The sequence below is a fragment of the Aristolochia californica genome, unplaced genomic scaffold (assembly GCF_029961685.1).
Source record: "Aristolochia californica isolate CCGP_79_NKW_82.1479 unplaced genomic scaffold, dmAriCali1.0.hap1 SCAF_5, whole genome shotgun sequence".
NCBI lineage: Eukaryota > Viridiplantae > Streptophyta > Magnoliopsida > Piperales > Aristolochiaceae > Aristolochia > Aristolochia californica.
In genome coordinates, this window is record NW_027182214.1 from 1,260,587 (window position 1) to 1,400,739 (window position 140,153).

The 140,153-nt window shown below is 38.1% G+C and overlaps 16 protein-coding genes across 18 annotated transcripts; 6 read left to right on the plus strand and 10 right to left on the minus strand.

Annotated features, from left to right (window-relative positions):
- Nucleotides 1-4,575: 4,575 nt before the first annotated feature.
- On the plus strand, nt 4,576-6,231 carry LOC137966741 (serine/threonine-protein phosphatase PP1-like). Its single transcript, XM_068813443.1, has 3 exons — nt 4,576-4,814; nt 4,906-5,465; nt 6,052-6,231. Exons 1-3 carry the CDS (start codon nt 4,637-4,639, stop codon nt 6,229-6,231), a joined length of 918 nt encoding a protein of 305 aa, XP_068669544.1. The 5' UTR covers nt 4,576-4,636.
- On the minus strand, nt 5,608-14,567 carry LOC137966740 (uncharacterized). Its single transcript, XM_068813442.1, has 12 exons — nt 14,444-14,567; nt 12,846-12,946; nt 12,545-12,721; nt 12,288-12,399; nt 12,135-12,168; nt 10,283-10,320; nt 10,151-10,185; nt 9,923-10,075; nt 7,244-9,765; nt 6,911-6,991; nt 6,041-6,821; nt 5,608-5,875 (listed from the first exon to the last, which is right to left on the minus strand). The coding sequence occupies exons 2-11, from the start codon at nt 12,914-12,916 to the stop codon at nt 6,757-6,759; spliced, it is 3,288 nt and encodes a 1,095-aa protein (XP_068669543.1). The 5' UTR covers nt 12,917-12,946; nt 14,444-14,567; the 3' UTR covers nt 5,608-5,875; nt 6,041-6,756.
- Nucleotides 14,568-17,144: 2,577 nt separating this feature from the next.
- Nucleotides 17,145-22,274, minus strand: LOC137966506 (uncharacterized). The gene is made up of 8 exons (XM_068813145.1): nt 21,818-22,274; nt 20,607-20,754; nt 20,363-20,513; nt 20,131-20,256; nt 19,970-20,050; nt 18,358-18,550; nt 17,954-18,224; nt 17,145-17,556 (listed from the first exon to the last, which is right to left on the minus strand). The coding sequence occupies exons 1-8, from the start codon at nt 22,007-22,009 to the stop codon at nt 17,318-17,320; spliced, it is 1,401 nt and encodes a 466-aa protein (XP_068669246.1). The 5' UTR covers nt 22,010-22,274; the 3' UTR covers nt 17,145-17,317.
- Nucleotides 22,275-22,929: 655 nt separating this feature from the next.
- LOC137966498 (mediator of RNA polymerase II transcription subunit 33A-like) lies at nt 22,930-32,963 on the minus strand. The gene is made up of 12 exons (XM_068813136.1): nt 32,515-32,963; nt 31,416-31,526; nt 30,410-30,763; nt 29,246-29,562; nt 26,959-27,050; nt 26,551-26,863; nt 26,224-26,434; nt 26,018-26,132; nt 25,481-25,642; nt 24,730-25,393; nt 24,360-24,563; nt 22,930-24,254 (listed from the first exon to the last, which is right to left on the minus strand). Exons 1-12 carry the CDS (start codon nt 32,769-32,771, stop codon nt 23,170-23,172), a joined length of 3,885 nt encoding a protein of 1,294 aa, XP_068669237.1. The 5' UTR covers nt 32,772-32,963; the 3' UTR covers nt 22,930-23,169.
- A 16,665-nt stretch (nt 32,964-49,628) lies between these two features.
- On the plus strand, nt 49,629-50,249 carry LOC137966297 (uncharacterized). The gene has a single exon (XM_068812877.1). The coding sequence runs from the start codon at nt 49,629-49,631 to the stop codon at nt 50,247-50,249; it is 621 nt and encodes a 206-aa protein (XP_068668978.1).
- A 1,210-nt stretch (nt 50,250-51,459) lies between these two features.
- LOC137966298 (proline-rich receptor-like protein kinase PERK3) lies at nt 51,460-53,649 on the plus strand. Its single transcript, XM_068812879.1, has 2 exons — nt 51,460-51,916; nt 52,059-53,649. Exons 1-2 carry the CDS (start codon nt 51,460-51,462, stop codon nt 53,486-53,488), a joined length of 1,887 nt encoding a protein of 628 aa, XP_068668980.1. The 3' UTR covers nt 53,489-53,649.
- Nucleotides 53,650-55,019: 1,370 nt separating this feature from the next.
- On the plus strand, nt 55,020-56,147 carry LOC137965749 (protein YCF54, chloroplastic-like). The gene is made up of 3 exons (XM_068812081.1): nt 55,020-55,285; nt 55,557-55,789; nt 55,869-56,147. The coding sequence occupies exons 1-3, from the start codon at nt 55,052-55,054 to the stop codon at nt 56,059-56,061; spliced, it is 660 nt and encodes a 219-aa protein (XP_068668182.1). The 5' UTR covers nt 55,020-55,051; the 3' UTR covers nt 56,062-56,147.
- On the minus strand, nt 56,105-59,167 carry LOC137965748 (reticulon-like protein B1). Of its 2 annotated transcripts, XM_068812080.1 has the most exons (7): nt 59,110-59,145; nt 58,962-59,008; nt 58,281-58,481; nt 57,486-57,666; nt 56,748-56,889; nt 56,585-56,654; nt 56,105-56,505 (listed from the first exon to the last, which is right to left on the minus strand). In XM_068812080.1, the coding sequence occupies exons 3-7, from the start codon at nt 58,465-58,467 to the stop codon at nt 56,339-56,341; spliced, it is 747 nt and encodes a 248-aa protein (XP_068668181.1). In that variant the 5' UTR covers nt 58,468-58,481; nt 58,962-59,008; nt 59,110-59,145; the 3' UTR covers nt 56,105-56,338. The 2 variants fall into 2 exon arrangements, with proteins under 2 accessions (XP_068668181.1, XP_068668180.1); XM_068812079.1 differs by lacking the exon at nt 58,962-59,008 and having other exon boundaries at nt 59,110-59,167.
- A 364-nt stretch (nt 59,168-59,531) lies between these two features.
- Nucleotides 59,532-61,917, minus strand: LOC137966299 (unknown protein 1-like). Its single transcript, XM_068812880.1, has 2 exons — nt 61,705-61,917; nt 59,532-60,745 (listed from the first exon to the last, which is right to left on the minus strand). The coding sequence occupies exons 1-2, from the start codon at nt 61,915-61,917 to the stop codon at nt 60,047-60,049; spliced, it is 912 nt and encodes a 303-aa protein (XP_068668981.1). The 3' UTR covers nt 59,532-60,046.
- A 556-nt stretch (nt 61,918-62,473) lies between these two features.
- LOC137966551 (unknown protein 1-like) lies at nt 62,474-64,406 on the plus strand. The gene is made up of 2 exons (XM_068813213.1): nt 62,474-62,589; nt 63,167-64,406. The coding sequence occupies exon 2, from the start codon at nt 63,170-63,172 to the stop codon at nt 63,860-63,862; it is 693 nt and encodes a 230-aa protein (XP_068669314.1). The 5' UTR covers nt 62,474-62,589; nt 63,167-63,169; the 3' UTR covers nt 63,863-64,406.
- Nucleotides 64,407-65,741: 1,335 nt separating this feature from the next.
- Nucleotides 65,742-73,814, plus strand: LOC137965878 (zinc finger CCCH domain-containing protein 40-like). Of its 2 annotated transcripts, XM_068812251.1 has the most exons (6): nt 65,742-65,945; nt 66,481-66,551; nt 68,348-68,468; nt 69,407-69,676; nt 71,929-72,152; nt 72,776-73,814. In XM_068812251.1, exons 3-6 carry the CDS (start codon nt 68,364-68,366, stop codon nt 73,593-73,595), a joined length of 1,419 nt encoding a protein of 472 aa, XP_068668352.1. In that variant the 5' UTR covers nt 65,742-65,945; nt 66,481-66,551; nt 68,348-68,363; the 3' UTR covers nt 73,596-73,814. The 2 variants fall into 2 exon arrangements, with proteins under 2 accessions (XP_068668352.1, XP_068668353.1); XM_068812252.1 differs by lacking the exon at nt 66,481-66,551.
- A 2,250-nt stretch (nt 73,815-76,064) lies between these two features.
- Nucleotides 76,065-76,716, minus strand: LOC137966536 (calcium-binding protein CML42). Its single transcript, XM_068813193.1, has one exon. The coding sequence runs from the start codon at nt 76,657-76,659 to the stop codon at nt 76,096-76,098; it is 564 nt and encodes a 187-aa protein (XP_068669294.1). The 5' UTR covers nt 76,660-76,716; the 3' UTR covers nt 76,065-76,095.
- Nucleotides 76,717-76,990: 274 nt separating this feature from the next.
- Nucleotides 76,991-78,894, minus strand: LOC137966300 (UPF0481 protein At3g47200-like). The gene is made up of 2 exons (XM_068812881.1): nt 78,277-78,894; nt 76,991-77,836 (listed from the first exon to the last, which is right to left on the minus strand). Exons 1-2 carry the CDS (start codon nt 78,892-78,894, stop codon nt 77,117-77,119), a joined length of 1,338 nt encoding a protein of 445 aa, XP_068668982.1. The 3' UTR covers nt 76,991-77,116.
- Nucleotides 78,895-87,020: 8,126 nt separating this feature from the next.
- LOC137966562 (cytochrome P450 714C2-like) lies at nt 87,021-89,063 on the minus strand. Its single transcript, XM_068813228.1, has 5 exons — nt 88,769-89,063; nt 88,469-88,695; nt 88,130-88,377; nt 87,682-88,042; nt 87,021-87,564 (listed from the first exon to the last, which is right to left on the minus strand). Exons 1-5 carry the CDS (start codon nt 89,052-89,054, stop codon nt 87,139-87,141), a joined length of 1,548 nt encoding a protein of 515 aa, XP_068669329.1. The 5' UTR covers nt 89,055-89,063; the 3' UTR covers nt 87,021-87,138.
- Nucleotides 89,064-105,517: 16,454 nt separating this feature from the next.
- On the minus strand, nt 105,518-108,183 carry LOC137966301 (cytochrome P450 714C2-like). Its single transcript, XM_068812882.1, has 5 exons — nt 107,895-108,183; nt 107,178-107,404; nt 106,513-106,754; nt 106,066-106,429; nt 105,518-105,943 (listed from the first exon to the last, which is right to left on the minus strand). Exons 1-5 carry the CDS (start codon nt 108,181-108,183, stop codon nt 105,518-105,520), a joined length of 1,548 nt encoding a protein of 515 aa, XP_068668983.1.
- Nucleotides 108,184-123,869: 15,686 nt separating this feature from the next.
- LOC137966687 (cytochrome P450 714C2-like) lies at nt 123,870-126,381 on the minus strand. Its single transcript, XM_068813375.1, has 5 exons — nt 126,091-126,381; nt 125,791-126,017; nt 125,452-125,699; nt 125,003-125,363; nt 123,870-124,379 (listed from the first exon to the last, which is right to left on the minus strand). Exons 1-5 carry the CDS (start codon nt 126,374-126,376, stop codon nt 123,954-123,956), a joined length of 1,548 nt encoding a protein of 515 aa, XP_068669476.1. The 5' UTR covers nt 126,377-126,381; the 3' UTR covers nt 123,870-123,953.
- Between the last annotated feature and the right edge of the window lie 13,772 nt (nt 126,382-140,153).

Below are 140,153 nucleotides of genomic sequence, written 5' to 3' on the forward strand. Positions count from 1 at the left end.
TCCGAATTTGAAAAAAAAAAGTCCAAAGTAAATTAAAGTGGGAAATGGATATGGAAAAATGTTAAGGAAACCAAAAATGTCTAAAACAATGAATAAGTAGAGATGGTAATGAGTGGAACTTGGTTCAAGGCCAGAGTGCAGGAAACTCAATCTTGGCCCCGTAAAAATCAACCCAACCCCAATCCACCTCGCCAACTTGTACCCTCCCTATCTCTACAAACCTCATCCCCTCTTTATTTTACTTCTTTACTCTATCATTTTAGTAAAATAAAATATTTATTTTTATATTCCCTAATTCAGGTTGAATCTTAAGGGTCTGTTTGGAACCCCATGGAAAAGAAAAAAAAAGAAAAAAATAATAATTTGACCATTATTATTCCCAAAAATAGTTAGTGAAAAGAAGAATTTGATAATTATCTTATTTTCACTAACTATTTTTGGGAATAATAATGGTCAAATTCTTTTTTTTTTTTTTTTTAGGGTTTCCAAACAGACCTGCTTATAAAATCACTAGAAGGAGGATGGGGTAGCCCTATTGCCATCTCTAAGAACATGAATTGCTTATAAAATTGCAAAAAATAGAATTTTTTTTGAAGAAAAGGCATTCAAGAAAAGGAACAAAAAACTGTTTAGAAACTTGTAAACAATGGATAAAAAATGAACAAATCACATTAACTTATGCGAGATTATTTCTACTAACATCAATTACTATGTTTTATTTCTCATACTTTGTGTAATCTGCGACTTTTGTTTGCATTAGATCAAGTAGGTGTGCATGTATACATAAAAATACAAAATCCATCCATGAGTAGATATATAAAATTCATCTAGAAATATTGTAATCAAACCTGCAAATGACTAGCCACATTCCTTCTAGTTAATTCGGGACGATTCATCACCTCCAAAATGGTTGATGGAACAGCCTCTGGTTCAACAAAGAAACCCCCAAAACAAAAGAAAAAATATAGTGAAGTAATCATAGTACTGGAAAAAATTAACCTTTTAACATGAAAGTAAATGGCCTTACTGTCATAACCCAGTTGATGAATTGCATCCATAAACTCAACATGAAGGGCAGGAGTCCAAACAACACGAGGCTTCTTTCTCCTCTTTAACTCTTCTTCCACGGATTCATCTTCACTTTCATCCATCTTCCTCTTGCTGTCTTTTCTCGAATGATCCTTCTCCGCTAAGGCATTCTCTTCCTCCTTTTGTTCTTCTTCTGTCTTGTGAAGAACCTGGTCTGATTGTTCACCAACAATCATTTCCTTTGTCCTTCTCCTCTCCATCACATACTGGTCAGACATGGAAGCAGGCTTCGTGAGGAAAAATGAAGCTTCGTTTGCCAACTCTCTTGTTGCAATGCTTGGTTGTTTGTCAACTGAGAGCACTAAGTAATCAAGAAGAGGAAACTGTTACAGAATTAGAAGTTTGTGAATTAAAAAGCATTTAAATAGAAGTAGAAGGGGGATTCACCGACGACGGGCAGGTAGTTCTTGGAGCATTCTCAGTGCAGTTGCTCTCGAGTTGCAGTCAGACACTATGAAGATTGATCATGAGCAGGCTACAAGACTGGGGGGATTTTTCTCCGCAGTTCTTTGCGTTAAAATTCCCCAAAAATGAATTTATCAGAACTGGTAGAAGAAACACAGTGGAAGATTTAAGGGTAACTATGTTTCGTTTATATAGATTCATAAATTTCCATTTGTTCCGTTTCTTTCTCTCTATTCCTGGCTACTTTCTATATGATTTGAACAGGTAAGATGTTAGAGTAACCCCACTTCTTCCAACCAAGAAATGCTCTTGAATGTGGTGTACCTTCTTCAATGCATGCTGTGTCATTTCACCTGTTATGTTAAATGAGGAAATTTTAGTTCATGAGATTCACTGGTGAAACATTTCTTTTTTTTCTTTCCCATTTTACTCTCATTCCACCCAAAAATTAGTCGAAAACTTAAATGCCATTCTCTGTATCAACCCACTTTGAAGAAAACGGTTCTATACCCCCGGGATTTTCTGAGTCGCATTTTAATGTGAGGTAGTACTCAAGGTCATTCCAATAAAGCACGTGGGACCCACACTCCTAGTTACCGTTTCAAGTGGAAGCGCGTCTCTAGTAGTAATATTGTTTAACACTCCCCCTTACGTGTGGATTATATATATGGCTCCTATACGTGGGTAGTTTGGGTGGAGGGCCACATACAAACACTTGCTCTGATACCATATTGGAAGTTGGGTCCAAGACTCATCTTAAATGACTAGCTAAGTTAGAAACTTTCTTTCTCAACTAATAAACCCAAGATCATACTACTAATTCATCTAAATAGGATTATTCTTTAATACTCCCCCGCAAGTGTGGACCTTATATATGGCTCTTACATGCAGATAGTTCAGGTAGAGGCCCACGTACGAGCACCTACTCTGATACCATATTAGATATTGGGTTCAAAGCTCATCTCAAATAAGTAACCAAGTTAAGAAGTTTATTTCCCAACTAATAAAGCTAAGATCATATTATTAATTCATCTAAGTGATTATTCTTTAATGTTTTACTAACACATGTCTTAACGTGAGATAGTAATCAAGGTCTTTCTACTCATATGGGACTCACATATATAGATGACTTATGATTATCATTTCATTCAAATACATGCATCTTGTAATTACTCTACTAGGGAAACTAAAACATGTTCCCATGTATCAACTTTTGCTTTGAAGAAAATGGTTCTACATAAAACATAACCCAAGGAATTCTTGTGACGCATCTCAACATGAGATAGTAATCAAAGTTTTTTTCACTCACGTGGGACCCACATATGTAGATTAATCACAATTACCATTTCATGCGGAGATGTATCTCTACTTACTACTTTAGTAGAGAAAACTTAAATGGAATTTTATGTATTAATTTCCATTTAAGAAAATGGTTCTGTATGAAGAAAAAACTTGTGGGATTTCCTAAGAAGATCATTAGTTTTGCATGAAACTATTCAAAACGAAACAAACAAGAGGGTATATAAAAAGTAAAATTTTAGTCACCTCTATATTTGCATGAGATAAGCATCTTCTTCACCGTCAAGGCTAGGGCCTAGGGGTAGCAATGGCCAGAGGTAGACGATGAAGTTTTTTCTTGACTGACAACAAGTAGAATCAAAATTGGCTGGAGTTGACGTGCATGTTTTTGTGTTGATTGGTTCAATTGTAAGAGAAAACTATAATAATTAATCTAGGTATATGTGAAGGAAAAAAAAAAGAAATATACACGTTAAGGAAAAAATGGTTTTTTTTTAATATTTTATTTCATAAAAAAGAAAAAAGGCTGACCCTTTTTTCGATTTTACACCACAAATTTAAATTTTAGTGCCTAAAACCATATTTTTATTTTTTATCTTTGTATTTTTCTATTTAATTTATTCAAGAATCTAAACCATATCATAAGGAAATGGCAAATTTGTAAATATAGTAAAAAATTGATAACCTTGTAAAGAAAGTGCCTTTTTAAAGAGGGGAACATGTGGATGAAGCTAACATTGGCTTGACCTTGATCCAGCCTTTTTTTTTCTCGTATATAAAATAAAAAGTATTTTCATATTATAAAAAAGAAAACCTTGTTAAGACTCCCCTATTTTCTCCCTCTTTTTTGTTTCATATCTAAAATAAAATAAAGAAAGGTCTCATTTGTAGCCAGTCATTGCCATGGCAAGTTGTTAATTTGCTTCATTAGGATAGGTGGAAAAATTAATTTAATTTACAACCTCGATTGGGGCATTTAGATAGCTATATCTCATCAAAATATTGATTTTGAAATCACAAATTCAAATTAATTTTGAGCTTTTTTCTCATTGTTAATATCACCAAAGTTAGGTGCATTCCATTATTGTTGTAATTATTGTAAAATCAGCCTATTAGGAAGCAAATTTGTGCATCCCTAACTCACTCAATTAGCTTGTGTGAGCTCAATTAAAATGTACCAATCTAAGTTAGTGTGCTTTGTTGGCTGTTGAAAGATTGTTGATAGCAATTGCTACAATTTGACTTTTAGCATCATTTGATTTCAAGCTATTAGCTAGCCTTTTTTACATAGTGGATTGAATTTTGATATGCACACGGGTAGACGTAGTAACCTGAGTTTAGGTTATGAAGCACTAGAAATCTTTTAGGTGATTGTGGTTAATGATATTCATTTGAATTGCCTTTTAACCTTTGCTTTGTTTGTGAATTAGAACTGGGACCTAATCAGGTATGAGACTGCCATTAATCAAATGCTGGTAGAGGATTTGTACCACAGAGTGATCGTAGCTTTCCATTCTTAACTGTATAGTTTTGGGTTAGTAATGGAGATTCAATTGCAGGCAGGACGGCAGGAGGTTTTTCCTTTTCGATTTGGGTCATAGATAATAAAGGCGGATGAAACGGGAAGAGAGAGCTTGCGGGTCTCCATCCATCTCCACCGTTGCCGGGCATCGTGAAGCGACAAAATGAAGAAATCCAATACTATTTCCAGTTTCTGTGCTGGAATCTCTTCTTCTTCTTCGCCTGTATCTCCTCCCGGGAGACAACCTACATCCTTGTTCTTGTCTTCTATTTGATTAATTTTTTTGTAGAAATTAGTTCCTGGTTTCTTGAAGAGCATCAGATGGATGCAATGATACTGGATGATCTAATAGGGAAGCTTCTGGAAAGCAGAAAGAGCAGAATTGGGAAACGGATTCAGCCGACTGAATCAGAGATAAGGAACCTCTGCCTCGTGGCCAAGGAGATTTTCCTCAGCCAGCCCAATTTACTGGAATTGGAGGCACCCATTAATGTCTGCGGTGTGTAAACTAAATCAAGTTTGGGATGAGTTTTTTTTTTTTTTTCTTTTTTTCCTGGTTGTGTGAACAGTGCGGTTTTTTGGATGAACAGGTGACATCCACGGCCAATACTCCGACCTCCTCCGCCTGTTCGAATGCGGCGGGTTCCCGCCGGAGTCCAACTACCTCTTCCTCGGCGACTATGTCGACAGAGGAAAACAGAGCATCGAAACCATCTGCCTGCTCCTGGCTTACAAGATCAAATTCCCAGACAATTTCTTTTTGTTGAGGGGGAACCACGAATGCGCGTCGATCAACAGAATCTACGGGTTCTACGACGAGTGCAAGCGTAGGTTCAGCGTACGGCTATGGAGAATCTTCACCGACTGCTTCAACTGCTTGCCTGTGGCCGCGGTAATAGACGACAAGATACTGTGCATGCACGGGGGCCTGTCGCCGGAGCTGGAGAGCCTGGACTTGATACGGGCGATCCAGAGGCCGGTGGACGTGCCGGATCAGGGGCTGCTGTGCGACCTCCTCTGGGCTGATCCTGATAGGGAAATTAAAGGGTGGGGAGAGAACGACAGAGGCGTCTCGTACACGTTTGGTGCAGACAAGGTGGAGGAGTTCTTGAAGAAGCATGATCTTGATCTCGTCTGCCGAGCTCATCAGGTATTCACCCTTCCATTTCACTGCACTGATATTTGAATACAGTCTTGATGTCGCCGATACTTGTTTCACGTATCGGCCAACATTATCTGATTTTGTGGGCGATACAGTTCTTACAAACTTTAATGGTAATCAAGACAGAACGGATCGTGTTGAAAGATCAGACTCGACCCATTTAGAAAAACATATAAAATACAAAGCTTTAACATTCAATCATGGTGATTAGGAACAAAATTTTAGGGCCCTATGATGATTAAGATATGAATTCCCATATTATATGGAAGCAGAAATTGCTTTTTACTTGTTGTGGGTAGTGCTTCTGTTCATCCAAAAGTTTCCCTGTCATGGTTTCATGGTGTGTTGTTCTTATGTTTGCTTTAGTGTTTTCTTGATGATGACACCAATAAGTTCGCCTGTCACGGATTCAAAAAGTATATAATCGTGAACATGGGTTTTCATGTTTTAGAAAGTAAATGCAGTCTATAGAACAGATGATTAAGGCCACTATATCAAAAGTAATTTCCTGTTACAGTTCAGATGAAAGGAAATAGATGGTTGGATACAAAGTGATCATTTACCTGACTTGCAGGTAGTGGAAGATGGATACGAGTTCTTCGCAGAAAGGCAGCTGGTTACAATCTTCTCGGCACCAAATTACTGCGGAGAATTCAACAATGCTGGGGCACTGATGAATGTAGATGAGAGCTTGCTTTGCTCCTTCCAGATCATTAAGCCATGGAGAGGAAAGCCAGGGACTACGGAAGGATGATGATAATACCAATTTTTCACAAAGAAAGGCACTACAGTTGTCCATAGAGAAACTAAACATGGTAGAGAATGAATTTTCAACATACCAGTAATATGTTTAGGACTGCATCTGGAATTTCTGATTCGAAAGCAGTTCCTTTTTTGCAGCAGGAATGAAGGAAAACATAGAGGGCTGAATATTATCTCTGATGAAACTTCACAATCAGATTTAAATGGCCTAAATTCATGTCTCTATTAGATATATTTTTTTTTTACATCCTAATCACGCAGAATGGTTTCTGTTTTTCAAGCTGTAATTAACTGTCAATATGAAAATTCTGGATGCATTGTATTTACAGATGAAATTCAACATATTATGAGGAGAACTTATAGGAATATGACAAAACCAAATGAAAACAAATACTAGAAAGCCATATTAGAAAACAGGCGCCTTGGGCAAACATCACCTACTAAGGCCAGAAAGAGGCAGTGACATCATTCAATTTGAATACGGAATTTGTAGTTAACTTTGAATATTTGGTTGGCACTATCGAAGCTTTGTCTCGCTTTTACTGCTTCTGAATGTGGAGAGGGAGAAGAACGACCGTGTTCCTAAAAGACAAAAAAGCCAAAGTCCCCTTTACGACAAGTTATATCACATGAGACAATAACTAGAGAAAGATTTTACAAGGTTGTCTAACCTTTGTTCGTGGCAGTAGTTGTTGAGGTCTGCCCTCTTTTATTAGACCCCTGGACGGGAAGGTTCGTGATGTTCATTTCAGCTGTTAAAAAAAAAAGAAAAAAATTGCAGTTAAGTTAGAAACCAATATTTAACGAATGAAATAAGGCATTCTGGTGAACAATTTCTCCTACAGAATTCATTTTCTCAAGGAAACAAATTGTTATAACTTCTAGTATCCATAAGATGCATAATTTTCCATCTATTCATTAGTATCCATTCATTTTAACATGTATATGTGTATAAGGTATATATATTAAGGACTAGAATAAAAGGGTACCAGCAATTTGAATACCTCCTTCAATTTCATGACAAGCCATGCCCATTGCCCGGTCTGAACTTCTGTCATCGTATCCACCTCTGTACAGGGTCTTGTGCTGCCCAAAGCCCTTCGCTTGTAAAGCAGCCTTACTCAGCAGTGCATCTACATGCTTTTTACTGACACCTTTGGCTTCCTCTGCATCATCTTCTCCTTCCGAAAATATAGACGGGCTTGCCCACCCAGTTGAATTTGCATCACCTTTACTTTTTCTAGCAAACTTCAGTAACCTCTTGAGTCCTTTAGGTGACTCTTTCTGATATACTTGGGCTGGAGGATTTTCGGCATTTCCCCATTCAAAGATTTCTGAATCCCCATTCTCGGCTTGCAACATCTGCGACAAGGAGTGACGCACACGTGGGCTTGATATTGTGACAGGGACCATACCTGCTGGAGTCACAATCTTTGGAGGGGTATGTCCATTATCATGTAACTCAGGCAGTTCAGGGGGATCTACTTCCACCCAGGCAGAGGCAGCGATACCACAGTGCTCATCAGGTTCGATCTCAACAGGAAAGTCTTCTGTTTTTACAAGTGTATCAGCAGACTCAATAGTACATACTTCAGAAGTTATTTTGTTTTCACATGTCGGTTCATTATTTACAGGAACTTGTAAATTAAACTCATCATTTTCTGCTGCAACTGGGTTTTCTGCAGGTACCTGATTTGTTGTCTCAGCTGCTAACTCAGCTACTCCATTGACCACCACATCCTTCCCCAAGTCCTGCACCATATTTCCACTGTTTTTGGAAGGTTCATTAGATTGAGAGGTTTTTGCCTTTCCACCAATGCTAGAGCCCATACCAGTGCCTTTACGCAAGAATGGCTTCGTCTCCAGTGGAACCACACTACCTTTCTTGGTTACCTTGTTGTAGAAACTAGGTTTGGCAGGGGTTGTGACCGAATCATCTGCAGAAGCTGACATGTTTTTTGGTTTAGTAGGTTTGTCGTTTTTAGTTACTGATGGTGGTTTTTTCCCATCTTGATTTTTCAACCTCTGTTTCATTCCTGTCCGGTCCACTTTTAAGCTCCTATCTTCTGGTTTTGTTCTTTCCACTTTAGTGGCCAGCTGAGTTGGAGATGGTGTGCCTTGGGATTTCCTACGGTTTGGTACAGGTCCAGCAGAGGGGACCGTCCCTGAAGCTTTTGTTGAAGATGGTGCAACGGATCTTGGTGAGGGGGTTGACGGCCACGACCTGCGAGTCGCGGGAAGAGGAGAGGATGATTTTGTTGAAGCTTTCGTCGAACCAGCAGGCTTAGAAGACAATTCCTTTTTGGGGCCCACTGATGGGGATGACATTCTACGTGCATTTCTAGAAACACTAGGAGAATCTTGTTTTCTAGTACTGGCCCCATTCTTTGAGGCCATCTCAGCTTTTCTTTGGTCAAGCATGTCATGTTTGGCTTTGAACTGGGCCTCCTTCTGGGCACATTTTCCAGCATTCTCTCCTCGAAGTTTCTCATCTCTCTTCTCCCGGTAATGATCGTAAAAACGTCCCTTTCTCTCGCCAGAAATTGCCTCTTGCTCATTCCTTGTTTTTGTCACTCCATATCTATTGGGCTTACTCTCCATCATTTTCATCAGCATTTGATTCAGTTCAGCTTCCTTCTGACGTGTCCACTCTACAGAATTTGTTACCTTATTTTGTATCTCTACAGACCCAACAACCCCCAAATCCTGATTCTCAAAGGAGACCTTCTCATCTGCTGCTGAGGAATCCACTACATCAGTTATTTCAACGACGTCAGATCTCACATTTGTTTCTGGCAAATCACCACTCTGTGGCAATTCGATTTTTAAATTATCATCAGTACTAGGGACACCAGCCCCTTGGCAGATATCTGCCCCAGAGTGGGTTGAAGAATCACCCATGCCTGCACTCCATCTTCTCAGCACCAATTTGTTAGTGCTACTAATCTCTGCAGAAGATGTCAACTTTTGATATTCAGATTTCTGATCTCTCTGTTTGCTTTCAAACAGATTGATTGCATCTTGAACGCTCATCCTCCTCACAGTGCTCTCAGGTTTCTTTGCAAACTGGTCAATATCTTCATCTTCGCTGCTGTTGCCAATGGCATTCCTATTAGAAAACAGCTTCTCCCTGGCTGGAATAAAACCAAGGCTCTTAATTCCAATCGCAGTAGCCCTGCGAGACCCAGACCTCCCAATTTGGACTCGTCTCATTGGGGATGCAGATCTTCTGGGTGATGCTGATCTTACAAGGGACCTGCTCCTTTCCACATTGGACTTTTCATCCTCACTTGAGCTTGAAGACTCTTCACTCTCTGTTAAGCTCCGGTGCTCCGCTTCAGCCACTTTTGCTGGAAAAACAAAGGCTTTCCCATGTTCAGGCTTGTCAACTAGCAAATCTATTGGTGTTCCCTCTGTTGTATTGCCAAAGTTGTCGTGCAAATGATGTGGAGATATGAAGTCATTGTTAACAGGTTCAGTAGGTTGCTTCTTCAAGCCTAGTGCTAAGTACTTGGATAAAGGATTTCTGAAAGGAGAGAAGACGCACTATAATTAGTCATAACAGGGTTATAAGATTTACTGTGGCAACTCAATGAGAGTTAAAATGCCATTTCTCTAATAGTTCATGCCATCTAAATAAAAACAATTCTAATTGCAAAGGCAGCAGAATCAATGGAAGTCACCTTATATCTGTCGCTCCAAAATGCCTAGCAAATTCATTTAAGGAGGTAGTTTGTTCAATGGAGCAAGTGGCACCTGCAGCCCGCTCAAGTGCAGCAATCAACTCTGTTCTTGATGCTGTTAGTCTCAGCTCCATCGCTCGCAAAAGCTCATTCCTGCATGTAAAAGATCTTGATAAGATAGGTGAAGGGATCCTATTTCACATATTAATGGTGACAGGCAGAACATACTTCGTGGCATAAGGTAACACCTTGCAGACACCAGACTGTCCAAGACATCAAGAATCAAGCGTAAGTTTTTACCATGTGATTAAAATAAAAAACAAAATGTGAACACGATAAAATTGTTGGGGGCAAAATTACCTTTGGTGATGCTTCCCTCTCTTTCCAATAGTTGCTATCTGCAGAAAGGCAGACATCAAACAGTAAGTTGTGCAAATCCAAAAGAACCAACTAATAAGAGAATGCCATAGAAGAAGGACACGATGAAGAGATAGCCAAGACAACTCCGATATATTATCACATTTGGAACCGACAACAGAAAACAGGACATTAGTATGATACTGTATAACAGGGAGAAAAAACAACATATCAGGATTACATTAATTTTTGGTTATTCCATGGCAAAATTATTTACATATGGTGAGTGCATTAATGAATTGCATATAACTATTTCATTCAGATTAACAGGTCAGTTGTCTTAATCGAAATGTTTGCCGTCATGGTTCACCACCACAATAAAGAAAGAACTTATGCTTCTAGCCGCTTGAGAGTACTGGAAGGAGGAGATTGTGAATGAAATAACTCTAATGAAAAATTTAAACCAACTAGCGAGTGAACTCAAGGATTTCCCTAAAAAAACTCAAAGATTTTTGGTATTGTGAACAATTTTCTGGTTTAATCATGCAAACTGAGAAGGATTATACTTCAGCGGATTTCAGAGAAGCAGCAATAGACTCGACATGACTCAGCATGGGCAGATAAGGTGGATATAGCGAAACAGAAGCTTACAAGTTCGAGGGTAACAAGTGAGGAACCAGTCTCACGGAGCCAATTGGCTGAAAAGAACCACACTGACCAGCTAGCTATCTAACAGATAAAACTTCTCATTAGACTCCATAGATAGAAAGAGAATACGGCCTACTTTGCTTATAGCAGTCCATTGCCCTCACGTGGACTACACATGAAGATAATCAAGCTAGAGAGAAGGTATAAAATTGAAAAGCTTAACCTGCAGACAGTACACATAAAATATGCATTTCAATCAAGTTTTCCTACATATGGCATGTCAAGATATTCTTTAAAGACTTTCCAGTCATTACTGATAGACAACCACTAGTACAATCAGTATTATCCAAGATCTCTTGACAGAGACCTATTTGTAACTCCAGACAGCTACAATTTTGGCACAAACATAACCAGAATATAGACATATGTATAACAAAATATTCTACCATTTGACCTTATTGGAATTTGTGTTTGTATCGACCGGGCCAGTCCTTATATAAGATCCGTGGGGTTGCTTTCCTAAAATGTTCGAACCTTTTAGCGTAATGGTTTCAACATGGTATCAGAGCAGGTTGGTCCCAAGTTCGAGTCCCGCTCCCACCGAATTTTGTCCCAGGTATTTCTGGTGAATTTGTCCTAGGTTTTTCCAGGAGTTTGTCCCGGGTTTTTCCGGTGAATTTGTCCACGGGTTTTTCCCGTGCGGGAGAGTGTTGGAATTTGTGTTTGTATCGACCAGGCCAGTCCTTGTATAAGATCCGTGGGGTTGCTTTCCTACAAGGTTCGAGCCTTTTAGCGTAATGGTTTCAACAGACCTTTAACAAAGGTCACATAGTTAACCAAAACAAAAGAGAAGAAACATAAACTACGTCATTGGAGGGACTGAACACTAGTTCCATTTCCTGCAAATGCTAATAATAAAATTTAACAATTTCCTTTATTCTGTGACAGATTTTCTTCAAAATAAATCTACCTAACAAAAGTTATTCGTTCACAAGGCAATGCATAGGATCCAGATTTACTCCTCAGGAGCTCATCTGGAGCAATCCTACTTCCAAAGAATGTGGCCATGAGAATATGAAAATAATCACTAACTTCAAAATGACAATAATAAATAGCAAAGGTATAGGGAAAGAAAAAAAGAAAATCTCAGCAACAATGCAAGCTTTATGTATCGCATCACTCATTTTAGCAGAGATATGCTGCATACCAGTAACCCCATTTTGTGAATGACTCTGTGGACCCTGATATAGAAGATAACAAGTTAATGTCAAAGATCACAGAAACCTACATTCAGGAAAAAATAATTAATTAATTAATTAAAATTACAGAGAACCAAGGATGGCTAAAAGGAAGGTATTACCTGAGTATACAGTCCAAGATGAAATTGTCTGGCTTCTTCCAACTGAGACACCTCATCCAATATCGCATTCATGTTCTTCCACAACTGTGGAGCACCAACAATGTGTAAAAACCTGTCAAGATAGAGACTACACTTTTTATTTCATTTTCCAGCAGAAGGAGCCAACACTTAATCTTATGCTTTTTTTGGAATCCAATGATTGATGAATAACATTTTTTTAAAAAAATAGATTGATGAATAACATTAGAAACAATGACCTGGAAAGAGTGGACTTGTTGAACCACAATGCATCTCTGATGCCTTCAGGAAGCTCGAGTTTGACGCTGTTGCCCAACCCCTCAAAATTTACAGCATGTAAATGTACTACTAACTGTTCTAAGATCCCAGAATCTAGCCTTTCAGTTCTGCCCTTAGAGCATACCAACACCTCATATCTGCAGCAGATAATTGAAGAAAATGCAAATCAAGAAAATTGGAGCTTGTTAGTTCACATGCCATTGACTCCAGTTCAAGTCAGAATTAGCCATATCATATACATATAAGAGGCACCGGAGATACCTATTTTCAACAGGAGAAATCTGAAAGGTTGCAGAATCCAGAAGTTCATCTGAATCTATTCTTCCAACCATAGTGACCGCGATGTCACATACAACTTAACACTAGACAAGGAAAGAATAACAATATCAACAAACTCATCTTCTTATGCCTTGAATTGAGATTTTTTTCATGTTGAACTGATATGAACTAAAACAGTCACAAGCGTCAATTTCTCAGAACATCTTGATGAAATGGGACTTCTCAGAACTTTATTAAAACCAAAATTGTAGTAGATCTGAACAATATCATGCTTAAATTCAGACCACAAACGCACACTCACACACACAGCAATAAATGCATAAATAAATAGTAAGCAAATAAACTAAGGAAGAATACAATAAGAAAACCAAAAAATTGAAAAAGAAAAATAATAAGTCAAGCCAGTGGAAAAACTGTTCAGAAAAAGGGTGTAACCAACAAATGGTAACAGATAACACAAATTTGAAAACAAAAAAATTTAATAGACGAAGAAAACTGCAAATGACTGCAAAAATCATCACGTTACTCCAAAGATGTTTGACCATGCCAGAATAAGTTAATCCCGGTTTAATTTAAACCAAGATGCTATATAAAATTATTTATTTTAGAGGAACATGATCGAGAAAACATGCAATCTAATTCAATTAATAGAAAAAATGGGTCTACTTCAACTATGATTGATTGAATCTGATTAAAGGTGACACATGAAAATATGTGTCCTAAACAATAACAAAATAATTCGAAATCCCAGCTCAGAATGAGCTAACTTCTAGTGTATATTAATCTCTAGTTAACCAGAAAATCCTACTTCCAAGAAATCCAATGCAAAGCAAGTACCTGTCAGAACAGTACTAGCCGAATTGAGCGGCTAGACGAACTTGTAAAAAAAAATCGAATTTCTCAAAACACGCTTTGCATGACGGGAAGTGGCACTTTTCACTAAAAGCCGACATAAATCAGCTAAAGCCAGTGTCTTGAAACCTCAAGTAAATGCCTTGTTTTCTGAGGTACTTTCTTTAGTAAGCGCACTCAAGCAGAAGGTAGAGGTTTCTCCAACTCCACCAATGTAGAGTGGATGAAGACCCCTCCGCTCGTCTCACTTCCTAAATGAAGAATTAAACCTTCTTCATAACCAAACCATACCTTGACGCTCCGCTCCAAGCTTAAAAAAACTCAGATCAAGCTACTACAACTCGAATCAAGACGCGCAACCGTCAAATCTGCCATTTTTCGCGCACGTTTTTCACTCCAAATGCACGAAACCGACGCTACATCAACCTACTCATCAGCCAACTCTCTCACACAACAGAACCATCCGACAACCCGCACTCCACGCTCTTTCCAGAATCCTTCTCCAAACAAGCTTCGTTTCTAACACCATCCAAGCACAATTCATAAAAAAAAAACAGCTAAAAAACAACACAAAACTCAAAAAACTACAAAACTTCCACACCTGAACTACATTCCTCTCACCAAAACAAAACAGCGAGATTCAAACCAAGGATCACAACAATCTCATCGGACAAGGAAAAATGCAGCATCACCAAACTAAGAATAAAAAAAAAAACGAGAAAAATTACCTAATTAAGACGCCTCCACTGCATTCAGCGACCAGATCCTCTTAAAATTTATCGCAAACGCGAAGTTCGGATTTGCAGGCTTTTTCTTCTTTTTGGAGGCAGAAAAAGAGAGAGTGTGAACAGACGGTGGAGGCACAGTGAAGTTAGCTGCTACTCATAGTCACTTTGTAGAGTGCGGCAACAGCTGTCGAGAGAAACGGCCCATGGAATTGAGAAAATTTACAACTTTAGCTCTGGATTTCTCTGTCAGAGATGCGGGAATCCTCTATGGCATTAATTATTTGTTAACGAAATTGCCCCTTTAACAACGACGGGAGTAAATTGTAATTTAATGAAACCCTTGGTTGGGCTGGGTAATTACGAAAAGGCCATTATTTGTTCTCTAAGTTATTAATAAAATAATACTCATTAATTAAAGTTTTCATTGAATTTTAGTTTTTAAACTTTTAAAAATAAATATTTAAATATATATATATGTATAAATATATATTTTTTTTTTTTAAGATGATGCTTATGGAAATTGGTCAAAATACCACATATTAAAAATAAAAATAAAATTCTGAATCCAAAAATTGAATATTTTCTCTTGTATTTTCATAATTATAATTTATTTACATTATAATTCAGTAAGGGTACAACAGTCATTTGACGTAACTTTTCAAAAAAACCCGTAATAGGCATTTTAGTAATTAAACACAATGGCACAGAGGTAAAATATACCCGCTTCCCCGTGCGACGGGAATGATGAGCCGACGAAACACGGCAAGCGTAAAAAAGGCCCACCAGAGCAGGCTACCCCAGATCTCACCGACAGGTGGCAGAGCTCGGCGCTTTCCCACACGTGCATCGTCCGTTTTGTCACTATCTCAGTTTCTCATTAAAAACATTTACAACAACGCCCTCAGTTAATGGGCCCAGCGTTTAAATATCACAAAGGGGGCAGACGGGTTCGTGTTAAATTATAATTATCAGATAGGGGTAGGGTTGTACTTTCAAAGATGGATTGGTTGGAAAGTGGGGGGACCACCGGTACTGTTACTTTAAAAGGTACTAAAAATCATTGTCCGTAGCGGAATCAGCCAAAATGACGAAAAGCTCCTTAGGTTTGATAATTGGAAAGATCTACTGGGGGTAATTTCGTCTATTAGTGCAGGGAATCTTCCTGGATAAAGAATAAATTGGGTTTTTCAGGTGAAAGGGTAAGTGAAGGTAAAGCGGTAGCGGGTCAACTTTGTCGGACCAGATCGGTTCAAACTATTGGCCCCGGTTCTGTTTAAATTAAAAATCGTGATAGGAGCGGCGAAGTAAAGCTTTAGTCCTCTGTGGGCCCGCAAGGGAGAGGCAGACGCGTCTACTGGAAGAAGCTGATTGAGTGAAAAGAAAGCGACCCGGTGGGTCCTTCCTCGTAGGTTATATTATCATCGTGACCGTCCACTCCTCGATGATCAAACGGGAAGTACTGTCCACGGCAAGAGTTCCTTGGCCGTCGGTCAGGGACATGCTTTCCTTACAAGAGATGACGCAAAAGCAACATCCCTTTTTTAGGATACCCAAAAAACCTTAGAATTTTTTACAATGACCGATTCATCCTTCCACGTGGTAATTACTTTATTTAATGTCGTGGCGGGGTTAATTTTCCGGCACGTGGAATGATTCGATGGTGGCATGCAGATGGCACCTAAGGTGTTGTTGGAAGGTTGACATTGGCCGCATCGGCCCCATGTGACACTTTTGGTAAAATACTAAATACCTTTAATTTCGAGAATTTTTTATATTGAATATTAAATTACTAACGGTAGAATTTGCCTCTTTAGTTATATTAGATTTTTAAATTAATCATAAATTATATTTTCTATTTCCCATCTAGACTTTGTTAAGTTTATAGGTTGAATTTAAGACTTTTTTCTTCGCAATTTATAATACTATAATTATTTTTAATTTTTAATTTTTTAAAATTTTCCATAGAATAAGGCAATGGGCAAAACTTTTGACCGGTTTGTTTTGGGCTAAGTCTCCTCCAACTTAGCCCACGAGTCGAATCGAGCCGAGTTCGAACCTTGTATTTTCATGCATCCAAGTCGGATATTATAAAAGAGTAAAAAGTCTCACAAATGTAAAAGATGATTTGAAGAGGGGTCACAACACAAAGGATTATAGAAAAAACAAGTAATAAAAGCAGTAGTAAATAATTTATATAGCCTTTTCTTATGAAGATAACTCCTTAGTCGAGACAATAATAGTCCCTTATCAAATGGGTGACATTCTTGCAGTTTGAGCTGCAATATTTGAAGGAAAAACAATTCCATCTATGATGAGGAGAGACAGACTTCACTTAACATTTCAACACCAAAGTAAAAGAAAGAAACAAGCAAACAGGTGGAATTCCTCTATTTGAGAAATCATTACATCATTGTCTAAAGGGTCAGGTCAGTAGATCAAATACCTTAAGTGAAATGGTACACTTCTGGTCTGGCTGCAGTTCAGACCCATATTCAAGAGCAGGCTGGCTATCATCCCAGACCCTGTTTTGCCTTACATATTTTTCATCAGAACATGTTCCCCTCCCCAGCAATTTTCCAACACCTCTACTGGTTTTCCCTGTCTCTTCATCTTAGTATCCTTCCTGTTAATTTCCCAGACAAAATAGACTTGGTACAGTTATCAAATATTTTACCATTCTCCCAGGGGCAGAACAATGTAATGAATGAGAAATGATAAGGAAGAGAGGGAAAGAAAAAAAGAATGTAAGGTCCTACAACAAAAGCATTTCATGATACAGTGCCGGCAATTGCCGAGAGTAAATGATACGCCTAGTCCAGCCCACGAGTAAACAAGGCTGCATTAGCAATGTGGCATGCTGCGGTCAGTTATTTGTCAGTTGGACCATACATGAACAAGTCCCTGTTTGTTCCCAGTGTAGATCTCATTCCGCTCCTCATCATAGAAAAGAGCAGTTATGTCCTCCAGAGCTTCCGAAACCGTGGTTCTGACTCTTTGATTCTTTGGCCGCTTTGACGGCTTACATTCTTCAACATTCTTAGGACTGCTGCTACCAGCACGGATCTTCGCAAGACATTTTCCAGTCAAAATGTTACTGATATTGATTGACCCAGCTGCACCAACAAGTAGCAGTATGAGAACTACCCGACAAGAGCTTCCAAATACCAAATGCAGCTAAATTCAGGATTCAGTAATAGATAGAAACAGTCTCCAATTGGTAGAGCTGTCCACAACAATTTTAGTTATATAGCAACAACATCAACTGGCCAAAAACAATAAATGTTTAATAAGTATGCAGTCCTCGAGGATATGTAGCGCATGATAAATATTACCCATGCAATAGTTCTGTTCTCACATACTAGTTGTTCCTAAACGAAAACTACTGCTCTCTTCTCACATGAAAATGAATACCAAAATCTCCTAACTCAGTTTATAGAGTCTTAATAAGAGCAACCAAAAGTTCCCACCAGCTAGGCCTAAAATCAAATACAAAAGTTAATACACACATACCATTTCCTTCCATAGCCGAATCATCAGCGTCTGCCTTACAATAAGAAATTATAAGGTCTTGATCACTGGTAATATATATATTGTTGGTGTTACAGTCTGGATGCCACAACAGGTGATCATCAAATGATGTCACAAGTTCACCACGAAAATTCCACACAGCAACTGTCCGATTTCGAAACGTCAAGAACAGCTGATTTTCATACAAAAATATGAATGCCGATGGAGTCATAAATTCTGTTCTGCTAACTTCAGTCAGCTCAGCATTTCGGACCTACAGGAAATGCCGTTACACAAGATCAGAAATGATATTTTACTTCTTGAAAACTTAGCAACCCTCACAGGTTGGATGTCAGCTGCACACTAGATATTTCTAATTTCCAATAAAATGAACAAGAGATGCTTACATCAAGAATTTGGAGATTCTCATTTTCCTGCTTGACAAGAAGCTTTTCATTAAACTGCTCGATGAAATCCACCTTTTTATTTCGATGGAGGAGATGGTTGAAGGCTTTTAGTACAGTACCATCTTCAATAGATAGAATCTTGAGAGGTACATGACTGCTGGCTCTAGTGAATATCAATAACATGATGCCAGGACTGTCACAGGAAAAGGAAGGGAACCGTGAGAAAAAAAAAAAATTAAACATTACAAAATTGTCTAAATTTATTTTTAATTGCAAATCTCAATGTTGAAGTTAAAAGTTAAGACATCTTCGCTGATTTTCTATACAACAGAAGCAGCAGTTTTATGTTATGATGCATGATTGTAACCCTACAAACATTATATTGTAAGAGGGACTGAAATATTTTCAAGCACTAGCGGTAGCCAACCAGTCAAACCAGACATTCTAAATGATAAAGAATCTTCACTAATAGGCTTCCGTTGCAAGTAGGAAACACCAGAAAACATCAGTAAAGAACAGATCTTTCAAATAGTGCCCTCACACCTAAACCATCTCTAAGAATGCAATTCACACCAGTGCATAACACTGAAAGGTAAGAACTTCCTTGACATAATAAGAGAGGCATTGAAAGCATTGTTGTTACCTCACATCAAGCGCTCAAGGCTCAGAAAGCATTGAAACTGTATTATTCCAATTTGGTGTGCTAATTCATATGTCATATGCCTACACTCTCAAGTATAAAGATATGTCTACATCAACAACCATTAAAAAAAAGCAATGATCGATTACAGTAGAGGGCATCAGGCTTTGAAACAAGCAACCATTTGTGGTCAACCTCAATTGTGGCAATGCATTTAAGAGAAAAGACTCAAGAAATTCTCAAGTGTAGACAATGACTAGACAAATGTCAAATCTTCTAAAGTCACATGAAGAAGAAGCCATAAAACCTGGAACTACTCTATTAGAAGAAGCCATTCAACACAGCTAGTCTTTCACTATGATGAGAAATCTTTGGACGAGAACATCTAACATAAACATGAATATGCATGTATTTGCTTTACATGCAACTGAAGAAAGTAAAACAATTGCATGTAGGCAATCACAGCTACATAAACTCAATGATAACCAAAAAGGACAACCAAATGCCAGGTGGAAAAAGTACACTCTTACTCACAGTACTTAATCAACTTAAATTAAATTTTGAGAACATTGGATACAATTTATACAAAAAAGGTGTCAACTAACAAATATAAATATCTATCCAAATCGATGAACTGAGACATGAATCTTTCATAAGATCTTTTGAACCTTCCTAGGATAACAGGTGGATTATTAGAGCGTAACACACCATGAAGATACCTAAAAAATGCCGTGTGCAAAAGACCTACATGTTTGCCATGCATATAATCAATTTAAGCAAGAAACCCAAAAATGATGCTCAGACCATATTATCTGCCTGCTAGTAGGTGTCCACGAAAGTAGCAAAAAAGTTACCAAATGACAATCTATTCACACGGCATTAATATGGTATCAAATATCACTATGCAACCAAAGTAATAGAACAGTACAAACCTTAAAATATAAGTAGAAAGTATGAGAGAAAGAAACAAACCTGATTTTTATTTCTTGGACGTGTTTATCTGATATAGAGTAGAGCATTGTATAGTTTTTCAGGTCAAACACCTTGTATATGCTACATACAGAAGACAACAAAGGCAAGTTACATCCAAACTCTAAGATCCATAAAATATAATGCAATGGATAAATATCTACCTGTCTTGTGCTGAATATGTGAGAACTTTTCCATTTACATCATCAAACTCTACGAAACCAGGCCACTTCAATGACTCTGATTCAAATAGAGCAAACCCTGCATCTGGTTTACCTCTTCGTATGTACCTAAATCAATTTGAAAAGTTAAATCATTCAGCAGAAGCATGGAATAGCTGTCAAACTACAATGAGAGAGAGAAAGAGAAGGAAAATAAAGAAAAAGTTGCACCCACTCTATCCTAGTTGTTCTGCATTTCAGAGAACTGAAGTTGTCTGACGCATAAACAGAAACTGTGATGAGAGAGTCATTGTTCTTATTGTAGAACAAGCTGCGGATGACCTCATCTGGGTTCACATTCAAAAAGCATATTCTTTGGTTTGTCTCTGCAATTAGAAATTCAAGCAAATCGGGTAACATGGATTCAGAAACATCAGCATATGCTGCACAGCAAAAAATTACCCAATCTAATAACTCACCACGGCTGAATGCAGCACAAACACCAGATTGTGCCAGTGCAAACACAATATCACGTGCCGCTACAATTTCTATAATCTTTGATCTTTTCTTAAGAAAAGGCAGCTGCAGGAAACAGTGCCCTTTTGGATCATGTGTATCATATTCCTCCTGAAGGCACAGGCACAAGTTATCATGCAAATGGAAATCTAGGATGTTCCTAGAGCAAATTCCAGATATCAAAAGATAAAGCAAACACTGCATGAAGCACAAAATTTATTTGAAGGAGGAATTTGCAAGACATCTTTTCCTGTAACACGAGCTTAGAAAGTTTAACAACAAGAAAAATGCCTAACATTACATGCACTATATAAAGAGTTTCTCGATTTGCCCCAGATATACTATAGCATATTCTCTCAGTAGAATTTCCCTGCTTGTAGTGGTTAAAGGAATATCAAACATTTCAGTCACTTAGATTGCATCAGACCAATAATGGGGGCAAGGGTTTCAATTTTTTCATGTTCCCACAGTTTGACGAGAATTACTAAAATAAATAAGAACCTAATTGCACCTATCAGAAGACTTCTCCCTCTTTCCTTTCCCCATCCTCCCCTTCAGCAACTGATCTACGCGTGCAGATGTAGTTAGACATGGAAGTTTTCTCACAAAAGGAATTTTAGTCAGGCAACTTACACTTTTCTTTTTCTTTTCTTTTTTTGAATGTTGAGACCCTTTACCCTTGTGAGACTTGAACTCAAGACTTCACACTAGGAATACTAGTCATATGACTTCCTTTTCTATGCTCACTAAGTTGCCATGCAAGCAACAATAAAAGCATGTGCACGTCTGTCTTCATCGCACTGATGTTCAAGTATATCAAGCTTTACCTCCCGTTATAAAAACAAAAAAATCAGTTTCCATGCATCACAAATATAAGTTTGAGCTTTCAACTTCAAGTAGAATTCTTCCCACGTAAATCTCAAATATTTCGACCCAACGGAGAAGTAGCACTGTCCCCTTTGACAAATTCTCAAGAACAATATTTCGAACAGATACGAGTCAAAACCTCAAGAAATCAATCTAAACTACTATATATTCCAACTGAGTTCGAAAAGATTTTATATTCTAACCCAAAAGCAAAAACCTATAGAACAAACTAAATCCCGCCAGTAAAAACCTTGAGAAAAAGCCAGGCACTAAGAGCGAAAATCAATGAAAATTCAAACCAACCAACCTGGAGCTGTATATTTCTAAACCTCTCCTGAGCATTGCTCATACTAAAATCCCGGTCCCGCTTCGAGCATATTTCCCGCCTCTGAAGCTTCTTGACGCTGTTCACAAACCCATCAACTCGCGGACGTTTCTTCGCGAGGATCCGCCGACCACAACAAGGCCGAGGACTCACAGAAATCCTCTTCCCCTCCATAGTCCAAACACTACAGCTAATCCAAACCCACGAACAACAAATCACATCCCGATTAAACCCATGAACCCCTCCATCCAAGAGGCAATTTTGACCCGCCTCTGAACCCTTGATCGAGGCAGAAGAGTACAGACCAGAACGGGAATTGACGATTGACGATGAACCCTAGATCCTCAAAACCTAGGGCTTTTCGCGACTGTTTTGGAAAGGAGTGGGCGAGTGATAGAGAGGGGGGGAAGGGGAGACAGGAAGAGCGTGGAGAGGTACAGACAACGGGGGGCCAAAAAGCGCTCGCAATGGCGAGGGCATAAATTCGATTAGAAGGGGAGTTGGGGTCCGATCTGTCCTTCAAGGATTCAAAATCCGAAATTGAGAGCGGCGACGGCGCGCTCTTATTAACGGCGTCAACCGGAGGACCCACCCGGCTGTCTTCTTCTTCTGCTCAAAGTGCAGGGTTTCAACACTTGAATTACTATTTCTTATTTCTTCTAGCTGTTATTCTAATTTGAGTTTAAAAAATTAATATTCTGATTTTATATTTGCTAGGCCCTACTTTTATTAAATAAATATTTTTAAATTTATATTTATGCCCTAATTTAAAATTTATTATAATTTTATTGGTATCACTAAAAATAATTTTTATGTGTTAAATCTTTATTAATCCAATTATTTATGCTGTTATAATTATTATTATTTTAAAATTAATTACTAAAATCACTCATGTAAATAAACCAGCCCAGTTGATGGTTCTGGTTCTGCTTCAACTCGGTTCAACTAATTGGTACGATTTTATTCTATATTGAGAGTTCTCAGAGGTGAGCTTCCATTTGATGATGAAATTTCTGTAAGAACTCTGCTTCCAATTGGCAAGGAGAAAAAGCTCTGTAGCAAATGAACAAAATTAGATGCCCAAGCAAGAAACGATCCATAACTGCACATCCAGCATTTATTTTGAATTGGTGTTTGCCTCCTAAAATGTCTCCAAATATGTAAACGTTTTACAATTTATGAGTTCCATTACAGGCCGAATCGAGGGGAGCAAAGGGGGATAGAAAAGCAGTCCTTGGATACTTACAATGGAGGGATCTGAGAAACTACATAACTGGAGAAACCTCACTAAGATATCTACACTAAATGTACAATGGAGGGAACTCAGAGAGGACTTACATGAATAGTTCGGTAACAGAGTCGATGGCAGATTCACCACCTCGCTCGAGGAGGGAGAGAGCCAGTTCACACTCATGCCACCCCCTCAACCCATTGGCCACCTTTTTCAGTGTTTCTGGTTTCACCTCCGGTATCCATGCCGGAGCGAAAGTCACTATCAGGCCAACAAAGCACGAGACGTAGGCCTTCCAGGTTACTGGGTCACACCCCAGCAATATGTTCCTTTCGATGCCCGCTGCAATGAACTCCATGTGAGCCCCAAGCACCCGAGCTCGCCTCCAGAATACACTGGTAATACCTGCGGTTCGACCAACTCCCCATACTAAAGAACCAGACAGAACTAACAAGTAAGCTAATGAGTAACCCTCAAGGATACATGAAGTGGGGCCACTGGCTGTTGATCCTGACTTCGCTCTTGCTGAGAGAAGCCATGTCGGCATTGTTTCTTGGTACAGCAAGTGCACCAGCCGCATCCCTCCTGCCGAACATATCAAACTTGCTCCAATATAAGCCAGCTCTTTCACATGGGCGGCAGCAGAGGCTAATGAGGGATGGCTCGCCTTCAAACGGGAAGGTCCAGCGCAGGTCCACCCACACACCAACTCCCGAGACCGCTCGACTACCAGGTCCAGTATCACATTGTTCACAAAATGGACGTTGTGGATCATCCTGCATGAGCGAATATAAAGGAGGCCCGGAGCCACACAAACAAACTTCTCACGGGCAAAGACAGAGGATCCTAATAGTCCTGTTATGCCCAATGAGGAGGTGCAAGACAGAGTTTGAGGCCCAAGAAAAGAGGCAAAGCAGCTTCTTAGAAGTTGAACCATTGCTTCTTGGTCCATTTTAAAGAACGAACGGCAACATGATAGCACTATAAAGTCATGCCATCGGCGAACCTTTTGTGCCCACAAAGACCCAACAATGGGCATGCTTGGCCAGGGACAGCTTGATGAACAACTTTCCAGAGCAGGTCCAGAGACACCATGGATGTACTCCAAGCTCTTGTCGAGTTTGAATGTAATGGTCAAACTAACTAGAGCTGCCATTGGCAATGGAAGTGTTGCAGGTAGAGAGACACCTGTAACACAACAGAAATGTGATTCACATGCATTAAAGATTTAAAGACCTTACAATATTCAATAAGTAATTTCTAATTTGAATTAAAGATTCCAGAAAATCAAACCTGTATATGTGGAGACGTTAACACCAGCAGATGCAAGTATTTCCTTCACGTCAGATTCAATAGAGAGAAGGTTCACAGTAGGGCTTGGCCAATCCGTACCATTCATTTGTACATGTTTCCAAATACCTCGAGTTACTTCTGCAGAGAAGTAGCTTATAATAGTTGCAAGCGAAGCAGGAAGGAAGTCCACAAGGTCCCTCAAGCCTGTGCAAAACTCGAGGGAACAAAACAATTTTAATTGAAAGTTGAACAAGAACCTGCAAATCAATGTCAAGAAAATCCCAAAATATGGTATTTTTCAAGAACTTATCCAAATAGCTCACAAGACATTTGTTTTGAACTTAAGAAAGAAAAAAATGGAGAAAGGTACCTGTTGTAAGGTCACGAGATGATAGCTTCCCATGGGTATAGGCAGCTAAAACTGCCTCAAGAACAAATGGAATGGCTTCCAAAATCTCCCAAGCGGGCAGCATTGGCCTCTGGTAAGATTCATCTCCTGCATTTATAGGGGACCCACCTTTACCGCTACCAGAAGATGTTGGAGGATTTATTATCACAGTCCCACCCTTCATCATTTTCCAATAAATCATACCCAATATCTTATTTGCAACTTGATGAACGGGGTTTCCACTAGAGAGACCTGAAAGAGTTGAAGCCAAGCAAGCCTGATTTTGACTATACCAGGCCCGTAACTTGGGAAATGATTCAATATAAATAGGCTGAAATGATAAAGTATCAGGTTGATCAGGAGATTTGACACTTGAAACACTTGGGTGGGAGGAGACACGACTATTTCTTAACAACAGAAGATACTCCAAAGTAAGAAGAGTCTCCATTGCCCCACCACGACCTGATACATAATGCTCATGAGGAGGTTTGTAGAACTTCCATAGGCGCAGAAGAAAGAGAAAAGCACATGAGAAGACATTATAGGGTGATGTTTCATCACCAGTACTTGATTTGTAATTTGATGTAGGGACCATGGACCCAAAACCCTCACAAAGTGGCAGCAATGAAGCTGCAACTTCAGGTACCTGACAAAGTGAATTTAATAGTGATAAACATTAACAAAGAAAGTTCACAAAGCAGAGCAGATACATGCAAAGAGGCATGCCACTTACCATCCCATATAAGGACAGGATATGGACAGTATCAAAAGAAGATAACCCCAGTAATATAGCATGTAGCATGGACATATAAGCAACCAAATGACTCCCAGGACCAGAAAATCCAGGGGGAACAGGAGGAGAAAGAAGCTTGACTGCATAATGAACTGCATGTTCCTGCAAATGAAATAATTCATGAAAGAGAAAAGAGATATAAAATAAATAATGAACGATTCCAAAGTCTAGTGCAGTGACTGACAGGGGTAGTCTTAAACCAGAGACAAAGATCAGCACCAAATAAAGGGTTTTCTACTCTTATTTCTGCAAGGCATAACTACTGCACCCACTTGACATGGCCCAGTTCCCATGCTGCATCTGTGGCTGGGTTGGGCTTTAAACATTATTTGGTATGACCTTGGAGATTTAGCCCATACATAAACAGTAAGTCTTAATGACTCAACAACAGATCAGAGAAATTGATACATCCAGAGAGCCAGGTATATTAAACAGACAATGAGAGCCTGGGAGGGAGAATTGCATGCATGTTTCCACCTGGATATTCCACCCACGACTAAGAGATGCACCACAGAGAACTTGAGCAGCAGCCGTCTTTTCCTCATCTGATGCACTCAGTGCAATATGATATAATTTCTCAATTTCTGCCAAGCTTAGACAAACACAGTAAAAATCAGATAACAGTTACCAGATATGTGGTGCTCAAATCTCCACCTAGTTGGGATCTAAAGACACTGAAATACCTCGAAGCAGGAGTTTCTATTAAAGCATTTTTAAGGGGTCCATTTATCGGCGCTCCTTCCATAAATGTTGACCATGGAGATCCTTGAACTGGCAACGGATCTGTCTGGGAGGCTGTACATGGGGTGACATAACCCGGCCAAAAATATGTCGATGTGTCAATCAATTTTCTGGCAATGCAGGCTTCCACTATGAGATGTTGCATACTCCCAGCTGTCAGATGGAAGATATTGTATTGGAAGTTAATTATGTACAAAAACCAATAAATAATAATAAATAAGAGTAAGTGGAAAGATTTTCAAAAAAATGAGATGCTTGAGATGGATCACCTGCTTTAACAGAAGAATTGTTATGACATACACCACCAAAACCATCACCCCCACTCTTGGCATTAGAAACAAAGTTTGCAGCTTTTAATGCAGCCTCATTAGCGGCAATAACCACAGAACCAGGGGGCAATAAAAGCCCAGAGAACTGTCCTAAAACCTGAAGAGAAGATAGCAGTCCACATCTTTTAGAATCGTACTCCAGATTATCATCATCTTCCTCCAGAACATGAGCAATAGTCAAAGGAGTAATAGATAATAGAACACATAATCGTGCATCGAGATGTGGGACTGGCCCTTCTAGAGGTTCTCGCTCCTGCGATATGGCATTGAAGAGATTCAGAAATATTGACCACTGAAGAAAAGATATGCTCGATAAAAGTTATGTGGTTAATGTAGTTTGTTCTCAACTCGTTGTACAAGCCGAAGTGCTGAGATCCATAGTGCTTGAAAGGTCTCTTGCCAGGTTGCCCGATTTAATACTTTGAGGGTTTTCGTCAGTGCTGTAATGAAATTGGTAATATAAAATACTAGGCAGCAAAATCTATCAAACTTGAAGTGGATAAAGCCACAAATGAAAAGGAAGGTATATTGTACAATTTGAGAGAGGAATATACAACGCAAACAAAAATTACAAAAACACTGACATAAGCAACAAGTGGGTTGTGAAGAACAACAATGATACCTCTATTTTATCCTAGTTCTATCAAGTATAATATTAAATACGTAAATATTAAAGAACATATGTTGTATTTATCCATATAAAATTACGTCCTGCCAGATATGCCAAAAATGACTCTTAATAGGGTTACACAAATAACGTTTAAAAATAAAATGGAACCTCAAAGACTCAAAACTTTATACAAGCAGTACGCTATGACTTAAACATGTCATCTACCTAGATATTAAGGCTCCAAAATGCTATCTACATGATCTTCACTGTGTATCAATGACAAATAGCCAGTTGACATAAATATGCTGGCAATGTTAAAAATCAAGAAAAAAGAACTTCATCTGATGAATTAAAATGTCCAACCTCTAAAATTTAGAAGTCAATTGGACAAAAGTAAATCTTAAAATGTAGGTACAGCAAACTTGCCTGTAGTAAGCCTTTTCTTTCTTAAGATATACAGCTAATTCACCATTACAACTATTGAAATTATCTTTCTGCTGGTGTAGCTCTTCAAAGCCATTAACTAACAATAATTAGCTGGATTGAGCCTTTGGCTCAATGACCACATGGGGAAAATTTTTGTAGGAGTGGGCATGGGTCAGGCTTCCCTGAACCCCAACCTGACCCCAAATCCTGAACCTGAAAAGAACCCAAAACCTCAAACCTGACTTTGACCCGATCACCATCCCCACAACCCCATCCCTATAAACCCGACCCATCTCTACCTCGTCCCTGTAAACCCAACTCATCCCCGTCCCTAACCCAAAACCCAACGAGTTTTTTTCACCACCTCGTCCCTGACCCATGGGGTGAAACCCAAAAACCGAACCTGGGGCTTCCGGGTTGGGTCTGGTCAGGTTCCCCATGCCCACCCCTAATTTAACCTGTGAGGTCTTAAGTTCAAATTTAACCAGGTTTACTAGGTGTAGTGTGCATATATAGCCGGCATTGAAAAGAAAATTATGAAAATAGGAACGTTGCCTATTTTCATTCAAATCACCAGAATCTTCAACAATTACACAAAAAATGAGCTCTTTTTTTTCTAACAAAGATAATACCATTTTTTAATGTAAAATAAAATAATATTTTTTTGAATAATCAATTCACTATAATGCTCTTCATTTCCTCTTTCTTTGCCCTGTGTATTGTGTGTTTGGTTGATTAGGCTCTCTTTCTTTTCTTTTGTTTTTTCCATTTTTTTAATTGCTTACCCTTCAGGATTTTTTAATTAATTACCCATTCTTATTACTGTTCTCAAAAGAAAAAAATGTCCATGAACCCTGAAGGTGATGAAATAATATAAGTTCATTCAAAAATAGGTAGTCTCAGCCCCATCTGTCCCTTCCACCTCCATCCTGAAATATAAATGTTATTCTGAATCTTCGTGTCTATAAAACTGTTTTTATTTGAAATAGTGGAAGGCTTTTATTACTCAGAAACGAAAACAGAAACAAACAGTGGCTTGCCAAGTAAGACCAAAAATGAATAAATGAGAAAAAATACTTGAATAAAGTTTACTTTTCTCAAAAATGATTGGTCCCTTCCTGTTCTGCTCCAACACGAGTTCTGCTGAAAGATTCACAACATGATTTCTGGATAAACTTGCTTTTTAATTTTCAAGTCTAAAACTTTCTGCACTTCAGTTAATAGTTTGGAAATAGTCTAGCACCATCTTTAAAAAGCAATTCAATTGATGTTTATTGGGAAATAGTCTTGCAGCATTTTTAAAAGGCATTTCGGAATCCAGCTAAAGTGGTTATAAGAACACCAGGATCAGAAAACCAAAGAGTGATAGTTCAACATTTAGAAGTCCCTGTTTGCATGCAACTATTTAATCAAGATGTGAAGTTCACTGTTCCATATTGCAAAAAAGAATAAATAAAAAAATTAATCTTCGACATAGACATTAGACATAAGAACTGAAAGAATGAACCAGTCAAATGGTTGGGGGGAGTCCAATTCTCACCACGGGAGGTGTATGCATGTGCACTCAACATTCAAACGCAAAGAATTAAAAGAACAAACCTGTAAGTATTTCAATAGCAGATGTGGCAGGTAATTGTTTTCCGTCCATTGTACTTTCCATATAAATGTCAAGTGTGATCCATGAAGCAGTTCGATCAGCTCCAAAGTTATTAAAATTTCCCAAGCTACATGACCCAATATCAATCAGAAGGCCAACCATCTGGCATTTGTTCAACCGATATTCCCAAGCCAAAGCTCTCTGTACATTTGAAGATAATCTTACCAAAATCTGACTCGCAGAATTTAGATTTGGAGAAGTTAGTTTATGGGCGTCAAGAAACTGCAGTCTGAGCAGCAGACTCTTAAACTTTTCAGGCCTATTGATTAAAGAGAATCCCTATATCAGAAACCCTATCAAATACATAAGATATGGAAAATATAGATAAACATAAAACAGAAATTCTACTCAGAAAAAAATAAAATAAAGTGCTTAATTTCAATGAGTTAGCCAGCAACAGTAACAGAGAAGCATACACTATTAATTGTGCTGCGCAGAATATGGTCCAGAAGAGCCATTTTAAGCAGATCTAGACCTAAAAAAGAAATTATTTGATATAGAAATCAATATATTAAATACAAATTTTTCAAAAGAAAATTATTAAATAAGTAATGTGAAATCACCTCAACCTATGCAAATTAAGATTTAGATGATCATCCAATACAAAATAATGCACTTCATAGTACAGCAAATATCACCATCCTCCTCTAAGTCAAAATCCAGTTGTATCATCTGTAGGAAAAGTTGATAAGCAAATGATGGGCTTGGCTGATGAAATGTGGGCAGAATTGGTAAGTATGAAATAAATCACTGATGCAACTATCTGATCACAACTATCTAATTCACTGGATAGATTAAAATGCTACAACTATCTGATCACAACCAGCAATCACAGCTTCTGGTTAAAATGTAAGAGATTGACTGCATCATATGGATCACATTTGCTACATATGCTTAGAGAAACAAGATTGTAAGATCCTACCCTAAAGGAAAAACATTAAGTAAAAAGAAAAATCTAAAAACCTAGAAATTTTTTATATAAGCCACATGTAAAACAGATGATGAATGAGAATTTTTTTCTTTTTTTTTCTTTCTAAATGTACAACAAGAGGATGAATGAAGTTTGAAATTGAAAGAACAAAAAGCAACTGGTATGGAATTCTCACATATTCAAATGAACAAGGCGAAGTAAAACCAAGGCCTTTCTGTTCTCCATAAGTTTGCCCACCAACTCAATAGCCATAAAAGCATTCATTCTTCTCAAGTGTTCACGGTGTTCATTTCTTTTATCAATGGCATTGCCTCCCATGTCTACATCCATGTCTAGGAGGCCAGTAGTTGTATGCAAGCTTATAGATTTGTCAGCAGATGGGAACTGCAACCCCCAATCTTCCAAGGTACTATCAATCAAGCTGACAATCACACTAAAGAGAAACAATATTGCCATATGTCCAACTTTAGTTACACGGACACCATATCTATGAGAAATATGTAAAACATCATCAACAGTTTTTACGATCCTGCAATAGATGTAAATAAGTGCAAATAGTTTAGAGCAACATTGACCAGTATGAATCATATTCAGAAAAAATTCAGAGAAGATAAGCAATCCGGTGTTATGAATAAACTCCTATGGTGATAGCAAACATGTAACTTGCAGTTAAACAGTGAGTCAAATTACATGATGTCCCCCGCAATGTGTTGGTAACTCCAGCCATCAATATCACTAGCTAAGATGTTGATTGGATTTGTTTAAAATAATAATAATAAATAACAAATAAATAAATAAATAAAACCATTTTTGCTTTTTTTTGTATCATACTAGTTTAAAACTATTAACGAAAGTAGGTTATCAAAATTGACCGCATAATAATACGCAAGCTAGCATAGCTACATTGCATGAGCATGAAAGAAATCGCATTTATGGTGAATAAAGAGCTTTACTCACTCTTTTTTTTTTTTTTGGAAAGAGCTTTACACTCTTTTTTTTTTTTTTTTTTTGTTTGAAAAGAGCTCTACATACTCTTTCCAGGTTTACTTATAACAGAAAAATTAATAACCAGAACACCACAAAAGAAACCAACATCATCACCAGGGCTTTGCTGTGTTCCTACTACATTAAGTCATTGAACAAAGCTAATAAAGAAGGAAAAATATGGATGAAAAACTTACTTTTCATTGTTAGAATCACCTCCCAGCATAGCCGAAGAAAGGGCATATTGGCTTAAAAGCTCAAGATAAAGCCTATAGGCCTCTGGCTGGATCCGCCGGTGAGAAAGCACCCTGAAAGTTAATTTAGAGATTGCTATATCTTTATTAGGATTTAAATTACATTTACTAAGTTGAGAAACTAAAAATATTTAGTCAAATTAGATAGCGTAACTTTAAAGAAAGTAAACTCGCATTAAATAATAAAATTGGAAATTTAAAAAGTAGTGGCTTAAACAGTTCGAGAAAAATATAAAACTAAGATATCTGCTTCTTATTTCTCTGTATTTTCTCCCAATCGATGAGAACAGTAAAAAAAAATGTACGGGAGTTTGGGAAAAAAAGATCGAGGATATATGCATAGAGACATAATTAAGTGTAGCCCACAATGAATCCTGAACCTCTGAGACACGCTAAAATTTTTCAACGGCTGAAAAAAGGAAACATTTTAGAATAACAAGAACAAGGTATCAATACTAGATCAGACGCCATTCCAGAAAAAAAAGAATGGGCTCAGCAAAATAAGATATACAAAGCACAAGATTATGAAGTTAAGAGGTAACAGGTCAGTGACTTATCCGCCCTCTTTCCAAGCTCATCAATGATCAAACTGAACTGGTTAACGAATGTAAAAAGGCTAAATTATAACTACTGTGCAGACGCAGACTACAATGTGCGTATATGTGAATATCATGGAGCGCTCGGGGATTTACGGAGTAGTAAAAGACAAACACAAAAGTAAGTAGTACCAAAAAGATGAGCCACGACTCATAACTACCAAGCAAACTCCAGGTCTTCATTTCAACAGAATTAAGCAATGAAACGGTACTGCAAAATCCAAATATTAACAAAGAAAATTCCGAGACAATAGTAAACGATTTGGTTTAAATCATAAGCTCTCTCCCATTGCTTTAACCACTTCTCCGCCAAAACTAAGAAATCGAACTTGTTTTTATTAAAAACAAAAAACACTAGCAGTACACCATAAGGTAACCGTCTCCTACCGGTTACTAACCACTAGCAAACAAGACACCGCTGCACAACCAAAACAAAGACGACTCACTTGGCGGTCAAAAGCGCGAGTACATGGAGCGGTGACAATAACCGAGAACACACTCCCTGCTCCAGCAACTTCCACAAAGTTGGATTATTACGACTAAAACACAGCTTCGACACCAAGAGCTGCCCTAGCTCGAGATTAGGCAGCTCCATCCCGTTATGCCTCACATACTTGGTAACCTCCATCGCCCACCGTAGCGGCGGCTCCCGCCGCTCCTCGCACCATTTCACCGTCTCCAGCACTCGCTCCTCGAAATCCATCCGTAGTCCCAGCAGAGACAACTGATGAGGCAGCCGCGATTCGAGCTCGTGGGTCGCTGACTCGCTATAGATAGAAACGGAGGCGGGAACCGAACAAGACACAACTAATGTGCGCCATGGACGGCGATGACCTCTCTTTTGTTCGGGTTTGAAAGGACAGATCTTGGCCTCGGCAAATTCTGTCGGAGGAAAGCTGCCAATCTTAGACGGCGACAGCGAAGTGAAAGCGTTATGACCCCGGACTTGACTCGGTGTGACTTTTCTAATTTAACGCCGGTTCAAACTTGAACTGCTCCTCCTTTTCTTATGTTTTTAGTTTAATTACAATACGTACCCCTTGAATTACTTACCACATTGGAGGTCAATTTTACTTATTTATTTTTATTAAAACTAAATAAATAATAAAATAATAAAATTCTCCCTGATTAGGTATTCAGATCATATTTATTAATTACTTATTTAATAAATAAATAAATAAAATTATTTCATACCCAATAAAATTGATTATTTTGTTATATGCAAATTGGGCAATTTCAATTATTTAAAGTTTTAAATTATATCATACCCATATTAATTTGATCTTAGCATTTTTTATAGAATGAAAAAGGTATTAATTCAAAATCTATGGTACTCTACTGATATAGATGAGTAACTCGATTTTGATTTAATATATTATTAACATACATATGTATGCAAACAAATAACGGCCGATAAAATCAGGTGTAGACTCCACCTATGAGCACCTATTCTTATACCATGTGAATATGGGTCAAAGCCTATCCAAAATAATTAATTTTTTAACTAATAAGTTCACGATCATTCTATTCATTTTTCTATGTAAGACTATTCTTTAACAATAATTAGGGGTGGAACGAAGTAGAGCCAAGCTAAAACCTGCATATATTCAAGTTTGGCTTGATCTAGGTGGTTTTGGTCCACCTAGGTTAGGTTTTGTCCGCCCCTGATCCACTTGGGTTAGGTACTTGGCTTTCCGCATTTAATAAACCGGTCTTTTGGGTTGTATTGGCTAGGCATTTGACATGGTATCAGAGCTGGGCACCACGTTACACGTTCGAATTCCAACGAAAACGGTAAGGAACGATGGGTGTCAGAGCTAGGTAAAGGGTATTTAATAAAAAAAAATTATGCTACTGAGTCCACTCATGAGCTAACAAGTTGAACTTGGAAAATCTCTAATTTAACTTGTTATACTTAATAAACTTTATTTCAAGTTTAAGCTCGAACTTTTTAACTCAAGTAAAAATTGAACTGCATTAAACTTTTTTCAAGTCTAGTTTGAACCGGTTGCGAGCCAATTTGGGTTGGTGTCATCCATAACAATAATCAAATAAGAATTACAATAATCGACATGTACACATTAATTCATCGAACACAATTTTTTTAACATTTAAAAAATATTTACCGAATTATCCTAATCATGTGATACATAGTAGTAGGTCCACATGTATATGCAGTAAAATATAAAAAATATTTTATTTTATTTTATTTTATTATCTATTTATTTTATAATTAAAATTAAAATTTTAATTACATAGTTACATAAATAGAACAAAAAATGATACGCCAGGTAGCCTTTTTTTTATTATTTAATAAACAAAATTCTCTAACATTTTTTTATGGGGTCAGACTAACCCAGGCCGGTTCAGTTTATTTAAAGCGACCGATGGCCCGGATCACATTTCCTTGTGTGGAGCCCACTAAAAGCGTTGTCTTTGCAGGCTCGTGGAGTCGCGTGATTCTTTCCCTGTTACTGCCATGAGCCACGTGGTACGTGAAGCAGCTGATGTGAGAGTTGGGGCACGCCGATTTAAATGCCCTCCGAGGCGTACGATAGGGAAGCATGCAGGACCCATCGGTTGAGAGCGACGGGCGTCGGCTAAAGGCCAAAAAGAGGAAAGAGAAAGTGGGCCCCGAGCCTTCGAGAAGGATGTATGCCGTGGTAGATTGCTTTTGTGATTCACGTTCAAGGGGTGTTACGTAGCAACCTAACCCGAATTTGCCTATGTTTCAGCTAAACTTAGATTTAAATATTTTGAACTGAGCTTCGAGCCCAGCCTCATCTTAAAGCCTAAAATTGTTATCGAACTTGAGCCCAAAAATTTTAGCCGAGCTCAAGCCGAACTCGAGCCTCAATATATATTTAAAAATATTTTTAAAATATATATTAAATAAATTATATATAAAATTATACATACATTTTACATAAAATTGGGCATGACCTCTACATAAAATTAAGCATAACCTATATATATAATACATGTATAAGATTGGGCATAACTTTTTCTTAAAATTGAATATAATTTATGTACATAATACCTGTATAAAATTCGGTATAACCTCTATTTAAAATTGGGCATAATCAATATACATAATACTTGCATAATACCTGCATAAACACTCCACAAACACTCCATAAATACTCCATAAACACTCCATCAAATTATTTATACATTCCATAAACACTCCATGAAATTGTTTATGCACTCCATAAAATAGTCTAAACACTCCATACACTGCATAACATTATAAATAAGCTCCATACAATAATCAAACACAACAAAATTAAATAAAATATCACTATCAATTTACAATCACCCAAATAAAAACTATAAATCCATTATAAAATTACAAACTATAGTTGTTTCTCTTAATGCTAGAAAATAATATGCGTCCCTGCATGAGCAAAATCTCCACCTATGACATAAACAAAAAAATAAAATTAGTTATTTTCAGATAAAAAAAATACTCTTCTACTACTAGTTACTTAATGTCGTTAAAAATATTAACATTACCATGATGAGAGAAACATGAAAAATCATGTAGCTGGTAGTATTATCTCTACACTCTTCTTCTCAGGTTGTAATCATAAAACAAAATTTTAATACATAAAACTAAAAAATAAACTAAAAAATATCATAATAAATAATTAATTAAAGAATTTCACCTTTTGATTTTTCTTTACACCGTGAAGAACCCGAACCCAATAATTGCCACAAATCAAAGCTTGAATTGTATTTGGAGCCAAGGAAGAACGATATGAGTCTATCACTCTACCACCAGCACTAAATGTAGACTCTGAAGCTACTGTGGATATGGGAATTACAAGGATGTTTGCTGTCTTCTTAGATAATTTCATATGATTCACTTTCCACCATTCTAAAACATCAAAATCATATTGTGAAGTTTCCTCACAACTATATACTCCTCCTTCAAGATAAATTTCCAATTCTGACTGACCTTGGTGAATTAACTATATCATTTTGTTTCATATAACTCATTAACTTTGACCAACTTGAACTTGATGAAGGCCTACAACTTGTGGAAACACCCATAGAGTTAGTACTTGAAACAATCTCTTCATTTCTAATATCCACATTATAAAATGATATATATTCATCGAAGATCTCATATAAGGTGCATCGAACTAAATTTATATTCATTGTAGCTTCATCCTTAGAATATATCACTGGAAAACACATTTCGATCAACTTTAATTTGACCCTTGGATCCAAAACTGAAGCAACAGCCATCAATAAATTTCATTCACCCCAGTACTTCTCAAATTTCTTTTCCATTCTACTAACCATTGTCCTAATGAAAACATTTTTATTTGTAGAATGAAAACATTTTTATTTGTAGAATGAAAATCCAGAACTTCTTTTACCCTATATACCTCACTAAGGTACAAATTAGAAGTAGGGTAGTCACTCCCAGAAATTATATTAGTAACTGCATTAAAAACTTCTAGAATCTCACACACCATGTCAACCTTTTCCCATTCATCAAAACTTGGCAAACTATCATAAGTTGGTTCTCTAACTTTAAATCTAGAAAATGCATCTTTGAATTTTAATGCAGAAGACAACATGTCATAAGTGGAGTTCCAACAAGTTGGACAATCAATAACCAACCTTTTTTCACCAAGTTCTAATTGTTGTACAATTTCAGAAAAAGTGCGAAGTCTAGCCTCAGACAGATTTATGAATTTGATACTTTCACACACATTATCAATGATATCCTTAATCTGAACAAGACCATCTTGGACTAATAAGTTCAAAATATGAGCACAACAACGTACATGAAACAACTTTCCACCACACACCAAATTTTTTTTCCTTGAAAAATCTTGTTTCAAAACTCTAATACAAACATCATTATATGCAGCATTATCAATTGAAATACTAAAAAATTTATTTTTGATCTCCCACTCTTTCAAACACTTGTAAATAGCATCTGCTATATCAACGCCACGACGAGGAGGAGGAACATGTACAAAACTCAAGACTCGTTTTTGTAGCTTCCAATTACTGTCTATAAAATGCCCAGTAATAACCATGTACTCAATCTTTTGATTTTGGGACTTCCAAAGATCCATGGTAAGACTAATCTTGTTAATCTCTTTTAAAAAAAATTTCAATTTCTTTTTTTTTGCCTCATACACCTCCATACACTCCTTTTTAATGGTCTTACGGGATATTTTCTCATAATTCATATTTGACATCTTCATTACAAAATTAAATCCTTCATCTTCTACTATCATGAATGGATGCCCATGCATAAGAATCCAATGAGCAATGAGTACTCTCGTTTTAGCTTGATCATATTTTCCTCCAAAATCCATAAAAGGAAGTCCAGATGGACTCTGATCAACATTAGACTCCGCTCCCACTGGTTGAAAGTTTAAGGTTTTTTGTTTTCTCATTGCCACTTTTCTACTAGTGCAACGTTTCAAGTGTCGACTCATATGTGTAGTTACTCCACTGCTAATAACACTCAAATTGATTTTACAATGAACACACTGAGCCTTTTTTGTACCATTAAGTGATACTTCTTTGAATTCCAACCACACATGAGACTTTTTTTGTCTTTTTGAAGTATGGGTAGAGTCACCTTCATCCTCATTTATGGTAATTTCATCTGGGTCCACTTCTATGACAGAGGGTAGTGACTCTGGTGGAGTTGAGTCACTATTCATAGTCACACTAGAACTAGTGTCAATTATTGATGTCAATTGAGGAGGTGTTGACATTCTTACTTCTACAAAAAAACAAAATTACAAATTAAAAACATAGAGAAAAGAAAGTTATCCAAACAACAAAGACCCTACACATAATTTAAGATACTTGTCTATTCTTAGAGGAAGGTACGTGACGTTGTGACAATCGAGAACGACCCTTGTCTTTCAATGCAGCGGGGTCTCTTTGACCTTGTAGCCTTGCACCTAATAGTTTCCAGTCCAATATATCGATCCTTTTTTAAATATAAATTTAAAAACTTCTAAGAGAAGGAAATAAGCATACCAACATTCTCTTCTAATATTCTCATGAAATTCAACCTCAATACCAAGAAATTAATCATAAAAATGAAAAAAAAATTCAAACCTTATATAAACAAAAAGTGTGTTCGACGTTCAGGGATATCTCCAAAAGCCTTGCCAAGAATGAAGGAGCACTGCTGAAACGAAACGACAGTTAGAAATTTTGTAGGGTTAGGTCGGCGACGAAAAAAAAATAGAACATTAAATAAAAATCTTACCTCCCGTTGGACCGTCGCTTTCGTCTCGTCAGCGAGGAATAACTTTGGATGAAGAAATTGAAGAGGAAGGATAAAAATCGATTGCAAAAAAGAGAAATAATTTACATCCGTCTGTATCTAATGTATCAATTCAACAAAATATTGGGTCTAAAATAAAAATTTTGTACTGTATTCCGAAATATTCTGATCTAATATTTATGATGAATACATGCTTACTAGACTTGTTACTAGTTTAACATAACATAATTGGGTTGAGTTCCATATGCATAAAAAAAAGTTTTGTTTTGGTGAACAACAATTTAATTATTATGGTTGTTTTATGGACCACAATATAATATTTAGGAAGATGAAGGGTTTCATAGGAATAAGAAAAAGACACATGAAGAAAGAACAAGCTCTGATCACACCAGATAAGTTTTTTTTTTTACAATTTTGCAGTTATGACATGATTTTTGTCTACACAATTGATTCAAAGAGCATGTTATCGTAATTTTAATTCTCTCAAGTTATTGAAAAAAAGAAAACAGAACTAAGTCACAATAGAAGCTGCAGAAAAAAGGTAAAGACTAATCATTGCATTTTGGATAAAAAAAAGTCCACTACCAGATAAAATATAATTAATATGGACACAATCTATATGAACAGAGATCAATATAAGTAGTGAACTAGCAAAAGTAGATGTGCATTGTACATTGAAAATGTTGATAATCCACATATTGTGACTAGAAGAAGGGCTTTGAGACTTTGTCCACATGAAAATCGTATAGGATACCAAATGTAGGACAACATATGAATGATGACTGTACAGAATGCCGAGCAAAGGATGAATAATCCTTTTCAGCTTAAACAGATTCTTAAGAGAGAACATAAGTTTTATGCGTTTAAAACCAATACCGCTGATAGCAATATAGATGAAAATTGGAAGGTCAAAGTTTAGGCATGTGAGTAATAAGATAATAATCAACTACATGGTCTGCTAAATTCTCTTCGTGCTTAAAAAAAACCACATGATAGAAAATGATAAGAGATAAACTTATTGATTGAGAAAAAAAGGTAAAAAAATGATTAAAATGATGTATTTAACTTTATCTGGAACATATACAACGAACCCCAGAGTCCTATCAACCAAAGGCTAACTAGACTTACAAAAGATAAAAATGAAAAAAAAAAATCAACACTGAAATCACAGAGGAAAAAACGTACAAAAGATAAAAATGAAAAAAAAAATCAACACCGAAATTGCAGAGGAAGAAAACGCACAGAAGATAAAAATGAAAAACAAAAATCAACTCCGAAATCGCAGAGGAAGAAAACATACAGAAGATAAAAATGAAAAAAAAAAATCAACACTTACAGAAATAGAGAGTGTTCGCCGTTCGGGGATATCTCCAAAACCTTTCAAAGAATGAAGGATCACTACTTAAACGAAGCAAGATTTAGAGATTTTGTAGGGTTAGGTCGGCGACGCAAAAAAAAAAAAATATTAAATAAAAATCTTACCTCTCATCGGACCGTGGTTTTCGTTCGTCGGCGAGGAAGAACTTCGGATGAAGAAATCGAAGAGGAAGAAGATAGAAGAAGAAGAACTCGCAAAGTAAGACGAAAACATTGAAGTTTTTGACAAAGATTGAGGAATCGGAGAGGGAAAGTGAGAACGAGGGATTTGAACTCCCTCTACCTCGAATTTTTTTTTAGAACTCCCTCGATTCCCGAATCACCGCTCGTTAAAACGAGCTGGTTCGCGAGCCGACGAATCTGGCTCAGCTCGAGTTCGGCTCGTTAATCTAAACGAACCTATTTCTGAGCTCGAGCTCGATATAAAACTAATCGAACCGAGCCGAAACTGAGCCGAACTAGAGCGGCTCGGTTCGAAGCCACCCCTACCTCCAAGGAAAAAACCACTCGATGAGTGAGAAAATTATGGAAACGTTGGCCCAAAGGGATGCCTCCGTGTATAGAACTCAAGGAACGGTGCAGCGCTGCTCTCCAAATGCAGCTCCTCCTCGTCCAGAAACGGTTTGAAATTGTGCGGAATGTTGCAGAAAAGGTTTTGGTAGAGGATCACTCCGTCGTTGATCGGTGACCGAAGGAGCTCTTTTGGGCATTAAATGGAAGATGGTGCTTCGTTATTAGTTACCGTTAGTATTCCTGTGCCTCAGGACCATGCGCCTTCTTACAGAACTCGACGCACAGCGGTGTCTCACAGCCAGACCGATTAGACCATTCGTCGTAGCAAAGCTTAGCATCTGTTCAGTACCCATGCACAAAGATTCATTAAAATTGTTTTATTTTATTGCTTGATTTGCAGAGTCAGGAATTAATTAGCTACACGCCGTTTGTTTTTATGATCTGAAAGGAAACGTATCTGCACAGAAGAAGAGCAGGAAAATGGAGAAGACGATGTGGAGAGCCGAGATCTTCACTTTTTGGATAAATCTGAACAAGTCGAGAGCTCAACAACTGATCATGAAAGTACCTATTCGATTTTATAGAACCCTAACGGAAGCCACAGACTGTATGAATTAGCACCTTTAAGAGATTTTTTATTTTTGATTGCTACACTTGCATGGTGAGTGCTCATCTATGCAGGGGTGGACGGGAGGAGCAGGGGTGAGCTTGGTATATTACCCACTGGATGAAATTAAAAACCTGAATTGGGTTCTCTGTAAAACCCGACATGATGCCCACCCATATGCAGGAGGTATGGCAACGAATTTTATGAAACTTACTTTAATTATTTTTTTTTGTTACAAATATAAAAATCTATTCTCATCTACTTATAAAGTTCTGAGTTATTGTCATCCTATTATTTTTATTAATTTGTGCATGTATTTTTAATAAAATAAATATCATAAAAAAAATTATAATTTATGACATGCAAGTGAGGACACCTGAGGTGGTCCTTCTATTTCCTCTCCACAATAAGGGGAGGGAAGGAGGATTCCCCCCACCTTATTTAATGTCAAAAGGAGGTAAGAAAACAAAGGTCTACATTGGGGTATCCATCTTCCTCATTTTTGTTCTCATCACCTTAGTTCTGGCATTGACAGTGTTTAAGCCTATACATGCAATCACTACATTTAAATCTGTGAAACTAACGAGCATGAAAGCTGCTTTGAATGTCCCTAACATGGGTTTTGTTAGACTTGATGTCTAATAATAATATAAACATCATATAAAATAGATATTAAATCCTCCATAATTCCATTATCATGAAAACCATACATATATCATAGAATTGAAATAAGAAGAATAAAGAGAGCGTACCTTTCATCTTGAAGAATATAAACAGAACTTGAAGTGCACAAGATAATCTTTTATAATTCGTTTACAAGTGATAAGCTTGTTCCCGTTCAGCCAGACTGGGTGTGCAAATAGCCTTAGCCTCACTTGTAAGACCATGAAAGAATTTATAGATCTCCAAAGGGTGTGGCACTTATGACTATTCATAAGGATACATCCCCTTAGGAGAGATACATCCCCTAAGGAGAGATACATTCCCTCAAAAGAGATACATCTCCTTATGCCCAAGGGATGTGTCCAGTCAATGCACCCAATGAATCTACCTCTACAGGGGGATGTGCTGGCCATTACTCCCTGTACTGAACATTCAATGACAACATCTAGAAGTGGGCCCCACGCTTCTAATATCATGATAATTTTATTTTATAAATAATATATTTTGAAACCATAATTCCAACAAACTCCCACTTGGTTTCAAATCCATTTCAAATTCCGATTTTCGAAAAAATATAAAAAATCAATCTTGACACATAAAACCATACCATGACCATAGGCATTACCTTAAACACTTTAATATACAAGTGTAGTTAACCCAAGCCTACACACTATATATCTTAGATATTCAAGGCTGGGGAAAAACCAAATCCATACTTGTCAAATTTGCCAGTTCAGCGGTCTCCATTCATAGCATACTCGGACCTGAACTCAGGGTAAAGCTCTGTACCAGTTCGAGTATTAGCTACTAAGGTAACTGTGCCTAATCAGTACCATAGGCCTGAATAATTTAGACATCCAACCCTACCTTCCTATTGAGACCCTTCCGTATATACATACAAGTATATACCTAATAGAAAAGCTGGACATCAAGGCATCTCACCGTCCATAGCATACTCAGTACTTGAGGAGCTCAGGGTAAAACTCTATACCAGCATGAGTATTAGCCGTAAAGGAAACTGTGCCTATGCAGTCCCATTGGCCTGGACAATTTAGAGACTCAAACGTCATTCCCTATTGAGACCCTCATATATTAACGTACAAGTGCATACCTAATAGGGAAGCTGAATCTCATGGCATACACTGAGTACTCATATTATCACACAAAAGCATATGCATTTTGTCAAAATCATTCCATGGAATATAAATTACAATGTCATGACATACATAGTATTACAAATCATTGAGACCACAATGCATACAAAACAATGTTCTCCCACTTGGTCTTATCAATTATAAACAAATCAAACCCATGTTCCCCACATGGAAAGTGAAACTGGTCACGGGAAGACACTTGGTTAGTGGATCAGCTAAGTTATCCGGAGAAGATATCTTATAAATAACAACTTCCTCCTTCCTCAGCATGTCTCGTATGTAGTGGTATTTCCCTTCGATATGTTTAGCCTTGGAGTGACACTTTGGATCTTTCGTGATAGCAATAACAGATTCATTATCACAAAAGAGAGGAATAGGTCGCTCCACACAGTCTACCACTGGAAGACTTCACAAGAATTTGGGAAGATAGACAACCTCCCTTGTAGCTAAGTTCATAGCCACATATTCTGCCTCCATGGTTGATTGCGCGACACAGTCTTGCTTCTTGCTTTTCCAAGAAATGGCACCTCCGCCAAACATAAAGATAAAACCAGAAGTAGACTTTCGGGTATCAACACATCCTTGATAATCTGAGTCAGAAGCATATGATAAGTCAAAGCATATGACTTTGTTCTTTTTAGATAGCGCATTACCCATTTTACCCCTTCCCAGTGAGTGAAACCTGGATTAGCCTGAAACCGGTTAAGAATCCCAATAGCATAAGCAAGATCAAGTCTTGTACATATAAGAGCATACATAAAACTCCCCACAGCAGAAGTGTATGGATACTTAGATTCGTCCAACTTATCTTTGAGGCGAGAAGGTCAATCCACATAGCTCATCTTTTTAGTGCTATCATAAGGTACTTTACCTTGTATACAGTTAGACATGTGAAACCGATCCAGAAGAGTGTCGATATACTTCTCTTGAGACAAACTCAATTTTCGCAAAGATCTATCCTGTAGAATTTTAATGCCAAGAATATAAGAAGCTTCCCCAAGGTCTTTCATATCAAATGTCTGAAACAACCATTTCTTTATACCTTGGAGTAACTGAATATCATTCCCGGCTAATAAAATATCATCTATGTATAAAGTAAGAAAAGCAATGCGATCTCCCACTGTTTTTATATAAACACAGTGATCTTCTGGATTCTGAGTAAAACCATACGTTGTAATTGCTTTATTGAACTTGATATTCCATAATCTTGAGGCTTGTTTCAAACCGTAAATAGACTTGTCCAACTTAGACACTTTTGCTTCAGTTCCAGATCTAACAAATCCACGTGGTTGTTCCATATAAATCTTCTCATCCAAATTTCCATTTAGAAAAACGGTTTTAACATCCATTTGGAACAACTCATAGTCATAATATGCTACCAATGTTAGGAGAGCTCGAATAGACTGTATTCTTGCAACATGAGAGAATGTTTCATCATAATCAATCCCGTATTGTTGAGTAAAACCCTTGGCAACAAGACGAGCTTTGAATCTTTCAACTTTACCTTCAACCTTGCTCTTCCTTGTAAAAATCCACTTGCACTTAATGGGCTTAACCGATGTGGGAGGATCAACAAGTTTCCAAACTTCATTTTTATACATAGAGTCCATCTCTTCTTCCATTGCCGACTTCCACTTGTCGGAATCCACATCAAGGAGTGCTTCCTCGTAAGTGTCAGGATCAGTAACATCTTCATTCAACCTTATTCTTTCATAAGTTTCTCCAGCATAGGTATAGAAATCTGAAGATGATAAGAGTTAACTAGGTTTTCTTTCTCTAGTCCCTCTTCGAATATCCATTTGGGTGGAATTCTCTATATTAGAAGAAGATTCAGAAGAAGACATTTCAACACATTCTTCCAAGTGAGACTTCATACCTAAATCTTCATCACAATCAAATCTATCCTCAATGAATTTTACATGTCTACTTTCAATAATCACCTTCTCCTTGGGATCATATAACCTATATCTTTTCGAATGTTCAGAGTACCCAACGAATAAACATCTTCGAGTTTTAGCCTTCAATTTGTCCTTAGGATCAAGTTTTAAAACATGATCAACACATGCCCATACTTTAAAATGGTTAAGACTAGGAGTTTTGCCTGACCATACCTCATAAGGTGTTTTCTCAACCGACTTTGAAGGCACTCTATTTGAGATATAGATAGCTGTCAATAATGCTTTGCCCCAAAAGGATATTGGCAAATTTGCAACTGCCATCATAGATCTTACCATCTCTAGTAAGGTTCGATTTCTCCTTTCAGCAATACCATTCTGCTCAGGTGTTTAAGGCATGCTAAACATATGGATAATCTCGTTTGACTTGCAAAATTCAGAGAATAACTCCGAACAATACTCTCCACCTCTGTCGGTGTGCAATGTCTTGATCTTCTTTCCTGTGGCATTTTCTACCTCCAATTTGAAGGTTTTGAAATAATCTAAGGCCTCATTTTTTCTATGTAGTAAATATACTCTTCCATATATTGAGAAATCATCTATAAATGTGATAAAATACGAATGACCATTACGAGTATTCACATTCATAGGTCCACATATATCAGAATGAATAATATCCCAAACATGAGAACTTTTTGAGCCTTTGGATGGAAAGGGTATCTTTGTCATTTTCCCATATATACAACACTCACAAATAGGAAAATCATTATGTGAAAGATTTTTCAATAATCCTTGTGTCACAAGTCTTGTAATTCTATCATTTTTTATATGCCCTAGTCGTAAATGCCACAAATACAATTCATTTTCTTTAATATCCGAAGAAGTAGAAACATTGAACACTATATTTCCACCAAGTTGCAATTGATATAGACCAGAATTTCGAAAACCTCTTAAAATAACTTTATCATCTTGTAATATAAGAAACTTTCCATTTCCAAAGTAAAATGTAAATCCTAGTTTCTCAAGACAAGATACAGATAATAGACTTCTTCTCATAGGAGCATAAAGACAATCTTCTAAATCAAAAAACTTATTATCAACAAGCTTTAGCCGGTAAGTTCCCACGCCTTCCACAATGGCCTTTTCATCATTTCCCATGTAAATAACGCTTGTTTTGTCCTCAATCTTTCTTAGCTCCTTGAAACCCTGCAACTCATTCGATGCATGAACAGTTGCACCAGAATCGGCCCACTAACTAAAAGGCTTGATATAAATAGTACAGGTTTCAAGAGATAAGGACTCACTGGTGTTCTCCAGTTGCCCTTCTTGGATGGCTTTCAAAGCCCTACAATACTTCTTTATATGTCCTGGCTTATTACAGAAGAAACAAACACGTTGATTTGCATGTACTTCAACCCTTTGTTGATTGACCTTTTTGTCCTTGAAGTTTTGAAATCGAAAGTTATTTCCCTTCTTCATAATATTCTTTTTCTTCGGCTTCAAAACTACGTTAGCACTAGGTGAAGGTTTATCTAACTCAATACTTGGATTGAGTCTTTCGGACTGGTGGTCGATCATATTAACCAAATCAAATATAGTCCACTTTGTCTTGGACAAAGAATAAAAGTCTTGAATATATTTGAGAGATTTGGGTAAAGAGTTGATAATGGTGACCACTTTAGTTTCTTTATCCATTGGTCTACCATGATATTGTAACTCATCTGCCATGGCAAACATGTTATTTACATGTTTTCTCACATCAGCATTTTCTTCCCATTTGGCACGAGTGAACTTTTGCCATAAGTTATTGATGTGAGTAAACGACTTTTTACCATATTTAGCCTCAATCTGGTCGAGAATCTCTTTTGTAGTGGGGACAGGAAAATAAGTCATCAAGAGAGTCTCACTTAGAGCCCCAAAAATATGTGACCTAGAAATTTCATTAGCATTATCCCATTCCTTGAATTTTCTAAGGTCCTTCTTATACTGTTTCAGATTATCAGGGTAGTTTATTCGGGAAGGTCTTTGAGGAGGAGTATCCACTTTGATAATCTTATCAAACCTATAGCCTCGTAGCATTAAGTCAACCCGTTGTGACCAGTTCACATAATTAGTCCCATCAAGTACATTTTTCTTTAGGGATTCAGCAAAATTATATCCACTACTGGATATTCCTGTCATCAAGAAAATATTTCAATATTTGGGAGAACATACATAATTATACAATCATTTCAGCCATCTAGTACTCCCATTTACCCTTTGGGGATTCACGAGAATTACTAGGCAAATCATTCCACACATGATAAACAACCAACAATTTCACAAACAAACAAACAAACAAACAAACAAACAAATAAATTAATCCATACTTACCCTTTGGGGATTCATATGAATTAATTTACAATATACTAATCTAATTATACAATTCGCATTACCCTTTGGGGATTTTGCTAATCGCACAATAAAATTAGTATAACTCATAAAACATTATACTCAAAATAAACACACAAAAAATTAATTTAATCTATACAAAATGCATTACCCTTTGAGAATTTTGCAAATTATATAATTAAGTTAATTTTCACATACAAATACATAAATATATAACAAGGCATGCAATAACACTAATTATAAATACTTCAAATAGCCAAATAACATGGAAATCCTATTCAAAATACATTTCTGGATAAAAATAAACCCTTAAAACACATTTCGGTTCATTATATTAGTAAAAACCCGGTTTGGTTCATGGTTCTGGGTCATTACCGACCCGGACCGCACAAGCCTGCACCAACAGACTCGTGGACAGCAGCCCGCGCACAACAGGCCCGCGCACAGTCGCCCACGCAGTAGGCCCGCACACAGTAGCCCGCACACAGCAGCCCGCACAACCAGCACCAGCAGGCCCGCCTGCAGCGCTAGAACCCAATAAGCCTAAACTAGGCTTATTTCCATTCACAAATAAATAGCCAAAAAATCCAAAAAAAATATGGAAAAATATAGAAACCTATAATTTATCTCTATGATACCAGCAGAGGCATTATTCACGTGTATTTGTTAGACTTTATGTCTAATAATAATATAATCATAGAAAATAGATATTAAATCCTCTATAATTCCATTATCATGAAAACCATACATATATCATAGAATTGAAATAAGAAGAATAAAAAGAGCATACCTTTCATCTTGAAGAATATAAATAGAACTTGAAGTGCACAAGATAATCTTTTATAATTCGTTTACAAGTGATAAGCTTGCTCCCGTTCAGCCAGACTGGGTGTGCAAATAACCTTAGCCTCACTTGTAAGACCATGGAAGAATTTATAGATCTCCAAAAGGTGTGACACTTATGACTATTCATAAGGATACATTCTCTTAGGAGAGATACATCCTCTAAGGAGAGATACATCCCCTAAGGAGAGATACATTCCCTCAAGAGAGATACATCTCCTTATGCCCAAGGGATGTGTCCAGTCAATGCACCCAATGAATCTACCTCTATAGGGGGATGTGCTGGCCATTATTCCATGTACTGAACATTCAATGACAACATCTAGAAGTGGGCCCCACGCCTCTAATATCATGATAATTTTATTTTATAAATAATATATTTTGAAACCATAATTCCAACAGGTTTAGATTTAAATATGACCCTTGACTTGGACATTCTTGTAAAGAATCCTAACCATGCTATCAAACAGTCTTGCTTTGCTATATTACAGGGGAATGCAAGTGGGTGAGGCTGAGATTCCTGCAGGGGAGATTTTTTCAGAGAAGACTCATGAAATGAATGTTACCTTGACAGTTTTGGCTGGCAGGTTGTTCTCAAATTCTGATCTTATATTCTGATGTTACCTCTGGTCAGGTGCAAGTCCAAACTAGAACAAGAATTTCAGGGAAGATAACTGTTATGAAGATCTTTAGGTATCATATGCTGTCTTATGGTTACTGTGATCTGTTGCTAGATGTTTGGAATCAGACCTTAGCAAATACAGAATGTAGATATTAGGATTAAGCTGTTGGTTTCTGAAGTTTCATTTCCTTATTATATTGTTTAACACTCTTGGATTTGTATCTAATCAATGCAATTATATGTTATAACTTGAAGGCAAATGCAAATAAACACATCCTGCTCCATAATAGGCTTGAGTTTGCACAGTTCAGATAGTTTTGAGTACAGTAATTCTTGGCTTGCTTATGAAGAATGAGAACTTGGAAATAGTGTTCAGACATGCATTGAAGGAGAAATGCTTTCTGCTCTAAAATGGGAATAATTATGTTGACCTGAACCAGAGTTGCATATTATAGATACTGTAAATCACAAAAATTATTTCAAGTCAACTGATTCTGTTACTACCTTCTCACTGGACTCTGAGAATCAATTTACCTCAGACTGTTCTTGGAAACCTTTTTATTAAGTGGATTTTCAGAATGATGTTCAAACTGTTCTGGTAAACATTTCATTTATGATCTATGAGTCAATTCCATATCAGAGTGACGTGAACCTTTTTTGTTGAAGTTAGGAGCATGGTCTTCCAATCGGGTGAGTCGACCCTGACTCGGCCAGGTCAACTTGGATTCAGGAGAGATTGGGTCGGATCAGTGCCGGCTCTCAAGGGCATGTGAGGTAACTAATCTTGGGTATGTATGGGAAGAAGTTTGTCTTTGGGTGGAAGCGATGGGGTAGGGAGGGTGGTGGGTTAGGGTCCTCCTCCCCTTCCTTTGAATTCTTAGTAGAAAGTAGAAAAGAAAAGAAAAGAACAGAGTCAACATCTGTGGCATTGATGGGGCAAACAACAAACTCAGAGCATAAATGCTTGCTTGACATGGAGAAGGATTCTTTGAATGGAGTTGAACCCATTTAAAACAAACAGGTGACAGCTAGTTGTTACAAAACCTTTTTGTTCAAAATATTTGAATATTTTTTGGAAACCTTTTTCTTCCATTAATTAATCTCTCTCTCTCCCTCTCTACACAATACAGTTGGTCGCTCGATCCCATTAACTGCACTCCCTTTATAATCTCCAACACACCTTCCCCCTCCATCTCTTCCCCCCGGCCACTCCCACCCATGACGGAAAGCGGAAAGCCCTCAGCCCCCAAGGCCCCCCTCGCCCTTCGGCGCTGCCGCTTCTGCCCTTTCTGCATCGCCCTCGCGCTCCTCCTCCTCACCCTCCTCATCGTCTCCCTCATCCTCGCCTTCACCCTCTTCAAACACCGCGACCCACAGGTGACTCTCCTCTCCGCCACCGTCGACGGCGTCGCCCCCCGCCTCACCTTACCCGTCACGTCCGTCAACCTCAACGTATCCCTCCGCCTCAGCTTACACGTCTACAACCCCAACCGCGTCGCCTTCAAGCACCATCCGGGGAAAAGCGTCGTCCTCTACAACGGGACCCAGGTCGGGGAGGCCGACGTCGCACCCGGTAGTGTCGCCGCCAGGGGATCGGAGAACATTGGGGTGAACTTGACGGTGGAGGCGGACAAGTTTCTGCCGGACGTGAGCAGGCTTATCGGCGACATCATGGCCGGGGAGATCGATATGGAGGCGTACACGAGGGTGCCAGGCAGGCTCAACGTGATGGGGATTTTCAAGCGAAACATGGTGGCGATTTCGGAGTGTCAGTTCGGGATCGGGATTCCGGATGTCAGGATCCGAAAACAGGATTGCAAGCACCAGACTAAGATGTGAACCTTATTTTTTTTCCTTTTATATATTTTATTTAATTTTTTTGTTTTGGGTATTTTTGCTCTTGTAAATATTTATTGTTAATTTTAGTTTTTTGAAATTTATGTTGCTTTTATTAATTAGTATTTTATGATTGTAATGTATATATATTTGAATTATTTGAAAAAATCATTTAATTAATGACATTATTATTGGTGCTAAAGATGATTATATGTTTGTAATATTTGTAATAAATAAATAAATTTATGAAAATCTAAGATAGATAGTTTGCTTTTCACCAATCCCATTGTAAAAAAAAAAAAAAAAAAAAACTGCGAAAATCTCAAGCATTTCGATTGTTTGAGGTAAGAACTGATAAATTCGCCAAGGATTAGTGATTGATTAAGACTTAAATAGTTTTAATAGGTTGGAATTTGCACTAAGCAATCGAATCACCACAATAATCGCAGTTCGCCGTTCATAATTGGAGAGGGGTTGAAGGTCTTGTTTTCAAAGGTTTAATTATATAAATTAGGACTTATCTCAATTCAGTGGATGAGTCTCATTCATGATATATAACGTATGGATCAATTTTTTTGTAATTCGTTTGCAAAATAAAATAAATATGAAACAAAATTGTTTTTGATTAATTATTCAGATGATTTTATGCGATTACCCATTTATCATTTAATAAATATAAATATAAATATTAAATAATTATTTTATATCCGATTAACCAATTACCTAATATATATATATAAGAGTAATATAGTAAATTATTTATTTAAATTAATATATCATAAGATAAAGCATGGCATAAGGATACACTTATGTCATGTTCTATTGTTCGATAAATAAGTAAATAAATAATTAATAAATTTTTATAGGCTTTTAAAGAGTTTATTATATAAATATAAACAAATAAAATAATTACATTTCGCATCATTTACTATGACTTTTTTTCTAGTGAGAAGCGGCTCAGAATCCCGCCGTGTGTGAAGGGCTCGATGCCGCAATCAGTCAAAGTCAAGACGTTGGGAAACGGGAGTGTAAAGTCCAGCCTCATCAATCCATCGAAGCCAACAAAATTGATAAACCGGGCCCACAAACAACAAAAACAAATCCAAACCGTACAAAATGTCCAAAGCATCAGATGGTCAAAACTCATAGTTTTCGCCTTCATCCACTCCATAAAAGACAGCTTCTGAACGCGGATTCCCAACCATGCAATAAAATGCGGCGTCGTCAGCCACTGCCGCCGCCTCTCCAGGCGGCGGTCATTCTCGTCGTTTACTTCACCGCGGCCTCCGGCGCGGCCACGTGTCCCTACAACTTGCCGGCTGCTTCCTCCCTCGTCCCATCCTTCTGCTATGCTAACTACACGGGCGTCGACCCCGGGAACTGCTGCTGGTACGTATCTGCGGCTTACTTGTTCGCAGGAGTCAAGTACTCTAACATCTCCGGCCAAGCTTTTCTTCCTCAGGCCAACGCCTCAGCCTGCTCTGATGGATTTGCATCCTTCCTCGTCAGAAATGGCCTCGCCCGGTCGTCGCTTGTTCATTCCGGTGACCGCTGCAACGTCAACTCTACTGTCGGTGCTGAAACTCGACCGTGCTTGTACCCGACCGTCGCGCGTATCCTCTCCGTTGTTAATCTGTCCGACTCGATTCGCGCCTGCACCAAGGGGAAAGGTGAACTGCGAATTTTAAATTATTCGATCTCTCTTCCAATTTCTGATACAGTTACGTGTTCGAATTAAAAGGAAAAATTTTATCGGGTTAATGGGAAGGATCCAATCAGGCCGATCATCAGTGTGTTTGAATTTGATGGCAGATCTGTCGGAGCAGGCGAGCTGCACAACCTGCCAAAACGCAGTCATCGCGGCGACGTTGGCGCTCCTCGATGTGACCAAAAGCAAAGAATTCGTCCCCTGTGGCATGGCGGCTACGATCGGAATCTGGGCGTCCTGGTCGGAAGGCCGGCACTTCCAGTCTTACGTCCTCTGCATGCTTCAAATCCTGGACAGTGTCCCCGATCTAAGCACCAGCAACCTTATCCCATCTCCTCCTTCCTCTATGGACAAGACCTCTAGGTCGAATCAGAAGAAAAGCTCAGCTGGGAAAATTGCCGCCGGCATAGCTGCGGGGACGTTCGTGTCTCTAGTCGTCGGCCTCGTTCTCGCCTTTTTCGCCAGCCGTAGACGGGGAGAGACCAAAGACGGATACTCCACAGCCACGATAAAATCTCCGCTTCCCGTCGTCGGTCTATACATTTTCACGAAGAAGGAGCTGAGGGCCGCGACGAACGGCTACGACCGGAAACTCCTCCTGGGCCAAGGCGGAGCCGGGAGGGTTTACCTCGGAACCCTGCCGTCCGGTCAGTGCGTCGCCATCAAGAAGATATACCTAAAGCGAAAAGTAAACGAGTTCTACCAGGAGTTGGAGATCCTGGCAAAGCTCCGCCACCGGAGCCTGACCACTCTGGTGGGTTACTGCGTGCAGCGGAGGGAGCACATCCTGGTCTATGAGTACATGGCCGGGGGGACTCTCGCAACTGCTCTCCGCCATGGCGAGCTATCGTGGGAGCACCGGGTGAGGATTGCAGAAGAAGTGGCGGAGGCGCTTGCATTCCTGCATTCCACCAGGGTGGTTCACCGTGACGTCAAGCCCGGAAACGTGTTACTGACGGAGAGTGGGGAGGCGAAGCTGTCGGACTTCGGGGTGTCGAAGGTGGTCCCATCGGAGATGACTCACGTCTCGACGCAGGTGAAAGGGACCCTGGGGTACCTCGACCCGGAATGTTTCCCGGCGGGGCAGGTCTCGGAGGCGAGCGACGTGTACAGCTTCGGGATCGTGCTGCTGGAGCTGGTGACGGGGCGGCGGGCGGTGCAGGCAACAGCCACCGGCGGGGCGGAGTCGATCGTGCAGTGCGCGAGAGAAGTGGTGGAGATTGTAGAAGGCGGCGGAGAGCCGGAGATGGAGAAGATCATGGACCCGCGTCTCGGGAAGGAGATCGAACCGGGTTCGGTCCAGGAGGTGTTCAACCTGGCTTGCCGGTGCGTGCGGCCGTTCAGGCGGGAGCGGCCGACGATGGAGGAGGTGCTGGGGGTATTGAGGAGGGTTCTGGTGGAGGTCACCGGCCGCATCACATCGGCGCCTGTGATGGCAGCTCTGCTGCCTGGTCCGGATAGTATCTCCGACGGGAAGTCCGGCGAGTTTAGCTCTCGGCTATCCACTCGTACCATAGGATCATGGTCACCCTGACGACGCTAAAATACGCCAGTAGTGTATATGTGAATACGGGAAGCGAATATTCTTTTTTATCTGAGAGTGTCGTCACCCGTCAACCCGTAAAGAATAGCAAAGCTATGTCAAATACGTCGACTGCAATTTCTTTTCCACGCGCCAAGTTTCCCGGAATCCTAGCAAAGGGTATTAAATTTTACGAGAACGAGGAAAATTTCACCAATTCAAAGCTTTACCGGGGGGCACTAACGAATTGTAAAATAAAATATTTTTCAGAAAGGACTTAGGACTTGTTCCTTGCATTAATCAATTACCCATGACGCCATGAATTAAGATCTCAAATTTATTCTATTATTTAATATAATTCTATTAAATTTAGAGTCAAATTCATTCCAATTTCACTTAGTAGGTATATAGATATGTATTTTAAAGATATGATAACTAAGGGGGGGTTAGTCCAACAGGAAGTGACACTCCCGTATTATTTAGTTCATTAGATTAAGGGGTTAATATACAATGAATTACACTTTAAGTGAATCACGTCAATTTATTTACTCATGCAAAATACCCGTTCTACGAATCAAACAATTTTGTTTTTCTCTTCTCCCTCCCCCCTTTGTCAGCCTTCCTCCCTCTCGACCTCCATCACAGAGCACAAGGCTTGAGCCTCTCGACCTCCCGACTTCTCTTCTCTCTTGGTCTCTCCTCTTTTCACTTCATTTCAAGTTCATTGTGGACAAACCCCCCCCTACTAGAAGTCACAATGACTTTTGACATGATAAATATTATTTATTTAGTTTTCAATTAGCTTAGTAGATTATAAAAAAAGATAAAATATAGATATAAGTTATTAGGTGACTTTCTTATTAAAATATTTTCTTTCATTAAACATCTTTCTTATTTTAAAGATAAAATAAAGATAATAATATTAAAACATAAAGAGGAGGGGTGCCTTATCTCTATACTTGTGGGACTCCTGATAGACCAATCTGATAAGGATTGTTGGGATTAATAAATATAGTGATTTGAGGTGATGTTAGGTTGTTTAAGACATGGGTCCAATAAATTTATTATTCCTCTTTTGGTTTAAAAAAGAATAGGTTACCCCCAACAACCTTATGGACCAAGACATTTATGATGGTTCAATCTTATGGTAGACTTCATGTAACCATCAAGAGATTACATGGGTAAATAAAGATTTTTTAAACAATGCCCTTAAAATGCACATTAGGTATTTTGCAAAAATTATAATTTTTAATAAATTATTGATATATATGTTGATTAAAATGTCTCCCCTCTTTGGACACTAGAAGCTTTTCTTGTCCCATCGAAGACAATTGAAGTAAATAGCTATATTTTTTTTTCGACTTTGGACTCGTGTTACTACTCAGTCCACCCTAAACCGAGTCGACTCAGTTGAGTTCCTCGTCGACTCCCCGGATCAGAACACAAGGCTTTTGAATTGGAAGGGCAAAAGCGGAAAAGCCTTTTCTTCAGATACGAGTAGATAAGATCTCTCTGCGAATCTCCAAATTCCAGAGCTCACTCTATCAGCTCCCGCACTCGCTTTATCACCGGAAAATGGTAGCGCCGGCAGCTCTATCTCTCGGCTCTTGCGCCGGACTCCCGGCGATGCAGAGCGAGAGACCTTTCCCCTCCATTGTTTCTCCGCGGAAGTTCATTTCCAGATCGTTCGGAAGTCGAAGCAAAGCTCTGTTTTTCTCGGACAAGAGAAGCTTCTCACGGTTTGCAGCGGTGACGCAAGCCGTCGCTATCGATTCCGAACAGCTCGGATCCTCTGATTCTTCTGAGCAGGTTGGAATTAATCTCTCCTTGCAGCTCAATTTTTCTAAGAGATCTTCGAAATTAGGACAATTCCTTTCGTTCGGATCGTTTGCTGTTTTCTTTTCATAAATCTCAGTGAATGCAGCTCCGAGTTTCTCACCGGATCAATTGAATTGCTCGAAATTCAAATCCAGATGCATCAATCATACATATCCTGAATTCCGTTTCGGTTATTTTATTTGCATTACTAGGAGTACGGAAAATTCTGGATCATGATCTTTTTGGATGTTTTCTTCTGTAGGAGAAACCCAAGAAATACTATTTCGTGGTGGCGAATGCGAAGTTCATGCTTGACGAAGAAGAGCATTTCCAGGAGCTCATGTTCGAGAGGCTGAGGAACTTCGAAGAGCGCAACAAGGAGCAGGATTTCTGGCTCGTCATTGAACCAAAATTGTTAGACAAATTCCCCGACATCACCAAGAGGTTGAAGAGACCCGCCGTTGCCCTCGTCTCGACCAATGGCCCTTGGATCACGTAAGACATTTCTCCTAACCTATAATGACAGATTTTTTTTCTCATCTTGGAATAATGTGTTCGCCGATGGCTGCTACAGGTTTATGAAGCTGAGACTGGATCGGGTGCTGGCAGAGAGCTTCGAGGCAGGCAATCTTGAAGAAGCTCTGGCCTCGAATCCAACAGAACTGAAGTTTGAGACGCCGGAGAAATGGGTGGCGCCATATCCCAAATACGAGTATGGATGGTGGGAGACATTTTTGCCGCCAGGAACCGGGAAGGAGCAAGCATGAACAGAGGTGTTTTATCTTCTTCTTTTTTTTCGGAGTAGCTGTAGAGACTAGACTATAAATATCAGATTAAATTCTCTGTTGAGTTACTGGTTTGCAAATGAGCACCGTTGCCTTGAAACAAGTAAGAAATTTGGCAACGGAACAACAATGAAATTTCAAGAAATTCTTGAATTTCTCAGAGGCTTATATAAGAAACATGGACTACTTCTCGATATGGAACTCAGAAATTGAACAAACAAGCCTCAACAGCTGAAGGGGAAAGAAGAGCTTCGTTACTCTAGAGCTTCTTGCTTTTGAAGGGACATTTGGGGATCTTCTGGAGCAGCTTTTCATCCAACTCCTTGTATTGTTTTCTGATTTCGATCCACCATTTCTCAGCGTAGTTATCCACAATGTCCTCGTGCTGTTCGTACAGAAACGGGACGGTATGCAACAGCACAAACACTGCAAGACAACAGTTTATGAGAGGGAATGAGCAGATGAAAAATGATGAATAAAGCTGAATTAGAGGAAGCTAACTCACCCATATAGACGAGGGTCAAGAAACTGAAGCAGCTGCCAACTACAGACAGTACCCACAAGGAAGCAATCACCTATGAAAACAATATTTTCCTCTTCTTTAAGACAGAAAGATACAGAAAAAAACTGAAAATTGCAGAAGGCAAAGTTATGTATAGAAACGTTACCATGAGAAACTTCTTCAAGTCTTTACCAGAGGCAACCTCTCGAAATGTAGAACAAGCTCGATTCATTTCATATCTCAGTGAAAGAGCAACGCTCACAAACAGGTCTTCAGGTAAGATAACTTCAGGAAATGTGGGCATAGATCTGATTTCGAAGACAGGCGGAGAAAAGCAAAAGTACAACATTCAGCCTATCAGTAACATAGATAGAAAATCAAGAAAAAATAAAGATAAAAAGGAATTCTCAGTAGCTTTAAGGAATGCTAGCAATAGTAGCCAACTTAGGCCGTCTTTTCCCAGTTGCTACAAATATGGATGATGAGGATCAAGAGTGCCGAGTAAGTGCAAAGAAGAAAGCAGAAAAGCTAATCTAAAACAGCCTTCTGACTCTATTTTGTAGCATAATGCTCACTAAACTTTCATAGTTGGCTTCATATTCAGAAATGAAGCAACCGGAGGATATCGGCCTTCAAGAGAATAAAATACAGTGAACTGTGAAGGACATGATATCATCTGGGTTTACAAAGTAACTTCACTGTATTAAAGAATAATCTCACATAGATTAGTGAGTACAAAGATCTTAAGTTAAGGAATTAATTTCTTATTAGTTTGGAAAAAACTTCCTAAGTTAGCTAGTCATTTTGGGATGAACCTTGGATCCAACTTCACACATTGAACATACAAAATGTTATAATCCATCGTCCAAAAATAAAAATATGATCAGTTACGGAAAAAACTGACCTATTGATGGCACATGATACATTGGACCAGCAGAACAATATCGCCAAGGAAAGAATTAGAGCATGGCAGACAAAAGTAAACAAGTGATATCCAAGCCACTCAAAGACTAGCCACAGAACAGTTGCTCCAACAAGTGTGGCTGCTGAAATCTGCTTGTTTCTCCATAAAATAATATCAGCAGCTGCAAAGATGGTAAAAAAAAAAACTATTTCAGTCATAAACAGAGTGAATCCACAAATTAAAGAGCTTTGCTTCACAATGTAAGTAGTCAAAAGATTGCTCTAGCAAAAGAGCAGAGTAGTCATGCCTTATTTCTTGCATCGACTTCAATCAAAACTAATCAGCTTATGGCTATGAACACAATCTTGTCATCAAGACCTTCACATAAATCTTGTTCAATCGTGTTAATGTCGATTACGTTGACGAATCTAAATAAACCACTCCTATCTGCGCAAGGATACTCGAGGGAGACTAGCAATAACAAAATGTTTATTGCTAGTAAGAATTGACAGAGATAAAGATAAGAATTGATAGAATTTGAGATCGTCTCAAAATTGTAACTCTGTAAACTCTGTTATAATACCTATGAACTCTGATCCAAGTTTCTTACAAATAATGACCAATTAAATAAAAATCTTTTAGTTGGTTTTAAACTGCAGAGTACTTTTCAAGGCAGCAAAAAATCAGAATTCTGCAATTGTTTTAAATAAATGCAAATCAACTTCCTGACGAACAATGAAATACGTCTGAAACAGAATGAAACTTTAATGAAAAATTAGGAGGAAAGCACATTACATTTTCCTCCACCGAGAGCCGAATGAACAGGCTTCTTCCTTCCAAACAACCGGAACTTCTTCGATGAGAGTGAGGTCCTGTCATTATCGGAATCGGAAGAAGACGTGGATTCGTCATGGTGATGAAGCTTCAATTTGATGTTATCCATAAGCGACTCTGAACCAATCTCTTCAATGGGTCCAGACATCCTCCTTTGCAAATCTAACAAAGATGAAGTTGAACAAAGCTCAATTGCAAATAAACTAGAACACATATTCATGTATTGTTGACGAGATCACGAGGTTAAGAGAAATTATGAAAGAAACAAATATGCAAGGAACAGTCGGCCGTTCAACGATGATCGAAGGCAGGCGAACGAGCTATTGGCGACAAATAAAAAAACTTGAAATATCGGATTGATGCATTCGCTCTTCGATTAGCAAACTGCCGTTCCTTTTCATGAAAGGAAAAATGAATAAAACTTAACCAAATCAAGGCAAAAATTAAGACGAACTTCGAAGTCGGAAGAATTGTGTAATAGCGTCGAAATTAAAAACACCGCGAATAATCAATCAGCTTACCAATAGGATCAAGCAAATAAATTCCAAAAATCGATGACCACAATACGAGCCATTAGGAAAAAAAATAACCTCCAGAATAACTTGAAAAGGAAACAGAATGCAAAGAAAGAAACAAGATAACCATGAACACATCCTCAAAACGATCATCTCCCGTGAAATCACCTGAATCTATAGAGAAAAAAACAGAGCAGAATAGGAAACAGAACGGCATTGTCAGCAATAATCAGATGAACAATGCCAAACGAAAACAAAGATCGACAAATCCATACCTTGACAGATCTCCGGGACCAGAATTCCGATTTTCCTCTCTCCTGGCTGTTTTCTTCCCTCTCCTCTCAAATTCATAGAAGAAAGAACGTCGCAGCGAGAGCATAACGCGTCCTTTCTTTCAGCATGAAAATCGACGAGCGGGAATTATCCACGTCATCATCTAACCCGCGATTCACGGAATCCGACGTGGCACAACAATGTCATTTAGGAGGTGGGATTCGGTTTTACATTAGGGTTCACGAGTGAAACAAAGGGGATTTCGATTAAGGGTGATTTCGTCATTTCACATATATTCAATTAATTTTGTTAAATAAGGTAAAAATATGAGTGCTTTCAATTTCAACTTGCTGGCCTTACCTATCCTGAGGTAACCAACTGAAACAGATTCCTCACCATTAGTTATCCTCAAGACAGCAACTCGAATGCAAAATTTCTTCTCTGATGGAAGATGATACAACAGAAAGCAAATGCCCCACTAGTAATATTACAGAGTTTTCCCATTCAGAAACAACATTACATACTTTCATCAGCTTAATTAAAATCACATTCTCTTTACAACCAAACACCCTTCCTTCACCTTCAACATCAGACACAACACTCAAATTCATCATACATGGACATTCTTATCATCAGCACTATAGGTATGTGCAGTTAACACCCACATAATGGGAGTTAGACTTACCAACTAAAACAATGGTGAGGGAAATCGAACCACCAAGCAGATCTTTTAAAGCTTACAAACCTCTGTGGTCAAGAGTACCTCCACTATAAGAAGTGCAAGAAATATCTTCCTTCCTTTGACACTTGCACTATTACCGGTCCGCATGATGGACTGTCATGCTAACAGGTAAGTTGGTCAACAACTGAAGAACTTCAACTTGAACACAAAAAGTTTCTAAACAACCAGTACTAGGCTGCAATGAGGTTCAGCCTGATTCAAAACTCAAGCTTTCGACATAAACTTGTGTCGGTTAAACCCTTTGACCTCCCAAGAGGTTTCGTGGGTGCTCCTGGACAGGTTTCAGCAATACCAGTTAATAGGGGCAAATGTTTAGGTGTCTCAAACTGAAGAAATGGACCATTTTCCGGAGACAAATTCTTTGATGAAACCTCATCCACATGTACTGAGACTACAACATCCATAATAGATTCATACATGGCTTCCAAGAAACTCTCTTCAGACTCTTCACCATCTAAACCCTCCATTGACTTACTATCTGAGTCAAATTTTAATTTTCTTGCCACTTGTGACCTTGATTCTCCCAGAGGTTTTTTACGAGGCGCAAGGGCCAGCTCCTCAGGTCCAGGAGCAAAGGGGTTGAAAACATGACTTCTTGGAGTGCAAATATCAGGAGTTGAACCAGTCCATTCAGTTGCATCAGAATCGGAGACTTTTTCTCTCAATGGTGTTGAAGAAGATGAGCTTGAAGTAAGGGGAGAGTCGCTTCCCACCCCTGCAATCTCATTTCCTCTGTCTGCAGGAGTCCGGGGCCCTATAGGGTTGCAGTCAAGTACACTGAAATGCTTGGTCTCTTTAATATTTGCAACCCCAGATAAATCCAAGTAAGAAGATTCACATGTAGAACAAGGTATTACAGACTCCAGCTTCTCAATCCCAATCTCCGAACCCATATTCTGGAAAAAAATTAAGTGAAAAAGATAAAGAAAAGAGAAAATTAACATAACGAAATTATTTGAATGTATTATAACTGCTTTACAACATCTGGAAGAAGATAATACGAGAAGAGACACAGCAAGAAAATTCTACCTATCTCTTACCCTCTCGAATTTTCAGAGAAAATAATGATCTAGGGAATTCACCTGACATAACCCATTATTTGAGATCATCCTCAAAAGGATTATAGGATCTCTATCCAAAGAATTCCAAGTTAACTTGATCAAAGGGAAAAACATTATTCACATACAATGAGAACTCAAACTCAATAATGTCATTCAAATGCTCGGTTAAATTTCAATAGAAAAACAGCAAAATGTAAAGTAACTTCTCCGCAGAAAAATCGGTTCCCTAATTGATATCGCAAAAGCAGAAAAACAAAGGGAAAAAGAAAATATAGACTGCGAGTTAATGACACATAAAACAGACCAAAATTGCAGAATGATCTAGACAAATGTAGCAGACTCACGCCAATAATGGGTTAAAACGGACAACCGTAACCTCAGTAACGAAAATTCTACTGATAAATCAGATGATAAATAACAGAAAAAAAAAACACAACGATCTTGACAAATGTAGCGAACTCTCGCCAAGAAAACGAAAAAACAGACAACCATAACCTCGGAAACGGAATCTCTACGAACAAATCATACCACGAAAACCTTAGAACTCTATAAGAAACTGCATTTTTTTCGTACACCAACCTAAACAAATAAAACCCAAAATTCCCATACACGGGCAATGAAAACCGACCCAAATCGAAACACCCCAAACCCCGACTGCCATGCTGATGCAAAAAAATCACCTTCCAAGAACACGAAAATACCCACGACGGTAAAGCCCTACAAAACACAATACAATCTACATCGATTTAGAAAAGCAGAAAATCGCAAGCATTAAACACCGTGACTCGATATACCTGAAGACGAACGTCCGGGGAGCTATGCGTACCAGGCCAAAGAAAAGATGAATCAGACGAATGAAGACACTCGAGATACAGTCCTGTGCAGAAAAATGGAGGGAAAGCGAAGGGGCTGAAAGAGAGGGAAGGTAGAGGGTTAAAAGCGGACGCGAAAAGGAAGGAGATCAAAGAACGCGAACGCGAGAGATGTTTCCCCAAAAGAGACGTCATCGTGACCGTGGAACGTATTGGACCCAGTCACATTAACGGCTGCTAAGGCATCTGGAAAGGATCCGCGTTTTGCTCCGACAGCCATAACCGGAGCAGGTGTTTCCCTAAACTTCCCTAAATTTGCTGGTGCCTGATGGTTTTTCCATTCGCTGAGTTGACTCGTCACTCGGACTAGTAAAAAACGAAAAAAATGGACTGGCAAGTGAGAGGAGGGCTCTCCCCCTTTTTATTTTTTAAATAAATATTTAATAGAAAATTAATTTAATTGTTCATACGCCCATTTTTTTTTCCGAATAGAAAAAGTTGGAAAATACAAATCATTATTTGATTTTTTTTCTGCAATTGTACAAATGAGTTGCCATTTTACCCCCAAAATCCTTGTTTTTACCTTCGTCTTCTTCATGTAATTCATGGAAGCTACCAGTTTTTGATTTTACTCGAGAAAAAACACAGATGTCCTCTGTATCCAGCTGAATTCTTTATTGAGAAGCCATAAGCTGGCTTCATTATTTAGCTATTATTACTGGCCAGTCCCAAGAGATTCCAGCGACAAAGCTGGTCGTGGTATCCTTCCATTGGCTGGAGGAACCGCACACGGATCGCCTGAAGCCCGTTTCCCTCCATTTTTTTCTCTGCGCAGGAGTTCTCCGATCTTCGCATCCGTTGGCTCAGGTAATTATGACCCCTTTTGTGTTTATAGCGTTTGATTGTCTCGAGTTGTGTTGGTTACTTGTTAAGAAGAGAGTGACCTCTTCGAGCTGCTTTTCTCAATCCGTAGGTCGAAGATTTGTTTGGTTTTTGTTGTTTTCTGTTGGTGTTCATTCGGGAGTTTCTATACCCACTGATTGATTTTCTTAAATGCACGGCGATCTCGGGTGAGTGTCTTTCGGCTTGAGAATCCACCTTTTTACACCCGAAATGTGGTAAATTGGAGGAATCAGGGTCTAATTTTTTCTTCTTGGTTTCAGTTGTTGGTAGAAATCAGAAATTGTTGTGGATTTTGTGATAGTAAGTTGCAAACCCTGTTTTGTTTTGTTTTCTTTTATTTTTGTTTTTTATGAATTGGCGGAGCGGTTGTTCGACGTTGAAGACGATTTCATATATGGTTCTGCCTTTATTGAATCTTTCATTTGTTTTGAAAACTGGCAGAGTAAGAGACGATCAAATTTCTGCTATCTTAGCTTCCCTATATTGCATTGCTTGTGTGTTTCTGTTAATTTTGCTTGTTTTTCTTTTTGATTGCATCCAGCATATGGCTTCTGAGATTAGGATTGAGAAAAGACAGTCAGGAATTCCCTCTTCTTCTGATACCTGTTACATGGAGGCAACCAAGACTGCACATATTAAAGATGCCAAGCATTGGAATGTGTTCGACTGTAACCCTGTAGGACCCGTTACACCTCTTCCAGACAGAGGAAATGTGATTGCACTTGCCGGAAGTGAAACACCCCTAACGTCAACCTCCGCTTCTTCGACATCTTTAAGATTAACTTCATCCAATGGCGATGAAATGGAGTTAACAGGTTCAAGTCCTGATGTTGGTACTCCAAAGAGCCATGTCTTCAATCCCTTTGCTCCTGGACCTGAAGAGATGAACCTTGCTCCTCGTAAGATGCCTCTGGAAGAATCACGGTCACGTGTAGCACGGAGATTACTATTTGATTCAGATTGCAATTCTGTAGAGAGTTTAGGTGAGGAGTATGAAGAGTCTCTTTTGGATGCCATTTATGAATCTATTTTGGATTTTGTTCTCTCAAAGCAGGTGGCTGAGATTTCATCATTGAACTTACCGTTGGAATGTAGTTTGTTGAACGTGTTCCAGACACCTAGACATTTGCCTCGATTAACAGGTTTTGCTGACACCTGCCCTGGAGCACCGATGAAGCCTCTTGGGGGATCAAGAGTTTTTACTCATACGAGTTTATACCGCAAACTTGAGTTTTGAGTCAGGGTCGAGGTTAACAGAAATATTTGTGCCACTGAGAGTTCCTCAGGCTTGATCTGCTGGACTGTTTGAGGCTGCATCATGTTCATCCTCCAATGGTCTGAGCATCAGACGAAGGAACCTGAGATTTAGACGTTGCTCTTTTCATATTGGATGCGTTTATCAAGTCCTGGAGGAGAATACCTTCAGGAATCATGCAGGAAGTTTGGTCGTTTTGACATTTACAGTGATTACTGGAGTTATTAGTTCTTCGAAGTTCTATCTTCTAGGTGGAGGCTCTTTAAGTTCCCTAACTATTTTCACAAATCTAACACCTTTTATGGGTATTACATGTGAATTTCCTAAAATGCTGGTGATAATATATGGTGGCTTTCCGATGAATCTTGAAGTGGAGATAGGGCATGAGGATGTATTAAGCTGGTAAATTTTTTTATTGTACTGATGAATGTTTGTAACACCCTTTGTTTTTTTTTGAATGGGCAAGTTGAAATCTCATTAATGAGGCATTTGTATAAATCATAATGAGAAATAATCTTTGATAATCTTTGTTTTCGTAGTTTTTAGTAGTGATTTCAATGGAAGTTTATGATTCCTAACTACTTTTTGAGCTAGAAAAGTTCATGATTCTGCAGAGTATTGATAGGGCAGATACAAGTGTTATAAATCTGCAGCTTTTATCTTCAGTTAAAACTGTATTCTTCAATTAAGATCTGGGACAAGTATGTCTGGTTAGAAATACTTGAAAATTAGAGAAGATCTTGTAGTGAATCTATGAGATTGGCAAAAGAACTGCTTTCTGTATAGAACAGATTTTTCAGATAACTGTAACCAGGTTAGTTTAGAAGAGAGTTTGCTTCATGGCAGTCGAATTGTTAAACCTTTCAACGTCGAAGGCATCAACGGACTTCCATGAGAAAATTTCCAGGATTCAGAAGAAAAAACAATCAAATCTGGTTCAGTAGAAACATGTTCTGGTCATATGACCAATCGATTTAGAGCAAATTCACAAGGCTGCAGTGGTACGTTCGAAAATGGTAAATCCCCCGGGAGTGTTTGAGGGGTTCTCCATCATCCCTGAAGTAGATGCAGATCACCATGACGCCGCCCAAGACCTCCACCGGCTTAACGCTGATAACCCCAGTATCGTACAGACGGACCAAACGATCCGTCACCGTGAATTTCCCATCGTTGTCTTCCAGCGCTTTCTTCAGCTGGATGCAGTTTTTCTACTCCCACGTCCCGCCTGGTTCGTCCCTGATCCGCAGTTTGATCTTCACGGTATCCATTGGTCGGCTCTCGCGGCAACGGATGCAAGCGAGTGAGCCGTCGTGTTCCACGATTCCGCCGAAGAAGCTGTCTGCGGAGGCGAGGTCCGGGTCAGTATCGTACCGGAAAAGTTGATCGAAAACGACCCAGTACAGAATCCCGTTCATGAAAACCGGCAACGTTTCCATGATCAATCGGCCCGTGACTAGAACCAACGCGCGCAGCGGATAGTTCCCATATCCCGGTCTCAGATGAGAACAACCTGAACAATTGTTCCGAACAGAGGAGGATCCGCTGTCAGTAACACCACAATGACGAGCTTGTAATGGAAAATCGGGTTCGGCGCAGAGTCGAACGCCAGCGCCGACGAGAGAATCATCTTCCGTGCCGAGGGGACGATATAGCACTCTACATGCGACGTGTTGCGACGTTGCCGGTCAAGGATGATGTGGCAAATTGACTATCCAGCGTGGAATTTAGACCAGTCAAAATTAGTATTTTCTTAATTATATTTATAAAATTTTAAATTAGTTATTTTATGAATAAGAAAAAAAGGTGAAAAACCCCATGTCAACAGGAAACAGACATGCAGCTTCATTTAAACCCCTTCCTCTTTCTACCACAACCCAAATATGAATCCTATCAGCCCGTCGATTCGCCGCCTGCTACCGGTTTCTTGGTTCAACTTCTCTCCTCGCTGTGCCTGCCCCGAATCGAAGCTCCTCAGCTCGAATCGCCTGTGACCCACTATAAGCACTGGCTTGAGGAAGAGAAAGCCCTGTTGGGTTTCTTCTGTCTTGGTTGCTCGTTTTCTCAGGTAATGCAATGGCTACGTTGCTTATATGAATTTCGACTCTACTTTCTGAGATTTATCAAGGGTTTTCCTCTTACTGGGGTTTTATCTCCTAAACTGTTTTTCTGATTCGAATGAGGAGACAGATTTTCGTACTTTTTGTTACTCAACTCCTTTCTCTTCTATAAGATGGTGGGATGACATTTCGTTACTCCTTTTTCGACCTATCCTAATTTGAAGGGTTTGTTCACTATCTGAAGGGTTTCGAAGGTATTTGATATGCTAATAACCGTGTCTATCTGTTTTATGGGACTGCGCTATTAGAGTCGTCATCGAGGAGGGTCTTACTTTTATTTCCTTTAGGGTTTAGATTCCTCTGCTGTAAGGGGATCCCCTATTTATTTTGTGGGATTCTCTGAGTTATTAATGGATGAAGAGGTGAATATACGAAGTCATTTTTTTCCGTGCTTTTGTCCGGTTGTCGTCTTGAAATTGTCTACTTGAAATATTACTTGTGAATCTTTATCTATTTTTATCTGACTTTTAATATTCATTAAAGTTTTTGAAGTCAGCTGAGAGTTAGGGAGGCGATTGGGTTGACAAAGGAGTGGTGCTGCTTGGTTCATCTAGGTATTGAGATTCTCTTGGTGATAAGAGTTCATGCTTGTAACAACTTTGATGCTATTCTTATCTGTTCGAATTTTTTGATATCCTATATGCAAGTTACTATTCTCGGTTCTGGTGTCCTATTATAATGAATTATCTTGCCCTAGAAGTGCACTCATGTCAACTGAGAAGTGCATAAATGACCTAGTTAAAGTATATGAAGTTTGACTTGGAAAAGATTGGTTTAAAGTTTGATGGATTGGGGACTCCACATCAAGCTCTCTCCCAATTGCACTTATGTTTATTGCTTGTCAAAATATACTGAGGTCTCCAATAGATCATTGTTGGAGAGATGGACCCTCCTACCCAATCCCCACCTCCACCCCCTCAACCTTTCCCCACTCCCATCCATTCTTCCACCCCCATCCACTCTTTTAGCTGTTTTCTTGCTGGATTTTTGTGATTCCTGCTGTTGTTTCACTTAGCATGGGCCTTTAGTATAATATCTTTTCTTTCGAAAAGAAAGTTGATGGATGAGAATCAGGGAAAAAAATCATACACATACTCTACTACACATTGATCTACCTTGGGGACTATGAATTGATCAAAATGACTGATCCATCCAATGGTGTTAGCCCCTCTTTGACGCACTATTGTTGATCTTTTGTCAAAATATGGTAACATTTCATTCTTCTCATAGATTTGGAAGAGAAAGAAGGGTCCTTTGCCTACCAATTCACTACATTGATGAATGGTTTCCAGGATTCCAGATCTCTGATTAGTTATTTGAATATGAAAATCTAGCCGGAGTCATATTGAGTCTGACCTTAATATAGATTCATGTAATTAGTGTAATAAGTCTCTTTAACTATAATCAGCTACCCCATAAAAAAGAAACCTTCAGCAAGTTTCACTTTTTTTTGGGACGTAGATCTTTAGGTGTTTTTCAAACTTGTTTCCATAGTTCAAGGGTGCCGTTTGATTTGAGATGAAATAAAATAAAGAAAAGGAAATCTAGAGGACTTTAGTTAGAACTGAGCTTTTTCCAGCTAGTTACTTCTTCATTTTATTTATTTTCTCACTCTTCAAATGAAATATCCTTTTCTTTTGGTTTTTATTTAACTATCCCTAAGTGGCTAGTCATTTTGGGATAGGGCCTTCGACCTAAATTGAACAACTATGAAAGGTCATAGGCTTGCAAAAAAAATAGACTCCTGAAACAGTCTTAATGGGGTGGAGTGAGTTTCTGGAACCTACAAAGAGGAAAAGAAACTTTTAGAATATGAAAAATAAAATGAAAGAGTAAGTATCAAATCTGTATATAACTAATAGGAAACATAATCAGATGATTAAAAGTTATACAATTAAGGAAGAGCTCTGTAATAAATAATAAAATTAAGTAATCAAATCATTTTATGTTATTTTCATTGAAATACTTCGGAGAAAGAATCCTTTTTATTGTTTCTGAAGCATTACTGAACCAATTTAAATCTTTTCAAAATAGGTTGAGTTATTCTGACACATATGCCTATTGAGTAAAGAATTCTGTTCAAGCCCCATTTAGACTCCTTGGTTGGGGAATGGTGACTATGAATATAAATTTTAATTAACTCATCAATAATCTCTTTATTGTTTGGTAAAGGATAGGAGCCTTGAGAGGTGGTGGTAAAATTTAAATAAAGATAGACATAATTTATGGTCTTCATTGTTTCCTTTAGATTCAAAACTTGAAAAGAACATTCTACACTGAAAGGAGATGAAAAGGTCTTACTTTTTGTTCAAACTGCCACTTAGAGAATTCTTTTGTTGTTTCTTTGCAGATTTTTATCTAGTTAGATGGCGCATCGACTATTGAGAGATGTAGAGGCCGATGGCTGGGAGCGTTCTGATTTTCCTATAATATGTGAATCCTGTCTTGGGGATAATCCCTATGTTCGAATGGTAAAGTTCAGTCATTTCAGCGTTATTTCTGGTTGTTGGCTGTTTGTTCATGTTAGGATTTTTATCTTATTTTTCTTTTATAACTATGATTCTCCATGTGGTGACTGGTTGTCTGGGCTTTATCTTTTGTATTGTTATGAAACCGCTAAGAAATTTCATCATACACCCTTCCGCATATGGTTATTTTTTCTAGACGGCAACATTATTTTTAAATTGATTTGATCCCAAGACCTTATCATTTGTGCTTCTCTAGGCATACTTCATCAAATTCTGGTACCAACTATGCAGTTTTTATCATTTTTATATTTAGAGTTAGGACAGACTTCTTTCAAGGGTCTTTTGAATTTCACTCATATCATTTGATGGTCCCATTTTCTTGTCTGTCCATCAACAGACATCAGCAATTAGGGAAAAATCTATTTCCTTATCCAGATCTTTTGATTCTGTTTAACTTGGAGGTATGTATTTGAATTACTATATTATTGGAATCCAGATTATCAACAAGATGACAGGCATTAGTCATTTGTTGCTAACCAAGGTAAATAAAATTTTCTAGTCTTGAGTATCTGAATGTGGAGGTGTGTATATGACCTACTTTGCTGAGCTTGTCTTATAGTTTTTTGAGTCTGTAATTTTATGCTCTATGGGTTCTTAATGTGATGTAATGGGTTCAAGTCTAACAGGTTTTGGGTGTCTAATGTAGACACTAACTTTTCAAATTTTATTTTATCCTAAAAAAGAAAATAAAATATTTCTTGGATAGACCATGGACGAACTATTTGTATGATGTTCTATTTTATTGTCTTTGACTCTGTTTAAGTGTCTATGACTGGAAAGATGTCATGTCTCAGAAGATAGATTCTTATGATCCATTTGGTTTCAGTAAAGATTTGAGGGATAATGGTCTTAATACATTTTTTTTTCACTTAATTGTGCAGACAAAAGCTGATTATGATAAAGAGTGCAAAATTTGTACGAGACCATTTACTGTTTTCAGATGGAGGCCTGGTCGAGATGCAAGATTTAAAAAGACAGAGGTGTGCCAAACATGCAGCAAGTTGAAAAATGTCTGCCAAGTGTGTCTTCTTGATCTTGAATATGGATTGCCTGTTCAAGTTCGAGATACTGCTTTAGCTATAACCTCACATGATTCTATTCCAAAAAGTGATGTAAACAGAGAATATTTTGCTGAAGAACATGATAGAAGGGTATGTAGACCTGTGCTTTTCTATTTTTTTACTAGGGGCTTCTTTGCTTTTGTTATTTGTTATAAAAATCTGTGTGAAGTTGTTTCATATAGAAACCAGGAAAAACAGCTTTTGGTTGAAAATTGAGTAAGAGTAAATATCTATTGCATGTTATTGTTTTTTCTAAATTGAGCTTCCTTCCTACTTTAATTTCTATTGCATGTTATGGTTCTTCTAAATTAAGCTTCCTTTTCTTTTTTTTTCTTTTTTTTTGGAGGAAAAAAAGCTACTTTTCTACTTCAAGTCAACAAGACTGACATAATGACCATGGCGAGTCTTGGATCATTTTTTTTTTTTGTGTAGTTGCTTTATTGATTGTTTAAATGGAGTATCTTGCTGTAGCCTTTCTAGTTACTATTATCATTTAATCTTGTTTGTCCTGTCTGAGTTTGATTTGTAATGCAATGTAATGGCATGCAGCTTTTGTCCCCACCCCCCCTTACCCCCCTACCTGGCTTTTATTTTTGGGGGCTTTGTTTTGTATTCCTCTCTATTTTGCAATGAAATTTGTCTCATGCTTTCTCCAAAATAATAATAATTGGTCTGTGATACTGCATTTATTCATACCTGATAGAGAGGACAGCCTCATTCGGTTTCATACTGCTTTCATTGTAAGAAAATTTTGGGAGGGTATATTTTGACTCAAGAGTGAGGCAATATATCTCATTATTTTTCTTTGGGTTGTTCTAGTGTCTTTGCTTGCTTTATCTGCCCATATCTTCCTACCTGGCTACATGGAATTTAGCACACTTTTTTATTGTATATTTTTTTCTCAAAGAGGATGTTCTGCTGATGAATGTGTTCTTAAACTTGCTTTGGGTGGTCCAAATCAATTGCACTCACTAAAATTTGGAAAATTTTTGAAAAGGAAAACTTGATGAATATATCTCTTGGTTGGGCAAATTTTTTATTGAAAGTATTTAACCCCAAAAGAACCTATAAAAATAAGCTTTCTTGCTATATTTGTGGTCAGACTGAGCATTTAGCTAATACCTGTCCTAAAAGACAAAACATAAACTCAAAAAGATCAACCTTAGTAGAAAACGTCCAACAAAACCTAATTGAGGTAGATGAATATATGTCCGACACAGAATCCATCTATAGTATAGTTAGTCTCCCTACTATGTCAGAAGACTCTTCAGATTCAGATGATGATCTTATTCTCGATTTAGACTTAGACGGGCATCTTGATCTCATGGAAACCACTACCGAATGCGCCCATTCCTGGTTATGGTTTACCGGCCTAGACAGTAACCCCTGTTTTCAATGCCAATGGTATCCCAGCAAAAAGCAAAGGGCAAAATGCTCCCTCTGCTTTACAGAGGCTTGTCTTCCTTGTCTGAAACAATTAGGTATCACACCTACTGAGCCCTTTCAACCAGATAAAATTTACAACACTAAATTAGAAATTATAGCTTGAAAGATAGATAACTGTGAAGCTGAAATATCTATCCTCAAGCATAGACTTGATACTATTGATGAATATATCTCTTGGTTGGGCAAATTTTTTATTGAAAGTATTTCAGTGCTGCAAGTCCCAGTATAGATTTTACAATAGTAATCAATGCTTTAGCATTAGTGTGGTGGATTGGCTGGGCAGAGTCGAAATATTCTGCCACTTGAACCTTTTTCTATGAAATATTGGAGGACTTATTTTTTTTTAAAAAAATGTTAATAGAGAACTAATATGCATTCAGTATGCGATTAAAGTTTTCTCTATTATCCTATTATTAATGAGTTGTGGGGATATCCAACTTGGGTTAATCCTACCTGGTCCGCTGCTTTGGGTTATTAGAGAAATCTGCTCTCCTCTCGTCATTGTCTGTGTTTTGTAGAAAAAAGACCGCTCTTATGTTTAGAACTGCCATCAAGGTCTCCAGCTTTTGTTCAAGCTAGTTCAATCTTCCACTCTGTCAGTGCATTGACTATAGTTAGTCTTTGTTTATCAATTACTGGTCTTAGTTACAGTCTAATTTAAAAGTGCTAAGTTGCAGTGTGCTTCATTGCGAGAAAATTCTGGTATCCTATGTTGCATGAAGTAGCTGGAGTCTTAGTTTTAACACACATGCTCACAGGCTGTCCTGCTTCAGTGACTAATCATGCGTGCATAAGTTTGTCTGACATTTTGTAAAAAATGGTATATTTTCCTTGCAGTCTTTTATTATTCTGTTTCTCATTGGTTTATCTTGTGTAAATGACTCTGCTTTTTACAGGCTAGAGCTGGCCTAGATTATGAATCCTCATACGGGAAGGCACGACCAAATGACACCATCTTAAAGCTTCAACGGACATCACCATATTACAAAAGAAATCGTGCACATGTTTGTAGTTTCTATGTTCGTGGGGAATGTACAAGAGGTGCAGAGTGTCCATATCGTCATGAAATGCCTATAACTGGAGAATTATCTCAGCAAAATATAAAAGATCGTTATTATGGGTGCGTATTTGCTTTTTGCTTCTTATTTCTAAGGTCTTATTCATAGTAGTGAATAGAAATTTTACTGAATTTTATGTGAAACATACTGAATGTTGATGATGCAACATTTGCTTGTTTCAAGTACTGTTGTTAGATGAGTTTTTTTTATGTTATATTTTACTCCTCAAGTTGTTGTGAATGAGAGAAGTTGTTCTGAGCTAGTAACCAAAGCTTCTAATCTGTTATACCTAATTTAATTTATTTAACTTGTCAAATGCTAGCCTCTAAAAAAAAGCTAGGTGGTGATGAATTTCAATTTGTTTTTTTTTTTCTCAAGTGATTTCTTATTTCATGTCCTATTGTGTTTTGCATTTGCAAGACAGTGAGGGCTATGTATGGTTTTGGCAAAGGGAAGGTTGATACCGAGGGTTGCGCATGAATTTAGCTAGATACTGAACATTGAGATGTTCTTTTCTTTTTCTTTCTGAATGTGAACTACAAAATTCTTTCCTCTACATAGTTCTGTCTCTAAGCTTCGAGAATAAGCATGTGCTTTGGATGCTTCACTGTTTTGGCTCCAAAGTTTTGAGATAGATTATGCTGCTCATTTAACTGAATGCGTGCATGCTTCCATGTTTCTGCAGGGTCAATGATCCAGTTGCACTGAAGCTTCTGAGCAAGGCAGGCGAAATGCCATCCCTTGCGCCTCCTGAGGATGAGAGTATAAAGACTCTCTATGTGGGTGGCCTTGATGCTAGAATTACAGAGCAAGATCTGCGTGATCGCTTTTACGCTCATGGTGAGATCGAGTCCATACGCTTAGTGCCCCAACGAGCTTGTGCTTTTGTTACCTACACAACCAGGGAAGGTGCAGAGAAAGCAGCTGAAGAACTGTCAAATAAATTAGTGATAAACGGTTTAAGACTGAAGTTGATGTGGGGGAGACCTCAGGCTCCAAAGCCTGAAACAGAGAACCAAGATAACATGGCAGGAAGTGTAGCTCATGGAGGGATGCTTCCCAGGGCTGTCATATCGCAACAGCAGACTCAACATCCCCAGCCACCAGGGACTCAAGACCAGCCACAATATTACAACTACTTCAATATTCCAGTACCGGCTCAACCTGAGAGGGCATACTACCCTTCCATGGATCCTCAGAGAATGGGTGCAGTTGTTCCATCGCAGGAAGCGACTGGAGGTTCTGCAAGCGGGTCTGGTGATGGCAAAGCAGAAAAGCAACCAGCAGCACCACCACCAGGACAGTTTCCTTATCCTGGTCCACCTCATCCAGGTCCATCTCATCCAGGTCAGTACCAGCAGTTCTATCCCCAGTATGGGTACATGCATCCTCCACCACCTCCACCACCCTATCAACAGTATCCCCATCCATATCAGTCTGGAGGACCGCCTCCGCCTCCACCTCCGGCAGGTCAGCAGCAATATTATCCTCCTCGTCCCAACTAGTCCATATCCCTATTGAGATTCTTGTTACTGATGGATTATTCAAGGGAATGGCAGGGTTCTGACCTTTTGGGATGAATGCTCATGTCTACAAAAGAATTCTGGGGCTGTCTATGACAGATAAGAATGTGAGCAAAAATTGAGAGTTAACATTTTTTTTTATTTGGATAGGGGTAACATGGATTTATGAAGAGATTGGTTCTAATCAACTTCTAGGTTTTATCCAAGTTCTTCATTAATTAGATACTAGGTTTTATCCTAGATCTTCATTAATTTGATAGAGAGTTAGATATAGGTACAAGGCTGATCCAATTTTGGTGCTGAACATGTGAAATGGTTATCTAATTCGATCCAATTTTGATGCGAATGATTGATAATTGGTGTATTGTACCTAGGGCTGGCAACGAGCCGAGTCGAGCCCGAACTTGTTTATGTTTGAGTCGAGTTTGATTTAAATATTTCGAGTCTAGTTTCGTCTCTACCCTAAAATTGTTACCGAGTTCGTGTTATCGAGTTCGAGCCCAAAAATTTTAACCGAGTTCGAGTCGAGTTGAGTTTCAACATGTATTTAAAATTTTTTTAAAAATATATATCAAATAAATTGTATATAAAATTATGTATACATTTTACATAAAATTAGGCATGACCTTAACATAAATTTGGGCATAACTTATATATATAATACATGTATAAGATTGGGTAAGACCTCTATTTAAAATTGAGCATAATCTATATATATAATACTTGTATAAAATTCGGCATGACTTCTACTTAAAATTGGACATAATCTATATACATAATACTTATATAAACACTCCATAAAATTGCCTATACATTCCATAAACACTCCATGAAATTATTTATATACTCTATAAAATAGTCTAAACACTCCGTACACTGTATACAATAATCAAACACAATAAAATTAAATGAAATATCACTATCAATTTACAATCACCCACGTAAAAATTATAAATCCATTATAAATTTACAAAGTATAGTTGTTTTTCTTCATGCTAGAAAATAATATACGTCCCTACATGACCAAAATCTCCACCTATGACAAAAACAAAAAAATAAAATTAGTTATTATTAGATAAAAACATACTCTTCTACTACTAGTTACTTAATATCGCTAAAAATATTAAAATTACCATGATGAGAAAAACATGAAAAATCATGTAGCTGGTAGCATTATCTTTACACTCTTCTTCTCAAGCTGTAATCATAAAACAAAATTTTAATAAATAAAACTAAAAAATATTAAAAAATATCATAATAAATAATTAATCAAAGAAATTCACCTTTTGATTTTTCTTTACATCGTGAAGAACCCAAACCCAATCACTGCCACAAATCAAAACTTGAATTGTATTTGATGCTAACGAAGAACGATACGAGTTTATTACTAAACGTAGACTTTGAAGCTACTACGGATATGAGAATTATAAATGGGGGTTAGTCAATAAACTTAAAATTTGAAGTTCCTCTTCATCTCCTGCTTCAAATTCATTTCATTCATCTACATGAAATTCAATTTTAAACTTGGTATTAGTGTGGACGAGTTCATGTACACTGGAAAACAGTTTCCAGGTGTCCCAAAATGAGAAAAATATAAAAAACAAGAAAATGAATAACTTATAATAGTATATTTAATTAAAACATAATACTTAAACCCCAAATTAGGTAAAACAAACATGATTACAACACAAATAAGTAATTTAATGTAAAATTAAAATAAATTAATATATTAATTAATTAAATTAAATATTATATTATTTAATGATAACAGTTTATTGTACATTAATACAATTACGTGTGCCAATTAACTGTGCACATGATTAATTATAATAAATAAGTAAATAAACAGAAAAATTTGATCCAATACAAACTTTAACACACTATATTTTTACGTATGATTGCATCATCCGGAGGAAAAGCAGTACTAGAGGCAGTTAGGGCGACCAAATTGCATCGCCCAAAGGAAAAACAGGTTGAGAATAAGATTTGCAAGGTTTTTTTTTTTATAAAAAAAGAGCGTTGAGGGGGGAAATTATTTTCTCCCCTCAACTTAGGTATCGGGGGGTTATGGGGGGTTCTGTGCGGTTCTGGTGAGAGCGGTGGCCGACTGATTTAACAACGACAATAGGGGGGTGACGACGATAGGTGAGGGTTCAGAGTAGTTGCCCTAGTTGGGGTAAGAGATGAGGCGAGGGATACAATGTTGGAGTTGATGGCGACGGCGATGAGAGGCAGAGAAGGCGAACCCACCCCTTTGTACCCTTTCCCTGACATATCTTGAATTTTATAAAATATATTATATTATATCTTGTATTTTTATATTTTTAATATTTTTTTTTAACCCATCGTGTTCGTAGGATGTAGTAGCAAGTTATAGAATTTATCAATTCCTTATCTCGTGGACACCGAATATAAAACTCCAATAGGATCGGCAAAAATTTAAGCACAAGATAAAAACCAAAAATCAAGCAAAGGAATATTTTTACGATGATCGAACAGTTACACTCTGCATCATGTTCTTGAACTCGAGGAAATCTACCTGCCCATCTCGATTCTGATCAACAGAGCAGATCATCTGCTGCACCTGATCGATTTCTACCCCCTCCGGCAACCCCAGTTTGTTGAGCACCGCCTGCAGCTCGCACGCCGAGATGTACCCGTCTCCGTCCTCGTCGAACACCTTGAACGCCTCCGTCAAATCCTCCTCGTCTCGGTCGCTGGCGCTCTCGGCGTTCTTCTCCTCCTCGCTGCCGCCGAAAAAGGCGTCCCCAAGCGACCGGTGCAGGGCCTCGAAGTCATCGTAGTCCAGGCCCTCGTTTCCGGGTTTCATGTACGAACGCATCGTCACCTCCAGCTCCGAGGCGTCCGCCTCCATGCCTAGCCGCTCCAGAGCCTGACACAGCTCCGGGACGATGATGACCCCGTCGTGGTTGTGGTCGAAGAGGTCGAAGATGCGGCGGAGGCGGAGAGAGTTCAGGCTCGTGCAGCGGAGGCGGAAGGAGGCGGAAGGCCTGGGTGTCCGTAAGGGTATCGGTTGGGCCCCCATCCGATGATATGACGGGATTCTGATCAGGGCAGCCGCCGGCGTCTGGGGGGAAGCGTTTGGCTGATGAAAGCAAAGGTAGGTTTAAATAGAGTTTTGTGAAGACGACGGTAGTGGGCGTCCTGTCTCTGATTTTGTCGCGAAGAAGACCCGTGAGATGCGCGTTACGGACACACCAACCGCATACTTTTCCCCCTTCGTCGCATTTGAAACGTGGAATCTTGTCAGAGGTTCCCTCGGGAAAATCGGGTCAACTCTGAATAAAAATAAATTAAAAATAAAAAAATAATTTTAAATAAAAATTTAAAAGTTTAATATAATAAAAATTCGGAGGTACCCTTATCTATATTGGGTTTTGCATAGATGGCCTGAACCACCACGTTTATTGATTCGGATTACAGAGGAAGCTAATGACAAGCAAATTGTATCAATCTGTGTTAGCCTTAAACAAAATACTTAATCAGCCATGGGGATTGTAATAAGAGATGGTTGTGAAGACAGTCTGCCAAATGGTGAGAATTATCAGAAGAGCTGCTGCAATCAATGAAAGCACAGTCCAAGGGCTCTTGAAGTAGATCTGCTGGAGGTTCAATCTCCATTCACGAATGCGTCTTTTCCATTTCCTTGTGCTCTTGTTGTGAAAAGCATTGAGATCCACTATGACATGAAGAAGATCACCACCCACCCGGAAGTCTATGTTGCTGTACAGTGACTTGAACAGTTCCAGAATCTCTTCATTTTCACCGAAGGTTGTGACGGCAAGGAGGCCACAGGACCTGAGTAACTGGACGTCCTCGGTCGACCGGAGAAGACGAGCCATAACACAAATATAGGTGCTTATGTCTTGTTTCAGGCCAGTGTGAAGACATTCAAAAGCCCAGACATTGAACCAGATTGTCTCAGAGAATGTAAACAGGTTGAAAACTGGAAGATGAAGGACATTGTTCTCTTGCTTAATGCCTGAAAGAGAATTGGTTTTGCACTTCTTGAACATAATTCCTGCTTTTCTGTATGATGTTGCACTTTCAATCCCTAGGTTTTCAACTTCTGGCAAATTCTTGCTAGAGGGTCTTCCTGTGATTCTGTTCCTCAGAAGATCCACTATGTGCAGCTTGGATGCTTGACTCCCCTTTGGCCTTAACTCCCCAACAATGGATAGAAGAGATTCCATGTATATCTCCTGCTTCTCAGATTGATGAAAGGGATGGGTGAAAAACATAAATTTAACTGTGATTTCGTAGTTGATTTAAAGCATCCTGTTGGTTTTAATACCCTTGGTTTCAGTTTATTTAATGTTTCCTAAACCGGTTATTCTGCTAATTGCTTCTCATAAACCGGTTTATTTAGATTACCACTTCGTTCGAGAACAAGTTCAAAGTAGTGTTATTCTGGTTACTCAAGTCTAGCAGATGCTCTCACCAAACCGCTTCCTCTTCTTGAAACCAAGATTGGACTCTCCTCTCGGAGCTCCATCTTGTGAGAGCATGATAGAGATAAAGATAAGAGCTGAGAGAAATTGAGTTCATCTCATATTAGTAATAACGATTATCATGTAAAATCTTATCTCTTTGTAACCTATAAATACATGAATGTAAAGTATCGGAAATGAGAGAGACTCACCGGGTCTTCTGTTATCCTGTTTTCAACAGCCAGTAATGTCTCCAACACCCAGAGAGGCAGCTGGTTTTCCAACATCAGGAATTCCCTTACCAGAGTGTTGGTGACAGTTGATCTCCCACGGTCACCAAAGATGGGATCGCTGGGACTGTAACCAAGGGACTCATCAAAGGTGAATACTCTTAGGATTTCCAGAACGAAGCAGCCATCAAGTACCATTAGATCCAACAATTTATCTTCATCCTTCCATTCTTCATCCAATTCCTCATATGAATCCATCAACTGACCTGAAATTTTCTTCAACGCCATCTTGAAGTCGCCGAGAGTTTTGTTTGATCTTCTGAGTAACTGGCACAGAGCTCTGTACTTGTGATCTTCCATTGCCTTCAAATGTGTCTCTCCGTGATGATATGGGCCAATCGAGACCAGCTTTGGCTTGTACGCTTTTTCATTCCTGTGCACAAGGTGGGAAGGTACTCTGTAAATAGAACATTTATCCCATCGTTTTTCTTCTTCTGCTGTATCCAACAACCTCTGGAGACGATGGGCATCAATGACGAAACCTGTCGGCGTCGTCGATGGAGTTTCAGGAATGGTCCGGCAGCCATTTTCTGTTGACATAGCAGTAACTAGCAACTATCCTTGTTACAGACTCTCAGAACAGTCGTGGAAGGAGAATGGTTGGAAGTAGAATCTTCGTCTTCCCTTCCATATAAAAGATCTTTGGGTGAAAGGTTTATTTGTTTTCTTTCAAGGAAAAGGGTAACCGGCCGGCCATTAACGCGTAGCATTGTTTCTTACTTCATTTTTTGGATTCACGGAAGCTTCAAGGAGGTTTCATTTCTGGGAGTCTTCCTTGATTGTCGTGTAGTGTCCACAAATCATCTTTGACTGAATATGTGGCGCCAATGTCATCCTATCAGTTCACCTACTAGATAAATTAACGCTATGTCACCTAATATATCATCACATCGCGGCTTTATCAACAACATGTCATCGGATAAATTACAACATGTCATCAAGTCACATCAATAATGCACCGCGTCAACAATCACATCTGATTTATCTTTTTATTTAATTTATAATAAATTTTATATTGTATTAAAAATTCATGTTTAAGACTTACAGTTGGTATCAAAGCAGACCTCTTATCCAGCTTGATTCCGAGCCTCTCTATTCTGTTTTTCGGCTCTGTACCTCTTATCCAGCTTGATTCCGAGCCTCTCTATTCTGTTTTTCGGCTCTGTTTTTGTTTTTTAAAAAATAAATTCTGTGCGCTTCCCGTTTGTGGGAGGCGGGGCTCTTGCATCGGCGAAAAACGTCGGAGAATGACGAAGCACCGACGCCGATGACCATTCCTCACGGTTTGCCGGCGTCGACATTGTATAAATACCGGTGCCGACAGTCTCTATTCGCTCTCTGTGCGGGACTGTCGGCGGCTCTTTGGTGACGCCTGAGAGCGTCGGAGACGCAGCGACGACGCCGGAAACAATTCCGAACTGTTTTCCGGCGTTGACGACTTGAAAGTACGCTGGCAAAACGTTGGGCAAAAATTTTTCTGCGCGCGGCTGGAGGTTGAAGACGACCTCCAGCGCGCAGAATCATATTGATTAAATTTATAAGGTATTTTTATAAATACCATCGAGTTAGCTCGGGACGAGTCTTCTGTGACTCGCCGTTCCAACTTGGCAATCGCGACTCAGGTCGGGTTGACTCGAAGAAAAAAAAAAAAAAAATCAAGTCAACTCGGACGGGTTGAGTTGGCTTGCCATTCCTAGGCCGAGCCGACTCGGTGCATAAATTGAATTTGCGCCGGCGGGATTCGAACCCGCGCATTGGGGAAATTATTTGCGCCAGTGACCATTAGGCCACTAGCCGTCTACTGTTGTGTAAATAGGAAATTGTAAATTTATTTCCTCTTACAGTTTTTATGCATTTTTTGGCTTATATGTAAATGCATGAAATTAAAGTTATGCATAATATTATAGTTTTCAATTACGCATATCTTATGAGCATATTTGGTGCATAATGATAACATGTTAGTGTAAGTTACAATTATGCAATTCATGCTATTCTCATATATTTATGAGATTTAATGTCTAATGATCCATATAATTTTTACTAATTAGAGAGTAGCCACAACATCTTTAACTTAATAAAAATTATATATTATGATTAGGATCACATAAAGAATATTAGACATTAATTGTAACTAATTTTTCTTGATATAATAAATTTTATCCCACATGAATTTTTATTATATTTGAGTTTATTAGTTAGGATAAAGTATCAAGTTATTCATAATTTACCCACAGGGATTATGAATTCATAAATAATTTGATAGTTTTATCATAAAGAAAAATTAGAAATTAATTGTAATTAATTATACTTAATATAATAAATTTTATCCCACAGGAATTTTTATTATATTTGAGTATATTAATTAGGATAAAATATCAAATTATTCATAATTTACCCACAGGAATTATGAATTCATAAATAATTTGATAGTTTTATCATCAAGTTTACTCATAAAGAATCTTGAATCTACTTGCATTAAAAACATTTAGCCCACAGGCAATGTTTTTTATGTCAGTTGATTTGATTTTTAAGCATGATTTACATTGGTAAAACATGATATTTTATTCAGGCCTCAATTTTAACATCGGCATGTAATTTGTAATTTTATGCAGTTGTACAACCTGCACATTTCTCTGATTTTTGTTGTGATATCCCTGATCTTAAGGGAGATAACTATAAGGTCTAGAAAGAGAGAATACTTCTTCATTTAGGGTGGATGGACATAGATTATGCTATTAGGAAAGACGAACCACCTGTAATTACTGATACCAGCACCGCAGCTGCAATTACACTTTATGAACGATGGGAGCGATCTAATCGCCTCAGTGTAATGTTCATTAAGACAAAAATTGTTGTTGGTATTCGTGGTTCTGTTGAACAGTATGAAAATGTCAAAGACTTGCTGAAAGCCATTGATGCTCAATTTGTCACTTCAGATAAGGCATTAGCAAACACCCTAATCATGAAGTTCTCATCCCTAAAGCACACCAGTATGAGAGGTGTGCGTGAGCACATCATGCAAATGAGGGATATTGTGGCTCAATTAAAAAATCTTGAGGTTGATATGTCAGAATCTTTCGTGGTGCATTACATTCTGAATTCCCTTCCGCACCAATATGGACCCTTCAAAATCTCGTATAACACACATAAAGATAAATGGTCAGTTAATGAACTTTTGACCATGTGTGTTCAAGAGGAAGGGAGACTGGTGATGGAACAAGGAGAAAATGTCATGATGGCAACACATGGAAATGACAAGTATCAAGCCAAACAAAAAGGGAAGGGTAAAATATTCCCCCAAGCTGGTATTAAGAAAGATTCCAAGTGTTTTTTCTGTAAAAAGAAGGGACATATGAAGAAGGAATGTGCCAAGTTTCAGAAATGGCTTGCTGACAAAGGTACACCAACCTCATTTGTTTGTTATGAATCTAATATGGTTAATGTCAATAATTACACTTGGTGGATTGATTCTGGATCAACAATCCACATCTCGAATTCCTTGCAAGGTTTGCAAAACCTAAGGAAACCAGTGGGAAGTGAGCATCACATTTTCTCAGGAGATCAGATGAGCTCACATGTGGAAGCTATAGGAACTTGCTATTTAACTTTAAGTAGTGACTTTGTTTTAAAATTAGAAAAGACCTTTTATGTTCCAAGTTTCTCCAGAAACTTGATTTCAGTTTCAAGGCTTGTACCTTATGGATATTCTTTTAACTTTTCAGACTCATCTTTCAGTTTATATTATAAGTCTGATTGTGTTGGGAATGGTACATTGTCTGATGGTCTTTATAGCATTAATTTACAAAACAATGCCACTTACGGTTCAATGCATGTTCACACTGGTAATAAAAGAAGTGTTATTAATGAGGATTCCTCTACATTATGGCACCGGAGATTAGGTCATATCTCCATAGATAGAATTAAAAGATTAGTGAATGAAGGGGTACTTAATACTCTGGATTTTACTGATTTTGAGACTTGTGTAGACTGCATTAAGGGAAAGTAGACTAACAAGTCAAAGAAAGGTGCCAATAGGAGTTCAACCGTATTAGAGATCATACATACTAATATATGTAGTCCAGACATGGACTCACATAGTCAGAAATACTTCATCTATTTTATAGATGATTCCTCACGATACATGTATCTCTACATGCTTTATAACAAGTATGAAGCTTTAGATGCCTTTAAGATCTTTAAGGCTGAAGTAGAGACACAATGCGGTAAGCAAATTAAGATCGTGAGATCAGATAGAGGTGGAGAATATTATGGTAGATACACCGAGAATGGACAAGCACCTGGGCCATTTGCAAAGTTTCTTCAGGAACATGGGATTGTTGCCCAATATACCATGCCTGGTTCTCCGGACCAAAATGGTGTAGCAGAAAGAAGAAACCGAACATTATTAGGCATGGTGCGGAGTATGCTTAGCAACTCCAATCTTCCTAGATCCTTGTGGCCTGAAGCACTTAAGACGACAATGTATATATTAAACCGAGTTCCAACCAAGGCTGTTCCAAAAACGCCATTTGAATTATGGAAAGGTTGGAAACCGAGTTTGCGACATATGCGCGTTTGGGGATGCCCGTCTGAAGTGAGAATTTATAATCCACAAGAGAAGAAGTTGGACCCAAGGACCAGTAGTGGGCATTTCATTGGATATGCTGAACGGTCTAAAGGTTACAGATTTTATTGTCCATCTCACCACACTAGGATTGTGGAATCAATAAATGCAAAATTTCTTGAAAATGACTTGATCAGTGGGAGAAATCCAACTCGAAACATAGTTTTTGAGAAGGATTATTCAGAATCTCAACCTTCCACCTCAAGTGATAGATTGGTTATTGTTCACAGCACCCCTCAAGTACAAACTGGTGTTGAACAACCAATCATTGAAGTTCCACAAATTGCTGATAACATTCCAGTAGATCAAGTTCTTCAAGAGTTGCCAAACACTTTTGAACAACTAGTTGAACCACTTAATTCTCAGGAAAATGATGGTTCTACATTAAGAAGATCTACTAGACTCAGGAGATCAGCAATTCCTGATGATTATATAGTGTATCTGCAAGAATCTGACATTGGAACCGCAAATAATCCCATGTATTTTTCCGAAGCCATGAGTTGCAAAGAATCAGAATTATGGTACAATGCCATGAAGGAAGAGATGAATTCTATGAAGAGTAATGACGTCTGGGATCTTGTTGAGTTGCCTAGTGGATTTAAAGCCATTGGATGTAAATGAGTCTTTAAAACAAAGAAAGACTCATTAGGCAACATTGAGCGATACAAGGCAAGACTCGTTGCTAAGGGATTCACTTAGAAAGAAGGAATCGATTACAAGGAAACTTTTTCTCCTGTATCTAAGAAAGATTCCTTGCGCATTATTTTGGCATTAGTAGCCCATTTTGACTTAGAGCTGCAACAAATGGATGTAAAAATGGCATTTCTCAATGGAGATCTAGAGGAGGAGGTTTACATGAAACAACCTGAAGGATTCCCTTCTAGTGATGGTGACCAATTGGTTTGCAAGCTAAACAAGTCAATATATGGATTAAAACAAGCATCCCGCCAATGGTATTTGAAATTCCATAATGTAATTTCTTCATTCGGGTTTGTCGAAAACATTATGGATCAATGTATATACCAGAAGGTCAGTGGGAGTAAAATCTGTTTTCTTGTTTTATATGTGGATGACATTTTGCTAGCAACCAATGATAAGGGTTTTCTACATGAGGTGAAACAATTTCTCTCTAACAATTTTGATATGAAGGATATGGGTGAAGCATTTTATGTCATTGGCATTAAGATTCATAAAGACAGATTTCGAGGTATTTTAGGTCTGTCTCAAGAAACCTGTATTAATACAGTGTTAGAGAGATTTCAAATGAAAAGTTGTTCACCAAGTGTAGCTCCCATTGTGAAGGGTGATAGGTTCAATTTGAACCAATGCCTGAAGAACGACCTTGAAAGGGAACAAATGAAGGACATTCCATATGCTTCTGTTGTCGGAAGCCTAATGTATGTTCAAGTCTGCACAAGACCTGATATTGCATTTGCTGTTGGGATGTTGGGGCGATATCAGAGTAATCCCGGGTTAGACCACTGGAGAGCTACAAAGAAAGTCATGAGGTACCTTCAAGGAACCAAATACTACATGCTGATATATAGGCGGACGGACAATTTAGAAGTCATTGGTTACTCAGATTCTGACTTTGCTAGCTGTATTGATTCCCGCAAATCAACATCAGGATACATTTTCTTGTTGGCCAGTGGAGCAATATCATAGAGGAGTGCCAAACAGACTTTGACTGCCACGTCGACTATGGAAGCCGAGTTAGTTTCCTGTTTTTAGGCTACTTCACATGGTGTATGGCTTAAGAGTTTCATTTCTGGGCTTAGAATTATGGATTCTATCTCTAGGCCATTAAGAATATATTGCGATAATTCAGCTGCTGTTATTATGGCCAAGAACAACAAAAGTAGAAGTCGAAGTAAACACATCGACATTAAGTATTTGGCCATAAGAGAACGTGTTAAAGAAAAGAAAGTGGTCATTGAGCAGGTCAGCACTGACTTAATGATCGCAGATCCTTTGACTAAGGGCATGCCACCGTTTAAATTCAAGGATCATGTTATGAATATGGGACTTGGTTCCATTATGTAAATTTTTTCATTGTATGAACAATGTTATTTCAGTGAAAATTTTAAATTAATGTGATGTTCTTTTCTCATCTTTATGTGCACTTTAATTTTGAGAAAATTCATCTGTGTTGGACCAAGAGTAAACATAGGGTTTATTCATACAGTATAAGTAATACATACATAGTAATACTTAGAAGATATTACTCGTCATTAGAGGACCTATCGCCATGATTCATGTATTTATTACTTAAATTCAGATTATCGATGGGTTTAAAATTATATTAGAAGTTTGTGACCACACGTTTGAGTGAAAGGTTTATTTGTTTTCTTTCAAGGAAAAGGGTAACCGGCCGGCCATTAACGCGTAGCATTGTTTCTTACTCCATTAGTTGGATTCACGGAAGCTTCAAGGAGGTTTCATTTCTGGGAGTCTTCCTTGATTGGCACAGTGGGAGTCTTAGTGTCCACAAATCAGCTTTGACCGAATATGTGGCGCCAATGTCATCCTATCAGATCACCTACTAGAGAAATTAACGCTATGTCACCTAACATATCATCACATCGCGGCTTTATCATCAACATGTCACAACAATGCGCCACGTCAACAATCACATCAGCTTACTTTTTTTCTTATTATTTATTTATTATTTATATATAAATATATTTATAATTTATAAAAAATTTAAAAAACATTAATTTTTGGATTTAAAAATTTACACATTTTATTACCTTCAATTCAATATAAAAAAATATAAAATGTGTTTATTAATTATTTTAAAATAAATTTCAAATGTAATTAATTCCATACATTATCGATTTAAGATATTACATAATTTAATAAAATATTTATAAAAAAATAATTTAGTTCTTAAAAATCTCATTTGTTGGTACATATTTTATTACCTTCATTTTTATTATAAAATAATATTAAATATGTATATTAATTAATTAAAAATTATATTCTAATCTATTTAACACATTTCATTACAGATTTAAATTTTAAAAATGTACGAATTTTTTTTAATTTTATAAAAATTTATTTGTTAGTAAATGTTTTATTACCTTATATTATTTTTAATAAATTATAAAATTTGTATATTAATTAAATAAAAAATTATATTCTAATCTATTTAACACATTTTATTATTGTTTTAAGATATTTTCAAAATTTCAAAATATTTTATTTTTTATAGTTTTCAAAAATCTTATTTATCGGTACCCGTTTATTACCTTCTATTTATAATAATAAAATATAAAAAATAAAATATTAATTTATTAAAAAATATAATTTTTTATTAATTTAAGTTAAAGGTAATAAAACATGTACCGACAAATAATTTTTTTAAAATTAAAATATGGCAAGGATGCACTCCATCACTTCCCGTGGCTCAACTTGAATTATTGGTACAAGTTTCCATTGGAGAGGGCATTGTAAAGAGGGCGTGACAGGCGGAGAGGTCCACACTTTTACATTGATTAAGTAGGTTTTTATTCAGTTTAGAATCAGCCACTTTGTCACACATGCATGTTCCACTCTGAGGATAAGAATACAGATATGTTGGGTGAAGATTGAGTTGAGGACGGGAGGGGAGACTTGCTTCTCTGTCTTTCCTTTTGTCAAAAGTTTTGTGGAGCTAGGGAGGTCAAGGGATCGAGGTGGAGCCCATGTCTCTTTTGTTTTATCCAAAGATCAATTTTATATGTAATAATTGAATTAATCAATGGATGCTTAAAGATTAAAATATTTGATTAATCAATAACCGAATTTAAAATTATTTTTGGAATTAAATGGAAACGAAAGGTTAGAAATTATAAAAATATTTGACTAATACTCTGAACGATTCTGAGTTCTCTCCGGTGACGGACCGGGTCCGCGTCGTCTTCCACGAGGTCGCGTGATCGTTTCTGGTAGAAACAAAATTTCACGTGAACATCATAAACGTCTTGTTAAGCGACAACCGCTCTCTTCAATTCATTATAAATTCGTTGGATCTAAGCGGAATGACCTACTACCTCCAATTTTCATTCAATATAGAAGTCAAAGCGGTGACAATGAGACAATCCATTCAGATAAGCATCGTAAGGGGAGAAACTAAATTGATAGCTACAGATTCGCAGGCCCCAAGTGGCATTTACAGGTCAAATCCTTTTTACGATGAGATTTACTGTGTCTTCGGGTCCCAGAACCAGTCTGTAAGCGACCGCATGGCGGTAGGTCGGCGATGGGAAGAAGGCAAACTTGGAGAGGATGACGGAGAGGACGATCTTTAACTGAACCATTGCGAAGTGTTGGCCTAGGCAGATGCGAGGGCCGACGCCAAAGGGAATGTAGGCGAGAGGGAGCTTGCATGCGCCGGAGACGCCGTTGGCGAACCTCTCAGGGTTGAATTCCAGGGCGTCTGGTCCCCAGAGCTTTGGGTTCTGGTGCAAATCCATGGTGGGGATCCAAATGTTCAGGCCTTTGGGGATATCAAGGTCACCGATTTTCATGTCGCGGCGGGCTTCCCTCTGTGTGAGGAGGGCGACTGGGTACAGCCGCATTGTCTCATGGATTATCATCGTCAGCTGAAAGAAGCAGAATTAACCGTTTAGAATAGTTATATGTGTATGCTTTCTTATAAGAGGGCCTTCCCCTCGTTTCCCTTTCCCCTCCGGCGACGGGAGAGGTAAGAGGTAGCTTACCACTTTCATCTTGGAGGTCATATCTGCGTCGGGTGCGCGACCGTTACAGACTTCTTGAATCTCCCCTCGGACGCGTTCTTGCCATTCGGGGTGTTTGGCGAGGAGGAGGAGGACCCAGGCCACGGTGGTGGCGCTGGTTTCATGGCCGGCGAAGTAGACTGTCTTGCAGTTGTCGATTATGAAGCTTGTGGCCATCCTCTTGGAGATGTAGCCGTCTCTGACACTGTTGAGGATGACTTGCAGAAGGTCCCTCGCCACTGCCTCCTTACGATTTTCCCTCTCCTTGATCACCTTAATGATCGATATCCTGATTTCCTTGTCCAGCCTCCATGCCTCCCGGTTGCTCTTTTTGGGGATGTATCTGCACGACCCTCAAATGCACGCTTAGTTTGTGATTTTGCCTGAAAGAAACCGATTGAGTAGCAGCAACAGAGTTTTAAGAGCTCACCTCAATCCGGGGATACCAATATCTCCAGTCTGCTTGCTCAGGGCAATTTGGAGAGTCTTCAGCTGTGAGAAAATCTCCTTCCCTTCGCCGAAGGAGCTCCCAAAACAGGCTTTTGAGATTACATCTGCTGTGTAGGCTCTCAAATCTGGATCGACGTTCATGTCCACTACTCCACCAGCCGAATCCAGTCTCTTCTCCCAATTTTCTGTCAAGGTCTCCAGACTCTCCAACATCATGCCCGTCATTCCCTGTTAAAGAAGATAGAATTAGTGTTCTACAGGAACGAAGTTGTTAAAGATCTGGAAACATGAACAAATGGATAGCAGCCGATGGAGCTACCTTGATCTTATCCATGAAGAACTCCGGAGCAATAATTTTCCGCTGCTTCACCCAGATATCACCACTCGATGCCATGACGCCATTGCCTAACATGGCTCCTCTGTTCTTCCTTAGGTAAGGACTCTTCCCCAGATCGATCGTCTTCATGAGGATCAAATCCTTTGCCAGTTCACTGTCCGCAATGTGCAGTACAGGGACCACGCCGATTGAGAAGGTAAACACAGGACCTGGAAGCAGGATAGTCACATTAGTTAAAGTTGCAGAACTGGGTGTAGTAATTATGTTTTCAGAGATGCTCACCATAAATCTTCTTCCACTCTTCCAGGTGTGGAAACATGTATTTACTGTAGTCGTGGAACAACTGACCACCGGGCTCCGGCCGAGCTCGAACAGTCTTGGCTTGGATTTTCCTGATCTCGGGGATGTTTCCCAGGAAGAATGAAGGCCGAGGACCGTAGATCCCTTGCTTCTCAAGCTTCCGCCGGATTCTCTGAGGCTTCAACCAGAACTCATCGTAGAGAAACAAGAACAGGGTGCAGAGACCCATCAACAGAAACGAAAGCCACGTTTTCGGATCAAATTCCATCTTCTTTCTCCTCTCCACACTCTCTACTCTGCTCACTCCAGCAAGCCACTTTTATAGGGAATGGAGTTGACAAAAATAATTCTGAGAACTGGTTATTTTTTTAATAATGTTAAGAAATGATTAATTTATTAAAATTCCCACTGAAAGATGTCTCCCGCCCACGTGAATCGTGAAGTTACCGAATATACGCAGTGAAATTTTTGGATCTTGGCTTTTGTATACTTCTCCTTGAAGAAGCAGAACAAATGCCTTGACTGCAACTCTGTCACTCTTCTTCCCAAGTTGAAGACGAAAGATGAAGGTGGACGATGGCTGCAGATGTCACCAGAAACGCCAATTAATTTCTCTCCAAGTCAAATGCGGCTCTGCAACGAAGCACTGCGTTCACTCGCGAAGATGGCCCAAGCCCACACATCCTAATAGATAGATATGGAAGATAGGCTCAAGGCCCATAAACCAAGGAGAAGGCCTAGATGCTCATAGAATGATGACAGAACGGTAAATAAATAGGCATCCTCATAGAGATAATATTAATGTAATTAGGTTAAGTTCTATGGGCATAATTATAATATTGAAGTTTGATTAATTTATAAATTGATATTAGGGGGAGGGTTAGGAAAACAAGTCCATAACCTCTTCTTCCTCCAATTTTTTCTCAATGGGTATCCTTCTCTTTTTGTCCATAAGCTAAATCTACAGAGTCTTGAAAACCAACAATAACTAAATAAATAATTATAATTTATTTTTTAAAAATATTTTATTAATTTTAAAAAGATAAAATTATTTTTAAAATTATGTATTAATTTAAAAAAATTGAAATTTATAATTAATTTAGTCAAATAAAACTATCTAAAATAAAAGTTAAAGCTATTAAAGTAATTTTATAATAATTTGACCTCACCCTATCAAAGTTTGCATATCTGATCGAATAGGATTAATTAATAATTTTTATTAATTTGCTTTGGTTCATATCGTTTTGAAATTTATGTGAATGCTTTTTTATATATTATTTTTTCAACTTAATTATAATAAATAAATAATTTTAATTTTTAAATTTTAAAATATTTTTTTAATAATAAAAGAGATTGAAGAAGAATATATATGATATAAATGTATAAAGATTTGATATAAAAATATTTTATTAGTTCAAATAAATTTCTTTAATTACAACAAAGTTATTGAATGACCAATGTAAATGTAATTAAAGATATTTTAAATATAACTATATATAAGAAAACAATAAGTATATTTAAAGACCTTTAATAAATTCATTGTTTCAAAAAACATAAATAAAATATTTAACACATTCGCTCGATGCCCCTACAACTTTTCTTTTCATCATCAATAAAAATTATCACACTTTTCATAAGCAATAAAAATTATCACTAGATGCTCCTTCAACTCTTATTTTCATCTTCAATAAAAATTTGGGTAAAGGAGACGATTCTTTGCATAGGAATAGTAGAAAAGATGAAGTATAAAAGGTTAAAAGAAGTCAACTCCTTTTAGTTGAAGAAATCTCTTTTCTTCCATTCTTCGCTTCTCCTATTGATGTGGTCGACTTCTTCAAATATGAATGATTTTTTTTTTCTTTTTCTTTTTGGCAGACCATTTCGACATTTAGGCAAACAGTCTTAGAATAACCTCTTCTCTCTCTTATTTGGTTATACGGCGTTATTGAGTTGATTGGATGGTATACTTACTAGCATGATCTACTCACTTCCCTTTTGTACAAACGACGGACTATGGTTGGTCGAATAAAATATGCTGCTTGAGATATTTTTTAGGGCTTTTTGAGCAACAAGTCATATTTAATGTAAATTATTAGTGATTTAATTGTTTGTTATCCTTAAAACCCACTAGTTATACTTTCCCCATATAATAATACCTCATCCACCAACTACAGTTTTCATGTGAAACACATTTCATCGACACAAATTAATCTAATCAAATCCAATCAATTACAATAACATTTTTTTAAGAAATCACTCCAATCAATTCTCGTGCCATGATTGATAATTCTACCGAATTTGACACTTATCAGGCACTTATCAGAAAGCACCATTGCATGGATGCAAAAACAAAAAGAAAAAAACAACCAAGTCATGAATGCTTTAAAAGCTTATAATATCATTTCTTCCTTTCTTTAGGCATGCATTAACCCATGGAGTGTCTACAAACATAAAACTATATAATGCTAAAAGCAATATTAGAGCATTGCAGATTTAAAGCAAGTCTCATTCCTTTAGGGTATGTTTGGAATCCTTATAAAAAGAAAAAGAAAAGAAAATGAAATAAGAATTTGACCATTATTAGTCTAAAAAATAATTAGTAAAAATGAGATAATGATCAAAATTTTATTTTTTTTAAATAAAATGGTCAAATTCTTATTTTATTTTCCATGGGCCAAACAAACCCTTAGACATCTTGCTTTTCCACTATGGGGTTCAATATAATTTCTCAAGTGGAGTTTCTTTCAACTTTGATTATGATACTCCACCACTAAAAGGAGGTGGTACCTTTTGGTAGGAGAGAGAATTTCCAATACCACTATGAGGTTCAAGAGAATTTCTCAAGTGGACTATTGAGTCATCTACTTTTATTATGAAACTTCACCTTTGAAAGGAAGTGGTACCTTTTTGTAGGTCTAATGAGAGCCAATCCTAAAGGGGTAGATAGGGCCTCATTTTCTTATAAGGACTATGAGGAGACTGACAATTATTCATTTAGATGATAGTGTTTGAAATTTTGGAGCAAGCCACAAATCCTTTTGGGATAATGATAATTTAGTAGACAATCACTTGATCATTTGGTGCATATTTCATACTAAAATAAAGTGGAGAATAAACAAGTTATAGGGATGTGGACTTCAACTTAGTGCCCTACAAAATAATCTTTGAGTGGGGTCCTTCATAAACAATTCTTTTTCTATTTGGTATGTTTTACATAAAAAAATATTCAAGTGCTTTTTGTATTTGATTATTTTCTTTTTGTTTTTTAATCAAACCATTAGTTAACTTATCTCATCCTTAAGTAACTTTTCCTTAGACCAATGGGATCACTAGTTGTTTCATTTAAAAAATCACAAAAAATAATGGCTTCTTGATAGAAATGATTAAATGATATAGAAGCTCATGGAACCTGTCTTAATAATAAATAAATAACGAAAAACTCGTACTATGCATGAGGAGAAACGAAGAACAAATAATAGTAAAAAATTAAATTAAACGAAAAGACTATTAGCTCTTCAAAGAATAATAGCAAAAAATAAAACTAAAAAATGGAAAATTAAATAAAATAAAAAAATTAATTACATAACTCTTGAACAAGCAATACAATGTATTACTCGTATGTCTACAGTCATTTGAATCTTTGGGCTTGAGTCTTCTAGACCTTTTTGGTTTTTTCATAGACGTCTACTTATTATATTTTAATAAATTTTAATCATATTCCTTGGGCCGCTAGTAAAAACCAAACATTTTTCAATATATGATGCCTTTCAATTTTTTGAAACCATTTATTAAATAAAATAAAATCAATACTTTAAAAAAAGATGAAAATGGAAAATCTGGAAAAATAATAAAAAATGAATAAAGGGTTCAAAAGACATAAATAAACAACATCAAGAATCAATAAATAGAAGTAAAAACAAATATCAAAATGAAAAATAATAATTATTAACTAAATAAAATCAGAAGATAATTTTTTCTATATTAAACAGTAAAAAACTAAAAATTAAATTAAATAATTATATAAGTTTTAATAATTATCAATATTATTAATTTAGTTAATTAAACAGGTAAAATAATAAGTAATTAAAAATTAATATAATATGTTTTATTATAAATTATATAAATGAACTAATAAACAATATATTCATAAATAAAAACCATACAAGTAATAATAACTAATTATTATATTAACTAAAATATATTTATGATATTATTCAAGTATAAATTTCAGTTGGATTTTAACACACATATACTATTAGTTAAAATATGTAATAAAAAGGGTAAAGATAAGTAATTAATAAATTTAAAATTATAACCAATAAAGAAAAAACAGAAAAATATTTGTAACTTTTTAAACTATAAATCTAATTGTAAAATTGTAACTTAAATAATTAATGAACATTAAATAATAAATGTTATTAATTATTTTAATCAATATAATCATATTAAGGTAAACATTCAGTAATTAAAAAGATGTTAAGGGTCTGTTTGAAACTCCTAGAAAGAAAATGAGAATTTGACCATTTTTTCCAAAAATAGTTAGTGAAAATTAAATAATGATCAAATTCTCCTTTTCACTGACTATTTTTGGGAATAATAATTGTCAAATTATTATTTTATTTTATTTTCTTTTCTTTTTCATGGGATTCCAAACAGACCCTAAGTAATTAAAAACATAAAAGCAAGGAAATGGTTAAAACAGAAAACTAAAAAGAAAGAATGTAAATAGATTTACTACATTATTAGAGTATAAATTAAAAATAACAAAACTTTAACTTAGATAAATATTAATTAAAATAAGTAGTAGAAATAAAGAAGGTGAAATAATAACTAATTAATAAATTTAAATTAAAACCATAAGTTTAATAAGTAATAAAAAAAGTTAAAATAAAACCTAATGAGGAAAATGAAAAAAAATGAATAAACGAAAATGAAGAATAAGTAGTAGTAAGCAAATAAAGTCAAAATTGAATTTTTACATATTTTAAACAGTCAAATGTAAACTTAAAATAGTAAAATAACTTTTTTAATAAACATGCCATAGTAGTCATCTAACATATAAAAGTCTAAGAGTTGTAGGACACAATGTCGATATGACACCCCGGTGTAAAAAATATTTTGAGTAAGGCTACATGGGAATTATCCAAATTTGCACATAACAAACAGAAATGTTCTTCCAAGTTTGCATGTTCAACATCTTAGAATAAGCAAGTCATCAGATACAGTTTACTCCAAGAAATATAATTAAAGGAAATGCAAATAGCCTTCTAATTCAACTTAGCAGCTCACAACCTGTTCACAAGGAGATTAACACCATTCCTAGGCTCCAAAAAATCTTGAAAGTGGGTGCATGGATATATCTGGGAGAGAGAGAAAATGCAAACTTAGAAAGGAGAAGAGACAAGACTACCTTAAGCTCTACCATGGCAAAGTTCAACCCCAAGCATGTTTGAATCCCTAAACCGAAAGGCATCTACACATATGGGTGCGTACAAGCATTCAAAACCCCATCCCTGAACCTCTATGGTCGGAACTTGTTTCTAGTCCAGCCCCCAGATTTCTGTGTCTCGGTGCAACTCAGAAATGGAGATCCAAATGGTGAAGCCTTTGGAAACACATATGCCTCCAAACACCGTATCTTCCAAGTTGTCTATGTAGAGTGTGTGCTAATAAGTTATTTTGAGATGTATGCCTAATAGAATATCACTTGTATGTGAATGAGAAGTTGTCGAGCTAAGCAAGAAAAGAAAAATAAGAGGTTGACAAAGAGAGGAAGAAAGAAATGTAGATATATAATGTTGTTAGACAATAATGAATCTAAATATTTATTTCATGGGTCTATAACTTCTCTTTATGAAAGTTATTTATTTCAAACATTTTTTGTGTTGTTACTTTTTTGAAAACAAGATTATTGTTCTTGCAAACATACTCCAAATGCAAGTTCATATGATATCTTACCTTCTCATCTACCTAGACTATCATCAGTCTCACGCCATGTACCGTCTCAAGAGATGGATTCGATGGAGCCACCATCTGAGGTGCATGATAGTGAATTTCTTGAGGATGGGATAAAAATCTACTAATTATTATCACTCATTTATGTTAAATTATATTTTTCTACTAGTAATTTAAGTTTTGTGTATATAAATATATTCACTCCATTGCCTTCCACATCATCTCCATCCACATTGTTTCCATTTGTTTCCTCACAGACAAGGTGATCACAAGGCTTGATCAAGAAGATCCTGGTGGAGAGTTTGGAGATTTGTATAGGAGGGCATTGAAACCCTATAGTCCACTTTTCACTCATTGGTTGGGTCATATCTTGAGGACTCATATAGAGGTGAAGGTGGAAAGGTTCAAAGCCTACACTGAAGATCAATTAACTTGTGTGTATTCTTATATTGAGGTAATGTTACAAATTACTCAATTAAAATTTCCCTTCTTACTTTTTTCTAGCTTACAATGTTAAGTTTGATAATATTTTGTGTTATAGGAGAAGTTTAATATTGATATGAATAGTAATGCGGAGGCACGAGCAGTCGTGCCTTCTATACTGGGTGATACATTTCAACAACATTGGATTTCTATGCACGATGTTGGAAGACATGGCCCAAGCCCACACGACCAAGGAAAACTCATATATTGAAGTGCATTAGAAGATGGGCCCAAGCCCATAAGACCAAGGAAGACCCATGCATCCAAGAGAGATTGAAGTTGGGGTCAAGGCCCAAAGATCAAGGATAAGGCCCATAGGCCCACATACATTGATGGTAGGATGGTAACTAAAGAGTCATCTCATAGAGATGACATTTATGTAATTAAGGTAAAGTTCTAGGGTTAAAACCCTAAACTCTAAGTTCAGGGGTATTATTATAATATTTTAGTTTCATAAATCTATAAATAGAGCTTTAGGGGGAGGGTTAGAAATAATCAATTCTATAACCCTTCGTCCTCTAGTTTTCTCCCAATGAGTTTCTCTCCCTTTTTCTCCATGAGCTAAATTCATGGAGTCCTGAAAATCAACATAGTATCAGAGCTTTGATTTTCAGGATTCTGACTATGGTTTTTCAGGTTTCATTCTCCTTTGTGTAGGGTTAGAAAATTTTTTCTCTTCTTTTATTTCTTAGTCTCGTGCATTGTTTTGCTTTCTTATTTTGATTAAATCTTCCTGCCTTGAGTCTCTGAAGCCGAACTAACAAGTGCTAGTTCCTTAATTTTTTTTCCTTCCTGCTCATTATGATTGCTGTCTTTCGTCCTTGAAAACTTGTTTGAATTGCTCTACGGCCATGGCTTCCGCCTTGGTGTAGATGCCCGCGACTTTCCAGTACCCACACAATTCTCTGTGACTTTTTCGGAGTACTATTGACCGATGAGAGGCAGGATCATTGTCACTCTCATAAATTTCTCGAATGGCCCAGTAACGATGTCTCTGAAGAAGTCATCGTTGGAGTTGAGGTCGTTTGCTGTCTTCTTTTTCTTCTCATTCGGCCATTTTCATCTGCATGTTCTCTTTGCTTTTGCTTTTTACCAGGGACTTCGGCGTCGACGTACTATTAGAAGAAACACTGGGGGATATATGAGACTCACTCCTGCACCGTCTCCTTGGCGTCCTTGGATATCTTCGAGTTCGCCAACAACGCCTTCTTCATGATCCGACTGACGTTAACGATCGGAAGGAACCTGTCCTGCTCCCTCGACGAGAACTCGCTATTAGTGTTGTTGTTATTTTGTCTCCCCGATTCGTTGTTTGAGTCTGCCATTCGAAAACATTACGGTGGAAGAGTCTCTGTTGGATTTTCCAAGCCGTCTTTGCTGTCGCTGTGATCCTGTGCTGTTTGGGAGCGTATTGTGGGGAAGATGATATTTCTGGAAGGTCTATTCTGGAGTGAAGTGTTTTTTCGGAAAGTCCTCTCTGTCAGGAATTGTTGTCGGAATGTTTCCTCCCGAGCCGAGCCGAGCTATGTTGCCGTCGAGTGATAGATGCCAGATTCTGACATGAGAACTTGGTTAATTATAATTGAATAACCCTTATAATTGTGTTATAGGTGGTTATTTATCGGTTTTCACTTGAAACGTGCATTTATTGAATTTGACATTAATCATTGCTTATATTGAATATTTTTCTCTCCTGAATGATATTTCATTCCTTTTAGGGTTTATTTCTTCTTGAAATTATTTTTATGGATTTAATTATGGAATTTCAGGAGAATTTTGGTGGAGAAGGAAATATTTACCAAAATACCCTTAGTGAAAGGGAGGCGATTTTTTAGGGCAAATCGTATCAAAACGAGAGCCCGTCGATGGAAACAGGGGGGCCGTTGACCAGAAAGAAGAGGGAAATAGGGGAGGCCGCCGACCGTTCGGAGGGGAGACCTGAGAGGGCTCCCTCCGAACGGTGTTCGTCACCGTCGTCCACCACCATCCGGCAACCGAGAACAGACCCGAGGAGAGCTTGAGAGAGTCTCCGTCGCAGCGAGTTCGAAGCTGCCATTCTCTGCTCGCCAGGTCGAGAGGTGACCCGAGAGGGCTCCTCCGGCACCGATTCCGCATTCCGACCATCCTCCGGCATCGATTACCCATTTCCAACCATTTTCGAAGCTATTTCGACTCCGACTGAGACTCGAGAGAGCCGGTCAGAGGATTTTGGCTCCATTTCATCGACCTCCGGTCGTCACCTCCGTCCGTCGGCTTCTATCCTTCTTCGCCAGCGTCATTTCTACCTCTGACCACTCGCTCTTGCTACCCGAAGCCATCAATTTCGGGAAATTGCAGCACCCGTGAGAACGAGTCTATTGCCTGAGCGAGAGGAAGGAGAAAGGGAGTAATCCATCATTTTCGAATTTAATTTTCTATAGTTTGAACTTAGGTTTTGAATGTTTATTAAATGTGATTTGATAATTAATGTTTATTGAATATTTGTTTTCCCGATATTTGATTAAATTAAATAGTTAGGGTAGGATTATAATTTAGGTTGGATTTTGGTATTTTAATCCGATTTATGTCTTTCACTCTATGCGCCCGAGAGGGGCTAGACGCAAGGATTGAGAAATCGGATCCGTGGTTACGTGGCGCTCGAGAGAGGCACGAATCACAGTAAAATCCAGAGTTGATAATTTTAGTATCATCACAATAGGAAATTGATTATCTGTATTCTATTGTAATCCGATCTCTGTCATTAACTCTAGGCGCCCGAGAGGGGCTAGACGCAAGGATTGAGAATCCGGATTCGTGGTTATGTGGCGCTCGAGAGAGGTACATATCACGATAAAATCCAGAGTTGACGTTTCCTGTTGTGAAAGTAGTTAACCAGATGATGGTTTGATAATTTAGGATATAATTAGTGTTTAGTTTAGATTAATTCATCATATTTGGTTAGGCTAGTTGACTGAAGAATACACAAAATTCAGTCCTCCCTATGGATATGACCCTCGCTTCCCGCTAGATTACATGAACGATTTGTACGCTTGTGAGGTATAAAAGCCGATGTAATTAAATTCTACATCAAGTTTTTGGCGCCGTTGCCGGGGGAGGCACGTATTAAGTGTATTTCTTTGTTCTCCATGGTCTTAGGTTAGGATAAAAATAAAATAAAAAAAAAAAAAAAAAAAAAAAAAAAACATGCTTAAGTCTCCTATTGGGATGTCTCCATTTCGCCTAATGTTCGGCAAAGCATGTCATCTACCTGTTGTGCTTGAGCATAGAGCTTATTGGGCCATTAAGGCTTTGAATATTGATTTGGCTCAAGCGGGTGAGGAGAGGAAATTGCAATTGAATGAGTTGGAGGAGATACGTCATGATGCTTATGAGAATGCCAAATTGTACAAGGAGCGAACAAAGCTTTTACATGATAAATTTATTTTTCGCAAGTCTTTTACTGTTGGGCAGAATGTTTTCCTTTATAACTCACGATTGCATTTGTTTCCAGGGAAGTTGAGATCTAGGTGGTCCGGTCCATTTGAGGTTACACAGGTGTTTCCTCATGGCGCTGTTGAGATCCGCAATCATGGAGATGGGTCCGCCTTCAAAGTTAACGGTCAGAGGCTCAAACCGTATCTTGAGAATGTCCCCACACCGGAGGAGGTGATGGTGATTTTCTTGGAGGAACCTGTCATTTCATCTTGAATGTGTCAGAGTCTGGCTTACGACTATAAACTTAGCACATTGTGGGCAATCCCCACGTTTCTATCCCTTTGTACATTACAGTTTTTTTTTTTTTTTTGGTTTATTCATTCTTATTTGGGATAACCTTTGGTGTACTCTGGTCTTGATTGATTGGAGGTCCCCCGGCGATGTCGGCCCCATCATGGACTTGGGGTACTCTCTTGCCGGCTGAGAGCATAAATGGTTCCGGTAGTCAATGACCAGACTTTTGGTCCCTAGTTTGAGAGGTCTGTACTCAAACAACCGTTCTAGGATTGACCAGTTCGATCTTGAAGTATTGAATGAAAATCTTATGGTGAGTAACTTAAGGACTTGTGTTCAGCGCGTGATTCCTACTGCCTTCAGTGGCCAGTCACACGGAGATTTCTTCAAAGTGTGATGTGGGATAGCGGTTTCATCTATGGATAATTACCTACGGGTACGACTGATACGAGTAAACCTTCTTCGAGGGAGACTATGTATCATTCCTAGGGGTCTTTATTGACTTTTCGGTATTATTGTTGATGACCAAACACAGATGGTCCCACCTATGGATTTAGGAGCCCTGAGGGAGCTTAACCCTCACCCTGCTGGAGTATAACTAGCTAAGATGTTATTCCTTTTTGTAGTCGTTATAGTGTTGTAACTTTTCCCCATTGAGGACAATGTCAGGTTTAGGTTTGGGGGGGGGGGGGGGGGGGGGGGTGGGTGGGAACGACTCTTTTATGTCTTAGCAATAATTTTCTTTTGATTTTTGTTCGTGGTTTTCAAATTACTCCTCTTAGTATGTGGTTAACATTAGTAGAGTTAAAATAAGTTGCTCAAATGTGTTTCAAAATTTTTCGTAAAACTGTGTAGAATATGCCTATTAGAAATCTGATATCATTTGTTGTGATCCATGAGAATTCAGTGGGATAACTTACTATTGCATTAGACTTGGACCTTAGTTGGAAAAAGAGAACATGTAAAATCTAGTGTTGATCTATGTCAGTCTGAATAGTCTTATATGCCTGTTTGAACTCATTCTTTTTTTATACCTCAGTGAAATTCCTTGTTGTAACGTATGAATGCAAATGGGAATGCTCTTGCTTGCAAAAGACAGATAACTTCAGAAACAGCTTGGGCAAACCCAGGGACATGCACCGGAACAGTCGATTACTTAAAAAATAAGTGCATGTGCAGTGAAGACGAATACAAAATGGTGGTAATACCAAAAGTATTCAGTGAAACAAAAATTACGCTGGTAATAGCAACAGTGCGCTGGTAATAGCGTAAAATGGTTTTAAATCTGGAAGCAATGAGTTTCCTTAACTTTGATGATGAATTGTAATTTGAAAGAAGTTGCAAGTCAAGATTGAAATTGGTATATTTCTTTTGTGTGATTGTCAGACAACAGGCTTACTCTACTATTTTCTCTTAATTGTGATGTGACCAGGATTTTATTGTTATATGTTGCCTTTTTGTTCTGTTGAAGTAATTGCTTATGGGTCACATTGGTTCAGGTGGAGTAACAATGAGTGTATTTGGATTGATAATATGCTATATTTTACACAGGTTTTCAAATTGCGCAAGATCTCATATGATTTTCAGATATTTTATGGTACCAAGTGTTAGTCATATGCTAATGAGGAGTAAATTTTCTTCAATTTTCTTTTTATATTGTTGATTTAGATGATTTTTGTGGGTAAATTTCATGCAAACCCTCATGAGACATAACTCTTCCACTACTGTAAAGTAGGGGTTTAACGGCTTGTTGCATGCGCTTAATGCAATCGTGTTCCCAACAAAAGTGGCATTTTGTTTTCCTAGGCTTAATTTTTGTTATGTTGTTGTTTTGCTAGGGACTAGCAAAGACTTAGGTTTGGGGGTGTGATAGATGCCAGATTCTGACATGAGAACTAGGTTAATTATAATTGAATAACCCTTATAATTGTGTTATAGGTGGTTATTTATCGGTTTTCACTTGAAACGTGCATTTATTGAATTTGACATTAATCATTGCTTATATTGCATATTTTCTCTCCTGAATGATATTTCATTCCTTTTAGGGTTTATTTCTTCTTGAAATGATTTTTATGGATTTAATTATGGAATTTCAGGAGAATTTTGGTGGAGAAGGAAATATTTACCAAAATACCCTTAGTAAAAGGGAGGTGATTTTTTAGGGCAAATAGTATTAAAATGAGAGCCCGTCAACGGAAACAGGGGGGCCGTTGACCGAAAAGAAGAGAGAAACAGGGGAGGCCACCGACCGTTCGGAGGGGAGACCCGAGAGGGCTCCCTCCGAACGGCGTTCGTCACCGTCGTCCACCACCATCCGGCAACCGAGAACAGACCCGAGGAGAGCTCGAGAGAGTCTCCGTCGCGGTGAGTTCGACGCTGCCATTCTCTGCTCGCCAGGTCGAGAGGTGACCCGAGAGGGCTCCTCCAGCGCCGATTCCGCATTCCGACCATCCTCCGGCGTCGATTACCCATTTCCGACCATTTCCGAAGCTATTTCGACTCTGACTGAGACTTGAGAGAGCCGGTCAGAGGATTTTGGCTCCATTCCGTCGTTCGTCGATCGTCACCTCCGTCCGTCGGCTTCTATCCTTCTTCGTCGGCATCGTTTCTACCTCCGACCACTCGCTCTTGCTACCTGAAGCCATCAATTTTGGGAAATTGTAGCACCCGTGAGAATGAGTCTACTGCCCGAGCGAGAGGTAGGAGAAGGGGAGTAATCCGTCATTTTTTGAATTTAATTTTTCTATATTTTGAACTTAGGTTTTGAATGTTTATTAAATGTGATTTGATAATTAATGTTTATTGAATATTTTTTTTCCGATATTTGATTAAATTAAATAGTTAGGGTAGGATTATAATTTAGGTTGGATTTTGGTATTTTAATCCGATTTCTGTCTTTCACTCTATGCGCCTGAGAGGGGCTAGACGCAAGGATTGAGAAATCGGATCCGTGGTTACGTGGCGCTCGAGAGAGGCACGAATCACAGTAAAATCCAGAGTTGATAATTTTAGTATCATCACAATAGGAAATTGATTATCTGCATTCTATTGTAATCCAATCTCTGTCATTAACTCTAGGCGCCCGAGAGGGGCTAGACGCAAGGATTGAGAATCCGGATTCGTGGTTACGTGGCGCTCGAGAGAGGCACGTATCATGGTAAAATCCAGAGTTGATGTTTTCTATTGTAGAAGTAGTTAACCAGATGATGGTTTGATAATTTAGGATATAATTAGTGTTTAGTTTAGATTAATTCATCATATTTGGTTTGGCTAATTGACTGAAGAATGCACAAAATTCAGTCCTCCCTGTGGATATGACCCTCGCTTCCCGTTAGATTACATGAACGATTCGTACGCTTGTGAGGTATAAAAACCGATGTAATTAAATTTTACATCATCGAGCGCCAGCTATGCGTTGCTATTTTTGGAAGTTGTCGTTGTCGATGTTTGGCTTAAGTCTCAGTGATATCTCTTATTTTGGAAAGGTTCTGTTTCGATTTCGTCATCGAGATTTCTCTGTGGGATCCTCCGTCCGAATGCTGTTACTATTCAGAAAGGAAAATTTCCTTGTTTTGAGCCGTTCGTTGGAGGAAGAAAATGATTAAATATTTTCTAAGTTAAAAAATATTATTTTAGCGCCTAAGTTCAGAAAGGTTAATTGATCACAATCCTGATTCGCCCGAGTCAACTCAGCACGCTCGAGTCAAGCCAGCGTTGAGTTAACCCAACCAACCACTTTTCTGTTTCAGACTGAGTCAAGTCGGACCAACCCGGACCAGGTCAACTCGGGTCCAGGTCAACCTGACGCTTACTTCTTAATTTCTGCCTCGATATGCATGCCCAAGATTTCGGCGCAACTCAGTAATTTTTTTTATCTGGCTGGATTATTATTTTTGAAGAATTGATAGATTATTCCTTGGTCAACATATTATTTGGTCTAGATATGTGCATTGGATTATTTCATGGGTAATATTACAAGGATTATTTTGGGTTGTGTTAAGTGGGCCCAAGACAAGCCCATTTAAGTTGCTGCTATTGTGTCTATTTTGATGAGATAGTATTATTGAAGAAGAGGTAGCCTCATACCATTATTTATTGTCATCCCCGTTAAAAAAAGAATCAAATTTATTATTGGTTGGGAGTCCATGATGAAGAAACTTCATCCCCGTCAAAAAAAGAATCAAATTTTTTTTGGTTGGGAGTCCATAATGGAGGAATTTCATCCTCGTCGAAAAAAGAATCAAATTTATTTTTGGTTGGGAGTCCATGACGAATGAACTTCATCCCTATAAAAAAAAGAATCAATTTTTTTTTTAGTTGGGAGTCTATGACGGAGGAATTTCATCCCCGTAAAAAAAAGAATCAAATTTATTTGTGGTTGGGAGTCCATGACAGAGGAACTTCATCCCCATAAAAAATATCAAAATTTTTATGGTTGAGAAACTTACTGTTATATTTATGTTACTACCCCCATTAATATCATATATTACTCTACCACTTGAGAGTCGTTGTCCTGTGGAGGGACACGGTGGTGGAGGTGGACACTTCAGAGCAATGTCTTAGCGGCTAGGAGTGATTTATTCTCACTAATATTATACCAGCTGGGCCTCATGAAGAAGAGCACCAGCGTGAGGGGGAGTGTTGGAAGATGAAGGCATATTATACAAGAAAAATTTTATACATCATTTGCAGCAAGTTGCGAGTTCATGTTATTCTCTCGCCCCCAGCTTGAGGGGGAGTGTTGGAAGACAAGGCCCAATCCCACACGACCAAGGAAGACTCACATATTGAAGTGTATTAGAAGATGAGCCCAAACCCATAAGACCAAGGAAGACCCATGCATCCAAAAGAGATTGAAGATGGGGTCAAGGCCCACAGATCAAGGATAAGGCCCATAGGCCCACATACATTGATGGCAGGATGGTAAATAAAGAGTCATCTCATAGAGATGGTATTGATGTAATTAAGCTAAAGTTCTAGGGTTAAAATCCTAAACCCTAAACCCTAAGTTCAGGGGTATTATTGTAATATTTTAGTTTCATAAATCTATAAATAGAGCTTCAGGGGGAGGGTTAGAAATAATCAATTTTATAACCCTTCTTCCTCCAGTTTTTTCCCAATGAGTTTCTCTCCCTTTTTCTCCATGAGCTAAATTCATGAAGTTCTGAAAATCAACACACGCCTAATTAGAGAGTGTGGAGGCTACCTTATTGTGTGTCCATTCCCTAAAGGATTTGCAGTGGTTGTGTGTAAATGTGTTTCTGGGAGAAAGGTTCGAGGTGATTAGATTTCTAGGGATTGTACTTTAAAATTACAACTATATTTTTACTCATGTATAATTTTCATTTGTTGAGACATTCCCAAGTAAAAGTGAAAAATGTTAGCAAACAAAATCTTCGATTTACTGTGGGGTCAAAGTCTTTTATGCGTATCAAAAAAGAAATGGTATGTATTATAATTGAAGTATATTTTATTTTCAAATGTACAACTAATGTAATATATTTAAATGTACGTGTCCTTCCATATCTGTGTGGTACAAATTGCTCTGATATTGAGCAATTTTAGAATACTCACCAGTCTCAGTACAGGTGGACTGGTGGTTTTGAAGAACAATATATAAGTGAAATTATATTATTAATTTTTTTAAAATAATACGTTTATTATAAGCAAAAAAAATTATAAATGTCTTGTGTTATTTTTCATAGGAAGTGATGCATCGGTTGGTACAAGAGGTACAAGAGGCTGTTGACCTGGTTAATGAGAGTGTCATTGTTGGTCGGGTTCATGGAGCTAGGTCTGTTTACATTAAGGGGTTGGGTTTAGCTCAACCGCTAGTAGTCAGAATAGCCCGACCATCATCAGCTCAATCAACGGCACATATAGTGGATGATTTGTAGGAATCTAAAGAAGTGGTCTTAACTCAAAAGCAGCTAAAAAATGTACAATTTTTGAGTAAGGTGACTGAATGTTGTGCTGAGTATGGACATCGTGCTAAGGAACATGAACTTAAGAGGAAGAGCATAAAATAAAGATGCAATGGTTATTTTCAGCAGATACAAACTCAAAACAAGACACCCTAGATCCTCTCGCATATGGAGTATACTTTTTAATTATTTTTGTATGATTAATAATTTTTTATATTTTAATTTTGTTATAATTTTAAATATATTTTGGGATTGATTATACATATTTTGTTTATATATTTTTATTTAATTAATTATTTTATTTTGCAATGAATTTATTTATTAATTGGAAATTATATTTTTAAAAAATAAAAATCATATTAGAAATGATCACCCTTTGGCGACAAAATTTCTTATACTATTGTTTACTTATTTATTAGACAATAGAATAAGTAATTAGGTAATAAACCAAATAAAAAATAAATTTAGAATTTAGAAAATCATGAATACTATAAAAATATATTATCATACAAATAGAAGCTAAGAACAATGCCATTTTAATATATAACAAAGTCACTAAAAGAATATTATAAAAATCCTTAAAAAAAACACTTGAATCATTTTGATCTCAAACATATATTTAAATAAAATTTATCGAATTATTTTTTATACATAGTCAGGCTCACAACCTTTTCACAAGGAGATTAACTCCATTCCCAGGCTCTAAAAACATCTTGAAAGTGGGTGCATGGACATATCTGGGAGAGAGAGAAAATGCAAACTTAGAAAGGAGAAGAGACAAGACTACCTTCAGCTCTACCATGGCAAAGTTCAACCCCAAGCATGTCCGAATCCCTAAACCGAAAGGCATGTACACATATGGGTGCTCGCAAGCATTCGAAACCCCATCCTTGAACCTCTCTGGTCGGAACTCGTTCGCGTCCAGCCCCCAGATTTCTGGGTCTCGGTGCAACTCGGCAATGGAGATCCAAATGGTGAGGCCTTTGGGAACACAGATGCCTCCAAACACCATATCTTGAAAGGCCTCTCTAGCTACAAACGGTGCAGGAGGATACAGTCGCATACTTTCTTGAATCACCATTGTGAGCTGCAAGGCAAGACACCAACGTAAGATCATAATTAATATCACTGCAGCTTTTTTTACATAAAAAAAAATGAGTCTTTGGCTTCAGTAGAACAAAAAGTGATGTGAAGGAAAAGGCAGCTCACAGTCTTCATCCTCTTGATCATGCTGGCATCTGGATGTTGAGCTCCACAGACATCAACAATCTCTTGGCGAGCACGAGCTTGCCACTCTGGATTCAAAGCAAGTAGAAGCAAGGTCCATGTAGCAGCAATGGCGGTTGTCTCATGGCCGGCGAAGTAGATGTTCTTGCAATTGTCGACGACGAACCGGTCGGCCATGTGAGCTACCATGTTGTTAGACTTGGCCTCTTCAAGGATGGATTGTAACAGGTCTCGTTCGGATCTGGTAACAACTTCTTCTCTCCTTTCCTTCACCACTTTTAGTATCAAAGAGTTGATCTCCTTCTCTAACCTCCATGTGTTTCTGTTAGTCTTTGTGGGAAGATACCTTCAACACAAACAAGCATCACTTGTTAACGTTTAAAGATACAAGAAAACTCACTTTCAGTATCTAGGAGAAGTTTCACATACCTCAGGCCAGGGACCCCTCTATGTGTTGACATGGTGGTCTGCAATTTTCTGATCTTCTGGAATATGAATTGTCCTTTGAGATAGGAGCTCCCAAAGCAAGCCTTGGCAATAACATCAGCTGAAAGATTTCTCATGTCCTCATCAATTCTCATGTCTGTAATCCCCTTTTCCTCCATTTCAATCTTGCTCTCCCATGATTTCAAGAGTGGGATGGTTGACTCCACCATTAGATTCACCATGCCCTAACATTATTTTAGATGGATCAAATGTTGTTGTCTTATTGAAATTTTAGGAGTTTCATTTTGCAATTTTTTTCTTCTTCTTTTCATGGCCTTTATCAAGCTCTTGCTTGCCCTATGAAACTATTTTTGTTTCAAGAACATTAGTAAGCTCTGCACAGATGGAGGTGTTAGCCAAGTAGCCATCAAAACCCAAGTGACTTACTTGGTTTGGACCGGTTGGGTCAGTTTGGATTTAATAACACTAATGCATTGTACTAAAAGTGAAGCTAAATAAAAAAAAAATTATCATTTAGTAGGATCATCTGTGAGAAGAAGATTACAAAAAGCTCAGCATTTATTCTCTCACGGTTGAAATGAGTAGTTTAACCAACAAGAAAGAGGGGAAAAAAAAAAAAAACTAAAAGAATGGAGAAGTTAACGTACCTTAACCTTTTCCATAAAGAGCTCCGAGGAAATTAATTTCCTCTGGTGCGCCCATGCCAAACCATTGGAAGAAATGATTCCTTGCCCGAACATGGCCCTTGTATCTTTTTGATGATACGAGGGCCTACCCAAATCAAGGGACTTGTAAAGGTTCATCTCCTTCACAACTTCCGGTTGGCTCACATACATTACGGGCATACTTCCCAACGTGTATGTAAATATTGAACCTTCATGTATACAGAAGGAAAGATCAGAACGATAAACCTCAGTCTTGAACTATTCGAGTAAAAAGCCAAGCATTTAATGAACAAGAGTGGTAGGCTTAATCCACTACATGACTAACCTCAGTCTTGAACTATTCGAGTAAAAAGCCATACCTGATAAAGCATTTATGGAATTTACTAATACTTACTAGTGATTATTATCTTATCTCTAGAAATTAAGATAGGGCTTCGCCATGTCAAAACATGAACAAAATTGGAAGCAAAACCAACAAAATCTCTCCCTGTGGTTGTCTATCTTCATTCTTCTTACTTTTTATAGTTATGTACTGCAAGCCTACAAAGACTTATTGCAACTTCAAAGACTAAGTGGTGAAGAAAACAATAAAAATGAAGACGAGGGGTGTAGGCAACTTCAAGGACGAAACAATGAAGAAAACAGTAAAAAAACATGATTCAGAAAAGAAAAGAAGACGAGGGTGATGGAGTAACGTACCATAAAGCTCTTTCCACCGCTGAAAGTAAGGGAAGAGCCTCGAAATATACTGGTGATCCACCTTTCCACCGCTGCCTTCTTTCTCGTCCGTGGGAGTGGTTGCGGCCATCTGTTTCATCTCCTGGATGTTTCCCAACAGCAAGGAAGGCGGGGGACCTCGGATCCCTTGGCGCCGGAGCTTCTCCCGCATTCTCTCCGGCTTCCACCATAACTGGGTGTAAAGATACAGAAGAGTAGTCACAAAAGCCAGAAAGGCTAATGACAATACGAAACTGAAAGCTATCTCCATCTCTCTCTCTCTCTCTCTCTCTCTGAAAGCGCTCTTTCTCTATGAAAGCTCTCTCTGGGTTACGTCGACATGCCAATCACCATTTTATAACAGAAGTCTCCACGGACCTAAGAGTTTTAAAATGGTTTTTGAAGAAAACACGTTAAGGTTTTTAATGAAGTTTTTTATCTCCCAAAGTGGATGAACAGAAAGACACCTCCACCAAATCGAGAGGATACTGGATGCTTTTCAAAGGGTAATCAGTAATTGCTCATTAAATTACAAATTAATGAGAGAAAGATTGTAGGGGTCATATATGACCATTGGGTAGAAGTATTTCAGGAAGGTATTATAAGATAACTAACAAAAGTATTTTCCAAATTCGTAACTTCGATCTTATCTCTCAAGATCGAAACAAGTAGAATGAATAAAAGTAATATTAGGTTTCCATTTGCTTGCTCAAATCTTTCGGGTTGAATTTCAACTTCAAACGAGTACTCTCCTTCAGACTGCCACTGGTAAAGAAGTTTCTCTCTCTGATCAAATTTCTTTTCGAACTCTTCTCTTTCTCATCCTTTCTTTCTATTACTTTCTATCTTGTGAGTGTTTTTCTCCTTTTCTCCTGCTCAAAAAGTTTATTTTCTTCCTGTGGAGAAGGTATATGATGAATTTCAGGTCTAAATTTTCAAATTTGTCTTTCTTGTTATTTATAATGTTTAGAATTTCTCTCTCTCTCTCTCTCTTATCAACTGCTCAAGAGAATCATGTCTTATATTTGATTTTTTTTCTTTCGTTTGACCCGGACTCATGTGATCGACGTTGACTTAAACTATCAGGTGATTGAGTGACTTCACTGCTCAAGAGAATCAGGTCTTATATTTGATTATTTTGTTCTTTCCTTCGACTCTCACCCTGGTTTTTGCTTCAGTTCATCTGGGGGTTAGTGCACATGACTCAGGACATGATCTTCATGCGCATTACGCAGTTCATGTCCTGGTGTCGTTAGGGGGCGCCGAAATTCATGCCATATGTATGAATATACATGAATCAGGAGTTCATGTCCCAAGAGTAAACGGCGAAAAACGCTTTCCGCCCGATTTTGAGAATCATCTACATGACTCTCGCGCGGGGCTGTCTTTCGGGGCTCTCTCTGCCACACATCTCTCTGCCATTGCATTCCCGCAACCCTCTCTCATTCTCTGCTCCCTCTCTCGTCTCCATTCCCGCAACCCTCTCTCGTCTCCATTCCCGCAGCCCTCGCTCGTCTCCGTTCCCGCAGCCCTCTCTCATTCCCGCAACCCTCTCTCATTCTCTTCTCCCTCTCTTGTCTCCATTCCCGCAACCCTCTCTCGTCTCCATTCCCGCAACCCTCTCTCGTCTCCATTCCCGCAGAGCACGGGAGGTCGAGCTCTGTTGCATAGCTTCTCGGCCACCCTCTCTTCTCCCTCTCGGCGTACCGTCGGAGTGCCGCCTCTGTCGGCATTGCCCGCCGGCCGTCGCCTTTGCCTAGCCCGTCCCCGTCGCCATCGCCGTTGCCCGCTGGCTCACTGCAGAGGAAGTCGAAGATGTTTAATTTTTCCTAAGTTAGGAAAAATTAAACTATCTTCATAAAAATCATTAATTTATAATTTTTATTTATAAAATAATTATTTTTATTTATAAAATAATTATTTTGATTTTAAAATTACTATATTAAAATAGTGATTTAATATTCATAATTAAAATATTGTTAAAATAAATATTTGATAAATTATTTTGGCATAATTATCCGATTGCTATAGTTAATTAAACCAATGGTTTTAAATTTTGTGATAATATATTATTAATTAATAATACATAAAATAAATTATGTACAAATATATTGTGTGTTAAAGTTATGATTAGATCAATTTTTTCTCTTAAAATATTCATTTTTAGGTTAAAGTATATCATATTTTATTAATAAATTAATAACTTAACGTATTACTTTCGTTTTTTTATTTATAACGTTATTTATTTATTATTTGTAATTAATCATATACGTATTTCATTGGCTCATGTAATTACCATATTAATGCACAATAAAATATCTAATTCAATTAATAAATATATTAATATATTTAATTATACATTAAATAACTTATTCGTGTAGTAATAATGGTTGTTTTACCTAATTTGGGGTTTAAGGATTATGTTTTAATTAAGTGCACTGTAAAGGTTTAGAGATTCTCTTGTTTTTTATGTTTTTCTCATGTTGGGGCACTAACACTGGAAACTGTTTTCCAGTGCATATGAAGTCGTCAACACTAACACCAAGTGCGAAGATAATCTTCATGTACATGACTGACATGATCTTCATGTTGGACATGAACTTGATCTTCAAGAATCCATTTGGGGCACTAACCCCCCCCCATAGATGGTATCTTGGGATTCAGAGAAACTACTCTTATCGATTACAGAAACCCCTATACCCTCTGACTTCTGGAGGATTGTTTTCAAATGGAGGAGCTGATATAAGTTATTGGGCATCATCATTTCAATCAGAGATACGAATACTAAACATTAACATGGAGATCAATCTACAGGTTGGACCTTTAAATGTTTGAAATTTTAACTGGTTGGACTATGCTTCCAAAGCTTTTTCGATGAAGAAAGGATAGACAGGAGGAATAGACAATGGAGATGGTGTTGAAGGGTTATAGAAGCATCATATTATTCTTGTTCCTATCCCTTTTGCTGCCCCAACCTCCATTGTTATTATCAGAGGGTGAGGGAGTATCAAAGATCCTTCTTATGTTGATATGCTATTTGTTGTGAAACATGAGGCTATCACAATGAAATCTCTGGTATGATCAACGAAGAGTCAAAAACAAGGAAGAAGAACACAAAAGGTTTAACATGGTTCGGTGGTGTGCCTACATCCACAGGAGCGAGCGGCGCTAAATTCACTATATTAAAGTAGGGCTATATAATGTGTATTTATACTAACCCTACGTACAGAATAAAAGTACAAAAATACCCCCCTAACCTCACTATATGAGTCATATGCTTCAACAATCTCCACCTTGCGAATATCCACCCCTTAAGAAAAAAAAAAACATAACCTAGGACTCCACCTGGAACTATAGGTTGGGGCGTCTCCCATCTAGCAACTGGAGACATTAATCAAGTTCAAACAATGCTTAAACTTATCTGTAGTAACAAACTTTGTTAACATGTCTGCAACATTTTCAGAAGTGTGAACTTTTTCAAGCAGTAAATCACATGATGAAACCAATTCCCTGATCCTGTGAAACCTCACATCTATGTGCTTAGTCCTCACAGGAAACACCTGGTTCTTTGATAAATAAATTGCACTCTGACTATCACAGTGCAACTGAACTACACCTTGTTGGACACCCAGCTCTTTGACCAACCCTATAAGCCACAAAACCTCCTTGGCAGCCTCAGCTATTGCCATATACTCTAACTCAGTAGTAGATAGTGCAACTATAGGCTGTACCATGGACCTCCAACAAATAGGTCCTTCTATAGGCTGTATCATGGACCTCCAACAAGAGTAAACACATAACATGTGGTTGACCTCCTGTCATTTAAGTCACATGCATAGTCTGCATCCACATATCCCACAATTGAAGGGTCACTCTGTTGTCTGCTAGACATGATGCCATAGTCGGTAGTACCCCTCAAGTATCCGAAAATCCAATTGATTGCATCCCAATGCTCTCAAGCTGGATTTGGAAGAAACTTGCTAACCACGTTGACAGCTTGTGCCAAATCTGGTGATGTACAATCTGAACCTCATCATCTGTCTTTGGGCACTGAGCGGTAGATAATCTGAAATGATTCACTTAAGGTGTACTTACTAGTTTTGCATTTCCCATACTGAACCTGTCCAACTCCTTCTCAACATAGTTATGCTGAGATAGCCATAATCTCCTGGAAGCTCTGTCCCTGCGAATCACTGATAGATGCCATATTCTGACATGAGAACTAAGTTAATTATAATAGAATAACCTTTATATTTGTGTTATAGGTGGTTATTTATCAGTTTTCAAATGAAACGTGCATTTCTTGAATTTGGCATTAATCACTGTCTATATTGCATATTTTTCTCTCCTGAATTATATTTCATTGCTTTTAGGGTTTATTTATTCTTGAAATGCTTTTTATGGATTCAATTATGGAATTTCAGGAGAATTTTGGTGGAGAAGGAGATATTTACCAAAATGCCCTTAGTAAAATGGAGGTGATTTTTAGGGAAAATAGTATTAAAACAAAGAAAATCGTATTAAAGGGAAGAGGGGAGCGTCGACGGAAGAGGGGCATCGACCAAAACAGAACACCGGGGGACCGAAACAGGGGGAAAACCCGAGAGGAGTTTGCCACCGTTCGCCGCGCCACCGTCGTCCACCGCCGTCCGGCAACCGAGAACAGACCCGAGGAGAGCTTGAGAGAGTCTCCATCGCGATGAGTTTGATTGTGCCAGTTTCTGCTCGCCAGGCCAAGAGGTGATCCGAGAGGGCTTCTCCGGTGCCAATTCTGCATTCCGACCATCCTCCGGAGTCGATTACGTATTTTCGACCATTCCCAAAGCTATTCTGACTCTGACCGAGACTCGAGAGAGCCAGTTAGAGGACTTCAGCTCTGTTTCATTCTTCGTCGTACGTCACCTCCGTCCGCCGGCTTCTATCCTTCGTCGCCGGCGTCGTCTCTACCTCCGGCCACTCACTCTTGCTACCTGAAGCCATCAATTTTGGGAAATTGTAGCACCCGTGAGAACGAGTTTGCTGCCCGAGCGAGAGGAAGGAGAAGGAGAGTAATTCGTCATTTTGGAATTTAATTTTTTATATAGTTTGAACTTAGGTTTTGAATGTTTATTAAATGTGATTTGATAATTAATGTTTATTGAATATTTGTTTTCCGGATATTTGATTAAATTAGCTAGTTAGGGTAAGATTATAATTTAGGTTGGATTTTGGTATTTTAATCCGATTTTTGTCTTTCACTCTATGCGCCCAAGAGGGGCTAGACGCAAGGATTGAGAAATCGGATCCATGGTTACGTGGCGCTCGAGAGAGGCACGAATCACCGTAAAATCCAGAGTTGACGTTTCCTATTGTGCAAGTAGTTAACCAGATGATTGCTTGATAATTTAGAATATAATTAGTGTTTAGTTCAGATTAATTCATCATATTTGGTTAGGCTAGTTGACTGAAGAATACATAAAATTCAGACCTCCCTGTGGATATGACCCTCGCTTCCCGCTAAATTACATGAACGATTCGTACGCTTGCGAGGTATAAAAACCGATGTAATTAAATTTCTTCAAAGTGTGATGTGGGATAGCGGTTTCATCTACGGATAATTACCGACGGGTACGACTGATACGAGTAAACCTTTTTCGAGGGAGACTATGTATCATTCCTAGGGGTCTTTATTGACTTTTCGGTATTATTGTTGATGACCAACCACATATGGTCCCACCTATTGATTTAGGAGCCCTGAGGGAGCTTAACCCTCACCCTGCTGGAGTATAACTAGCTAAGTTGTTATTCCTTTTTGTAGTCGTTCTGGTGTTTTAACTTTTCCCCATTGAGGACAATGTCAGGTTTAGGTTTGGGGGGGGGGGGGGGGGGGGGGGGTAGGGGAACGACTATTTTATGTCTTAACAATAAGTGCACCGGAACAGTCGGTTACTTAAAAAATAAGTGCATGTGCAGTGAAAACGAATACAAAATGGTGGTAATACCAAAAGTATTCAGTAAAACAAAAATTTCGCTGGTAATAGCAAAAGTGCACTGGTAATAGCGTAAAATGGTTTTAAATCTGGAAGCAATGAGTTTCCTTAACTTTGATGATGAATTGTAATTTGAAAGAAGTTGCAGGTCAAGATTGAAATTGGTATATTTTTTTTGTGAGATTGTCAAACAACAGGCTTACTTACTATTTTCTCTTAATTGTGATGTGACCAGGATTTTATTGTTATTTGTTGCCTCTTTGTTCTGTTGAAGTAATTGCTTATGGGTCACATTGGTTCAGATGGAGTAACAATGAGTGTATTTGGATTGATAATATGCTATATTTTACACAGGTTTTCAAATTGCACAGGATCTCATATGATTTTCAGATATTTTATGATACTAAGTGCTAGTCATATGCTAATGAGGAGTAAATTTTCTTCAGTTTTTTTTTTTATATTATTGATTTAGATGAATTTTGTGGGTAAATTCCATGCAAACCCTCACGAGACATAACTCGTCCACTACTGCAAAGTAGGGGTTTAATGGCTTGTTGCATGCGCTAAATGCAATCGTGCTCCCTACGAAAGTGGCATTTTGTTTTCCTAGGCTTAATTTTGGTTCGATTGTTGTTTTGCTAGGGACTAGCAAAGATTTAGGTTTGGGGGTGTGATAGATGTCATATTCTGACATGAGAACTAGGTTAATTATAATAGAATAACCTTTATAATTGTGTTATAGGTGGTTATTTATCAGTTTTCAAATGAAACGTGCATTTATTGAATTTGGCATTAATCATTATCTATATTGCATATTTTTCTCTCTTGAATTCTATTTCATTGCTTTTAGGGTTTATTTATTCCTTAAATACTTTTTATGGATTCAATTATGGAATTTCAGGAGAATTTTGGTGGAGAAGGAGATATTTACCAAAATGCCCTTAGTGAAATGGAGGTGATTTTTAGGGCAAATCGTATTAAAACAAAGAAAATCGTATTAAAGGGAAGAGGGGAGCGTTGACGGAAGAGGGGCATCGACCAAAACAGAGCACCGGGGGACCGAAACAGGGGAAAACCCGAGAGGAGTTTGCCACTGTCGTTCGTTGCGCCACCGTCATCCACCGTCGTCCGGCAACCAAGAACAAACCCGAGGAGAGCTCGAGAGAGTCTCCGTCGCGATGAGTTTGACAGTGCCGGTTTTTGCTCGCCAGGCCGAGAGGTGATCCGAGAGGGCTTCTCCGGTGCCAATTCCGCATTCCGACCATCCTCCGGAGTCGATTACGTATTTCTAACCATTCCCGAAGCTATTCCGACTCTGACCGAGACTCGAGAGAGCCGGTTAGAGGACTTCAGCTTTGTTTCGTTCTTCATCGGACATCACCTCCGTCCGTCGGCTTCTATCCTTCGTCGCTGGCGTCGTCTCTACCTTCGGCCACTCACTCTTGCTAACCGAAGCCATCAATTTTGGGAAATTGCAGCACCCGTGAGAACGAGTCTGCTGCCCGAGCGAGAGGAAGGAGAAGGGGAGTGATTCGTCATTTTGGAATTTAATTTTTTATATAGTTTGAACTTAGGTTTTGAATGTTTATTAAATGTGATTTGATAATTAATGTTTATTAAATGTGATTTGATAATTAATGTTTATTGAATATTTGTTTTCCGGATATTTGATTAAATTAGCTAGTTAGGGTAAGATTATAATTTAGGTTGGATTTTCGTATTTTAGTCCGATTACTGTCTTTCACTCCCCGAGAGGGGCTAGACCCAAGGATTGAGAAATCGGATCCGTGGTTACGTGGCGCTCGAGAGAGGCACGAATCACCGTAAAATCCAGAGTTGACGTTTCCTATTATGCAAGAAGTTTACCAGATGATTGCTTAATAATTTAGGATATAATTAGTGTTTAGTTCAGATTAATTCATCATATTTGGTTAGGCTAGTTGATTGAAGAATACAAAACATTCAGTCCTCCCTGTGGATATGACCCTCGCTTCCCACTAAATTACATGAACGATTCGTACGCTTGCGAAGTATAAAAGTTGATGTAATTAAATTTCACATCAATCACCATCCCAAGAATCTTCTAAGCTGCACCCAAATTCTTCATGTCAAATTATCTGCTCAACAAAGTCTTCAACTTGTTCACTTCACTCATACTCTTGGCAACAATCAACATATCATACACATAAAGTAACTGAAAAATAAAAAAATCATCATCAAGGTTTTTCACATAAACACAACAATCATACTCATACCTTTTGTAGCCAATCCGGATCATGTAAGAGTCAAATCGCTTGTACCATTGCCTCGGAGACTGTTTCAACCCATAAAGTAGTTTCTTCAAATTACAGACCAAATGTTCCTTTCCAGGGTGACTGAACCCTTCTGGCTACACCAGGTAAATTTGTTCCTCCTAGTCACCATGAAGGAAAGTTGTATTTAAATCAATCTGCTCCAACTGCATATCTGAATGTGCTACTAACACCAACATTGCCCTGATGGAGGTGTGTCTGCAACGAGACAGATAGGAAAAAAATAAATAGAAAGAGCGATCTCTAGATTGTCGATCTGATACCATGTTAATTTCATTATTTTCGATTAAAGAAATACATTCAGATTACATCTACATATAAGGGAACGGATTTTGTTTGAAATTAAAATTACAGATCCGTTATTGTCGGATCATGACCACTGATTCTCGGATTGTAAGACCCATTATGTTCGGATCTTCAATAGTATCAAAATGCAACGCAATTGACTTCCGATCGAGCAGTGATCTTGTTTACTGTACAAAGAGAGAAAAGAAATGGAAAAGTTGTATGCGGGAGTGGTGCTTGAACCTCAAGAGCACATACTTCAGCAGCCCGTGGACGGTGCTAGCATTGATTGCAGCAATTCTCTTTATAGCTCTCACCGGTTTGCAGACTATCTATACAACTCTATCTTACTACACTCCTCGCAAGTGAACAATGAAATTGGATGTGAATTGGGAGCTATAGTCTTGGACTTCTCCCACCTAGAATTCGGTGCCTTGAAATAGAGTATTCTTGCGTATAGTTGGCCATTGTTGATGGTTAGTTGTGGGTTTATATATTTTTTGTGTTATGCAGAAAAATGGATAAGAGTTGGATAAAAATTGTTCGCAAAATTGAAGAATATAACAAAGGGATTGAGAGTTTTATGGGTACGCCTTACACCAAATGTGTGGTAGAGTAAGACAATAAGATGTGTTTTCTATGTAGAGTGTGTGCTAATAACTTATTTTGAGATGTATGCCTAATAGAAGATCACTTGTTTGTGAACGAGAAGTTGTCGAGCTAAGCAAGAGAAGAAAAATAAGAGGTTGACAAGGTGGGGAAAAAAGAAATGTAGATATATATTGTTGTTAGACAATAATGAATTTGAATATTGATTTCAAGGGTCTATAACTTTTCTTTTTGAAAAGTTATTTATTTCAAACATTTGTCGTGTTGTTATTTTTTTAAAAACAAGATTATTGTTGTTGCAAACATACTCCATATGCAAGTTCATATGATTTGATACCTTCTCATCTACCTAGATTATTGTTGTATCAGCTCATGAGATGGATTCGATGGAGACAGCCACCATCTGAGATGCATGATAGTGAGTTCCTTGAGGGGGGGATAAAAGTCAACTAATTATTATCACTCATTTCTGTTAAATTATATTTTTCTATTAGTAATTTAAGTTTTGCATATATAAATATATTCACACCATCGCCTTCCACATCATCTCCATCCACATCGTTTCCATTTGTTTCCTCACATACAAGGTGATCACAAGGCTTGATCAAGAGGATCCTGGTGGAGAGTTTGGAGATTTGTATAGGACGGCATTGAAACCCTATAGTCCACTTTTCACTCATTGATTGGGTCATATCTTGAGAACTCATATAGAGGTGAAGGTGGAAATGTTCAAAGCCTACACCGAAGATCGGTTAACTTGTGTGTATTCTTATATTGAGGTAATGTTACCAATTACTCAATTAAAATTACTCTTTTTACTTTTTTTAGCTTATAATGTTAAGTTTGATAATATTTTGTGTTATAAGAGAAGTTTAATGTTTATATGCATAGTAATGCGGAGGCATGAGCAATCGTGCATTCTATACTTGGTGATGCATTTCAACAACATTGGATTTCTATGCACGCCTAATTTAGAGAATGTGAAGGTTACCCGCTAGCATGTCCATTCCTTGTAGAGGGGTTTAGGTGGACTGGTGGTTTTGAAGAACAGTATGTAAGTGAAATTATATTATTTTCTTTTTTTATAAATAATACGTTTTATTTTAAGAAAAAAAATTATAAATGTCTTGTGTTATTTTTCACAGAAGGAGATGCATCAATTGCTACAAGAGGTACAAGAGGCTGGTGAGCTGGTTAATGAGAGTGTCATTGTTCGTCGAGTTCGTGGAGTTAGGTCAGGTTACATTAAGGGGTTGGGTTTATCTCAACCGCCAATAGTGAGGATAGCCCGACCAATCTTCAGCTCGATCAACTGCACATACAGAGGATGATTTGTAGGAATCTAAAGAAGTATTGTCTTATATTAGAATGTATTTACTTAATTCATTATTTCATTAATTCATTTTTATGTAATGAGTGTATTTTACTATTTTGCCCATTACTCTTTAAAACCCCATCTGTATCCTGTAAATCGATGGAATGATAATTTTAATTTGACTCTCGTTTTCATCTTCCCGACTGTGTCTCCCGACGACAGAGCTCAACGGCTCTTTGCCATTCGAGGTTCTAACATGGTATCAGAGCGGATGATCCGCCATTGCTGATTTCCTTTCCGACAACAGCCCTCCCTTTCCCTTTTCGGCTATCGTTTTCCTACGGTTTCGCCATTATTTCCAACAAAGGGGTTTCCGCCCTCTGTTCGGATGGGACTCTGCGATTCAAGCTATTGGGAGGCTCTTCTGGTATTTCCGGCGTCTTACTTCCAATGGTTATTCCCGGCAAAGAGGTTAGCTTCCGTTCCCATTTATTTTTTCTCTGGATTCCGTCGCCGAGAGGTTGTTTTTTCTCTTCCTGCGTTCGTTTTCTGGTTTTTGGACACCGATTTTGGGCGTCTTCCTTGATTCCTAGAAGAGACATCTTTTTCGGCGCCAAGAGGGTCGCCAAGAGCTGGTACTTCTTCTGGCCTTCTCTAGTTGGCCGAGAGCTGGATCTCGAGGTTGGTATCATCTCGAGGGCAGTGGTCATTTTTGGGTATTTTCTGTGGATTATTCTTGCTCGAATTTTTTTTCGAGCTCGCTGGTGGATTCTGAAGTCGCGGAAACGGATTTGATTTATTTTGAAGATCTTTGGTGGCAGATCTGATAAAAAAAAAATTCCGTGAAGAACAAAGTCGGTTTTGTCGATGGCTCCATTCTTGAACCTCCCAGTGCTGATCCTATTCTGCTCAACTCCTGGACCCAGAACAACAATATGGTTATCTCTTGGATCTTAAATTCCGTCTCTAAGGAACTTTCTGCGAGTGTTATCTTTGCTACATTTGCCCGAGAAATTTGGCTCGATCTTCGGGATCGTTTTCAACAGCGGAACGGCCCTCGTATTTTTCAGCTTAAACGGGAATTGATGAACTTGCGTCAAGACAAGGATTCAGTTAGTACTTATTTTACCAAATTGAAAACCATTTGGGAAGAACTGCGCAACTACCGTCCTCATTGTTCTTGTGGGAAATGCTCTTGCGGTGGCATTGCGAATCTTAATGATCACCACGATATGGAGTGTATCATGTCCTTCTTAATGGGCCTTGATGACTCTTTCTCCCATGTTCGTGGTCAGTTGCTCCTCATGGATCTGATGCCCCCTCTTAACCGTGTTTTTTCTCTGGTTGTCCAAGAGGAACAACAACGACGAACTATCCATGCCTCGGGTTCGAATGCTCCCATTGACACAATGACGTTTGCAGTTAAATCTGACAAGACAGAGGTTAGTAAATCTGGGAACAACAACGACAGAGGTTACAATGCTCCACGCCCTCCGCCTTACCATACTTCCCGGAGTCAAAATTCCAGTGCTCCTCGGAATCAAAACAAGGACAAGTATTACTGTACCCACTGCAAGATTACTGGCCATACCATCTCTCGTTGCTTCAAGCTCCATGGCTATCCGTCTGGATCTACATTCAACACCAAGCAAAATTCTCCTGCTGCTGTTCATCAAGTTTCCCTTGCTGATGCTCGCCCTGGTTCTTCTTCTGTCGGGGGTTTTATTCAGAATCTGGACCTCACTCAATGTCAACAGCTCATATCCATGCTTTCTACCCAACTGAGTAGCTCAGCAACGGTCACCACAGCTCCAGACTCTTCTACATCGAGTTGCTTGGCAGGTACTTGTTTTTCTGTATCCTTACGTTCTCTAAGTTCTTCCACTCCATTCTGGATTGTCGACTCCGGAGCTACTCGACATATATGCTCTCAAGCTCATGTTTTTATCTCCTTGCATGCTATTCCTCATACTACTGTTACCTTGCCAGATAATTCTCATCTTTTGGTCCGTTTTGCTGGTGATATTAAATTACATTTTCACCTTATACTTAAAGACGTACTATTTGTTCCTCCATTCAAATTCAACTTAATCTCTGTTAGTGCTTTAGTTACTGCTTCTGGCCTTACAGTAAGTTTCTTTCCTGATTGTTTTGTTATCCAGGATCTCTCCACCCAGCAGACGATTGGCAAGGGTGACAAAGTTCAAGATCTTTATGTCCTCCGTGCTCAACATTTGCCCTCTGCTTCTCATGTTTTTGTTAGCAATGTTTCTGCCCATGTTTGGCATAATAGGCTAGGACACATTTCTTTCAAGCGACTTGATTTTTTGAAGGATCAGTTGCACTGTGATGTAACTAGATTACACAAAACAGATCCTTGTTATATTTGTCCTCTTGCTAAACAACGTAGACTATCTTTTGAATCTCATAATCATTTATCAAAATTTCCTTTTGATCTTGTGCACTGTGATATTTGGGGACCATATCAAACTGTCTCTTATACTGGCCATCGTTTTTTCTTAACTCTTGTTGATGATTGTACTCGATTTACTTGGATTTATCTACTGAAGACTAAATCTGACGCTATTTCTGTGATACTGCATTTTTTTAACATGGTTTCTACGCAGTTTAATGCCAAAATAAAAAAAATTTGATCTGATAATGCCCCTGAGTTATCCTTTGTTGATTTTTTTCACGCTCACGACGTTTTGCACCAGTTTTCCTGTGTTGAACGGCCTCAACAAAACTCGGTTGCTGAAAGAAAACATCAACACGTTTTGAATGTGGCTCGGTCCTTGTTTTTTCAATCACGCATTTTTGTCTCTTTTTGGACCGAGTGTATTCTCACTGCGGCTTTCTTGATTAATAAAACTCCTTCTCCCCTCTTGCAACACAACACACCCTTTCATTTGCTCTACAACCACTCTCCTGATTATTCCCTCTTTCGTGTTTTTGGTTGTTTAGCTTTTGTTTCCACCTTAGCTGTTCATCGCCCCAAGTTCCACCCACATGCTCGGGTTTGTGTTTTTCTTGGTTATCCAGCTGGTGTGAAAGGTTATAAATTCTATGATGTTGAGATTCACTAAGTTTTTCTTTCAAGAGATGCCGTGTTCCATGAAGAAGTTTTCCCTTTTCATACTATTACCAGTTCAACTCAACTTACTGACCCCTTTCCTGATTTCGTTCTGCCTCATTCCTCCCTCCACACTCCGCCTTTTCCTGACCTTGATTCTTCCCCCCTTCATGATTCTCCAGTTATTCCTGGTGTTCCAGTTGATGATCCCTCCCCTCCTACTCTTCCTACACTTGTTCCTTCCTCCTCCGCTGTTGCTCCTCTTCGAACATCTACTAGGGCGACTCATCCACCTCGTTACCTGCAGGATTATCACTGCAATTTAATTACAGGCTCTTCATCCTCTGCTTCATCCCGTACGTCTTATCCAATCTCTAATTCCATTTCTTACCATGCCCTTTTTGATTCGTACATAAATTTTATACTCACCCTATCTTCTCAAGTTGAACCTCAGTACTATCACCAAGCCGTGAAATGTCCTGACTGGAAGTTGGCTATGCGTGATGAATTGGCCGCCCTGGAAGCCAACAATACCTGGACCGTCACTCCTCTACCTCCTGATAAACATACCATTGGCTGCAAATGGGTCTATAAAATCAAACTTAATTCTGATGGCTCTATTGAGCGATATAAGGCTCATTTGGTAGCTAAAGGCTACACTCAACAAGAGGGTTTGGACTTTGTTGACACTTTCTCTCCAGTGGCCAAATTAGTCACTATGAAGGTTCTTCTTGCCCTTGCTGCTTCTCACGGTTGGCATCTCGCTCAACTTGATGTCAACAACGCCTTTTTACATGGTGATCTTTTTCAAGAAATCTATATGGATCTTCCTCTTGGCTACCTTCGACAGGGGGAGTCCTCTCCCTCTCCCACCAAACTCGTTTGCAAGCTTCACAAGTCCCTTTATGGCCTCAAACAAGCTTCGTGGCAATGGTATTCCAAATTTTCTCATGTTTTAATCAGTTTTGGCTTTCTCCAATCGAAATCTGATTACTCTCTCTTCACCAAAGGTCATGGTTCCTCCTTTGTTGCCCTATTGGTTTATGTGGATGATATCATCCTAACTGGTCCTTCCTCTAGTGTTATTAATGAGCTAAAACATTTTCTGCATACTCAGTTCAAGCTCAAGGATCTTGGTTGTCTTAAGCACTTCCTTGGTCTTGAAATTGCTCACTCCAAGACTGGTATTGTGCTTTCTCAACGTCATTACACCTTACAATTACTTGAAGACTCAGGTTACCTAGCTTGTAAACCTACTCGTGTTCCCATGGATCCCAAACTTAATTTAACTGCCACTGACGGTGACCTGCTTCCTGATATAACCCACTATCGGCGGCTTATTGGGAAACAACTTTACCCCACTTTATCTCGTCCCGACATTACCTTTGCCATTCACAAGCTCACTCAATTTGTGGCCCAACCCCGCCTTCCTCATCTCCAGGCAGTACATCACCTACTTCGCTATCTCAAGACCAGTCCTGGTCAAGGTTTGTTGTTTTCTTCTATTTCTTCCTTGCAGGTACGCGCCTACTCTGATACTGATTGGGGATCATGCCTTGATTCTCGCCGCTCTACTACCGGCTTTTGCATCTTCATTGGTGATTCTTTGGTCTCCTGGAAGGCCAAAAAGCAGACCACCGTCTCTCGCTCCTCCGCCGAAGCTGAATATAGAGCACTTTCTTCAACTGCCAGTGAACTTATTTGGTTACAACAACTGCTTCAAGATTTTCACGTCAAAGTCGACTCTCCTGCGTTGCTATACTGTGACAATCAAGTTGTGATACATATTGCTTCTAACCCTACATTTCATGAGCGTACCAAACACATTGAGATCGATTGCCATTTTGTTCGTGAACGGGTTACTTCGGGCGTCCTCAAGTTACTTCCCATTCGTTCTCCATACCAGTTAGCTGACATATTCACTAAACCTCTTCCCTCTACTCACTTTTTTTCTTTATTGTCCAAGATGGCTATCAAGGACATTTATAAGCCACCTTGAGGGGGAGTATTAGAATGTATTTACTTAATTCATTATTTCATTAATTCATTTTTATGTAATGAGTGTATTTTACTATTTTGCCCCTTACTCTTTAAAACCCCATCTGTATCCTGTAAATCTACGGAATGATAATTTTAATTTGACTCTCGTTTTTGTCTTCCCGACTGTCTCCCGATGACAGAGCTCAACGGCTCTTTGCCATTCGAGGTTCTAACATCTTCGGAGGTCGCCTTATCGATTCTGGTAGAAACAAAATTTGATAAGTCACAACCGCTCTCTGCAATTTATTGTAAATTCGACGAATCTAAGCGGAATGGTCTACTACTACCTCCAATTTTCATTCAATATATATATATATATATATATATATATATATATCACGGCGGTGACAACGAGAGAATCCATTCAGATAAGCATCGTTAAGGGTAGAAACTAAATAGATAGCTACAGATTCGCAGGCCCCATGTGGAATTTACAGGTCAAATCCTTTTTACGATGAGATTTACCGTGTCTTCGGGTCCCAGAACCAGTCTGTAAGCGACCGCATGGCGGTAGGTCGGCGATGGGAAGAAAGCAAACTTGGAGAGGATGACGGAGAGGACGATCTTTAACTGAACCATGGCGAAGTGTTGGCCGAGGCAGATGCGAGGGCCGACGCCAAAGGGAATGTATGCGAGAGGGAGCTCGCATGCGCCGGAGACGCCGTTGGCGAACCTCTCAGGGTTGAATTCCTGGGCGTCTGGTCCCCAGAGCTTTGGGTTCTGGTGCAATTCCATGGTGGGGATCCAAATGTTCAGGCCTTTGGGGATATCAAGGTCACCGATTTTCATGTCGCGCCGGGCTTCCCTTTGTATGAGGAGGGCGACTGGGTACAGCCTCATTGTCTCATGGATTATCATCGTCAGCTGAAAGAAGCAGAATTAACCGTTTAGAATAGTTATATGTGTATGCTTTCTTATAAGAGGGCTGCCCCTGGTTTCCCTTTCCCCTCCGGCGACGGGAGATGAGGAAGGAGGGGAGTTCCCTGCCCCTTCTCTGTCGCCGAGATCCTTTCCTTTTCTTCATAATGTTTATTTTTTAAAGGGCTGCGTGCCCTTTATTCATGGAGAAGTAGCTATATTCCATTAGAAGAAACACTTAATTTACATATTAGAATATAGGATTAAGGGAATTTCCCTTAAATACTCATTTAAAATAAAATATTTTCAAAAATACCACATCATCAAAATATTTCTAAAACTATCCAACTTTGATGTGTCATCTTACGTGGCAGATGACATGGTAAATAATGATGTGGCAGATGACGTGTAGATCTATGTTTACTGCACTGAAGACGTGGCCACACATAAACACATAAGCATTTGACCGGTCAAAGTTGAGTAATTTTAGAAATATTTTGATGACGTCGATATTTTTAAAAATATTTTATTTTAAATAAGTATTTAAGGAAATTCCCTAGGCTTTATAGCAGTTTTGGTTTTGAAAAATAGAGTTTCAGCGGGGATTGAAGAGGTAAGAGGTAGCTTACCACTTTCATCTTGGAGGTCATATCTGCGTCGGATGCGCGACCGTTAAAGACTTCTTGAATCTCCGCTCGGACGCGTTCTTGCCATTTGGGGTGTTTGGCTAGGAGGAGGAGGACCCAGGCCACGGTAGTGGCGCTGGTTTCATGGCCGGCGAAGTAGACTGTCTTGCAGTTGTCGATTATGAAGCTTCTGGCCATCCTCTTGGAGATGTAGCCGTCTCTGACACTGTTGAGGATGACTTGCAGAAGGTCCCTCGCCACCGCCTCCTTACGATTTTCCCTCTCCTTGATCACTTTAATGATCGATAACCTGATTTCCTTGTCCAGCCTCCACGCCTCCCTGTTACTCTTTTTGGGGATGTATCTGCGCGACCCCTCAATGCACGCTTAGTTTGTGATTTTGCCTGAAAGAAACCGATTGAGTAGCAGCAACAGAGATTTTAAGCACTCACCTCAATCCGGGGATACCAATATCTCCAGTCTGCTTGCTCAGGGCAATTTGGAGAGTCTTGAGCTGTGAGAAAATCTCCTTCCCTTCGCCGAAGGAGCTCCCAAAACAGGCTTTTGAGATTACATCTGCAGTGTAGGCTCTCAAATCTGGATCGACGTTCATGTCTACTACTCCACCAGCCGAATCCAGTCTCTTCTCCCAATTGTCTGTCAAGGTCTCCAGACTCTCCAACATCATGCCTGTCATTCCCTGTTAAGGATGATAGAATTAGTGTTCTACAGGAACGAAGTTGTTAAAGATCTGGAAACATGAACAAATGGGTAGCAGCCGATGGAGCTACCTTGATCTTATCCATGAAGAACTCCGGAGCAATACTTTTGCGCTGCATCACCCAGATATCACCACTCGATGCCATGACGCCATTGCCTAACATGGCTCCTCTGTTCTTCCTTAGGTAAGGACTCTTCCCCAGATCGATCGTCTTCATGAGGATCAAGTCCTTTGCCAGTTCACTGTCCGCAATGTGCAGTACAGGGACCACGCCGGTTGAGAAGGTAAACACAGGACCTGGAAGCAGGATAGTCACATTAGTTAAAGTTGCAGAAGGGGGTGTAGTAATTATGTTTTCAGAGATGCTCACCATAAATCTTCTTCCACTCTTCCAGGTGAGGAAACAAGTATTGACTGTAGTCGTGGGACAACCGACCACCGGGCTCCGGCCGAGGTTGAACAGTCTTGGCTTGGATTTTCCTGACCTCGGGGATGTTTCCCAGGAAGAACGAAGGCCGAGGACCGTAGATCCCCTGCTTCTCAAGCTTCCGCCGGATTCTCTGAGGCTTCAACCGGAGCTCATCGTAGAGAAACAAGAACAGGGTGCAGATACCCATCAACAGAAACGAAAGCCACATTTTCGGATAAAATTCCATCTTATTTCTCCTCTCCACACTCTCTACTCTGCTCACTCCTGCAAGCCACTTTTATTGAGTTGATTGGATGGTTTGTTATCCTTAGAACCACTAGTTATACTTTCCCCATACAATAACATTTCTTTTTTAAGAAATCACTCCAATCAATTCTCGTGCCATGGTTGATAATTCTACCTACTTGACACTTATCAGGCACTTATCAGAAAGCACCATTGAATGGATGCAATAACAAAAAAGAAAGTCGCTTATACAAGTCTAAGAAATGTAAGATTAGGAAATGAGAATTTGACCATTATTAGTCCAAAAAATAATTAGTAAAAATGAGATAATGATCAAAATTTTCTTTTCACTAATTATTTTTTTAGAATAAAATGGTCAAATTCTTATTTTCTTTTCCTTTCTTTTATTTTTCATGGGCCAAATAGACATCTTGGCTTTCCACTATGGGGTTCAATAGAATTTCTCAAGTGGAGTATCGAGTCAAATGAGCTCTTTCAACTTTGATTATGATACTTCACCAATGAAAGGAGGTGGTATATTTTGGTAGGTCTAATGAGAGATAATCCTTTCAAGCACTACGAGGAGAGATAATTTCCAATACCAATATGGGGTTCAAGAGAGTTTCAAATGAGGTCATTCAACTTTGATTATGATACTTCACCACTGAAAGGAGGTGGTACATTTTGGTAGGTCGAATGAGAGATAATCCTTTCAAGGACTACGAGGAGAGATAATTTCCAATACCAATATGGGGTTCAAGAGAACTTCAAATGAGGTCATTCAACTTTGATTATGATACTTCACCACTGAAAGGAGGTGGTACATTTTGGTAGGTCTAATGAGAGGCAATCCTTTCTTATAAGGACTATGAGGAGAGAGAATTTCCAATACCACTATGAGGTTCGAGAGAATTTCTCAAAGTGGAGTATTGAGTCAGATGAGGTCTTTCAACTTTTATTATGAAACTTCACCTCTGAAAGGAAGTGGTACCTTTTTGTAGGTCTAATGAGAGGCAATCCTAAAGGGTAGATGGGGCCTCCTTTTCTTATAAGGACTATGAGGAGACTATGACAATGTTTGAAATTTTGGAGCAAGCCTCAAATCCTTTTGGGATAATGATAATTTAGTAGACAATCACTTGATCATTTGGTGCATATTTTATACTAAAATAAAGTGGAGAATAAACAAGTTATAGGGATGTGGACTTCGACTTAGTGCCCTACAAAATAATCTTTGAGTAGGGTCCTTCATAAACAATTCTTTTTCTATTTGGTATGTTTTACATAAAAAAATATCCAAATGCTTTTTGCATTTGATTATTTTCTTTTGTTTTGTTTTTTAATCAAGCCAATAGTTAACTTATCTCATCCTTAAGTGACTTTTCCTTACTTAGACCAATGAGATCACTAGTTGGTTCATTTAAAAAATCACAAAAAATAATGGCTTCTTGATAGAAATGATTAAATGATATAGAAGCTCATGGAACCTATCTTAATAATAAATAAATAACGAAAAACCCGTACCATGCATGAGGAGAAATGAAGAACAGATAATAGTAAAAAATTAAATTAAACGAAAAGACTATTACCTCTTAAAAGAATAATAGCTAAAAATAAAATTAAAAAAATGGAAAATAAAATAAAATAAAATAATTAATTACATAACTCTTGAACAAGCAATACAATGTATTACTCGTATGTCTTAGAAGTATCTATCATTTTTTTCTTTTTCACAGTCATTTGAATCTTTGGGCTTGAGTCTTCTAGACCTTTTTGGTTTTTTCATAGACGTCTACTTATTACATTTTAATAAATTTGAATCAAATCTCTTGGGCCGCTAGTAAAAACCAAACATTTTTCAATATATGATGCATTTCAATTTTTTGAAACCATTGCATATTAAATAAGATAAAATCAATACTTTAAAAAAAGATAAAAATGGAAAATCAGGAAAAATAATAATAAAATTAATAAAGGGATCAAAAGACATAAATAAACAACATCAAGAATCAATAAATAGAAGTAAAAAAAATATCAAAATGAAAAATAATAATTATTAACTAAATAAAATCAGAAGATAATTTTTTCTATATTAAACAGTAAAAAACTAAAAATTAAATTAAATAATTATATAATTTTTAATAATTATCAATATTATTAATTTAGTTAATTAAACAGGTAAAATAATAAGTAATTAAAAATTAATATAATATGTTTTATTATAAATTATATAAATGAACTAATAAACAATATATACATAAATAAAAACCATACAAGTAATAATAACTAATTATTATATTAACTAAAATATATTTATGATATTATTCAAGTATAAATTTCAGTTGGATTTTAAAACACATATACTATTAGTTAAAATATGTAATAAAAAGGGTAAAGATAAGTAATTAATAAATTTAAAATTATAAGCAATAAAGAAAAAACTGAAAAATATTTGTAACTTTTTAAACTATAAATCTAATTGTAAAATTGTAACTTAAATAATTAATGAACATTAAATAATAAATGTTATTAATTATTTTAATCAATATAATCATATTAAGGTAAACATTCGGTAATTAAAAAGATGTTAAGGGTCTGTTTGAAACTCCTAGAAAGAAAATGAGAATTTGACCATTTTTTCCAAAAATAGTTAGTGAAAATTAAATAATGATCAAATTCTCCTTTTCACTGACTATTTTTGGGAATAATAATTGTCAAATTATTATTTTATTTTATTTTATTTTCTTTTTCATGGGATTCCAAACAGACCCTAAGTAATTAAAAACATAAAAGCAAGGAAATGGTTAAAACAGAAAACTAAAAAGAAAGAATGTAAATAGATTTACTACATTATTAGAGTATAAATTAAAAATAACAAAACTTTAACTTAGATAAATATTAATTAAAATAAGTAGTAGAAATAAAGAAGGTGAAATAATAACTAATTAATAAATTTAAATTAAAACCATAAGTTTAATAAGTAATAAAAAAATTAAAATAAAACCTAATGAGGAAAATGAAAAAAAATGAATAAACGAAAATGAAGAATAAGTAGTAGTAACCAAATAAAGTCAAAATTGAATTTTTAGATATTTTAAACAGTCAAATGTAAACTTAAAATAGTAAAATAACTTTTTTAATAAACATGCCATAGTAGTCATCTAACATATAAAAGTCTAAGAGTTGTAGGACACAATGTCGATATGACACCCCGGTGTAAAAAATATTTTGAGTAAGGCTACATGGGAATTATCCAAATTTGCACATAACAAACAGAAATGTTCTTCCAAGTTTGCATGTTCAACATCTTAGAATAAGCAAGTCATCAGATACATTTTACTCCAAGAAATATAATTAAAGGAAATGCAAATAGCCTTCTAATTCAACTTAGCAGCTCACAACCTGTTCACAAGGAGATTAACACCATTCCTAGGCTCCAAAAAATCTTGAAAGTGGGTGCATGGATATATCTGGGAGAGAGAGAAAATGCAAACTTAGAAAGGAGAAGAGACAAGACTACCTTAAGCTCTACCATGGCAAAGTTCAACCCCAAGCATGTTTGAATCCCTAAACCGAAAGGCATCTACACATATGGGTGCGTACAAGCATTCAAAACCCCATCCCTGAACCTCTATGGTCGGAACTTGTTTCTAGTCCAGCCCCCAGATTTCTGTGTCTCGGTGCAACTCAGAAATGGAGATCCAAATGGTGAAGCCTTTGGAAACACATATGCCTCCAAACACCGTATCTTCCAAGTTGTCTATGTAGAGTGTGTGCTAATAAGTTATTTTGAGATGTATGCCTAATAGAATATCACTTGTATGTGAATGAGAAGTTGTCGAGCTAAGCAAGAAAAGAAAAATAAGAGGTTGACAAAGAGAGGAAGAAAGAAATGTAGATATATAATGTTGTTAGACAATAATGAATCTAAATATTTATTTCATGGGTCTATAACTTCTCTTTATGAAAGTTATTTATTTCAAACATTTTTTGTGTTGTTACTTTTTTGAAAACAAGATTATTGTTCTTGCAAACATACTCCAAATGCAAGTTCATATGATATCTTACCTTCTCATCTACCTAGACTATCATCAGTCTCACGCCATGTACCGTCTCAAGAGATGGATTCGATGGAGCCACCATCTGAGGTGCATGATAGTGAATTTCTTGAGGATGGGATAAAAATCTACTAATTATTATCACTCATTTATGTTAAATTATATTTTTCTACTAGTAATTTAAGTTTTGTGTATATAAATATATTCACTCCATTGCCTTCCACATCATCTCCATCCACATTGTTTCCATTTGTTTCCTCACAGACAAGGTGATCACAAGGCTTGATCAAGAAGATCCTGGTGGAGAGTTTGGAGATTTGTATAGGAGGGCATTGAAACCCTATAGTCCACTTTTCACTCATTGGTTGGGTCATATCTTGAGGACTCATATAGAGGTGAAGGTGGAAAGGTTCAAAGCCTACACTGAAGATCAATTAACTTGTGTGTATTCTTATATTGAGGTAATGTTACAAATTACTCAATTAAAATTTCCCTTCTTACTTTTTTCTAGCTTGCAATGTTAAGTTTGATAATATTTTGTGTTATAGGAGAAGTTTAATATTGATATGAATAGTAATGCGGAGGCACGAGCAGTCGTGCCTTCTATACTGGGTGATACATTTCAACAACATTGGATTTCTATGCACGATGTTGGAAGACATGGCCCAAGCCCACACGACCAAGGAAAACTCATATATTGAAGTGCATTAGAAGATGGGCCCAAGCCCATAAGACCAAGGAAGACCCATGCATCCAAGAGAGATTGAAGTTGGGGTCAAGGCCCAAAGATCAAGGATAAGGCCCATAGGCCCACATACATTGATGGTAGGATGGTAACTAAAGAGTCATCTCATAGAGATGACATTTATGTAATTAAGGTAAAGTTCTAGGGTTAAAACCCTAAACTCTAAGTTCAGGGGTATTATTATAATATTTTAGTTTCATAAATCTATAAATAGAGCTTTAGGGGGAGGGTTAGAAATAATCAATTCTATAACCCTTCGTCCTCTAGTTTTCTCCCAATGAGTTTCTCTCCCTTTTTCTCCATGAGCTAAATTCATGGAGTCCTGAAAATCAACATAGTATCAGAGCTTTGATTTTCAGGATTCTGACTATGGTTTTTCAGGTTTCATTCTCCTTTGTGTAGGGTTAGAAAATTTTTTCTCTTCTTTTATTTCTTAGTCTCGTGCATTGTTTTGCTTTCTTATTTTGATTAAATCTTCCTGCCTTGAGTCTCTGAAGCCGAACTAACAAGTGCTAGTTCCTTAATTTTTTTTCCTTCCTGCTCATTATGATTGCTGTCTTTCGTCCTTGAAAACTTGTTTGAATTGCTCTACGGCCATGGCTTCCGCCTTGGTGTAGATGCCCGCGACTTTCCAGTACCCACACAATTCTCTGTGACTTTTTCGGAGTACTATTGACCGATGAGAGGCAGGATCATTGTCACTCTCATAAATTTCTCGAATGGCCCAGTAACGATGTCTCTGAAGAAGTCATCGTTGGAGTTGAGGTCGTTTGCTGTCTTCTTTTTCTTCTCATTCGGCCATTTTCATCTGCATGTTCTCTTTGCTTTTGCTTTTTACCAGGGACTTCGGCGTCGACGTACTATTAGAAGTAACACTGGGGGATATATGAGACTCACTCCTGCACCGTCTCCTTGGCGTCCTTGGATATCTTCGAGTTCGCCAACAACGCCTTCTTCATGATCCGACTGACGTTAACGATCGGAAGGAACCTGTCCTGCTCCCTCGACGAGAACTCGCTATTAGTGTTGCTGTTATTTTGTCTCCCCGATTCGTTGTTTGAGTCTGCCATTCGAAAACATTACGGTGGAAGAGTCTCTATTGGATTTTCCAAGCCGTCTCTGCTGTCGCTGTGATCCTGTGCTGTTTGGGAGCGTATTGTGGGGAAGATGATATTTCTGGAAGGTCTATTCTGGAGTGAAGTGTTTTTTCGGAAAGTCCTCTCTGTCAGGAATTGTTGTCGGAATGTTTCCTCCCGAGCCGAGCCGAGCTATGTTGCCGTCGAGTGATAGATGCCAGATTCTGACATGAGAACTTGGTTAATTATAATTGAATAACCCTTATAATTGTGTTATAGGTGGTTATTTATCGGTTTTCACTTGAAACGTGCATTTATTGAATTTGACATTAATCATTGCTTATATTGAATATTTTTCTCTCCTGAATGATATTTCATTCCTTTTAGGGTTTATTTCTTCTTGAAATTATTTTTATGGATTTAATTATGGAATTTCAGGAGAATTTTGGTGGAGAAGGAAATATTTACCAAAATACCCTTAGTGAAAGGGAGGCGATTTTTTAGGGCAAATCGTATCAAAACGAGAGCCCGTCGATGGAAACAGGGGGGCCGTTGACCAGAAAGAAGAGGGAAATAGGGGAGGCCGCCGACCGTTCGGAGGGGAGACCTGAGAGGGCTCCCTCCGAACGGTGTTCGTCACCGTCGTCCACCACCATCCGGCAACCGAGAACAGACCCGAGGAGAGCTTGAGAGAGTCTCCGTCGCAGCGAGTTCGAAGCTGCCATTCTCTGCTCGCCAGGTCGAGAGGTGACCCGAGAGGGCTCCTCCGGCACCGATTCCGCATTCCGACCATCCTCCGGCATCGATTACCCATTTCCAACCATTTTCGAAGCTATTTCGACTCCGACTGAGACTCGAGAGAGCCGGTCAGAGGATTTTGGCTCCATTTCATCGACCTCCGGTCGTCACCTCCGTCCGTCGGCTTCTATCCTTCTTCGCCAGCGTCATTTCTACCTCTGACCACTCGCTCTTGCTACCCGAAGCCATCAATTTCGGGAAATTGCAGCACCCGTGAGAACGAGTCTATTGCCCGAGCGAGAGGAAGGAGAAAGGGAGTAATCCATCATTTTCGAATTTAATTTTCTATAGTTTGAACTTAGGTTTTGAATGTTTATTAAATGTGATTTGATAATTAATGTTTATTGAATATTTGTTTTCCCGATATTTGATTAAATTAAATAGTTAGGGTAGGATTATAATTTAGGTTGGATTTTGGTATTTTAATCCGATTTATGTCTTTCACTCTATGCGCCCGAGAGGGGCTAGACGCAAGGATTGAGAAATCGGATCCGTGGTTACGTGGCGCTCGAGAGAGGCACGAATCACAGTAAAATCCAGAGTTGATAATTTTAGTATCATCACAATAGGAAATTGATTATCTGTATTCTATTGTAATCCGATCTCTGTCATTAACTCTAGGCGCCCGAGAGGGGCTAGACGCAAGGATTGAGAATCCGGATTCGTGGTTATGTGGCGCTCGAGAGAGGTACATATCACGATAAAATCCAGAGTTGACGTTTCCTGTTGTGAAAGTAGTTAACCAGATGATGGTTTGATAATTTAGGATATAATTAGTGTTTAGTTTAGATTAATTCATCATATTTGGTTAGGCTAGTTGACTGAAGAATACACAAAATTCAGTCCTCCCTGTGGATATGACCCTCGCTTCCCGCTAGATTACATGAACGATTTGTACGCTTGTGAGGTATAAAAGCCGATGTAATTAAATTCTACATCAAGTTTTTGGCGCCGTTGCCGGGGGAGGCACGTATTAAGTGTATTTCTTTGTTCTCCATGGTCTTAGGTTAGGATAAAAATAAAATAAAATAAAAAAAAAAAAAAAAAAAAAAAAAAAAAACATGCTTAAGACTCCTATTGGGATGTCTCCATTTCGCCTAATGTTCGGCAAAGCATGTCATCTACCTGTTGTGCTTGAGCATAGAGCTTATTGGGCCATTAAGGCTTTGAATATTGATTTGGCTCAAGCGGGTGAGGAGAGGAAATTGCAATTGAATGAGTTGGAGGAGATACGTCATGATGCTTATGAGAATGCCAAATTGTACAAGGAGCGAACAAAGCTTTTACATGATAAATTTATTTTTCGCAAGTCTTTTACTGTTGGGCAGAATGTTTTCCTTTATAACTCACGATTGCATTTGTTTCCAGGGAAGTTGAGATCTAGGTGGTCCGGTCCATTTGAGGTTACACAGGTGTTTCCTCATGGCGCTGTTGAGATCCGCAATCATGGAGACGGGTCCGCCTTCAAAGTTAACGGTCAGAGGCTCAAACCGTATCTTGAGAATGTCCCCACACCGGAGGAGGTGATGGTGATTTTCTTGGAGGAACCTGTCATTTCATCTTGAATGTGTCAGAGTCTGGCTTACGACTATAAACTTAGCACATTGTGGGCAATCCCCACGTTTCTATCCCTTTGTACATTACAGTTTTTTTTTTTTTTTGGTTTATTCATTCTTATTTGGGATAACCTTTGGTGTACTCTGGTCTTGATTGATTGGAGGTCCCCCGGCGATGTCGGCCCCATCATGGACTTGGGGTACTCTCTTGCCGGCTGAGAGCATAAATGGTTCCGGTAGTCAATGACCAGACTTTTGGTCCCTAGTTTGAGAGGTCTGTACTCAAACAACCGTTCTAGGATTGACCAGTTCGATCTTGAAGTATTGAATGAAAATCTTATGGTGAGTAACTTAAGGACTTGTGTTCAGCGCGTGATTCCTACTGCCTTCAGTGGCCAGTCACACGGAGATTTCTTCAAAGTGTGATGTGGGATAGCGGTTTCATCTATGGATAATTACCTACGGGTACGACTGATACGAGTAAACCTTCTTCGAGGGAGACTATGTATCATTCCTAGGGGTCTTTATTGACTTTTCGGTATTATTGTTGATGACCAAACACAGATGGTCCCACCTATGGATTTAGGAGCCCTGAGGGAGCTTAACCCTCACCCTGCTGGAGTATAACTAGCTAAGATGTTATTCCTTTTTGTAGTCGTTATAGTGTTGTAACTTTTCCCCATTGAGGACAATGTCAGGTTTAGGTTTGGGGGGGGGGGGGGGGGGGTGGGTGGGAACGACTCTTTTATGTCTTAGCAATAATTTTCTTTTGATTTTTGTTCGTGGTTTTCAAATTACTCCTCTTAGTATGTGGTTAACATTAGTAGAGTTAAAATAAGTTGCTCAAATGTGTTTCAAAATTTTTCGTAAAACTGTGTAGAATATGCCTATTAGAAATCTGATATCATTTGTTGTGATCCATGAGAATTCAGTGGGATAACTTACTATTGCATTAGACTTGGACCTTAGTTGGAAAAAGAGAACATGTAAAATCTAGTGTTGATATATGTCAGTCTGAATAGTCTTATATGCCTGTTTGAACTCATTCTTTTTTTATACCTCAGTGAAATTCCTTGTTGTAACGTATGAATGCAAATGGGAATGCTCTTGCTTGCAAAAGACAGATAACTTCAGAAACAGCTTGGGCAAACCCAGGGACATGCACCGGAACAGTCGATTACTTAAAAAATAAGTGCATGTGCAGTGAAGACGAATACAAAATGGTGGTAATACCAAAAGTATTCAGTGAAACAAAAATTACGCTGGTAATAGCAACAGTGCGCTGGTAATAGCGTAAAATGGTTTTAAATCTGGAAGCAATGAGTTTCCTTAACTTTGATGATGAATTGTAATTTGAAAGAAGTTGCAAGTCAAGATTGAAATTGGTATATTTCTTTTGTGTGATTGTCAGACAACAGGCTTACTCTACTATTTTCTCTTAATTGTGATGTGACCAGGATTTTATTGTTATATGTTGCCTTTTTGTTCTGTTGAAGTAATTGCTTATGGGTCACATTGGTTCAGGTGGAGTAACAATGAGTGTATTTGGATTGATAATATGCTATATTTTACACAGGTTTTCAAATTGCGCAAGATCTCATATGATTTTCAGATATTTTATGATACCAAGTGTTAGTCATATGCTAATGAGGAGTAAATTTTCTTCAATTTTCTTTTTATATTGTTGATTTAGATGATTTTTGTGGGTAAATTTCATGCAAACCCTCATGAGACATAACTCTTCCACTACTGTAAAGTAGGGGTTTAACGGCTTGTTGCATGCGCTTAATGCAATCGTGTTCCCAACAAAAGTGGCATTTTGTTTTCCTAGGCTTAATTTTTGTTATGTTGTTGTTTTGCTAGGGACTAGCAAAGACTTAGGTTTGGGGGTGTGATAGATGCCAGATTCTGACATGAGAACTAGGTTAATTATAATTGAATAACCCTTATAATTGTGTTATAGGTGGTTATTTATCGGTTTTCACTTGAAACGTGCATTTATTGAATTTGACATTAATCATTGCTTATATTGCATATTTTCTCTCCTGAATGATATTTCATTCCTTTTAGGGTTTATTTCTTCTTGAAATGATTTTTATGGATTTAATTATGGAATTTCAGGAGAATTTTGGTGGAGAAGGAAATATTTACCAAAATACCCTTAGTAAAAGGGAGGTGATTTTTTAGGGCAAATAGTATTAAAACGAGAGCCCGTCAACGGAAACAGGGGGGCCGTTGACCGAAAAGAAGAGAGAAACAGGGGAGGCCACCGACCGTTCGGAGGGGAGACCCGAGAGGGCTCCCTCCGAACGGCGTTCGTCACCGTCGTCCACCACCATCCGGCAACCGAGAACAGACCCGAGGAGAGCTCGAGAGAGTCTCCGTCGCGGTGAGTTCGACGCTGCCATTCTCTGCTCGCCAGGTCGAGAGGTGACCCGAGAGGGCTCCTCCAGCGCCGATTCCGCATTCCGACCATCCTCCGGCGTCGATTACCCATTTCCGACCATTTCCGAAGCTATTTCGACTCTGACTGAGACTTGAGAGAGCCGGTCAGAGGATTTTGGCTCCATTCCGTCGTTCGTCGATCGTCACCTCCGTCCGTCGGCTTCTATCCTTCTTCGTCGGCATCGTTTCTACCTCCGACCACTCGCTCTTGCTACCTGAAGCCATCAATTTTGGGAAATTGTAGCACCCGTGAGAATGAGTCTACTGCCCGAGCGAGAGGTAGGAGAAGGGGAGTAATCCGTCATTTTTTGAATTTAATTTTTCTATATTTTGAACTTAGGTTTTGAATGTTTATTAAATGTGATTTGATAATTAATGTTTATTGAATATTTTTTTTCCGATATTTGATTAAATTAAATAGTTAGGGTAGGATTATAATTTAGGTTGGATTTTGGTATTTTAATCCGATTTCTGTCTTTCACTCTATGCGCCTGAGAGGGGCTAGACGCAAGGATTGAGAAATCGGATCCGTGGTTACGTGGCGCTCGAGAGAGGCACGAATCACAGTAAAATCCAGAGTTGATAATTTTAGTATCATCACAATAGGAAATTGATTATCTGCATTCTATTGTAATCCAATCTCTGTCATTAACTCTAGGCGCCCGAGAGGGGCTAGACGCAAGGATTGAGAATCCGGATTCGTGGTTACGTGGCGCTCGAGAGAGGCACGTATCATGGTAAAATCCAGAGTTGATGTTTTCTGTTGTAGAAGTAGTTAACCAGATGATGGTTTGATAATTTAGGATATAATTAGTGTTTAGTTTAGATTAATTCATCATATTTGGTTTGGCTAATTGACTGAAGAATGCACAAAATTCAGTCCTCCCTGTGGATATGACCCTCGCTTCCCGTTAGATTACATGAACGATTCGTACGCTTGTGAGGTATAAAAACCGATGTAATTAAATTTTACATCATCGAGCGCCAGCTATGCGTTGCTATTTTTGGAAGTTGTCGTTGTCGATGTTTGGCTTAAGTCTCAGTGATATCTCTTATTTTGGAAAGGTTCTGTTTCGATTTCGTCATCGAGATTTCTCTGTGGGATCCTCCGTCCGAATGCTGTTACTATTCAGAAAGGAAAATTTCCTTGTTTTGAGCCGTTCGTTGGAGGAAGAAAATGATTAAATATTTTCTAAGTTAAAAAATATTATTTTAGCGCCTAAGTTCAGAAAGGTTAATTGATCACAATCCTGATTCGCCCGAGTCAACTCAGCACGCTCGAGTCAAGCCAGCGTTGAGTTAACCCAACCAACCACTTTTCTGTTTCAGACTGAGTCAAGTCGGACCAACCCGGACCAGGTCAACTCGGGTCCAGGTCAACCTGACGCTTACTTCTTAATTTCTGCCTCGATATGCATGCCCAAGATTTCGGCGCAACTCAGTAATTTTTTTTATCTGGCTGGATTATTATTTTTGAAGAATTGATAGATTATTCCTTGGTCAACATATTATTTGGTCTAGATATGTGCATTGGATTATTTCATGGGTAATATTACAAGGATTATTTTGGGTTGTGTTAAGTGGGCCCAAGACAAGCCCATTTAAGTTGCTGCTATTGTGTCTATTTTGATGAGATAGTATTATTGAAGAAGAGGTAGCCTCATACCATTATTTATTGTCATCCCCGTTAAAAAAAGAATCAAATTTATTATTGGTTGGGAGTCCATGATGAAGAAACTTCATCCCCGTCAAAAAAAGAATCAAATTTTTTTTGGTTGGGAGTCCATGATGGAGGAATTTCATCCTCGTCGAAAAAAGAATCAAATTTATTTTTGGTTGGGAGTCCATGACGAATGAACTTCATCCCTATAAAAAAAAGAATCAATTTTTTTTTTAGTTGGGAGTCTATGACGGAGGAATTTCATCCCCGTAAAAAAAAGAATCAAATTTATTTGTGGTTGGGAGTCCATGACAGAGGAACTTTATCCCCATAAAAAATATCAAAATTTTTATGGTTGAGAAACTTACTGTTATATTTATGTTACTACCCCCATTAATATCATATATTACTCTACCACTTGAGAGTCGTTGTCCTGTGGAGGGACACGGTGGTGGAGGTGGACACTTCAGAGCAATGTCTTAGCGGCTAGGAGTGATTTATTCTCACTAATATTATACCAGCTGGGCCTCATGAAGAAGAGCACCAGCGTGAGGGGGAGTGTTGGAAGATGAAGGCATATTATACAAGAAAAATTTTATACATCATTTGCAGCAAGTTGCGAGTTCATGTTATTCTCTCGCCCCCAGCTTGAGGGGGAGTGTTGGAAGACAAGGCCCAATCCCACACGACCAAGGAAGACTCACATATTGAAGTGTATTAGAAGATGAGCCCAAACCCATAAGACCAAGGAAGACCCATGCATCCAAAAGAGATTGAAGATGGGGTCAAGGCCCACAGATCAAGGATAAGGCCCATAGGCCCACATACATTGATGGCAGGATGGTAAATAAAGAGTCATCTCATAGAGATGGTATTGATGTAATTAAGCTAAAGTTCTAGGGTTAAAATCCTAAACCCTAAACCCTAAGTTCAGGGGTATTATTGTAATATTTTAGTTTCATAAATCTATAAATAGAGCTTCAGGGGGAGGGTTAGAAATAATCAATTTTATAACCCTTCTTCCTCCAGTTTTTTCCCAATGAGTTTCTCTCCCTTTTTCTCCATGAGCTAAATTCATGAAGTTCTGAAAATCAACACACGCCTAATTAGAGAGTGTGGAGGCTACCTTATTGTGTGTCCATTCCCTAAAGGATTTGCAGTGGTTGTGTGTAAATGTGTTTCTGGGAGAAAGGTTCGAGGTGATTAGATTTCTAGGGATTGTACTTTAAAATTACAACTATATTTTTACTCATGTATAATTTTCATTTGTTGAGACATTCCCAAGTAAAAGTGAAAAATGTTAGCAAACAAAATCTTCGATTTACTGTGGGGTCAAAGTCTTTTATGCGTATCAAAAAAGAAATGGTATGTATTATAATTGAAGTATATTTTATTTTCAAATGTACAACTAATGTAATATATTTAAATGTACGTGTCCTT

What these genes read in the sequence shown, in the direction of transcription:
- LOC137966741 (XM_068813443.1), top strand. Translation starts at nt 4,637, where the DNA reads ATGGATGCAATGATACTGGATGATCTAATAGGGAAGCTTCTGGAAAGC. An exon ending in GGCACCCATTAATGTCTGCG is followed by an intron (nt 4,815 to 4,905) that starts GTGTGTAAACTA and finishes TTGGATGAACAG; the next exon opens with GTGACATCCACGGCCAATAC. An exon ending in TCGTCTGCCGAGCTCATCAG is followed by an intron (nt 5,466 to 6,051) that starts GTATTCACCCTT and finishes CCTGACTTGCAG; the next exon opens with GTAGTGGAAGATGGATACGA.
- LOC137966740 (XM_068813442.1), bottom strand. Translation starts at nt 12,916, where the DNA reads ATGGTTGGAAGAATAGATTCAGATGAACTTCTGGATTCTGCAACCTTT. An exon ending in ATTTCTCCTGTTGAAAATAG is followed by an intron (nt 12,722 to 12,845) that starts GTATCTCCGGTG and finishes TATCTGCTGCAG; the next exon opens with ATATGAGGTGTTGGTATGCT. An exon ending in TTGTCATGAAATTGAAGGAG is followed by an intron (nt 6,992 to 7,243) that starts GTATTCAAATTG and finishes TTTTTTTAACAG; the next exon opens with CTGAAATGAACATCACGAAC.
- LOC137966506 (XM_068813145.1), bottom strand. Translation starts at nt 22,009, where the DNA reads ATGGAGGGGAAGAGGATTTCTGTGAGTCCTCGGCCTTGTTGTGGTCGG. An exon ending in TTGTGCTGCATTCAGCCGTG is followed by an intron (nt 20,514 to 20,606) that starts GTGAGTTATTAG and finishes TTCTAATTGCAG; the next exon opens with AGACAAACCAAAGAATATGC. An exon ending in GTCCAAGAAATAAAAATCAG is followed by an intron (nt 18,551 to 19,969) that starts GTTTGTTTCTTT and finishes TTCCTGTGACAG; the next exon opens with TCCTGGCATCATGTTATTGA.
- LOC137966498 (XM_068813136.1), bottom strand. Translation starts at nt 32,771, where the DNA reads ATGGATTTCGAGGAGCGAGTGCTGGAGACGGTGAAATGGTGCGAGGAG. An exon ending in TGCTATTGAAATACTTACAG is followed by an intron (nt 27,051 to 29,245) that starts GTTTGTTCTTTT and finishes ATTTCATTACAG; the next exon opens with CACTGACGAAAACCCTCAAA. An exon ending in GTCGTGGGTGGAATATCCAG is followed by an intron (nt 25,643 to 26,017) that starts GTGGAAACATGC and finishes TTTCATTTGCAG; the next exon opens with GAACATGCAGTTCATTATGC.
- LOC137966297 (XM_068812877.1), top strand. Translation starts at nt 49,629, where the DNA reads ATGACGGAAAGCGGAAAGCCCTCAGCCCCCAAGGCCCCCCTCGCCCTT.
- LOC137966298 (XM_068812879.1), top strand. Translation starts at nt 51,460, where the DNA reads ATGCGGCGTCGTCAGCCACTGCCGCCGCCTCTCCAGGCGGCGGTCATT. An exon ending in CGCCTGCACCAAGGGGAAAG is followed by an intron (nt 51,917 to 52,058) that starts GTGAACTGCGAA and finishes ATTTGATGGCAG; the next exon opens with ATCTGTCGGAGCAGGCGAGC.
- LOC137965749 (XM_068812081.1), top strand. Translation starts at nt 55,052, where the DNA reads ATGGTAGCGCCGGCAGCTCTATCTCTCGGCTCTTGCGCCGGACTCCCG. An exon ending in CCTCTGATTCTTCTGAGCAG is followed by an intron (nt 55,286 to 55,556) that starts GTTGGAATTAAT and finishes TTTCTTCTGTAG; the next exon opens with GAGAAACCCAAGAAATACTA. An exon ending in ACCAATGGCCCTTGGATCAC is followed by an intron (nt 55,790 to 55,868) that starts GTAAGACATTTC and finishes TGGCTGCTACAG; the next exon opens with GTTTATGAAGCTGAGACTGG.
- LOC137965748 (XM_068812079.1), bottom strand. Translation starts at nt 58,467, where the DNA reads ATGTCTGGACCCATTGAAGAGATTGGTTCAGAGTCGCTTATGGATAAC. An exon ending in GTATCATGTGCCATCAATAG is followed by an intron (nt 56,890 to 57,485) that starts GTCAGTTTTTTC and finishes CTTCGAAATCAG; the next exon opens with ATCTATGCCCACATTTCCTG. An exon ending in ACTTGAAGAAGTTTCTCATG is followed by an intron (nt 56,655 to 56,747) that starts GTAACGTTTCTA and finishes TTGTTTTCATAG; the next exon opens with GTGATTGCTTCCTTGTGGGT.
- LOC137966299 (XM_068812880.1), bottom strand. Translation starts at nt 61,917, where the DNA reads ATGACGTCTCTTTTGGGGAAACATCTCTCGCGTTCGCGTTCTTTGATC. An exon ending in CCCCGGACGTTCGTCTTCAG is followed by an intron (nt 60,746 to 61,704) that starts GTATATCGAGTC and finishes ATTTTTTTCCAG; the next exon opens with AATATGGGTTCGGAGATTGG.
- LOC137966551 (XM_068813213.1), top strand. Translation starts at nt 63,170, where the DNA reads ATGGCTTCTGAGATTAGGATTGAGAAAAGACAGTCAGGAATTCCCTCT.
- LOC137965878 (XM_068812251.1), top strand. Translation starts at nt 68,364, where the DNA reads ATGGCGCATCGACTATTGAGAGATGTAGAGGCCGATGGCTGGGAGCGT. An exon ending in ATAATCCCTATGTTCGAATG is followed by an intron (nt 68,469 to 69,406) that starts GTAAAGTTCAGT and finishes TTAATTGTGCAG; the next exon opens with ACAAAAGCTGATTATGATAA. An exon ending in CTGAAGAACATGATAGAAGG is followed by an intron (nt 69,677 to 71,928) that starts GTATGTAGACCT and finishes TGCTTTTTACAG; the next exon opens with GCTAGAGCTGGCCTAGATTA.
- LOC137966536 (XM_068813193.1), bottom strand. Translation starts at nt 76,659, where the DNA reads ATGGGGGCCCAACCGATACCCTTACGGACACCCAGGCCTTCCGCCTCC.
- LOC137966300 (XM_068812881.1), bottom strand. Translation starts at nt 78,894, where the DNA reads ATGTCAACAGAAAATGGCTGCCGGACCATTCCTGAAACTCCATCGACG. An exon ending in ACAGGATAACAGAAGACCCG is followed by an intron (nt 77,837 to 78,276) that starts GTGAGTCTCTCT and finishes TCTGAGAAGCAG; the next exon opens with GAGATATACATGGAATCTCT.
- LOC137966562 (XM_068813228.1), bottom strand. Translation starts at nt 89,054, where the DNA reads ATGGAATTTGATCCGAAAACGTGGCTTTCGTTTCTGTTGATGGGTCTC. An exon ending in AGAGTGGAAGAAGATTTATG is followed by an intron (nt 88,696 to 88,768) that starts GTGAGCATCTCT and finishes TCCTGCTTCCAG; the next exon opens with GTCCTGTGTTTACCTTCTCA. An exon ending in TGACCTCCAAGATGAAAGTG is followed by an intron (nt 87,565 to 87,681) that starts GTAAGCTACCTC and finishes TGCTTCTTTCAG; the next exon opens with CTGACGATGATAATCCATGA.
- LOC137966301 (XM_068812882.1), bottom strand. Translation starts at nt 108,183, where the DNA reads ATGGAGATAGCTTTCAGTTTCGTATTGTCATTAGCCTTTCTGGCTTTT. An exon ending in AGAGGGGTCCCTGGCCTGAG is followed by an intron (nt 106,430 to 106,512) that starts GTATGTGAAACT and finishes TTTGTGTTGAAG; the next exon opens with GTATCTTCCCACAAAGACTA. An exon ending in TGATCAAGAGGATGAAGACT is followed by an intron (nt 105,944 to 106,065) that starts GTGAGCTGCCTT and finishes CTTGCCTTGCAG; the next exon opens with CTCACAATGGTGATTCAAGA.
- LOC137966687 (XM_068813375.1), bottom strand. Translation starts at nt 126,376, where the DNA reads ATGGAATTTTATCCGAAAATGTGGCTTTCGTTTCTGTTGATGGGTATC. An exon ending in AGAGTGGAAGAAGATTTATG is followed by an intron (nt 126,018 to 126,090) that starts GTGAGCATCTCT and finishes TCCTGCTTCCAG; the next exon opens with GTCCTGTGTTTACCTTCTCA. An exon ending in ATTGGTATCCCCGGATTGAG is followed by an intron (nt 125,364 to 125,451) that starts GTGAGTGCTTAA and finishes GGGGTCGCGCAG; the next exon opens with ATACATCCCCAAAAAGAGTA.